General features: G+C 40.9%; 1 protein-coding gene across 1 annotated transcript; it reads left to right on the plus strand.

The window, feature by feature from the left end:
- Window positions 1-2,116: 2,116 nt before the first annotated feature.
- On the plus strand, window positions 2,117-75,153 carry LOC116521160 (collagen alpha-6(VI) chain-like). Its single transcript, XM_032235857.1, has 37 exons — window positions 2,117-2,288; window positions 2,795-2,986; window positions 13,404-13,496; window positions 15,035-15,643; window positions 16,458-17,072; window positions 18,260-18,823; window positions 23,363-23,920; window positions 26,092-26,661; window positions 27,388-27,954; window positions 32,414-32,757; window positions 32,854-32,932; window positions 37,681-37,826; window positions 40,263-40,355; window positions 40,475-40,528; window positions 41,948-42,019; window positions 42,126-42,152; window positions 44,035-44,079; window positions 44,214-44,267; window positions 47,041-47,103; window positions 49,306-49,371; window positions 50,123-50,176; window positions 52,792-52,827; window positions 58,294-58,356; window positions 59,063-59,125; window positions 59,951-60,013; window positions 62,558-62,620; window positions 63,527-63,577; window positions 64,582-64,617; window positions 65,300-65,362; window positions 65,854-65,916; window positions 67,286-67,321; window positions 67,423-67,459; window positions 68,819-68,830; window positions 70,998-71,491; window positions 72,957-73,053; window positions 73,679-74,353; window positions 75,053-75,153. Exons 1-37 carry the CDS (start codon window positions 2,117-2,119, stop codon window positions 75,151-75,153), a joined length of 6,990 nt encoding a protein of 2,329 aa, XP_032091748.1.
- The last annotated feature ends 69,026 nt before the right edge of the window (window positions 75,154-144,179 follow it).

The following is a 144,179-nucleotide window of genomic DNA, read 5'->3' on the forward strand; positions in this document are numbered from 1 at the left end:
CATCCACCGTTGCGATTTCTAGGGGAACTGAGTCCCTATCGTGGGCCAGGGCACCTTCCGAGTGCAATTCAAAAATTTCAGCAGCCAGCTTCCAGTGATAGTGGTCAGCAGTGACCTGCAGAGCCTCCTGGGGCTTGACTGGTTCGAAGCCCTGGGCCTAGAAGTGACCGGTATTAATGCCTTGAAAGAGGAGAATGCCGAAGAATTCTTTAAGGAGTTTGAGGATGTCTTCGGCACCAGTCTGGGTAAGACTCAAACCTCTTTTAATTTGGACCCCAATATAGCCCCCATCAGGCTAAAACCCAGGAGAGTACCTTTCGCTCTCTGCCCTAAGATTGATCTGGAAATTGACAAGCTCATAGGCCAGGGAATCCTAGAGCCGGTTGATCAAGCATGCTGGGAGACCCCTATAGTGACACCTGTCAAATCTGACAGGTCTGTCCACATCTGTGTGGACTACAAGTACACAATCAATAAAGCGCTACAACAAATCATGTACCCTGTATCCATTGTACAGCATTTATTACATTCTTTAGGCCCCGGCAAAGTATTCGCTAAATTAAACATGGCACAGGTATACCAACAATTTCCTGTAGATGGCACTATGGTAGAGGCCCAAATCATTGTGATGCATAGGGGTGCATTCAAATGTAACTGCCTGCAATTTGGAGTTAGTATCGCCCCTGGACTGTTCCAAAACATCAAGGAATGACTTTTGCAGGGGATTCCAGGAGCTGTCCCCTATTTTGATGACATCTTGGTGTCGGCTGCAAATGAAGCACAACTTTTCAAATGTTTAAGAACTGCTTTGACCAGAATTAGAGACAAAGGCCTATATCTCCAAAAAGGAAAATGCCAAATTAACATGCCAAGGGTTGAATTCAGAGGGTACCTTATCGATGGCTCTGGGATTCACCCAGCTCAAAAAAAAGTTAAAGCAATCCAGGATGCCCCTACACCTTGCAATCAAACCGAGCTGTAGGCGTTCCTCAGGCTCCTTAATTTCTACAGCATCTTTCTTAAACAGAAAGCCACTGTTGCTGAGCCATTACATCATCTCCTGGCTAAGAACGCAAAGTGGTCCTGGGGCAGAACCGAAGCAGCCGCATTTGCCATGGTAAAAAGACTACTGTCAGCAGATATGTTCCTGGTACAGCCAGACCCTACCACTGGTGTTGACTTGCGACGCTTCTCCGTTTGGCGTTGGAGCCGTCCTCAGCCACTGCATGCCAAATGGAACTGAGGCACCCATAGCCTACTACTCAAGGACCTTGTCCGCTGCTGAGTGGAACTACAACCAGCTGGACCATGAGGCATTGGCTGCAGTGGTCAGGATAAAAAGGTTCCATGAGTACCTCTACGGCCATGATTTCAAACTAATTACGGACCACAAATTGCTACTGGGCTCGCTGGCTGGGGACCGACCTATTCCTGTGTCATTATTACTGTGAATGAGCAGATGGACTATTTTCCTAGCGGCCTACACCTATTGCCTTGTCCATTGACCTGGCTCAACCTTGGGCATGCCAATGCTTTGAGTCTCTGCCCGCTGCCAGAACTTCTTGCAGACCCAACTCCCGGGATGCCAGTCCCTCTTATTGACTGTTTAGAGATTAGTCCTGTCTCGTCTAGTTGCCCGCTACTATGCAAAAGACTCCACCATCAAACAAGTTTTGAACTGGGTGTGGAGGGGGTGCCCCAAGGGGCCTGTTGGGTCTGATTTCAAAATGTATTATTATAAGAGAGATGAATTGTCTGTTGTTAATGGCTGTTTGCTGTGAGGGGACCGGGTCGTTGTTCCACCCAAACTGCAAGTTGCAGTATTAGAGGCTTTACATGTAGGGCATCCTGGAATTGTCAGGATTAAGTCTTTGGCTAGGAGTTACGTGTGGTGGCCTAACATGGACAGGGAGATCGAAGAATGGGTGGCTACTTGCACACCATGCCAGGAGTCCAGACCAGCTCCCTCAGAGGCGCCCGCTAAGGAGTGGGGGCAACCTCAAGCACCATGGTCTAGGTGCACATAGATTTTGCTGGCCCAGTTTATGGCCAAACATTCTTAGTAGTTGTGGACACCTACTCAAAATGGCTAGAGGTGGTCCTCATGACCTCCACTATGGCAGAAGCGGTCATCAAGGTACTATGGAGACTTTTCTCCATGCATGGCCTGCCCTATGTCCTGGTCTCTGACAACGGGCCCCAAATCACAGCCATGCAATTCGAGACCTACTTAGCAGCAAAGGGAATCAGATATGCCCTGGTCGCACCATTCCATCCAGCCTCCAATGGTCAGGTGGAGAGAATGGTGAGAGCTGCAAAAGAAGCCCTATCCAGGATGGGCCCGGGAGATTGGCAAATACAGGTTGGCCATTATCTTCTAATTCAACATATCACGCCAAGCACCACTACGTGGAGAAGCCCCTCCAAGCTTCTCATGGGTTGCTTGCTAAGGTCCCACTTAGACCGGCCCCAGACTCCACAAGCAAAATTTGGAACTTTAGTTTAGGGGACTCAGTTTACTCGCACAACTACATCGGGGGAACTCTGTGGATTCCTGCCACAGTGATAGCCATCACTGGGCCTCACTCTTATCTCGTAGAGCTCGAGGACCATCGGAATTGGAGAAGGCACGTTGACCAACTCCGTCGTCGCCTCTCCAACTTCACTCTTAGGCAGCCAGAGGTAACTCCTGCACGAGTTAGCCAAAGCCCTACCCAAAAGGAGCACAAAGTCACTCCTTCCACAGCCAACTCAAACCCGAAGACACTGGGATACTTATCTACTTATGTTGCAGGCCCGCAGCAAGCTCTGAGCGGATTGGCTCTAGAAGCTCCAGAAGCTGTGGCCTGTGAAAGATTCCAGGAGCTTCCACCAAGCGAAGCTGCAGAGCAAACAGGTCTGTCCTACCTGTCCGAAGAACACCCCCCAACTCAACTGCGCAGGTCTGGCAGAGCTAGCAAAAAGCCCGCCTACCTGCCTGACTACGGTACCAGGAGGATGATTCCATCTAAGAGGGGAGATACTAGCAACTGTTATAATGGTTTCCATCAAGGTCCTCTGTTCCAGCAGGAACAGAGGTTTAATCTCATTGGTTCAAGGGTCTGACAGCTTCCTATAAAAGGGCTGCTGTCAGACTGAACCTTCACTGGATTGTACATACTTGTTCTGTTACAATAAAGAGCTGTTGTTGCCTTTAGCCTGAGTGTGCCTTTCCATTACCCAATCTAACACTACCTATTCGGTGCAGTATGGGTGAATAGATAGTAACTCCAACAGACACGTGACCGTACCAGTATGGCACCATCTTGATTTTCTGTTCTGCACATGTGCAGAACAATCTTCATGGAAAAATGTAATGTTTCTCTTTTTTACTGTTTGCAGACTGTTTTAAGTGCAAATGGCCCACTCACCCAGTCACTCCTCACCTCCTGGGTGGCTTCCCTGCCGAAGCTGCCACGTGGTGCCTGCCCTGCGCCGCAACTGAGCTGCCTCTTTCTCCTGCCTACAGATAAGTCTCTCTAGCCCACCCCATGGAGCTTGCTGCACCCCCCCACATCCCCACCGGGCTTGCAACCTTCCCTTCCTCTGCCCCTTCCAGGATCTCCATGAGCCCCATTTTGGCTCCCAGCAGGCTTCAGGGATGCCTGCAAAGCCCAAAATAGAGAGTGGTGTGTGTGTCCATGCCCATTTTGGCTTCCAGCAGGTTTTAGGGAGACCTGCTAGGCCCAAAATAGAGTGAGGGCGGGTGGGCTGGGGGCTTTGTACCCATTTTGGATCTCAGCAGGCTTCAGGGAGGCCTGCTAGGTCCAAAAGAGAATGGGGGGGGCTAGCAAGCCTCCCTGCAGCCCCCTGGGAATAAAAGTGGGGGGTGTCTTCAAAAGAGAGAGAGAAAGAAAGAAATCCTTACCATTTGGGGATCCCCAAGTGAATGGAGCAGAGGTATGCAAACTTGGCAACTTTAAGACTTGTGAACTTCAACTCCCAGAATTCAGTTCTGCTGGCTGGAGAATTCTGAAAGTTGAAGTCCACAAGTCTTAAAGTTGCCAAGTTTGTAGACTTCTGGCATGGAGTTGAGAGCTTATTGAAAGTGTGGCTAGCTATCCTTGCTCAGGCTACGCTAATCAATAGTGGAAGAGAGGGGGAGGGAGGGAAGGGAAAAAAAGGGAAGGGAAACTGAATGTGATATGGATGGATAGAGGGAGGGAGGGAGAGGGGGGAGAGAGAGAAAAAGGAGAGGAAGGAAGGACCACAAACCTGGCACTAGAGGTTTGCTTCAGAGAATGCTTTGAAATAGCACAGCAATCCAGGGCTGGAAGAGACCACAGAGGTCATTTAGTTCAACCCCCTGCTGCAGCAGGAGACCTTCTCGATATAAATATTTTTTATTTCCATTTTCATTTTCATAACACACACTCACATCTATACCATACATAGCCCGTATCATGTAGTATTAAATAATAATTACATCAGTTCCTCTTGTCAACAATACCCAGAAAAATAGAAACCCATTATAGCTCTTCTGCTCTCGATACACCTCTTTTACTTTTACTTTTTTTTTTTTTTTTACTTTTATTAAACATTTATAGGCCACCCTTTTCCCTGAGGGGACTCAGGGCGGCTTACAATAATAGGGGAGGGGAGTGCAGGACAAAACACAAAAAGAAAATGTGAGTAAAAATAATTAGCAGTAAAACACAACATTCACTCAACATTCGGGAGGGGCGAGAGTAAAGTCTTATCCTCAGGCCTGACGGGATAGCCAGATCTTGAGGGCTGTGCGGAAGGCCTGGACGGTGGTGAGGGTGCGGATCTCCACGGGGAGATTGTTCCATAGCGTCGGAGCTGCAACTGAGAAGGCTCTCCTCCGCGTAGTTGCCAGTCGGCACTGACTGGCGGATGGAATTCGGAGGAGGCCTACTCTATGCGATCTGATGGGACGAAGGGAGGTAATTGGCAGAAGGCGGTCTCTCAAATAGTCAGATCCACTACCATGGAGCGCTTTATGAATGGTAAGTAGGACCTTGAAGTGCACCCGGAGACCAACAGGTAGCCAGCGCAGCTCACGGAGGATCGGTGTTATGTGGGCGAACCGTGGTGCACCCACAATCACTCGCGCGGCTGCATTCTGGACTAGCTGAAGTCGCCGGATGCTCTTCAAGGGCAGCCCCATGTAGAGCACATTGCAGTATTCCAGCCTAGAGATCACAAGGGCTCGAGTGACTGTTGTGAGGGCCTCCCGGTTCAGGTAGGGCCGCAACTGGCGCACCAGGCGAACCTGGGCAAATGCCCCCCTGGTCACAGCTGACAAGTGATGGTCGAAACTCAGCTGTGGGTCCAGGAGGACTCCCAAGTTGCGGACCCTGTCTGAGGGGTATAAATTTTGACCCCCCAGCCTGAGTGATGGAACATTGGCCAAATTGTTGGGAGGAAAACACAACAGCCACTCGGTCTTGTCCGGGTTGAGTACCAGTTTGTTAGCTCTCATCCAGTCTTTAACAGCCTCAAGACCCCGGTTCATCACGTCCACCGCTTCATTGAGTTGGCACGGGGCGGACAGATACAACTGTGTATCGTCCGCGTATTGATGGTATTTTATCCCGTGCCTCCGAATGATCTCGCCCAGCGGTTTCATGTATATGTTAAATAGTAGGGGGGATAAGACCGAACCCTGTGGCACCCCATAAGTTAGGGGCCTCGGGGACGATCTCTGCCCCCCCACCAACACCGACTGCGACCTGTCCGAGAGGTAGGAGGAGAACCACTGCAGAACAGTGCCGCCCACCCCCACCTCCCGCAGTCGTCGCAGAAGGATACCATGGTCGATGGTATCGAAAGCCGCTGAGAGGTCAAGGAGAACCAGGATGGACGCGTGGCCTCCATCTCTGGCTCTCCAGAGATCATCGGTCAATGCGACCAAAGCGGTTTCTGTGCTGTAACCGGGCCTGAAGCCGGACTGGAAGGGGTCAAGATAGTTAGCTTCCTCCAAGGTACGCTGAAGCTGGAAGGCCACCACCTTCTCAACAACCTTCCCCACGAAGGGGAGGTTGGAGACTGGGCGGTAGTTATTAAGAACGGCTGGATCCAAGGACGGTTTCTTCAGGAGGGGTCTCACCACCGCCGCCCTCCAACTTTCTATCTTCCCTCCATCATCCTTTCCTACTCTACTTCCCCTTCCTTTCTACTGCTTCTCTCTCTACAATCCACTCCTCCTTATCCTTCTCATCTTCCCCCCTTACCCTCTCTCCTATCCTTCTATTCCCACCTTTCTTCTCCCTTCTGTTTCCCACTCCTCCTCTCATTGGTGTATTTCCGCTACATGTCAATATGCTTAACATATCCTAGTTTTTTTTTTAAAAAGTAATAATAATAGTAATGAAAATATAAGAAAAAACAGTATACATGTGGGGTCAAATTACATTAAAATCTAACACGTCTCGTCAAACCTGATATATCCCCCCCACCCTCCCCACAACCTCCCCCCCCCCGACTTCTCAAAACCCATACACGGTATAGATTTTTAACAAAAACAGTCTAAAATATATTGGAAAAAAGAATAAGAAATTGATTACATCTTTACATTGAACTTAGCTCCTCCTTGCTAAACTAACTTTAAACAATTTAAATCATTCCTGATCTTAAGCATAAGCTATCTGGAATTTCTTAGTCCCGTATTTATTTTGTATATAATCAATCCATTTTTTCCAGTCTCGTTTATATCTCTCATTTGAGTGGTCCTTAAGATATGCAGATATTTTAGCCATCTCAGCTAAATTTGTGACTTTCAACGTCCATTCTTGAATTGTAGGCAAGTTTTCCTTCTTCCAGTATTGCGCCACCAACAATCTTGCTGCAGTTATTAAGTGCAAAATCAAATTAATCTCTACCGCTGTACAGTCAGTAATTATACCTAACAAAAATAACTGAGGAGTAAACTTTATCCTTTTTTAAAGAACATTTTGCATAATCCACCATATTTTTATCCAAAATGCCTTAACCTTTTGGCAAGTCCACCATATATGGAAATATGTAGCATCGAGAGAACCACATCTCCAGCATTTGGGTTGTAAATTCGGATACATAGAAGCCAACTTTTTAGAATCTAAATGCCATCTATAGAACATCTTGTAAAAATTTTCTCTCAGGTTTTGGGCTTGTGTAAATTTTACATTTCTTACCCATATTCTTTCCCATGTATCCAACATTATTGGTTCTTCAATATTTTGAGCCCACTTTATCATACAATCTTTAACTAGTTCTGTTTCGGAATCCATATGTACTAATACATTGTATATCCTCTTTATATGCATTAAACTTTGATCTCTTATTTGTTTAAATAAATTATCCTCGACTTGCATGAAACCAATTTTTTTATCTGTTTTCCACCTGGCCTGTAGCTGTCCATACTGGAACCATGTTTGAATTACCTTTTCCTCTTTTAATACATCTAAGGATTTTAGTTGTAATACACCCCTTTCTAGGGTAAGAAGCTGTCTATAAGTAATTATATCCTGTTTTTGTGCTATATTCATATTTTCTATTGCGTGTCTAGGAATTGCCCACATGGGTATCTTGTCATTTAATTTCTATTGATATTTTTTTCCAAGCCCGCAGTAAAGCATTCCTTAAAATATGACTTTTAAAGGTTTTGTCCACTTTTTTGTTGTATAACAGGTAAGCATACCAGCCATATACCAAATCATACCCCTCGATATTAAGTATCCTATCATTAGTTAAGTCAATCCAATCACTAATTACAGATAATGCTACTGCATCATAATATAATTTTAGGTTGGGTAATTTCAAACCTCCCCTCTTACACACATCTTGCATTATTTTTAGCTTTACTCTCGGCTTCTTTCCTGCCCATACAAATTTATTAATATCCTTCTGTCATTCTAGCAGGTTCGCATCTTTTTTAAGTATAGGTAGCATTTGGAAAAGAAATAAAAATTTAGGTAAAATAAAGGAGGAGACCTTATATCATCTTGGTTATTTTAACCAAGCCTCTAACACAGAGGAGACATTCCCAGAAATCCCCAGGCATTGCCAACCTCTCCCCACTAGTAAAAAAAAACACCTAGAGCAAAAATTTCATGCAGTATTAAAAAGAATAGAAAGGGGGGGCTACTGTGTATTGCTTAATTGACTGCTAAATTGGCAAAATTGATGCCATGCCCACCCAATCACATGACCGCCAAACCACTCCCACCCGATCACATGACTGCCAACCCACAAAATAAGCCATGCCCACAGAACCGGTAGTAAATTTTTTTGAAACCCACCACTGTTATGGGGAGATATTTTAGCCTTCTTAATTGTCACAACAATAGTGGACTTCACTTTTTTGGTAAAATTGTGTTGTTAAAAACAATAAAAACACTTTTTGAATTAGTGAAAAAAAGAGCAAACCACAATCAAAAAGAATAATTAATCTTTGTTCTACATTTTACTTAGTTTACAAACATAAGTATATTTTCTAAAGTCCATTTTGATGTTCAGCCACCTAAGTTTGGCTTTTGAAGATTAATACCATATGCAAAGCAAATTAAAGCCTTGGCAAGGCATTTGGCTTTTAGCATACATTCTGTTGTCCTGTGTAAGAAATTATACATTTATGTCAAGGAATCGGGGGGAAATGAGGCCTCATCAGATGGACGATCTAGAGGATCAGATGGAGGATACAAATATAGCACTTGTTCAGACATTACCACATTTTTGAATATCCACATAGCAAAGATTCTGAGCATTCTATTCAAAAAATCTGAGCAACACAGTATAACCAACGGTGCCTTCTGGAGGCAAAGCAAGTCAATGATATCTTCATTTTTTAACTTGCTGGAACTTTTATCTGAAAATCAAATTTGTGACACTATTGCTAACTTACTATGAGTAAGTTTTCCATTAGGGATTGATTGTTTATAAAGTGATAATATGTAGTGAAATCAATGAATGCAGTGTTCTTTTTAAAATGAAACTTTTTTAATGTCTCCAAGTCAGTAGTGACTCCTTGCAACTGCATGGACAATCCTTGCATGGATTTTCTGACAAGATTTTGGAAGTTATTTAGTATTGTCTCCTTCCTAGAATTGAGAGAGAATGATTGGCCCAAGTTACCCAGGTGGCTTTGTGACTAAGGCAGACTAGTACTTGTAGTCTCCCAGATTTTAGTCTGATGCCTTAACTATTACATCATATTGATTGCTACAAAATGCAAGAAAATTAGGGGCTGACTTTTAAAAAGCCCTTAAAAGGTTGTGTAGGCTTAGAGCAGGTGTCAAACTCACATTGTCACATTGATGCCACATGACATATCGTCCCTTTCTCCCCCTTTGCTAAAATGGGCGTGGGCATAGCCAGCACCTGATACATCTGGCCCACACACTGGGAGTTTGACAGCCCTGGCTTACATATATGAATGTGTGTGTGTGTGTGTGTGTGTGTGTGTGCGCACACACACACATACACTCACTCTCACACACACACACACACATTATCAACTGGTCTCAAGGCCCAGAGCATAGAGCATGTAAGAGCATAGAAATTACTGCCTCTCAGATGCAGAGGACTGGTTTCCATTTAGAAGATGTGTGAACTTAGTTGATATGAACTGAAAACAATTGTCTATGACAGGGATTCACATATGGTTTTACACTGAGGCCTTTACTTAACTGATTTGAAAAGTAAAGGACTCCAAGGTCAAAATAAAGTTCCTCATTCAGGCTAATTGCAGTGAATTTTAGAATTCTCTATTTGCTTATTATTTTATCTTCAAGCATGTTATATTGGAATTTTCTGGCAACTTTTGGAGTCTCTAAGGATTGTATGCATGACTCCCAAGTACATCATGCAAGGCATTGGTTGTGAATACTTGCTTACCTTTGTGGAGGAATAAGCCATGTCTAGCCATAATTAAGATGACCAGATTTTCAGATTGGTAAAGAGGGACACATACTCCTGGAGCCTCACATCCTCCATAAATTTACCACTGCGCCAAAGGTGAATTCCTACATTTTGTGTTTGTAGGTTTCTCAGTTTAAGAACACAGCATGGAAATGGAATCTCTTCTGTCTTAAAGCTCTAAGTTGGTTAAAACCAGCTACCTCCTTTCTCTTAATGTTTGAAGATTCTGCTGTCATGTATATGAATTTAGCCAGGCAGAGTTCTCTCCACTGTGCATCCTGCTCTAAAATCAACCGATGGAGCAAACTCACAAATGCATGGGAAATATGAAGAACAGTTTCTGTTTTTCTCCCCAGACTTTTTGTTTTGTTTTGCTAGCTTCCCATAGAGAGCAATAGAGAATTATTTGAATGAGGACAAGAGACACTCAAGAATCAAGAAATGCGGAAAACAGAAAAGGGAGCCTGCTCCCAGCTAGCTAAGAGAGGAGAAGACCAGCCTGGTTTCTAACTTTTGTCCAGCAACCAAAGCCCCATGTGGTGCTCCCAAATAGCCTTTATTCAGAGCACCACCTCTCGATTCGCATCCTCTCCAGTGCAGCAATTTATTAGAAATGATGATGAGAGGAGCTGTAATCCAGCACATCTGGAGGGCACTGAGCAGGGAGCAGATGCCCTGAAAAGGCATTTAGAGGCGGGGGAGGGAGGGGTTAGGTTAAAGAAGGGAAATGGGAAGGAAACCAAGGCTTTAGCCCCAAGTCAGCAGCTGGTCAATCCACGAGGGTACATTCCTGGCGGAGGGAGCTTTGAATTAAGTTCGCTGAGGATGGTGGGCTACTTCCGATGTTTAAAACGCCCAGCCTCAAACTTGACCAGGCGACCACAACCCCCACCCCACCCCTTTCTCTCTCGTTCAAGAGTTCTCACCTGCGCCCTCCAGTCTGGCAACCTATCTTGCCCTACCTGGTGAACAGGACAACGCCGTGCTCCAGGGGGCTGTTGCTCACTTTCTGCCAGCTCTCCCGGATCAGCTTCTGATCCGCGCTGGAAAGTCTGTCGCGCTCCATTTTTCTTCCAGAGCGAAGTGCCAAAGGGGAGCAGCAGCGCTGTTTCAGGAGAAAGCTCCGCTCGCCGCTCAAAGGCTCGGGCTGCCCCCGGAGGAACAGGTGGCCCGGATCCGGATCCCTGAGAAATAATAAACAAATCTACATGGGGGCCTTGAAAGCTGCTTTCTCACCCGGAGCTTCCCTTCACATCTCTGGAACAGCTTGGCTCCTTTTTTTTTTTTTTTAGGAGGAGGAGGAGGAGAGGCTACAACTCTGCCCAGAGAAGGAGTCCGAGTGCTCCGGGGAAACGCCATGTTGCTTCTTGGAGCAACCACAGGGAGAGGATCCCAGATCCCGCGCCTCCTCGCCTGGCTCTTCCTGATCTCTGATCGGGAACGCGGCCCTGCCCTGCCCCCGTCTTGCCCGAATGGGCACAAGGACGCGAGCGCCTCTCCTCGACGGCAGCACCTTCCCAGCCTCCGGTGGCAACAACCTGGCCACGGGCGCTCTTAAAGGCACAGAGCCCTCTTACAGTCCCCGTCAAAAACAATAGCCCCCAAGATACGCCCACTCTGTGTGTTGGGGGGGTGTCTCTCTGCCCCTGGTGTTGCACTCGTCCCGAATTAGGGGAGGTCTTTTGACTACTTTTACTTTATTTTATTTATCCAGCATTTGAGAGGCTGCCACAAAGAGGAGGGGGTCGATTTATTTTCCGAAGTACCAGAGGGTAGGACGCACTGCCGCTGGAGTTTACCTTCTTGGCAATCGGCCTGCCTTCTGCCCTCCCGCGTTCCCCACTTAGGCAACCCTGATCAATCCCCCCCTCCCCGTCTGCTGCAACAATTGATCACTTCTCGAAAGGCTGCCCTATGTTGGCAAGCGCGGTTTCTGTGCTAGATGGACTTTAGCTTTCCCTGCTTTGCATCGCAACCCTAACGTGACACAGCTCGGTGATGAGCAGCCGGGGACAATTATCGGATGGGGGAGTGGCTGGAGTGAGCGAGCGAGTGTGCTCCGTCCCGGTGGGTGCATGAGCGGACCACTTTTCCAGCGCTCCTGTGCCTGGAGAGCTCCGTCTGCATATGAGCCCAGGATCCACCACATGCGCTCCTGTGCTCCGCCCCGCCCCCGCCTTCCCTATCTAGGCCTCCTCCAGCAGAAGTAGCAGAGTCGCGTCGAACGCTGGTCTGCCTTCCTCCGCGCTCTTCCCGCCTGGACGCCCAAAGCCTCCCAGCCCACCCAGGGTGAGTCAGCCGCAGTGCAGCAGGCAGCGATCCCACCACCATCTGCCCGCTCACTCGCCCCGCCCGTCACTCTGAGTTTGGAGAAGAAGCAGCGGCCCCAGGTGGCTCTTTTCACGGAGGCTTTCCCACGGCTTGTCCAGAAGTGGGGCTGGAAAGGCGAGCTCACTCCCCCACCCATCCACCTGCTCACTCACTACGCTACCCCACCCATGCGAGCGGCAGCGGATGGGCAGGGGAGCGAGTTGAAGAAGGTGCCAAAATTAAGCGGAATCTTTTGGGAATGCCCCGGGAGGCGGGAAAAATTATGAGAAGGCATGCCTGTTCTGCCAAATGCGGGACGACTGGTCACCTTAGCCATGTATATGCATCAATGCATGTGCAAGTAGGATATTAGATTCAGTCATGATGCTTTTTTTGACTTCGCTATGGAGGATAATATCCTGATATGTGTGGTATAGCTTATATATGTCAAATGAGTTAATCTCTGTGTGCAGATATTATCAGGCATTGAGATGTCTTTGGTAAGCTCTGGCTCATTTTTATATCATACTAGCTGAATATCCATGCTCCACTACGAAACTGTGTGATCGGGCTTGATAAATCAGCACTTACGTCTTGAGACTTAACGATTGGCCTCTCCTCTCCCCTTCTCTCCCTCAGACTTGCTGCACAGAATCCTTCCCTATCCTATCCCCTTCTCTCCTTCAGGCTTGCCCCACAGAAGCCTCTCCTATCCTACCCCCTTCTCTCCTTCAGGCTTGCCCACAGAATCCTCCCATATACTATCCCCTTCTCTCCCTCAGCCGTGCCCCACAGAAACCTCTCCTTTCTTATCTCCTTCTCTGCCCAAATCTCTTTTCCAAACTCCCAGCCAGCAGGCCAGATGAGTCACACACTGGCCATGCCCAAGTTGCAGTTTGAACAGAGATCTTTTCAAGGGGGGAGGGGGGAGTAGAACTCCTTACAATTAGAGCATGTTAATAATATAACAAATACTAATTATCTGATGGTCATTTTGAAAAATCCTTTCTAAGCGAACACCTAGAAGCCAAGAGGAACATACGGGCCACATTTCAAGTTTGTAGGCTTTACGGTTCCGGAGATTTCGTGATCCAAAGTGAGTGATTTTCGCATATATTTCTCTTGTCACACAATTCAAGATTAATTGCAATTACACATGAAATAAATGGCATTTTTAATTTTTTCCTTTACAGCTAAGGATTGGAACATTGCTCAAAATTTGAAAATGCTGTTGATATTAATTTTCATAATTACTGGGACACAGACTTTCATGGCTCAGAAACCAGGTACAATAGATTTTTTTGTTCCCTAATGATAAGATTTACTAGAAACAACTAAGATTTACTCGTAAGAATAACAAAAGTTCCACGAACATGACATCAAAAGAAAGATGTTTGATCCCTGAGAAAAATGTAAAGACAGAAATTGTAAAGAAATTGTAAAGAACTGATAGTGGAAATTTTGAGTAGTTCAGAGAACCGGTAAATGCCACCTCTGACTAGCCCCGCCCCCAATTATTATCTGCCTCCCGAGTCCCAGCTGATCGGGAAGGAATGGGGATTTTGCAGTAACCTTCCCCTGGAGTGGGGAGGGAATTGAGATTTTACAGTATCCTTCCCCTGCCAAGCCCACCAAGCCATACCACGCCCATCAAGTCACACCCACAGAACCGGCAGTAAAAATTTTTGAATCCCACCACTGGTTAGCATATAACAAAGAATTGATATCAGCAATTCTTTTCAACCAGGTGGCCTCCAGGACTTTGGAATTTATAGTTCTTAGAATTCAAAGAGTATATGCAAATCAGAGCTCAGATTCCTTAATGGAGGGAGTTGAAAAGGCTGGCAAATGACACAAGAGGTAGACGATGTTTTGATTGATTGAGAAGGAGACTGATACTCTTATATTTTTTAAATGAACAATCAATGATCTACTTATTTAAATCTTCCACCTGGAGAACTTTTAAAAACTTTTTTCAGTGCTATTGCAATGTTAAAAAATTAGAATACTTTATTACTTTGTTTTGTGCATTAAAATTGCTTATTGCACTCCAATATGCCTTTAGTTGTTCTAAGAGTCTTCAGGACTGAATAGCAGATGCTTTTTTAAAAACTGAAATAATATTGTTTCCTCCTATGATGATGTATCTGTGCAGAAAAGAGAAGAATAGAAAGAGAGTATTCTACTGTTCCCTTTACATTTCTTTATACACAAATAAACAGCACTGTAGATTTGTAGAACCTCTTCTATAGAAGAGGTTAGAACTGGCAGGAACCCACCCCTCCCTCCCTCCTTTTATTTCCTCCATAACCCGAACTTTTCTCTTGTGCAGTAGGTGGGGTTGAGATAATAGCTGGCCCAAAATTACACAATAGCCTTTACATGTGACCGCCAGGAATCCAGCTGTCTTCAGTCATAGACTAACATAAAGTCCAATATTAAATTCAATGCTCTAATTAAAATTAAATCTGTACTTATCACATTTATACAGCCAATCAACTCACTAAAAACAATTCAAATAAATCATAATTTAATTTTAATCTCCAATCATATTTTAAACAAAGTTTCTGTTTGTCAGTTTAACAGCCTCTAATTGACAATAAATCCTGGAGGACTCAAAGGGCTACACTTTAAGGTCCTTGACAGGCCTTTTCTAGTTATATCTTATGATATGTCCCACAAAGTTTTGAAAAGTAGTTTTAGGTTTTTAGTTTCCTGGCTTCACTTTAATAGTAACTTTGAAAAATACTGAAGTACTTGAACATTTTGTTTTGTAGCCATAATGCTTAAACATTACGTCATTACATCTTTTCTTCTTTTTCAGTTTCCAAGCCTGTTGATCTTATATTTTTGGTTTCCAGTAGTAATACGTCTTTTCCGCATATCAAAACATTTATTAGTACAGCAGTCAAATTTTTACCTTTTGACCCTAATGAATATCGCATTGCGCTTGCTCAATATTCTGATCAAGTATATCGTGAATTCCAGCTGGATACCTACAAAGAGAAGAATCCAATGTTAAATCATATCAAAAAGAAAATGGTGCTTAGAACTGGCTTATTAAAAACTGGCAGTGCTCTCTACAGAGTACAGGAGATTGATTACTGGAAACCAATTCTTGGAGAAGGAAGGTCCAAGATTTTGATAGTGATAACATCTCAACAATCTAAAGATGATATAAAAAATGCTGGTTGGCTGCTGCAGAAAGCTGGAGTAAAGATCATTTCAATTGGGGTGGAAGATGCCTCTATTGATGAACTACGTCTGTTGGCTACAAAGCCATTTTATTTCTTCTTTCCTAAAATAGAAGAACTTAGTTTATTTGCTCAGAATATTTCTAGGATTGTGGCTGAAGCTATTCACATAGGTAATACTGATATAAAGCTTTTAAATATGGCAGCTGTAAACATGTATTCCAAAACAGTAATAGAAGGTAAGACATTCCATGATTTATTTATTAGAAAGAAATTAACAGTAGCCACAAAAGTATAAAATTTGAAATGTAATTGGAAACTTAGCATATCCACTTGCCAAAATGAGTTTTATTTATTTATTTCAATTCCATCTCAACAACGCAACTCTGGATACTATTGTGTAGAAAAGTAGGAGAGACAGGGCTAGATATATTGCTTTGTGCTACTGGAGGTATTATGAGATATCTGTTAAAGAAACATTTAATAAAAACACACATAAATACATGCATCCCCATCTACTATGCAAATATTTCCTACTGATGGGGAATGCACTTGACTCACCAATAGTTCTTCCTTATTCTCTGGCTCTCAGAGATAAATCTTAATTCCTCCAAAAAGTTGGCAGTTTTCATGCAAAACAACACTTAGAAAACAGGCATGATAAGTTTTTATGATGACAGATTTGAGCTCTCCCCTATCCCAAAATTAGGACCTCCACTCTTAATATAATCCTCTTTTCTCACCACCCACAGTAGTTTTCATTTGCAAAAGATTGAATGCTACTGACCTAAAACAGTATCTTCCTAGTAACCTTGTGTATTCCAGATGTGCCTATATTTTCTAGCCTGCCAAAGGCCTTATTGGCTAGTGAGGATGGGAGTTATAGTTCAGCATCTCTGAAAGGCACTATTTGGAAAGATGGGTCAGAGCAAAAGCAAAGCAGAAAGTATATACTTCGGATGATAAATGTAGAAATGTTGATTCACTAATAGAAATGCTTGAAAAAGCTATATAGAATCCAAAATGCAATGTTGTGTTTCCTTCTTATTATAGCATGTCATAGTGATGGAGTTGCTGATTTAGTATTTATAGTGGATGCAGGCACGTCACAAACAAACTTCGAAAAGATGCAGCTCTTTTTAGAAAACCTGGTGTCTTCTTTGGATGTGAATCAGAAATGCATAAGAATAGGCCTAGTGACTTTCAGCACTAAGCCCCAGGTGATATCTTCACTGCAGATGACAACTGATGGAATTCACGTTGTGCAATACATCCAGGGCCTATCACCTAAGCCAGGAAAAGCTAACATAGGTACTGCCATTAATTTTACAAGACAGAAAGTCTTCAGTGTCAGTTCTGGAAGTAGGAAGGCTCAAGGGGTAGAACAAATAGCCCTTCTGATTAGTCATAGACCTTCAGAAGAGGATGTGAGAGATGCAGCTAAATTACTTAGAAGAGCTGGTGTGACTGTATTTGCCATTGGCATTAAGGAGGCCAATATTACCCAACTAACCCAGATTGCTGCTTACCCACCACCACAGTACGTTACTCAGCTAAGTACATTTTCTCAGTTGCTTAACAAATCTCTGGATTTTCAGAAGAAAATTATGATACAAATACAGGAGAAACTCTACATGGATACCAAAAGAACGGAACTTCTGAAAAGAGGTAATTTCTTCTGAATAAATTTTTATTAATAGGCAAAATCAAGAGGAAAGTTAAGTATGTAAACATGTTCTAGAAGAACTGTTTTCTTGTCAAAATTGGTGTGAGAACATTCCAGAAACAGAGCACTCAAATGTAAAATAAAAAAGTAGTTTTTTATTAAGTACTTATAAGAAATGTTACAAAATCTGTAGGGGAATTTATTTATGAAATCAAACCAAAAATAAAAGAACACACAAGATTTATAGAAATTCTTCATTATTCTAAAATATTAGCATGCAATTTCTGACAGTAGAAATTTTGCCCTGGGCTTTACATGGTGTATTAGTGGCTGCATATTTGGAGAAGATATCAGGCTTTTTTAATTTAAAAGATGGAGCCTATATTACCACTTGTTTGCAACAGTCCAGGAGCCACAAATAAAGTTTGTCTTAATAAATGAATAAACCTTCCACCTGTGAACAGCCTTTGTACCAGCATTATGGCAAGACTGACAACAGGATACAAGGTTTCATTGTTTAACAACATAATACCACAATTTATTATAATAGAATATAATCATATCTTATTATCACTTTGATATTACAAAAAAGTGGTGAAGTTATAATAATATCACTGTGTGTTTTCTTTATTCTAATATGAATGCTTTAGCTTTTTAAATATATAGTTTTAATATAAAATTTAGAGTGAAATTGCAATAAATTTTGTTCTAAATTGCTACTATATGTATTGCTTAAAATCTCAGCAAAACTTTTAAATGAATTCCTATTTCACTAAAAAGAACCCGATTCCAACAATCCACAAAAAGAAGAAAATATCTCAGACTTGTTAATATGTGTAATGCAGTCTCAGCTGCTCTGCATCATCACTTATGCCAATCATATTAAACATGAAATTCTGCTTTGATTACTAAAAGTTTGTCTTTCTCTGGTTAATTTGTAGCCATGGGTTAATTATTTTTCTATTAAAAAAAACCCCCATGCACCTATATTTTACATTTATCTATGTATTCTGATAGAATCGATAGATATTTCTTTTCTGATTTATCCAGTTTCAGTGACTTGCTCCAAAATTGTGATGCACAAGTCAATGGTTGCCTCATCAGCATAGTGCTCAGAGAAAGTCAACAAGAATATTCTTTTATTCTATGGCTATATATTAATCATGCACCAACATTCTGTCCCTTATAGGATGTGTGGATATGGAAGAAGCTGATATTTATTTTCTCATTGATGGTTCATCAAACCTCGATTATTTTGACTTTGTGGATCTTAAATTATTTTTGAAAGAAATTATTAGATTGTTTGCCATCGGTCCAAATAAAGTCCGTATTGGAGTTGTACAGTATGCAGAAACCAGTGAGGTGGAATTTGATCTTGAGGAATATGGCAAAACAAATGATATACTGAAAGCCATTGATAACATTCGTCAAATTGGTGGGACTCCCCCCTACACCGGAGCAGCTTTGACAATCATTCAATTCTTGTTTAGGAAATTGCAAAGTCAGCCTTCCAGAACAGTACCCTGCCATCTAATTGTGTTATTAGACCAGATATCAAAAGACAATGTAGAGGAACCAGCCAGGAGATTGAGGAATGAGAAAATAAATCTTTATGCCATTGGTGTAAGGCATACAAATGCATCTCAGATCTACACAATTGCAGATTCAAATAACCGGGCTTATTTTGTGAATGATTTTGCCTCTTTGAAGTACATAAAGAATGATGTTGTTCGGGAGATCTGTGCTACAGAAGGTAAAGGATTATAGTTTTCCTTTATAGTTTATTAAGTTGGCCAATGACCAGCAGATACATTTTGTGGTCATTAGCCAAAATATATCAAGTTAAGAGGCATGTCTCTTCCAGGGGGTGGCAAATGATGGCAAAGTGGTTGGTTAGGAATATGTGCCTTTGTGGGAATTTTATGCTCAGATGTTACATTAATTTGATTTTTTTAAATAATTATTAGACATGTTTTTAACAGCATGCTGCCCAGAATAATTCTCATTTGGACAGCTTATACTTGTTGTTAACTAAATAAATAACTTCCGAAATAGCCAAAATCACACAAAATTTTATACCAGGGGTGTCTAAGGATATGATTTTTAAAAAGGCAAGATACCATATTTTTTGGAGTATAAGACGCAGCAAGGTTTTGAAGAGGCAAATTTTAAAAAAGTAGGTAGGTAGATAGAGGGATAGACAAGGAGAGAAAAAGAGAGAAACACAGTAGGTAGGTAGGGAGAGAGAGTAGTTAGGTAGGTAGATAAAGGAAGAGAGACACAGAGAGAGAAATAGAGGGAGAGAATAGGTAGGTTGGTAGGTAGAGGGATAGAGAGAGAGAGAGAAATAGACAGAGAGAGAAATACAATAGATTTTTCCTCTTTTCTGAGGAAAAAAGGTCCGTCTTATATTCCGAAAAATACAGTAATCACTATGACAGGCCAATCAAATCTTCACTTGTTTCTATTTGCTATAAATGCACACTACACACACAAAATGGATGGAACTTTGATTGCACTGTTGTAATTACCATCTTGACTCTTTTAACTCTATTATAGAGACACCACTATTACATCATAGCCTCCTGAGATCTCATAATATGATAGATTTCAACAATTTAAATCTTTTAAGAAAATGAAATGGATTTTTATATGATTTAGTGTCCAGTGTACACATATAGCATGGTATCCACCATAATCTTTTGTTGACTTAGGCTTTAAAATGTTTCAGAGATGATATAGTGGTCATCATAATTTTTTTAAAAAAAGTGTTGGAAAGCTATTCTAGTCTTCGTTTTTTCCAAAAAAATATTTCCAATATTTTTTATATTTTAATTATTATTATTTCTTTTACTTTATTAATATGTTGCTCCAATAAGATTACAAGATCACAGCATTTAGAATATTTCATTACCACAACATTATACATCTTTTAATTACATATTACAGGTAATTTAGCAGTTACTCATCAGTGACCATTTGAAGTTATGGCAAAGCTGAATGAGGAGGCTTACAAACTGATCCTTGAAGATATGGCTGTTGAACATTCTTGTAGCCATGTGATCATGATTTGGGTTATTAGATCGGGTGAATGAAGGCACACTCAGGCTTCAGAGTAACAAACAGCTCTTTATTAGCACAAGTCAACTATGTACAATCCAGCGAAAGTTCAATTTGACAGCAGCCCTTTTATAGGGAGCTGTCAGACTCTTTGACCAATCAGATTGAATCTCTGTTCCCGCCAGAACAGAGGACCTTGGTGCAGGGACGTGCAGTCACTAGAGGCAAGGGAGGCAGAGCCTCCCCAGTTTCCTGAGAGAAAGGAAAGAGTTTTAAATATTTTTTTTAATGAATTAAAGCCAGGATAGTTGCTACCAGATTTCAAGTCACAGTGGCTTGGTGTCTGCTCTCAGTGTTAACTAGGAGGAGGCGAGAGAACTCAGGGCCTCTTTTGCTTAAGGAATTTTTCGCCTTTCGACTGCGCAAGTGCAAGGGTGATTCTGGAGAGGTTTTTCTTTGACCACTAGCCGGCATTTCTTCAGCAGCCAGCCCAGCACCGAGCGGGGAGGACGAGGAGGACGAGGAGGAGAAGAGCGGTGAGCCCTTGTCGGATGGGGGTGGGTGGCTGGCTGGCTGGGAGGAGAAGAGCGGTGAGTCTTTGTGCTGGCCAGCCAGCCGGCCAAGCAGGGAGCAGGTCAGGTGGGGGTGAGTGGCTGGCTGGCTGGGAGAAGAGCGGTGAGTCCCTCCCCAGCCAGCCAGCCACTCACCCCCACCCGACCTGCTTCCTGCTTGGCCGGCCGGCTGGCCGGCACAAAGACTCACCGCTCTTCTCCTCCCAGCCAGCCAGCCACCCGACCTGCTCCCAAGAATGTCAGCGGGGACGGAGGAGGCGGGGGGCGAGGCGGCAGAGCGTGGCAGCGGCGAGAAGCAACACCCCTGCCGCTGTGTCCGACAGGCATCTCGCATTTATGCCCATCATAAACGAGAGACGCCTGTCGGACACAGCGGCAGGGATGTTGCTTCTTGCCGCTGCTGCGCTCTTGCCTCACCAACGGTATCCCTTACCGCACGTCACTGCCTTGGTGTAAACATTACCAATTATTCTGGTATCTAACACTGGTGCTTTGCAAAGAGCATGCAATTATGATGATTGCAGTGTCATGCATGATTCATTTAACAATTGCAACCAGAACTGCAAGAACTGCTGTCCTAGCTTGGTTTAATCAAATGATTTTTTTTTGCTTTATAACCATTTTGCTTAATGATGGAGTTCTTAATTATTGTTATTAATTGAGGAATAACAACATTAAAAACAATCCAAATTTGACTAAATTGTGATTCAGTTCTCTATCCATTTAAAATTCAAATTATATATATGATATTTTTCAATAGTTATAAGATCAATGACCAGTGATGGGCTTCAATTTTTTTAACAACCGGTTCTCTGCCCTAATAACAGACTGGTGGGCACGGCTGGGTGGTTATGTGATTGGGTGGGTATGAACAACTTGCAATCACTCACCCACCTCTGCCACTCTCAGCCACTCCTCGCCACTGGAGATCACCCTGTTGGGGATAGACAGCTAGTCCTGGTTTCCTAACCACAGCCAGGCAGATATGCAGCTGGTCTAGCTTCATGCCTTTATTCATACATTAGGCTAAGCTAAAAAAAAAAAGCTGTTTTGGCTTAGAGGGCTGCACTGTTTAACTGTTTAATAAATTTATAGGCTGCCCAATCCCGAAAGACTCCGGGCGGCTTACAGAAATACATTTCCAAAAATAAAAATAAAAATAGAGAGAATAAAAACAGATTATACGATCACTTCATACACTCAATCTAGGCGGGGCTGGACCTCATACATGAGGTCAACAGCTCCAGTCCTGCCAGAAGAGCCAGGTTTTGATAGCCTTTTGGAAGGCCATGAGAGTGGGAAGGGTCCGGATCTCCGGGGGTAGATCGTTCCATAGTGTCAGAGCCGCTACAGAGAAGGCCCTCCCCCAGGGGGGGGTCACTAGATGACATTCTCTGGCCGACGGTACCCGGAGAAGGCACTACCCTGCAATCTAGCCTTTTGGGGATCGCATATTAGCAGGTCTGCATCCCAGAGAAGAGATGGCAAGAGGAGTTCCATTTTGCTCCATGCGCTCCAATGAAAGGCAGCTGCAGCCTGCCGTTTTCCCTCCTCACCCTCTCTGGCAGTGGAAGTTGCGGGGAAGCCAAGCAAGCAGGCTGGGCCGCTGGGTGAGCAATGAAGAAAGGCTTACCTTCCTTCAGCTGGGACGCAAGGGGGAAAGCTGGCGAGGAGTGGAAATTGGCAAAGGAAGGCTCACCAGGCAGAGATCATAGCAGCAGCAGCAAGAGCTAGGCTTCCAGCGTGACTCTAGGCACCAGCCAATGCAGGCAAGGCGAGATAAAGAATGACTGGGTAGGGCCAGCCAGTGGCAGCATTTGCCAGTTTGAAGAACTGTGCAGAATCTTAACTACCGGTACACCCGAACCCATGCAAACCGGCAGCAGCCCACCTCTGTCAAGGATACATTTCTTTATATGTGATTGAACTGTGAAAAAGTTGCATTATTCTGTGTGGGGGTAGGGACTGGGGAAGTCTGAAAAATAAAACTTATACAGGTAGTCCTAGCCTTACAACAATTCGTTTAGTGACCATTCGACATTACAAAGGCACTGAAACAAGTAAGTTATGACCATTTTCACACTTATGATTGTTGCAGCATCCCTATGATCATGTGGTTTACATTCAGATGCTTGACAACTGATGTGAATATATGTTAATATATGATGGTTGCAGTGTTCCAGAATTATGTGATCATCTTTTGTGACCTTCTGACAAGCAAAGTCAACGAGGAAGCCTGATTGACTTAACAACTATGTTATTAATTTAACAGTTACAGTGATTCACTTAACAAATGTGGAAAGAAAAGTCATAGAATGGGAGAAAACTCACTTAACAGATTTCTCAGTTACATAAATTATGGACTCAACTGTGGTCATAAGTTGAGGACTATCTGTAATTAAGCCAAAAGTAGAATATATACTAGGGTTGGGGTATTACATAGATAATTAAGTTAAAACTTATAGATAATTTAGCAACTAAAAATGATATTTAAAGCTATAGATGCCATCTTTAAACAACCATGGATATATTCATATGTAATATGTTTTATTTAATGGCTAGTGTAAATATTAAATATTTGTCTAATGTAAATATTATTTACTTGTATAAATATAAAAGAGATAAATATTACAATATTTATTTTATTTCTCTTCTAACAGTCTGCAAAGAAAAGAAAACAGATATTGTGTTTCTGGTGGATAGCTCTAGAAGCAGTGCGACTGAGGACTTTGAAAAAATGAAGAATTTCATGAGGTTGCTGGTGAACAAATCTGATATTGGTCCAGAGACAGTGCACATTGGAGTTGTCCAATTCAGTGATAAATGCCAAGAAGAATTTCAGCTAAATCAATACTTCACAAAACCAGATATCAACAATGCTATTGGGAGAATGTCTCTTATGGGACAGAGCACATTCACTGGAGAAGCACTCCAATTTGTGTCCAATTATTTCAAACCTGCTAAGGGATCACGGCTATATGTCAAGAAAGTTCTTATTCTTATAACTAATGGAGAAGCACAGGATGAGGTGAAAAACCATGCAGAAGCTTTGAGAGAGGAAAATATAATCATCTACTCAGTAGGGCTGTTCCAGGCTAACAAAATGCAGCTGATGGAGATCAGTGGAAAGCCTGAAATGGTGTATTATGTAGAAGATTTTGAGGTTCTAAAGTATTTAAAAAATGAGATCCTCTTTGAAATATGTAGCTCTTCTGATGGTGAGTATAACCGGGCAGTTTGCCAGGAACACATCTCTATATATCTGGGGATATGGCTTCCGTCTGCAGTAATTTGCCTGCAGAAAAGACAAGCTAAAATTAATCAAGCAATCCCCATTATAAAATGGATATGGAATTGAACCAAGATGGTCATCCCTGTGCTGATATATGAGCAGAATCACACTGATCTCCAAAGTACTAGATCAGGGGTGTCAAATTTCACTGAGGGCCACATCAGGGTTGTGTTTGACCTTGGGGGAGCAGGGGGGGCATGGCCAGCTCAACATCACTCGTGTCGGAGGCGGCTGTGGTGGCCTGAGCACTCTGTCAGAGAAAACAGGCTCCGAGCTCCATTTTCAGCTGCCATGGCCTCCTGCAACCCTTTGAGGCACCTCCTGAGCTCCATTTTCCCTAGCAGAGGCACCATGGGCTGGTCCTTCACTGTTTCCAGTGTGGCCCTGCAGGCAGATCTAAGCACCCCGTGGGCCAGATGTGGCCCATGGACCTTGAGTATAGATCAACCCCTTAGATTTGTTCAATCTGACTTATTGTGACTCTCTGCTCAAGAGACTTTGCTAAGAGTAATTTCCTAATACAGTATTTCACTAGAGAGGATCATTGCAGTTTAACCTTCTGATTTATTATGTTCAAATGAACACATTTCTCTAATTCCATTGAAGCTCCTGAAAATAGACACAGCCCTCCAAAATTTGCTTTCTCTTTTATGGCAAGGTTAGGTAGTGGAACATACCAATTCATCTTAAGCAATTTACTCAATGTATTATTATAAGCAATCCTAAATAGAACATATAGATAAGATGTTCATTGTTCAAGGAACAAATGAAATCAAATAGAATAGGAACATGTATCAGATTCCAAAATATGCCAAGTTTCAGATTCAGTATATAGCCATCCTAGGTATTGGCCATCAAAATAAGATGCAGGCAGGAGGCAAAGAAGCTTACATCCCATGATAAAAATGTCGTGATAGTTGAATGCCATCTGATGGAAGAAGGCCTTTCATTTCCTCAGAAGACTAGCTACCATATCACATCTCTTAAATTTGGCTCCTATTAGTTATACAGTTTTGCCTGAAGTCTATTCTTAGCCAGGACTGGTTTAACCAGGGAGGTCTATTGCAATCATTTGACTTCTGAAGGTGTTGGTTGGTTGAGCTAGTTCACTGGGCAGTGTGGTCGCATTTATGATATTTTGGGATCCAAAATTGAAAAGATCATTTTGGAAGCCCAGCACAGCTGCTTCCATATAAATGTAAATGCATATGTAAACATGACTAATCTTTTTAGCTTTTTATTCCTGACTGTTCTATGGGTAGTCTGCAGCTTACAATCACAATGGAGCCAGCTATTTAGCTTGTAAGTTGTTGTGGTTGCAACTTGAGGCACCATGTTTTTATGATGGTTGTAAAGTGAGTCACTGTACCTGTTAAGCAAATCACATGGTTATAAAATAAACCATCTGGTTTATACCCAATTGGAATTTTTAGTTTTTTCTGCTAGAAAATGGCACAAAACATTGTAATTGTATCAAATGACCATGGGATACTGCTACTGATTGTAAATGTGAGCTGGGTGTCTAAGACTTGAAATGCAATTACATAACTAACTACACCTCCTTCTTAGCCTTTCCCCCATGATTTTAATCAAAAGTCCAGATGTTGTATTCTGCACTATTGGAAGTTTCCAAACATTTTTCATGGGTATTCCTGATGCTTGCCTGTAATAGTTACTTAGTTATTTCAAATGTAATGAACAAAGGTGTGTCACTTATACATTTCAACTGTTATAATTCACATTTGTCTTACTTTAGTTTGATGAACTAACACAAGAAGTGTTATCTGAGTTCCAAGAGAGATCATTAGGAAATGTTTGATTCTGAAACAAATTCATAGTGAAGCTAATCTACTTGATTAAGGAAAGGAAAAATGAACTGCTCATTCAAAACAATTAAACCATCATAAAATAAAACTGTTAACATTTTGTTGCAGAACTTTATTACCTTGCTTAGGTGAGTAGTGTAGTGTTTCCTGCTTAAGCAGGGGGTTGGACTAGAAGACCTCCAAGGTCCTTTCCAACTCTGTTATTCTGTTTTCTGTTTTCAAACATTTTGATGTGCTTTCATGTAACCCATTCATCCTATTCTTATTGTAGAATGCCGAAGAATAGAACGTCTAGATATTATTTTTGTCATTGATGGTTCTGGAAGTATAGATCCCAAAGAATATGATATTATGAAAGATTTCATGATAACCTTGGTGAAAAAATCTGATGTTGGCTACGATCGAGTTCAGTTTGGAGCAGTCAAATATTCTGCAGAGCCAGAAACATTTTTCTATCTCAACCAGTTCAATACCAAATCGGCAATCATTGAGGCTATTCAGAATGATAAACCTATAGGAGAAACAACATACACAGCCAAGGCATTGCGTCATTCAGAAAGTCTTTTCTCCAAGAAGCATGGGAGCCGCAAACACATCCCTCAAGTTATCATAGTGATAACTGATGGGGATTCTCATGATGCAGCAGAGCTTGAGGAAGTATCGAAGAACCTCAGGGCTCGTGGGATTGTGATCTATGCTATTGGGATAGAAAGAGCCAAGCCAGATGAACTTTTGACCATGGCAGGATCTGAAGACAGATATTTCTATGTAAATACATTTGAAGGCCTGAAAAATCTCTATCCCAGATTATCTGATAATATTTGTGGTGTTTCAGAGTCAGGTAGGTGGTTATTTTCTTCAAGAAAAAAGTAATGAAATATTTGTGAAAAAAGAATTATCACACTGAAATGCTATTGTGATTTAATGATCAGTAAATAAAACACAAAATCAGTCTAAAACCAGAAACTGGTTTCAAAGTGATGGTTACTCACAATGTTTATTGGAGATTAATTCTAATCACATGTATATTGGAGTAATAATCTTGCAATGAAATTCTGAAAGCACCTACCCAGAAAATAAACTACATAAGACTCAATACAAAATAAGATTGTAGGGCATTACAAACCTAAACATTTTTCTTATAGCCTCATCTCTATGGCATAAATATACTGCAATTTACTATCCACATTTATGCATAACTACCAAGCTATTTTACAGAATTATAGTTCAGCTGAAATATATATATGTTGGATTCCAGGGTTCAGTCAAAATAAATTGATGAGTTAGTATCATCCAACCAGAAGTAGGAAGATTGAGCAAGACATTTCCTAGGGTATTCTGAAATCTCTGACTAGTAGGTTATGATCTCTTTATGAACTGGAAATTTCCTTCCTAATTAAAGTTTTAACATAAAGTAAATACAATAAATAAGAACTAAAAAACAAGCAAAATTTACATTGAAGCATCTGATTATTTTTCAGGATCCATTATTGGTTAATCTTCTCTCAGCTTGTCTTAGACTATTTTCATACCTTATTATGTTTATCTTCTTTCTCCTCTATTGCAGAATGTGGAATTCCAGCAGATCTGGTATTCCTGATCGATGGTTCTAACAGTATAAGTGACAGTGATTTCACTAAGATGAAGATTTTTTTACAAGATGTAATTCATCCGTTTGATACCACCCACAATGTGCAAGTTGGTATTGCTCAGTATAGTGACAGATACCAAGAAGAGTTCAGTCTCAACATTTTCTCACGGAAATCAGAACTTGAAAATCAAATCAGACACATTCAACAGATGGAAGGACTTCAGACATATATTGGTGCTGCCCTTAAGAAAGTGAAGCTCTACTTTACTCCAGAAGGTGGCAGCAGAATAAATGAAAAGATCCAGCAGATTTTGCTGGTGATCACTGATGGAAGGTCACATGATAGAGTTGTTCAAGCAGCAGAAGATCTGAGAAAGAAAGGCGTTGACATATATGCCATAGGAGTAGGGAGAATTGACCATTTGCAGCTTAGTCAGATAGCTGGCTCCTCAGACAGAAAATACACAGTTGATAATTTCAGCGAACTGAAGGTAATTAAAAAAAGACTAGTTGACGATATTTGTGAGCAAGAAGATAAAACATGTAAGTATTCTCACTTCAAGCACTCTAGTAGTTCAAAATTTTCCCTTTTGGAAAAAAATGGTTTATATGTTTTTGTTCCATCTAATCATAAGGTTACAAAGATCTGATTTGTTATATTATAAAGATGAATCTTGGTGAATGTTCAAAAAGTGCCACCAATAATTATTTTAAATAGGGGCAAAAAGAACAAGGATGATTTTCTTCTACTTTTAGTTGAAATTAACCTTGTTGTTAAAGCTCATGTCAATGTAACCTAATATATACCACCAAACAATTTAACAATTTAACAAAATAGATTAAATCTCTGATTTAGTTTAGCAATGGACAAATTTATCAAGACTATTATTAACTTTCTCCCCAAATATAATTAGAGATATTCTGTTTATCAGTTTAGAAAAACCCACACGCAAATTCACATGTTCATGTATATGTAAGACAAGAGAACATTTTATATGCCTCTCTAAATGCATACATTAATTCATGTTTATGTGCAGTTTGTTCAAAAAGCCCCAATTGTTTTCATTTTCATAGTATAAATATTTCCATATGGTGAACTTGAATTGATACATCCCATTACAAATTAATGAAAAATATGAATACAAGTGCATTTTAAATCAGAAATAGGTTCAGAAGGTACATATTAGGCATTTTCACATTAAAGTGAACCAGATAAATGTATAATTGGTTTAGAGCAGGTGTGTCAAACTCGATTTCATTGAAGACCTCATCGGGGTTGTATTTGACTTCAGGGGACTGGGCAGAGGTGGGTTCCTCCCGGTACAGTACGGTACACCAGAAGAGGTAGTGAAAATCTGGCGTACCGGATAGGACCAGTAGTAATAAAGGTGGCCTGAAGCTTTTTTAAAAAAAGTTTCCCCCCCTGCTGGTTCAGGCAAGAGAAAAAGCTTTAAAAATAAAGAGTGGGGGGAGGAGGAGGAAGGGAGGAAGGAAGAAAGGAAAGGGAGAAAGAAAGAGAAAGAAAGAAACTCACTTTTCAGCCAGGAGATTCAGCCAAGGAGAAAAACAAGTGCTGTTGCTTTAAATCAGAACTGAGCATGCCTGGCTGTGGAATTCTGGGAGTTGAAGTCTACAAGTCTTAAAGCTGCAAACTTTGGAGAGTCCTGCTCTCCAAAAAAGCTGTTTGGAAGGAGGTTTTCAAAGTGACATTCAGCAGTTTGTTTCTGGGTCAGCTGAACAACAAACTGGATAAAATGAAGAATTCTTATATGGCTCTATGTTTTTGAAGTTTTGGGGTTTGTGCAATATAGGCTTTGTGTTTGGATGATTCCCTGCTTGTGTGACTGAATGGAGCCAAACTTTCTAAAGGCTCATTATCACTATTTGGCAGGAATGTGGAATGAGTCTCAGGCAGGTTTCTTTGTTAGCAATTTGATTTTTCCCTTTCTGGGAGTAATATTGTATTTGGGAGGGGGTTGCTTGCCACAGAGAGAAGGGTGAAAGAAAGAAAGAAAGAAAGAAAGAAAGAAAGAAAGAAAGAAAGAAAGAAAAACAGCACAGCAATTTAGGGCTAGAAGTATACTCAGAGGTCATCTAATCCAACCCGCTGCTGCAGCAGGAAACTTTACATTGACTGGATTATTTTGGTGCCTCTAACAGAGAGAAAATTTGCCAGAAAGGAGAAGGAGTTTACTAGGACAAGGCTGCCATGCAGAGGAAGGCAAAGATAGTGCTTGACTTATGACTACAATTGAGCCCAAAATTTTGGTTGCTAAGCAAGAGCATTATTAAATGAGCTTTACCACATTTTACCCAATCCATAACATCTCCTGGTGAGTGACATCAAGTTGGCTACGTCCACACAGTCACAAGACCAGCAAGCCACGCCCTCAAAATAGGCCACACCCACAGATTAGGTAGTTATCAGTTTTGAAACCCATCCCTGAGACCTAGGTGGGCATGGCCAGCACGACATCACTCATGTTGGGGTGGCCTGAGTGCTCTGCCAATGAAAACGGGCTCCTGCAACCCTCTGCCAGCAAAAACGGAGCACAGGGGTGTTTCGCTTGGCACTTCGAGCTGTTTTCGCTGGCAGAGGCACCGCAGGCTGATCCTTCGCTGTAGTGGTGGATTTCAAAATGTTTTACTACCTTTTCTGTGGGTGTGGCCTATTTTGTGGACGTGGCTTGGCAGTCATGTGACTGGCTGGGAGTGGCCTGGCAGTCATGTGACCGGGTGGGTGTGGCCAACTTGTAAAATGTGGTGAAACTTACTTAACAACACTCTTGCTTAGCATCCAAAATTTTGGACTCAATTGTGATCATAAGTTCTTTCTTTCTTTCTTTCTTTCTTTCTTTCTTTCTTTCTTTCTTTCTTTCTTTCTTTCTTTCTTGCATCTCTCTTCCACTTTCTTTCTCTTTCCTTCTTTCTCTTTCTCTCTTTCTCTCTTTCTTTCTCTCCCTCTCTCTCCCTCTCTCTCCCTTCCTTCCTTTATCTTCCTTTCACTCTTTCTCTTTCTTTCTCCCCCCCCCCTTCCCTCTCTCACACACACACATCCCTTCCAGTTGGTGAAAATTTCTTTTTGCCAGTTGGGAGGCTGGCAAAGAAGCGTCACTAACAATTTAAAACAAACCCTATCACTCTATGCACAATTAACTGGAGTGAAAGGGGTGGGAGTGATTTTCATGGAGGCAGAAGAGGGACTTGGCACGTGCACCGAAGCCTTCACTCCTGAGATGCCCCTGTCTTCCTACCTATAGCCATAGGCATTGAAATCCTGAAAATGCCACCCTCATGTTTTCATGAGACAAGCCGCTTCACAAATTGCATTGGAGAATCGGGCCAATTGGCAGCGATGACTGGAAAGGTGATATGTTTTGCTTTCAGGGCTCCTGCTCCACTCAGCTCCCAGGAGGGCTTAGGCGGTGGCAGCTCCTGGGGAGTGAAGTCATTGTGGTTATTGTCTCCCCCGAGCTGCCCTCCAAATCTCTGAGGCACCTGTTGCTTGCAGGAGGAGGGGTGCCTTAAAGCAGGGCCACCTTAAACCAAAGCCTCTGAGTAACTGGGAAAGAAAGACGCACTTGGAACCTGCCAAAAACCACCACTCAAAAAGCATGGCTTTCTTTCCCAGTTGCTCAAAAGCTTTGGTTTAAGGTGGCACTGCTTTATGCTACTCCTCCTCCTGCAATAGATTTCTTTTCTTCCAGAATGGCAGGGGAAAAAAACCCATCTCACCTCCGAACTCCAACACTGCAGCTCTGCCAGAAGGGGTGGGGAGAGGGGGGACTCCTGCTTGCCAATGGGGATTCCTGGGTCTTGACTGCCTCATGCAAGTACAGTAGGTGTTACAAACACACACCATTTCCCTCATATCTGCCACTGACAGTTGTCAAAGAGAATGAAGCGCGGGGGCTTCTTTCAATAGCCGAGGAAGGAAGAGGAGCAGACGGAGGCTTCAGTTGTTGGAAGAAGCCCCCATGCTTCCTTCTCTTTGACAGCCACGTGGCTTGCAATCGGGTGGGGAGAAATCAGGGGGAGAGAACAAAGTGCAGGGCCTTTTTCTAACAGCCAAGGAAGGAAGAGGAGCGGATGGAGGCTTCAATTTTGGAAGAAGCCCCCGCGCTTCATTCTCTTTGACAGCCACCTGGCTTGCAGTAGGATGGGGAGAATTCAGGTCGAGAGAATGAAGCGTGGGGGCTTCCAACAGCCAAGGAAGGAAGAGGAGCCGAGGCTTCGGCTGTTGGAAGAAGCCCCTTCGCTTCCTTCTCTTTGACAACTGCCTCACTTGCAGTGGAATGGGGAGAAATCAGGGAGAGATGGAGGAGAAAGCTGAGCTTCTGCTAGGGATAGCCTTCTACTCTGGCCGTGCTCATGGAGGAAGGAGGCAGGGATGCTGGCCAGTGCTTGCTTCCCTTACTGCTTGCCACCACCACCCCTGTGGCCCCACCGGCTGTAGCCCCGCCAGCTGGGCAGGCAAAGGAAGTGGGTGGCCAGGGCAAGCATGGTGCAGACAGGTGGGGTGAGAGAGCAAGCGAGTGGCAACTGGGCGGGGGGGGGGCTAGCGGGGACAGGCCAGAGGATCATACTGGTAAGGGGGCATGGCCAGGTTGCCATCGCCAACGGTACAGAAAAATATGGCAGTTTTCCGCTAACGGTCCGCCTGTACTGGTCCGTACCAGGAGGAACCCACCTCTGCTTTTCTGTTTCCAGGTTGCACTGCAGGCCAGATTTAAGCACTCTGCGAACTGGATTTGGTCTACTGGCCTTGAGATTGATACCTCTGGTTTAGAGTGATGGATATTTAAATTATTCAAACAGAGTCAGATTTTTGAATTAATTTTCTCATGGTTCTCCTTTTGATGTTGTGACATGGCTAGTGATCATAAAAACATATTTCCTCCTTTTGCTGCATTAATTCTTTTTTGTTTTTTTATTTCTTTTTCATCTGATAGTAATTTACTGTAATTGATGCTATCTCCTCCTCCTTTGTAACAAACAATAGCATGCTTCGTGGATATTGTTGTGGGAATAGAGGTCTCTTCACAAAATCAAGGTGATCATGTATTCCTTGGACAGCCCCAGCTGGAATTCTATCTTCCTCAAATTACAAGCGCTCTCACATCTTTAACTAGCCTAAGCTGTAATGCAGGATCACAAACACAAACCAGTGTGGCACTGAAAATTAAAAACACAGATCCATTGGTGGCATCAAAGTTCCAAATTGACAGTGAAAAACTTATAAACAGTCTTGTGGGCACTACCATCACCAATGCATCTCATCTTACTGCAGAGTACTTGGATTCACTTTGGGAAACATTCCAAATCAAATCTGCAAACAGAAGGAAAGTGAGTTTTCTGTTTTTATTCCTCTGTATTCAAAGTCAGTTCTATATAATACAATTTTAGGTAGTCTGCACATTATTATTTTTACTTTCATATTAGGTACTACTAATCTTTACAGATGGCTTGGATGATAGAATAGAAATCCTGAAAGACAAATCAGAAGAACTGAAAAAAAAAGGTATGTCATGAGTTTTACTAAGTTCATGTAACCATTCCATATTCCCATATTTCTGAGTAAAAAAATCCCTTTCCATGCAAAAACCAGAAGAAAAAAAGGGAGCTATAAATCTGAGACAAAGGATTTTTGGACACAACAAATTGGCAAGTTGTTGTGGACATAGTTATTGGCCTTGAAAGGTTAGGAGAAAAAAAATGGAACCTGATTATCAGATGTTGGAGATAAGAATTTCATATTGAAATTTAATTTTACAGAAATACTCATCATCAGCTATGAAAATATAAGGAATTTAATATAAGGAATATAATATAAGGAATATAATATAAGGAAAACTACAAATTGTACAAATAGGGACAAATCAGGCTTATATATTGTATTTTTAATGCAGTTCTAGGCTTGGTCAGTATGTGGCAATATAAGGCTGCTGCTGTAAACCTCTTCAGACCTGAGGTGATATGATAGTTAGTTTTCCTATTGGTCAGAGGAAAATAATCTGATTACATAATGGAAATAAGGTTTCTTACTGTTAGATACTTGTTCTAACTACAGTGGTTTCCATCAAGGTCCTCTGTTCCGGTGGGAACAGAGGTTTATTCCTATTGGCCAAAGGGTCTGACAGCTCCCTATAAAAGGGCTGCTGTCAGACTCAACCTTCGCTGGATTGTTCTCACTTGTTGTACTTAATAAAGAGCTGTTGCCTATCCATTACCCAATCTAACACTGATGACGAAGGTGGGATTGGAAGGCAACTAGGCGAATCAAAAAGAGCGTAGCAATCCAGCAAGTACATCCAGCCCACAGCTCAGCGCGGCTTCGAGCAGCCATTTTTGAGCGACAGACTCAAAACGCCCTCTGGAAACAAAATGGCCATGCATACCCCACCGACTCCGTATGACTCAGTCACCAAACACTGGCACTCTTACATGCTACGGTTTGACTGCTTCCTCGAGGCAAACAACTTCATGGGCCTTTCTGAAGGCCGCAAGAAGAACATGTTCCTCGGATACTGTGGCCAGGAAGAGACTTCTCTGAACCAACACCATTGCAATCAGTCGCCTGGTCCATGCTCCAGCAAACGTTGAGGACTCATTATGCCCCCAAGCTGTCCAAGCATGTTCTCCAGCATGAGTTTAACATGCGGTACTCCGCAAGGCCGCAGCGTACTATGAATTCTGAGACCTGGATGAGCTGATTCTGGACCATATAATTTGCAGCGTGCAGGACATTACCCTGCAGAGGAGGTTACTTACTAAATCTAAGCTCATTCTGCAGATCGACTTGAACGAGGTCAGGGCATCTGAATCAGCCGTCAAATCTACTAAGACTCTGCAGCACCAACGCATTCCACAAGATGCTTGAAAGAGTACGCACGTACATCGCAAGGCTGCAGAGCCTGAGAGCTCAGAAGGCGAGGAAGATGACAGCTGCCGCATGCGCAATAGCTGCGCCCAGCTGGCACACAAATTCAAACCACATCTCCCGCCTTGTGCTAGCTGCAGAGGAGACCATGCCAGATTGGCTTGCCATTTCTGCGACGTAACCTGCCAGCACTGCAAATCAAAGGGGCACATCGCCAAGGTGTGCCGGAGCGAATTCCCTGCCACTACCTGGCAGCCTAGAAGCTCATCAAGCCACCAACAGAGGCTCAACCCAGGGGCCTGGCAGAAACCACCAAGTCCGCACCAGGCAGCCAAAAAAGCTCACAGTCGTCATCGAGGATTCTCCATGCAAGATGGAGATCGACATCGGATCATCACTGACCATCATACCATGGTTTACCCTAAAGCAGGCTATCCCTAGCCTAAAGAAGCAGCATCTATGCACCCCTGACATCCACCTACGCGATTACCAGGAAAACCAAGTCCCCATTGTGGGCCAAGGCACCTTCCAGGTGAAGTTCAAGCAGTTCAGTGGGAAACTCCCAGTGACAGTGGTCAGCGGCTACCTGCAGAGCCTCCTAGGGCTAGATTGGTTCCAAGCCCTGGGCCTAGAAGGGACTGGTATCAATGCCTTGAAAGATGACGGCGCTGAAGTCATCTTTAAGGAGTTCGAGGATGTCTTTGGCACCGGTCTGGGTAAGTATGTGGGGACTCCAATTTCCTTTAGTTTGGACCCCAACATAGCTCCAATTAGGCTAAAACCCAGGAGAGTACCTTTTACCCCAAAATTGACAGGGAAATTGACAAGCTCGTGGGCCAGGGAATCCTAGAACCGGTTGATCACGCACGCTGGGAGATCTCTATAGTGGCCCCTTTCAAATCTGACGGGTCTGTCCACATCTGCATGGACTACAAGTGCACAATAAATAAAGCACTACAACAAAGCGCCTAAGCTATACCTTCACTAGGCCCAGGAAAAATCTTTCAAAATTGGACATGGCGCAGGCATACCAACAATTGTCTGCAGATGGTGCTATGGCAGAGGCCCAAACCAATGTGACGCTCAGGGGTGCATTCAAATGTCACCCTCTGCAATTCGGCATTAGTATCGCCCCTGGACTGTTCCAAAGCATCATGGAATGGCTTTTGCAGGGGATTCCAGGAATCGTCCCCTATTTAAATGACATCTTGGTATCAGCTGCAAATGAGGTGCAACTTTTAAAAAGTGTATGAACAGTTTTGGCTTGAATTAGAGACAAAGGCCTCCATCTCAAAAAAGAGAAATGCTAAATTAATGTGCCAAGGGTTGAATTCCTAGGGTACCTAATCGATGGTTCTGGGATTCACCTGACTACACAAAAAATTAAAGCTATTCAGGATGCCCCCACATCTCACAATCAAACTGAGCTGCAGGCATTCATTGTGCTCCTTAATTTCTACAGCGTCTTTCTCAAACAGAAAGCCACTATTGCTGAGCCCTTACACCATCTCCTGGCTAAGAACGCAAAGTGGTCCTGGGGCAGAGCTGAGGCTGCCGCATTTGCCGCAGTAAAATGACTCCTGTCGGTAGATTCCTTTCTAGTTCAATACAGCCAGACCCTGCTGTTAGTGCTGACCTGCGACACTTCCTCCTTCGGCATCGGTGCTGTCCTCAGCCACTGCATGTCCAACGGAACCGAAGCCCCTATTGCATTTCACTCCAGGACCTTGTCCGCCGCAGAGAAGAACTATAGCCAGCTGGATTGTGAGGCTTTGGCTGCAGTAGTTGGAGTAAAGAGGTTCCACGAGTATCTATATGGCCGGGACTTCAAACTGGTTACAGACCACAAGCCATTGTTGGACTTACTGGTTGGGGACCGACCTACCCCAGTGTTACTATCACTATCATTGCTGGCCCAGTTCATGGCCAGACATTTCTCGTAGTTGTGGATGCCTACTCGAAATGGTTAGAGATAGTCCTGATGACCTCCACCTAAGGCAGAAGTCATCAAGGTGCTATGGAGATTTTTCTCCATGCATGGCCTGCCCAAAAAGAGCTACCCCAAAGCCCGCCTACCTGCGTGGCTACCTAACAAGTAGGATTGTTCAATCCAAGAGGGGAAGAGTGTTAGATATCAGTTCTAACTACAGTGGTTTCCACCAAGATCCTCTGTTCCGGTGGGAACAGAGGTTTAATCCTATTGGTCGAAGGGTCTGACAGCTCCCTATAAAAGAGCTGCTGTCAGACTCAACCTTCGCTGGATTGTTCTCACTTATTGTACTTAATAAAGAGCTGTTGTTACTGTTAAGCCTGTGTGTGCCTATCCATTACCCAGTCTAACACTTACCCATCTCATAGGCTTGGTGGGAGAAAGGCCCAAGCATCTGAACACCAATTTCACTATAAATGGAGATGATAAACAGACCAATAGAAGATTCCTCCTCTCCCTCCCATCCTACCTTTCCCATTTTTTTCCTTACAATTTGCATTTTTATTATTAGAAATGTTTGTTTTTATGGTTTTATTGCTTTTATAGGTTATAAACTGCCCAGAGCTGCCTTGAGGCAAGATGGTGGGAAACAAATTTAATAAATAAATAAACAAACAAACTAATATTATATTTGATATACAATAGATGCCAGCATTCTTTCATAATGGTTTCTTAACTTTTATACAATATATTTATCAAAAGTTTGTGTGTGTCAGTTGGCCAACAGAAGCCTGACAAATGCTAATAGCTCACAGATTTGCAATTGCAAAAGCATTTACTGTAATTACAATTAAGTATGTATTTATTTTATATTATTTTTTCCATTGTTATAATTAGGCATCTTAGCTATTACTTTCAACTCTAATATTTCTTAACTAGTCAATATTAGCAATATTTTACATAAAAGATTCTGCAACTCTTAAGTATTTTGTTTGTATTAAATTGTGACAAAAGCAAGACAAAGCTAATGTTTGTTTGCTTAATGCCCAATCCTTAATCCATTTTCTTAAGGCCCAGTTCAATTTTACTAAACTCTTGGTATAATCCTCTCTGTAACCTTCTATCTATTACAGATTTCCACAACATACCTTTTCTAGGACTGTCCTCAGAAACAGAGTTAGAGATAAATTGCTTAAATGTGGAAAACTGGGGGCTTTGTTTGTGTGGACTATAGATGGTTAATCAAATCTATCATTGGATTCCCCCCCCCCCCCAATCATTTTAGTACACTATTTCTGCAGTACCACATTATAAAAATTAAAATATCTTTACATGGACATTAAAACCTAAATCCTTTATTATAATGAACTGCAGGCATTAAATTTTTGTTACAAAGTTGAATACTTACAAATAGTGAACTAGTTGAATACTTACAAATAACCATGAATATTTTAACCAGGATTGGATGCATTAATAACTGTGGTTTTGGAAGGAGCTTCAAATTTTGATGACCTGCAATTCATTGAATTTGGAAAAGGCTATGGCTACAAGATCCAGCTGAATATTGGCATGAGAGATATTGCCAGTCAATTGTTCAAATATATGGTAAGCAATTCATAAAAGTGAAGGCATAAGTAATCCTTCCAAATCCAATTGACTTTACTTTGGGGGAGGATGTTAGGACTGCAAATTTAGAGGCTCAAACCTAGAATAAATTGGTACAGGTAAAATATCATTTAAATCTATTGAATAAGGGTAAATTATTGTGACTTGAGAGCCAAGAAATTTGGCTACCATCCTTTGAGAGGTGAAATAAAGGTTTGCCATTAGACTAGCTCTCCAGAAAGTTCCAATGCATGCTGGGATTGTTAAGAATGCTATGGATGTCCTCTTTCTTTAAATTCTGTAGGTTCAATTCTATAGATATGGACAAATATAAGTTGCAAAAATCTATAGTAGAGGACGATATTTCCATCTTTCTGCCCTGCCGCTATAAATTCATATTACAGAAAATTGAAAATCTTCTACTTGATTTCATCCTATCCAGGAAGATTGCATTGTTAATTAATAATAACCTGTAAAGCTTTTTGCACTGTTTTCCATCATAAGCTGCATAAAGGCAGCTTAGTACAGTAAAGGCAGATAAGATACACAATTTTTAATATTGACTGTCTTTGCAAACTGAATAAAGCCAGAGTTAGTTTTTAATGTAGTTTGACTGCCATAGACTGAGTTCATGCAAAACCATGGTTTACTTTCAGAAACTTAATTGAGCAAAGAAAATGTAAGTGATAAGCTATCATGTTTCCCTGAAAATAAGACAGGGTCTTATTTTCTTTTGACCCCCGAAATATGGCCCTGGCCTTATTGTTGGGGGGGGGTCTTATTATATTGGGGATGCAGGAGGCAGCAAGCATGGGACTGCATGTCCTGTTGCCCCACTTGCCTCCCCTCCCTGTTCTTCATGCTGTCTGAGTGGCTGGCCGGCACTGCCCTGACGTGTCCCGCCACTGCCCTGCATCAGGTTGGGCTTTCTTTGCAAGACGAATGATCTGTGGAGTAAGAGATTTAGGAAGTCTTGGCAGGCATGGGGCGGTTTCTCCAGTGAAGTGTCTGATTCAACCCAAGGGGTGAGTGTTTCACTGCTTCTCTGCCCCAGCTTGGAAGCTGCAGAGGAAGCCTGCTATGCCCGGTGAGGCAGGGAGAAGAGACGGCAAGAGAAGCCACATCTTGCTCCATGCCTCTCACTTCTCCCACACACCACCTGCCACCCCTCTCTCTAAAGAGACTGTGGGGAAAGGAAGCAGACAGGATTCTGTTAGCATTGGGTTGGGGTGGGAGGTGTTGGGCTGTGAGACGCACATCCTACCCAAAACTTGTAGCTCCATTGCATTCCTAGATGTTTTGTCCAGGGAAGCACCTTGTAAAAAAACCCTTGCGAGTCCAACTTGCCTGATAAAAAAATTGTGGCTAACTGCTGCTACAGTACCCTTTGGAAAGCTGGTGCAAGGCGAATGGGGTGCATCGCTTGGCCTCCTGCTGCTTTTGTGGCAGCAATCAATGGCAAAAGCAGCTGCACTTGCTGAAGGGCACGGCCTGAGCAGGAACCACAAATCAGCTGTTTCGTGAATGGCAGCCAGAGCGGCTCAGCGAATCCGATTAAGGAGAAGCGCTGAGGTGACCGGGGAAGGGACGTGCTTCCTCCTGTGCTGGCCACACCACCCTTTCACTAGGGCTTATTTTTTTGAGGGGGGGTGTATATTTACACCCACCCCAAAAATCAGGCCTGGTCTTATTATCAGGACATGTCGTATTTTTGGGAAAACATGGAATTAAAAAAGCACTTTAATATGGCATAACTGTATTATTATATTGTTTGGCATTGTTCATATATGTGCTTGTCTCTTCTTTTGATATCCACTCAGACATAAGTTCTACTTCAACTTAATAGAAAACATCCATTTGTAAGTTCTCTTTTTGTGTTCTACTGTAGCATTTGGTATATAAGAAAACAAAGAGAGAATGACCCAATGAAAAGCAAAAAAAAAAACCCTACTAAATTAACCTAACTTTCTCCTATGAAACAAAAGTATGTTGAAAAGAGGAACAATAACCTCCTTTTGGTTCAACTTGTGAAGTCTAGAAAAATGTTTCTTCTCCCAGTAGATAGACTACTATGACTGGAAAGTGCATTTTGTAGCTTCTGGCCACTAACCAAAAATCATGTTTGAAATTATTGTAAGACAGCATAAACATGTTGAAATATCTTTCTTTGACAAAAATCTTCCACATAAACAAAACAAAAACTGCTGAATGAATACTTAGAAGAAGTGCCTAGCTCCTTGAATCAATTAAGTGATCATCTTAAGATGATGGAAGATAAAGTGGTGAACTGAGAAAAATTGTGATTTGATAGTGATGCTTATTTGAAATGCTACAAGAACTTGTTACATTATTTTCTTGATGTTATGGCTTGGTAAAAGGATACATTTTGTTTTTACTGGTAATTCTTATTACTGTGACCAATCTCCTTTTTGCAAGAATAACATTGCTGAACGGACTTGTTGCTGCATATACTGCAAATGCATTGGTGAAGAAGGAGAACCAGGTGAACAAGGAAAATATGGAATGGAGGTAAAGGAGAAAAAAATACCAATTTGTTTAGATACTTTATAATTAATTAATTAATATTTGTACAATCATTATGTATTCTTCAAATAATATTTGATTTCAGTTATTCATCATAATTTCAGGGATCTCAAGGTTTTGAAGGAAGCCCAGGGCACTTAGGAGATGAAGGGGAACCTGTAAGTTATTAAATTACATTTCATGTATTTATAAAAAAGAGACATTTTAAAAATCATGATAAAAATCAAAACAACATGCAGTGATCCTGTACCATCTAGCATTACTTTTACATTACATTACTTCTGTTCACTCATTCTCTCAAAGTTTTCCATCTTAATTAAATATGTTTCTGTTTTTCTGACTTATGCTTGACACAGTTTGTTTAGGCATCCTTTTGGATAATTTTTGGTGTTAGTTTTAAGTTTTCTGAAATTCTGTGTATTATTTTTTCCCCCCGTTACCCTTGTTCAGTGATGGCAAAACTTTTCTTACGGCATGCCAAAATTGTTCCCAAATTTTCGGTTGGCCTGTTGGGGCCATTTTTCACCCTCCTCACCTCTGGAGGATTTCCTGAAGGCTGGGAAGGATGAAAACGGCCTCCCCCGGCACTCCCGAGGCCCATTGGAGCCGTTTTTCACCCTCCCCAGGTTTCAGGAAAGCCTCTGGAGGCTGGGGAGGGCAAAAAACAGTCCTAATGGGCCAACCAGAAGTTCATTCCCAAACTTCCAGTGGGCCCGCTGGGCCTGTTTTTCAAACTCCTCAGCCTCCTGAGGCTTTCCTGAAGCTTGGGGAGGGTGAAAAAGGCCACCCGCAGCCCTCTGGAAGGCCGAATATCAGCTGACTGGCACGCACATGCACGCCGGAGCTGATGACTGGCATTCCCGCAAATATGGCTCCGTGTGCCATCTGTGGCATGTGTGCCATAGGTTTGCCATCATGGCCCTTGTGTATGGATACCCAGATTGCCCACAGAATTTGGTCTAGCAAAGACATATTTTAAAAAATTATTATATTGAGACCCAAATATCAGAAAACTTTGTGATTGGCTAAGTAGCTTTATAGAAGTAATGAAAAGTGTGTAAGACTTATCATGAGTTTCAATAAAAAAGATGTCAAAGTTTAAAGAACTATGAATATAATTTCTACAATGAGCCACAATGGCGCAGTGGTTAGAGTGTAGTACTGCAGGCTACTTCTGCTGCCTGCTGGCTGGCTACCTGTAATTTGGCAGTTCAAATCTCACCAAGCTCATTGAGGTGGACTCAACCTTCCAGCCTTCTGAGGTCAATAAAATGAAGACCCTGATGGTTGGGGGCAATATGATGACTCTGTAAACCATTTAGAAAGCTGAAAAGCACTGTAAAGTGGTATATAAGTCTCAGTGCTATTGCTAATTTAAACTCCTTTTTCTTTTTCTGTGTTCTGCATAACGTTGTTCATCCTCAAAGAGAATCATGTGATAGGGCATGTGTACACATGCATATATACATGCATATGTATAATTCAGCAACATATGAAAGCCAAAATATTCTCTGTTCATGACATGGAACTGATACAAATTCTGTATAATAAACTTTCTTGATTTTCACTATTGTTAGGGTCCAAGAGGGTTGCCAGGATCAGATGGTGATAAAGGTTACAGTGGTTGCCAAGGCAATAGGGGACCTAAGGTAGGAATTACAGTATTTATCCAATACCTTTAAAGTTTTCACAAAAAGTTCTTTATGCCACTGCCTGAATTAAGATTATTGTATTGATAGTTCTCTTCTTTTTCAGGGACAAAGAGGAATAATTGGTGAGAAGGTACAGAAACTTGATTTAAAAGCATGGACTAAAAGAAATGGACTGTATGCTAAAATTAGAGATCATATCCAAATGAGCACTAGCTATTTTCCCTCTTTCTGAAAATTGCAATATCCTTGATATTCTTACTGATATTTGTGGAGGTGGGGAAGGATTTTAATATTCACTCAACTAAGAAAATAATAAATAAATTTCTTTTTAAAAGTTATTTTTTGCCTTCCCACCAAGGTTTAATCTGTAGAGCTGGCAAAATTATGTAGGCTCATTTAAAATCTACCAGGGGAATACAAAAACTTCAGAAAATGTTGGGATTTTCAGAAGAAAAGGACAAATAAAAAATACAAAAAAAGAGTTTGGAAGCTGATATAAATACAATTATATCTTTAAAAAAGATAATATTATAATCTGCTGGGACCAAGTTTGAATTTTGGTGATCTGATGAAACCATCTGCATTGTTTTCTTGACAACATTATGGAAACAGATTCCCCATTGTCTTCCTCCAGATTTTGTTTGTTTGGTTTTTTGAAATTTATTTCCCAATCTAGCTCATATTTCAGGGATTTTCTGATGCTCTCCCACACAAACACAAGAAGTTTATATTATGTTTAATTTTCAATCAGGAGTAAATAGATATTACCACCTACATGGTAAACTAATACTGCATTTCTCCCAGAAAGACAATTGGATAGATGAGAGCAATCACTTAGCAATTGGCTCATTAATACATCATTTGAATGAATGATTTCCTCAGGAACTTTTGCTGATGTGTTGTTTTTTCAGTTACAGCTGTTTCCACATTTTAAAATCAGTTGTTCCAAAGAATGATGACAAGTACTTTAGTTTTCCAATGTATTACTGCAATCAATTTGGCAGTAACCAACACAATTCTTTGTTTTAAAAAATGCAACTTTTGATTAAAAATTGTAAATCATATAATATATTCAAGAGTTAATTGCCCATTATTATTAATTATTTTAATTTCCTCAAAAAATCCCTGGACCAAAATGAATATATAAATGACAACTATTTCTAGTGATAAAAATATATGTCATTTTGTGTTCCCTCTGAGGCCAAAGGATTTCTCAGTTATCTGATTTTAGTCTTGAAGCACGGCTTTAAAGACATTTTGTTATTAGGTACCAGCATTAAAGATGGTCCTTACAATTCTTTAGAACAATCGTGGGAGTCTAAAAGTCACACTAATCAATAGCTGTAATTCTAAATTCCAGATTTCCACACTATGTGCCTTCTGGAAGATGATATGATAACACCCAGAATTGTCATGCAGACTATGTGAACAAAGTTCAAAGTGTTCTGGAATGGCCCAACATATAGCAAATCCCTGATATGTAATTAAAATATTTATTTTATTTTTACTTATTAAATTTATTGGCCGCCCTTCTTACCACAGGTTCTGTGGTATATATGTTAGGATTTCACTATAGTGTAATCTTCAAACAAGTTGTGATTTCTGACAACTACCTGAACAAATCCTTGCAGGTTTTTTGGCAACGTTTTCAGAAGTGGTTTGTTTTTGTCTTCTTTCTAGGGCCGAGAAAAAGAAAATGGCCCAAGGTCACCCAGGTAGCTTTGTGCTTAAGGCAGGACTAGAACTCCCATTCTGCTAATTTCCAACTTAGTGTCTTAACAACTGCACGACTGCAAATAGTATAACAATGAATAATTACCACAAATGGAAGTAATAATAGTCTTGCAAAGTTTTCAAATTTTAAAAATCGTTTGCTGTCAGAAACTAAAAAACGAAAACAACTAAAATAAAAAGTAGTTTGGATGTTGTATATTTTTTGTGCTTGGTATCAAATCATAGAACAGTAATATGTGCTTGATCTTGTGATGAACTTTGCCTAATAATTTTTGCAGGGAAGCAATGGAGAAAAAGGATTTGATGGCATTAATGGAGAGCTAGTAAGATCTGTTTCTCTTTATTTTCTATTAATGTTCCATATAAATTAATGATACTTATTTAATTAATTAAATTTGATTAAATATTTAATTTAACTCAATAAATTTAATGACAATAGATTTTTTTGTCTCCAAAGGGCTCCCTTGGGCTTCCAGGATTTAAAGGAGAAAAAGGTGACCCTGGTAACCAGGTACTTGGATTTATTTGGTTTATTTATTTGAAATTCAGAGTGCTGGTATTCCAAACTCCAGCCAATCCATTCTAATTCCTTTCTAGCTGAGGTCAAGACAGCAGTCACGCTTAAGGTGACCAGATTTTCAGATTGGTAAAGAGGGACACCATTGACCTGGAGTGGGGGGCCTTGATTAAAAATTTTATACAGCAAAAATTTTCATACAACGCAAAAATAGTATTGTAATATTTTTTTTATTTCAACATAACTACAATTTACAAATATAAATTGTAACTGTTGCCAAACATCAAAATTTTGATCACGTGACCATGAGGATGCTGCAATGGTCGCTAAGTGTGAAAATGGTCACTAAGTGTGAAAAATGGTCATCAATCACTTTTTTCAATGCCATTGTAACTTTGGTCACTATACCACTTTTCTTGTCACTGTTCTCAAGTGAATAACTGCAGCTGGTATTTTGTATTTTGGATAGAATCTTTTTTTAAATAGTCTAAGATAATTTTAAAAAAGAATCCACACAGAATAAATTGAAGTAAAACATTTCAAACTATTCCACACAGAATAAATTGAAGTAAAACTATTTTTAAAAATTCTATGCACAATATATTTCAAAGTACTGTGCATAGAATTTTTAAAAATGGTTTCACTTCAATTTATTTTGGATAGAATCTTTTTTTAAATAGTCTAAGACAATTTAAAAAAAAGAATCCACACAGAATAAAACTATTTTAAAAAGTCCTATGCACAATAAATAAAATATTATTTTACAATACATTAAAAAAATAAAAGAAAAAAACCCAGCTCACTTACCAGGAGGCAGGCACTCCAAGTCAATCCAGAATGATGTAGATGTTAATACAAAGAACTGAGCAAATTAAAATGGTGAAATTAGTCCCAGGGAAATATTTTTCAAAGAAACCTTGCCACCATTTTTCCCACATGAGCCGACCTCCAACCTCCGTGCCCCTCCCCTCTGGGAAATCCAGGAAGGAATAGTCGCTACTTCTCTAGCCAAAGTATTTCCTGGATCTCTATGGTACTGGGTCATCTTTTCTTATAAAAGGAGGTAAAAAGGGCAGGGGGGTGTTCCGTTTTCTTGCTTTAACGTTTTAATATCTTCAATGAAAGTACTGAGATATAGAGAGAGGTTAGACAGAGTGTCTTTTGTCTTGCCCCAATTAGGATTTCTTAAGCAAATCCATTGGGCTTTCAACATGAAGCCAGAAAATCGGGACTTTTTAAAAACGCCCCGGGACATGGGACAAATTGTTAGAAATCGTGATTGTCCCACCAAAATCGGGACATCTGGTCACCTTATCAATTTCCATATGGCCAGGGGATCCTTACTTTCATTATAATATGAAATAATAGCATTTATTTCTAATATTCATTTTTGGACTTCTAGAACTTATGGCACCTCAAACTTGTTGGTACCTCTCTTTTCTGCCAGTATGGTTTCAGCTATAAGAACAATGACATTCAGAGCTGAATGAGGAGGAATGAGGCAACATTTCTCAAACATACATTTTTCAATTTTTACAATAAGAGTAAAAATTCAATTTATAGTACATAAGTGTATTTTTAGACATTTTTAGACATTTATTACGATTTATAGGCCGCCCTTCTCCCTGAGGGGACTCAGGGTGGCTTACAATCACGGGAAGGGGGTGCAATAATACAAGACAAACAGTGAGTAAACAAGATAGATAATAAAACACCAACTTGCATTCAACAGTCAACCAACACTCGGGCGGGTAATTTAAAAACTTATCCCCAGGCCTGCTGGGAGAGCCAGGTCTTAAGGGCCGTGCGGAAGGTCTGGATGGTGGTGAGGGTACAAATCTCAACGGGGAGATCGTTCCACAGGGTCGGAGCTGCAACAGAAAAGGCTCTCCTCCGTGTAGTCGCCAGTCGACATTGACTGGCAGATGGAATCCGGAGGAGGCCCAATCTGTGCGATCTAATCGGTCGAAGGGAGGTAATCGGCAGAAGGCGGTCTCTCAAGTACCCAGATCCACTACCATGGAGTGCTTTAAAGGTGGTCATCAATACCCTGAAGCGCACCCGGAGATCGACAGGTAGCCAGTGCAGCTCGCGGAGGATGGGTGTAATGTGGGCGAACCGCGGTGCCCCCACTATCACTCGCGCAGCTGCATTCTGGACTAACTGCAGTCGCCGGATGCACTTCAAGGGCAACCCCATGTAGAGCCCATTGCAGTATTCCAGCCTAGAGATCACAAGGGCTCGAGTGACTGTTGTGAGAGCCTCCTGGTTCAGGTAGGGCCGTAACTGGCGGACCAGGCGAACCTGGGCAAATGCCCCCCTGGTCACAGCCGACAACTGATGGTTAAAAGTCAGCTGTGGATTATAAATAGTATTATACAAGTGTATAATTACTGAGATCCAAACTAGCATTAGTGTCATCCTCCCTCCCCATACTACCATAGCATTTTTGTATTCCAAAATAACGTTACTGATATATTGTTTTACCTCTGTCAATACTACACTGATCTCAGCTTCTCTTTGTAGTGCAGGAAGGTATAAACCATTTATAGTTAACAGTGAGCTAGTACACAAACTGAGAATTAGGCACATGGCCATTTGCATTAAAGGAGTGATGGATGTAGATGTTCCTCTCAGAAATGAGGATGCCCAACTGCCTTCAGCTATTCTGGCCTTAACTGCCAGAAGTTGCTTCCATTTTGTATGAATTAAGACTCAGTTACATCTTGTTGTTCAAAACATCTCTCATGTGTTTTGTTTTTTAAAGGGCAGCCCAGGAGTCAAGGGAATTCATGGTGAATGTGGCAAAAATGGTTTCCAAGGAGATCTGGTAAATATTTTTTTAATGGAAATGAATGTCATGTATTGTTCTATGGTTAAAAATATTAGGGAAAAATGAGTCATTTTGTATATAATAATGATTCTTTTTAAAAGCTATTGATAAGAGACAACTGAGGGAAATTTTTGGTCTTATTTATTCTGCCTAGTTATGCACATGTGTATATTATAGATATTTTAGAGACTAGAATTGTGTTAGAATTAACAGAGAATCACTATTACTTTAGGTCCACAATGTTAATCTCCATATACTCTCTTTAAAGAAGAGTGTATGCCAGTAATATTATACATTTATACTGCAATTTTAAATATAATATATACTGTATTTAGAATATATTAAATATAATATATATTTAGAAAGAATAGAATAGAATTGGAAGGGACCTTGGAAGTCTTCTAGTCCAACCCGCTGCTCAAGCAGGAAACCCTATACCATTTCAGACAAATGGATGTCCAATCTCTTCTTTAAAATTTTCAGTGTTGGAGAATTCACAACTTCTGGAGGCAAGTTGTTCCACGGGTTAATTGTTCTGTCAAGAACATTTATTCTTAGTTCTCGGTTGTGCTTCTCTCCTTGATTAGTTTCTATCCATTGCTTCTCAATCTTCCCTCAGGTGTTTTGGAGAATAGCTTGACTCCCTCTTCTTTGTAGGAACCCCTGTGATATTGGAACACTTCTATCATGTCACCCCTAATCTTTCTTTTCATTAAATTTGACATACTCAATTCCAGCAACTGTTCTTTATATGTTTTAACCTCCAGTCCCCTAATCATATTTGTTGCTCTTCTCTGCATTCTTTCTAGTCTCAACATCTATTTTACATCTTGGTGACCAAAACTGGATGCAGTATTCCAAGTGTGGCCTTACTAATGCATTATAAAGTGGTATTAATACTTCACATGATCTTGATTCTATCCCTCTCTTAATGCAGCCTAGAATTGTGTTGGCTTTTTTTGGGCAGCTGTAGACACTGCTGGCTCATATTTAAGTGATTGTCCACTAGGACTCCAAGATCTCTCTCACAGTTACTACTATTGAGTGAGGTACCACCTATACTGTACCTGGGTACAAGAGTGGCTTCAAAAATTTCAGCAATGGGCTCTCTGTCTGGTTGCTGGGTGGGTGTGGCCATGGTGGGTTTGGTGTAGTTTGCCTCCTGCACCATGGCGGGGGGGGGGGAGCACACATGTTTTTGCCTTCCCCAGATTCTGGAGGCTTTTCTCGAGCCTCTAGGAGGGTGAAAACTTCCACAAGGCCTGTTTCCCCCCTCCCTGAGCCTCCACTTCAGCCTTCACTTACCTTGCATCCAAAATGGGACACATGGAGACTCCTGGGAGGGCTGGGCTGGGGTGGGAGCTTCCAGGCTGAGGTGGGAGGGGCTAGCCAGGGATGGAATTTGGAGGTTCTCTGAACTGGCTATAACATTAACTATAGGTTCTCCTGAACCCAGATGAACCCGTCGCAAAAATGGGCTGTTTTTGGGAGGTCTGCACAGTGCAAAAACTTTTTTAAAAAATTTGCCTCTTCAAAATTTTGGTGCATCTTATATTCCGGTGCATCTTATACTCCAAAAAATATGGTAAATAGGTTTGCTTTCTCTCTGTTGCTTTTCACCTTCTTGCCACTTTCTTCCATTAGTGACCAATTGCTTCCTAATTTTTTTTTGTTATTTTTGACTTTTGTCGCAAGTTCATTTTGAGCCTTAGCTTTCCTCATTTCATCTTTGCAGGCTCGGGCTATGTGCTGATATTCTGCCTTAGTTATGTGCCCCTCTTTCCATTTTTTATACTTGTCATTTTTGTCTTTCCATTTATCAGACAGATCTTTGTGCAGCCATGCTGGTTTCTTTTGAGAGCTATTATTTTTCTTCTTCATTGGTATCTAGGGAGATAACTGCTATGAATATTTGCCCCAAATATACATAGTATAGATCCTTCTTCTATCTCTATCACCCCAGGGGTACCAGTATTATTCTTTTGGATGTTGATAGATCTATTTAATTTATATAATCCTTTTGGTTTATAGAGAAGTTTCAAAATGCTGATTCAATTTTGCTGGTATAGCCTTCAAAGGACTGACAAAAGTGTATCAATCTAATCTTGTACTAATTATGTTTATGTGCTGTTCAGTTAATACTACTAAAACATGCCTAAAGACAAAATAACATAAATATTTTTATCACAATATATCTAGGGTACTCCTGGAATAAATAATAACACAGCAGGACAAAAAGGTTTCAAAGGAAGAAATGGAAGAAAGGTAATCAGTTATTTTTATAATATGTTTCTTGATCACTAGAATGTTAGTTGAACGTTGCTTTAATAAAAATGTTGTATGTTTTTATGATATTAAGGGAAGACTAGTATAGATTTGGTAACCACTTGTTCTGTTCAAAACAAATACAGTTTCTATGTGGGAGCCACAGTTTGCTCCTTGGTGTCTTGGTCCTAAATTGTATAAGTAGAGAAGCACCCAGTTTACATAAAATAATACAACTATCTATCCATATAGTAGCATCTGTGTGGAAGGGCAAAAAGTGACAATGATGACTGGGTAATTGAAGCTCTACCACTTTTTTATGCACAAGTGTGACATACATACAAATATGGCATGGGACTTTGAACGTGTAGTAGCAGCCCTTATCTTCACTCCCACCAGGTCGGTCGGTCGGTCGGTCGGTCGGTCGGTCGGTCGGTCGGTCTGTCTGTCTGTCTGTCTGTCTGTCTGTCTGTCTGTCTGTCTGTCTGTCTATCTATCTATCTATCTATCTATCTATCTATCTATCTATCTATCTATCTATCTATCATCATCTACCTGTTGCATTTTTAAAGCATTTTTATACTGGAGATTATTTATAAATCTCCCATCATGCTGAAAATGGGATATGTAGACCACAAATGGAGGCTGCATGATTGCAGAAGCTTAATAGGTTGTTTATAGATTAAGGTATGGAATTTAGGAAAGAAGTCATTTTTTACATTCAAAATAAAACATAGTGTTTTGTTTATAGGGTGAAAGGGGACCCTTTGGACCTACAGGAGATCCAGGATCCAAAGGAACCAAAGTAAGAACCAAAGAAAGAAAAATTTATATTGATTTTTCTTATGAGTGATCCTCATGATAGTATATCGAAGGCCATTTCCAAATTTGTTCATAGTATTAGACAGAAAGAAGCTGCTAACTCAAATGTTTCTTTTCTTAGGGCTCTTACCTGCATTGCAGCATTTAAAGTGGCAAAATAAAAGTCCAGAGCAGTCCTGTTGTTGTACCTCAAAAATGAGGCTAGAAAAATTGTTGCATCTACATGAGACTGAGGGCTTTTATAGACAGAGGAACAAGTGAGATGATTCAAGATGTTCAAGATGTTATTGCTTCTATCACCCCCCATCAAATCCTTCACCATAACTATCCCTCCTTTTATCTCCATATTTGCTGGAGATTGTGACTGTTATAGCTGTTGAAGTTAACAATGGTGATAAGCTAACCTGAAAATAAGGTCAGAGATCACCATAGTGCGAGCCAGTAGGAATATTGAACCTCTGGGACAAAGGTTGTCAAGCCTTTTGAGATAAGTACTGCATGGTTGTATGAGAGGGATGCAATACCAAGACTCACATGTGATACTAACTACTGATATAGTGTGACCAGTTTGGGTTTGTTTAGTACCATATTTTTCAGAGTATAAGATGCACTGAGATTTTGAAGAGTCAATTTTTTTAAAAAAGTTTTTCATGAAAATGGGCCCGTTTTCTTTTCAAAAAAGGGCATAAATAGCCTTTAGGAGGCTTGTAGAGTGCTGGGGGGGGGACATTTTTCGCTCATTTCTGCCTTCCCCAGCTCCCAGGAGCACTCTGGAAGCCTCCTAAAGGCTATGCATGGCCATTTTGATGAAGGGGGCAGGGTTTCAGGAGGCAAGAAATGCTGTATTCAGTGTATAAGACGCACCCAGATTTTCAGCCTCTTTTCTGAGGGAAAAAGGTGCGTCTTATACTCCGAAAAATACAGTATGCTTTATATGTTTTGGAAGTGTTGTGTACTCAGTAAGTATGGTGCAACAAACCATGGCTAAATATAGTGCATCAACCCAGAGAAACACATTTGACTGCAAATTGTTCCTTAACTCAGCTCATATTTCTAGCATTCATAGTTAATCAGGACTGAAGAATCTGAAGCTCTTCAGATGTAACCATACTGTCAGTAATGCTGCAATATGGCCAATGATGAATGTTGAAGTAAATTGTTGCATATATATTGCATTGATACTTTGTTCCTGCCTTAAAATATCTGAATTCTTATAAATTATTTAAATAAATATTTATGCCATATGATCACCTTTATCATTTGGACCAGCTTACCCCTGTCTCAGATGTTTGGATAGATCATTGATGGTGACATAGGATAAACCAGAGAATCACAATCAGATGAGCTAATTCTACTTTATTATAAAGCTAGATTGAAAGGATCTTTTTTTAAAGTCTGAGAGCATAATCTTCATCCCTGCCACCAGCCTTTAAAACCCAAGATACTAGAGTATGTGCTTTTCTTCTGAACCTATCCAGTGCAGACTCTATATGAAGGGTCTTCAAACTGTGGCCCACGGACCGTATATGGCCTGCCGAAGCCATTAATCCAGCCCAGGCAGGACCATGAGACTGCCCTGTCCACATCACCCCACCCACCCGCCAGCCCCCACCCTTCGGCCAAGTGTAGGACTTAACTTCGCGAACCTGTGGGCTGGAACTGGAAGGTAAGGCCAAACATTTTGGCTGTAGAGACATTCTGGAGATAGATGACGTGAAAAATGGGATGCACAGACAGCTGGGGAGGCCAAAAACTGGCCTGTTTTAGCCCATTTTTGGCCTACAGAGAGGTTCTGGAGGTGAAAACCAGGCCTGTTTTAGCCTGTTTTTGGCCAAAAAATGGCCCATTTTAGCCTGTTTCTAGCCTGCGGAGGCCTTGTGGAGGTGGGGAAGGTGAAAAATGGGGCTTGCAGGCACCCTGGGAAAGCCAAAAATGGGTCCATTTTTCACCTCCCCTGTCTCCATAAGATGGAAAGAGAGAATAGGACAAAGAGAGAGAGAAAGAAGGATAAAGAGGGAGAAGGAGAGAGGGAGGGAGGGAGGGAGAGAGAGAGAGAGAGAGAGACTTGTTGATTGTAAGCTCCTTAGGGCTGAGAAGAATTGCTGCAAAACTGAGTTTATTGAAGTGTACCACTAGACTCCTAAACAACTGAAAAATCAATCAAGTAAAAAGAAAAGTCAATTAAAAGGGCAACATCCAAACAAAAGCAAATAAAACAACCCCAGAAACAAAACAAATTGAAGTTTAATTTGTGTGTATTGAACTGTTAAATTGGCCATGCCACCCAGTCACATGACCACCTAGCCACGCCCACCAATCCAGTTTGGCCCCCCAACAGTCTCAGGAATCGTAAATTGGCCCCCTGTTTAAAACGTTTAAGGACCCCTGCTCTATACTATCTCTTACCTGACTGCTCCCGTCTCTTTGCCTAATCTCTCCTAATCTCTTTCCCACCTTTGCATCATTCAATGTAGTGCCTTGAAAGAGATTGAGAGGGAAATCTCCTGAATGCCACCCTGTATATAAATAACTGTACCAAAGTATAAGTTGTGTAAACATTGAACAGTTTCTAACTTCCTTTAATTTTTTTTATCTCAGGGATACCAAGGTAAAAGAGGTCACCAAGGCTTCCAGGTAAGCATACCTTATTAAATGTTTAAGTGAAAATTGATTCACTCTTTTTTCTTTCATGACAATATGCTAGCTGCTCTTACAAAATAAAAATACTGATATTGATACTGATAATGCAAATATTACTGTTTAACAGTAATAAAAAACAAAGAAAAAACAGATTCTTGGGCTTCCCATTGTGGCTCCGCTTGGGGAGCCCAAAGGAACATGCAGTTGTGAAGTTGATTAGTGCCACAAGAAGTCACCCTTTGCCTTTGTCAACTAATTTTACCTGGGCTAAAATTGCTTTCTTGAAAATTTTCTTGCCTCCTTGAAATTATTAAATATTTTTTAATATTTTAATTCTAACATTACAATTTTTATATACTGTTTCTTAGTATGATACCATATTGTACATTGCCAAGAATCTCTCTTTGAGATGGGGAGTTCAGAAATGTGAAATACAGATAGATAGATGATAGATAGATAGATAGATAGATAGATAGATAGATAGATAGATAGATAGATAGATGATTGATAGATAGATAGATAGACAGACAGACAGACAGACAGACAGACAGACAGACAGACAGACAAGCAAATTGACAGACAGATAGACATGGCAAAACAAAATATTACATGGCTACAGGGGTGGGTTCCTGCCAATTCTACCCTCTTCTATAGAAGAGGTTCCACAAATCTACTGTGCCATTTAGAACCGGTTCCAATTCCCTCTCCACACCCGTCCACCCATCATCAAGATGAAGAGTGAGAGGAGGAATTCTGGGAGTTGAAGTCCACAAGTCTTAAAGCTGTCAAGTTTGAACACCCCTGGGTTTTTTTCCTAAAGGGTTAGTGGTGCAAGAGTCTTGTAACTTGACAGCTTTAAGACTTGCATGCTTCAAATGCCAGAGTTTCTGAGCCAACATTTTGGTTGCTAAGCAAGAGTGTTGTTAAGTGAGTTTCACCACATTTTATAAGTTGGCCATTCCCACCCAGTCACATGGTTGGCAAGCAACTCCCACCCGGTGACGTGGCCAGCAAGCCACTCCCACAAAGCAGCCACACCTATAGAAGAGGTTCTAAAAAATTTTGAAACCCACTACTGCATGGGTAGTATATTAAAAAGTAGCAGGCAAAGCAAACAATACCTGGCAATGGACCACTTGGTTAGCTAAAGATCACGTAGTCTGATTGCAAGCAATGGCATGATAAAATAACAACATTGTGCATTGAAATATCTGCAAGAAATACCATTGATCTGCAAGCAAAAACTGGTGGTACCACAAAATAAAATAAAATAATTTTATTTTATCCTGTGGCAAAAGAAAGGAAAGGTAGGAACAATAGTAACTGGTTTCTTGGATTAAAACACAAAACAACTGGAGGATCACTTGAATCCCATTAGCATTGACAAAGTTATCATGAGTCTATTGCAGAAGACAGCTTTATTTTGAACAGCTTACATTCTGCAATTGTAATCTTTAACACCATTAAATACCCCCTATCTCAAGTCCTTGGAAAAGACTTAATAGGTGCGCAGAAATAATAAATGCAGTCTAAACTTCTGACTGAGTGTGTGAGCCAAGGTGGCGCAGTGGTTAAATGCAGCACTGCAGGCTACTGCTAGATCAGCAGGTCAGCGGTTCAAACCTCACCGGCTCAGGGTTGACTCAGCCTTCCATCCTTCCGAGGTGGGTAAAATGAGGACCCAGATTGTTGGGGGCAATATGCTGACTCTCTGTAAACCGCTTAGAGAGGCCTGAAAGGCCTATGAAGCAGTATATAAGTCTACTGCTATTGCTATTGACCAATCCTAATAATAAATCAGGAGGGTTAACGTAATTTCCTCCTCCAGTCATGTTGGCTCAGGAACTCTGGCATTGAAGTGTGCAAGTCTTAAAGCTGCCAAGTTACAAGACCCTAGCACCTGTAACCCTTTAGAAAAAAAACCCCAGGGATGTTCAAACTTGACAGCTTTAAGACTTGTGGAAAATGAACAAAAAAATGAACAAAATCCCCCCCTCTCTCTCCTCCATTCCCTCTTTTTCTTTCTCCTTCCCCCCTCTCTCGCACTCTATCTATCTATCTATCTATCTATCTATCTATCTATCTATCTATCTATCTATCTATCTATCTATCAGGGGTAGATTCCTGCCAGTTCTAACCTTTTCTATAGAAGAGGTTCCACAAATCTACAGTGCCATTTAGAACTGGTTCCAGCTCCCTCCCCCCCCCGACCGCACATCATCAAGATGAAGAGCGAGAGGAGGAATTCTGGAGTTGAAGTCCACAAGTCTTAAAGCTGTTAAGTTTGAACATCTCTGGGTTTTTTTTTCTAAAGGGTTACGGGTGCTAGGGTCTTGTAACTTGGCAGCTTTAAGACTTGCACACTTCAATGCCAGAGTTCCTGAGCCAACATGACTGGAGGAGGAATTCTGGGAATTGAAGTCCACAGGTCTTAAAGCTGTCAAGTTTGAACACCCCTGGGTTTTTTTTCCTAAAGGGTTAGGGGTGCAAGGGTCTTGTAACTTGACAGCTTTAAGACTTGCATGCTTCAAATGCCAGAGTTTCTGAGCCAACATTTTGGTTGCTAAGCAAGAGCATTGTTAAATGAATTTCAGCACATTTTACAAATTAGCCACGCCCACCCAGTCACATGATTGCCAAGCCATGCCCACTCGGTCACATGGCCGGCAAGCCACTCCCACCCAATCACATGGCTGGCAAGCCACTCCCACAAAGCAGGCCACACCTACAGAAGAGGTTCTAAAAATTTTGAAACCCACCACTGCTATCTATCATCTATCTATCTATCTATCTATCTATCTATCTATCTATCTATCTATCTATCTATCTATCTATCTATCATCTCTTTTTCTTAAATATATTTTAATATAAAATTATAGTAATTTCAAGGACATATTGTTCATCTTGAATATATCAATGTAGCACTTTTCTCAGTCTAACTAACCTTGGTGGCCTCTTTCTGTAAACTTCCTTAAGTGTTTATAAAAAGAGAAAAGTTAGGTATTAAATTCAATAAAAATAGAATAATAAAATAAAATTACATTTTTCATTAAAGAATGACATTTCTGAAACCATGTGGAGAAAAGAAGTGCAACCAATATCATTACACCACATAATTCTCCTATGTGCTGCTTGATGGGATCCTACAATTCCCTACAGTAGATCCCCCAGTAGCGGTCTTGACTTCCCCAGCATTGATTCCATCCGAAATCTCAGAGGGTCTCAAGGCCGAGGGCTGCAAGGCTGAGCTGGTCATCCGTAAAATACACCAGGCAGCTTCCTGGTGTTGCGAGCTGCTACAGTAGCCTCCTTTTTCAACAGGACCTCATTGGTTTGGCTTAGACAGCTACAGGCCAGGCTTGCTCCTGATGATATGTGTCTCCACCAGATGTCAACAAACTGGTGGCAGACATATGCAAGCCTATTCAGGTGGGGGGCTCACACCCTGAACCAAGTAGCACAAGGACACTGGAGTGCCCAGGAGTTATGAAACGGCATCAACTGGCTGGAGCTGCAGGCCATCTATCTAGCCCTCCATGAATTTCGGGACTTGGTGATGACCAACCACATATTGGTCCTCACCGACAACGTGGCCTCCAAGGCACATGTCAACCGCCAAGGGGGCACTCGGTCCAAGTCCTTGATGCTAGAAGGGGAGAGACTCCACCATTGGGCGGAAGCCCACTTGTTATCAATCTGGGCAGAACACATATCGGGCACAGCCAACATACAGGCTGATTGGTTGAGCAGGGCCACGGTGGACCAAGTGGAGTGGTGGCTCCATCCAGCCTTGTTCCAGGAGCTATCTCACCGATTCGACCAGCCCAAAATGGACCTCTTTGCTCAACCTCACAAAGCGCATCTGCCACGGTTTTTCACCAGATTCCAAGGTGGAGGCACCGATGCACTTCGCAGCCCTTGGCCAGGAGGCCTCCTGTATGCCTTTCCACCTCTTCCACTGGTGCCATTTCTCATTCAGAAGATTCTGGCGGAGCAGGCAGAAGTTCTCCTGGTCACTCCGATGTGGCCCAGACGCCCCTGGTATGCTGACCTTATCCATCTGTCGGTCTCATGCCCTTGGAGAATTCCAGACAATCGGATATGCCTATCTCAGGGGGCCCTCATCCACCCGAATCCTCAACTGTTACAGTTAGCCATGTGGCACATGAGCGGACTATCTTGATCCGACAGCACTTCTCCGATAAAGTCATTGACACAATCCAGGCAGCACGCCACCTGTCCATGGCATGCATCTACGAGGCCACTTGGCAGGCATTCTGCAGGTGGGGCCATGCAGCCGGCGTTGACCCTATTAAAGTTTCTATACCACAGGTACTAGGCTTCTTACAGATTGGCATGGACAAGGGACTGACTCCCAATACCCTCTACAGTACCATATCATTCAGGAGGTCAGAGGCACTATTTGTGTCCTTTCAGCCAACATCTATGGGACTGAAAGTCTCCTCCAATACCATCGGGCACTGGTTGAAGGTGTGTATTGTCCTCGCCTATGACAGCCAATCCAGACCGGTCCCCAGACACATCACTCCCCACTCCACCAGAAGTGCGGCCACCACAATGGCCTTGCCAACACATATTAAAATATATATTTGCATATCCTGTAACTTTGTTTCTTGATTTTGTGGTGCAATACAGAGAGATGGGGGACGAATCTAGGATTGTATGGTTTTAAATTCTACTCACTTACCTACTTACCCTCATATGTATCAATTAATCTATCTACCTCCAAAAATTGCAAAAGTACATAAGATATTTCTTTGTGCAATTCCAAGCACTAAGATGTGGATGGCTGTTAAAGCTAATGCTCTACATACAGTCATTTAAAATGCGAATATTTGTGAGCTCAATTCCCAGTAGAGACTTTGAACCCCATAGATTACATTTACAAGTAGTCCTCGATTTAAACAGTTTATTTAGTAACCGTTCAAAGTTACAATGGCACTGAAAAAAGTAGCTTATGACTGTTTTTCACACTAACCACTGTTGCAGCATCCCCATGGTAATGTGATCCAAATCCAGGAACTTGACAACTGACTCATATTTATGATGGTTGTAGTGTCCCGGGGTCACATGATTCCCTTTTGCAACCATCCAACCAGAAAAGTCAATGGGGAATCCAGATCTACTTAACAACCACGCTACTAAGTTAAGAAATGCAATGATTCACTTAACAACTGTGTCAAGAAAAGTCGGAAATTGGGGCAAACTCACTTAACAAATGTTTCATTTAGCAACATAAATTTTGGGCTCAATTGTGGTCATAACACAAGGACTACCTGTATTTGATGAGTCCAGTGAGGACAAAGCTGGCAAAGTATGGCCTCCTGTTAGTCCAGGTAGCAAAAGATTTGAATATTCTATATTATTTTGTTTAGCTTGACTATGGGTTACTTTCTTTTAATGGATCCTTTTTTTAAGCAGTCATTTCTGTTATTACAGGGAGAAAATGGAGCCCAGGGTCCAAGGGGTTTTCCTGGAGATCAAGGATTTAAGGGCCCACAGGTGAATTCAAAATTGAATTGCAACTATCCAAAAAAAGGACTTGATCTACCTTCATGACTTGTTAGTTTTTTCAAAGTAAAGAAATTGGAAGATGCTGGATTTCTTCTAAATCTCTAACATCGAATCCTCTTCAAATGCACAGAACATGTCTTCTAAGGAAAAAATGCAACTTCTTGACTGGACAATGATTGATGTAGCTGAGTTGAAGTTGAGGTTAAATCTTCTTGAGTAAATTCATGTAATTTTCTTAGTAATAATTTGTCATTTGGTTCTTTGATGATGTTTTTTCCATGTTCTCAATTCAGTCTATAGCCCTCAGATTTTCTGGTGGTGTTATATCCAATTACTAATCAGATCTAATCTGCTTACCTTTTCCTGAGATAAGACAGAGTTTTTGAAGGTACTATTTGAAAAGAGCAGTTGACTAATACAATCATAAGATGGAGTGTATTTCAGATAAAGAAATGTAAACAGGAAGAAACAAAATATCCCCAATTAATTGAGTCAACATTTCTTTATAATGATTTCATTGACTTATTTTCAGTCATTGTTTTTAATCAACAATTGTCAAAATTAGTAATGGATTTCCAAGAAACTGTTGCTTAGTATCTGAATTGTTTTAATGAATAAGTAGAAATAAGACTTTAAGTCTGCATCCTTTGGGTGTTCTGTTTGAAGTTAATACTGGTTTTTTTTATGTTTCTAGGGTGAAAAAGGACTTCAGGGAGTGAAAGGAATGAAAGGAAATTCAGGAAGGAAAGGATTCCCAGTATGTCTCAATAATAAATAAATAAATAAATAAATAAATAAATAAATAAATAAATAAATAAATAAATAAATAAATAAATAAATAAATAAATGTGTGTGTGTGTGTGTGTGTGTGTGTTGTATTTATGCTGATAAAAGGGGAGTGGGTTGTCCCCTCACAAGGTTTTTGTTTTTGTTTTTATCTGCTTCAGGTAATGCTATGCCAAAATCTACTGAATAATTTTTCAGAAATTATCTCTGCAGAATTTGTTGGTCTTTTACTCTGTTTTGGGGAGCTTGTTAATCTTTTGAGCTTGTGAATCTTTTTAGCTTATTTATTTATTGGGAATAGTGGAGTACTAGTAGTGCTAGTCATGGTGTTAGGTATTTCTCTTATATATCTCCCATCATTCTGAAGACTTGATACCTGTCCATCCATCCCAATCTGAAAAAGTCTTCTGAAAGTAGTTTTCTGATTAGGTTTTCTCTTAGGACTGACCTCATCAGGTAAAGTTGGGAAGGCTGCAGGTCTTTGGAGAAGTTCTTGCATCCATGGAGGAATATTCCCCTCTCTTCATACATAATCTAATTTCTGGCCATTCAGAAATTAGAAAAGATCACTTCTCTCCATCCAGGATAATTTCAATGAAATTATTATTCTCTTGGAATGAAATTTTCAAAGCTAAGCCTCTTTCTTCAAGTGGAATTGGAAGTGGAAGGACAAAACAAGAACAGCATATGCCTCATTTGACATTCTTATAATGGCATCAAATTATGGGAGAATTTTATGTGAAGCATTATCTTATTTAATCAACTCCATATGAGTTTATCTCTTTATTTATTTTAGGGTGTTCCAGGAAGAATAGGTACAGTAGGTGTTCCTGGGAAATTGGGACCCAGAGGGAATAAGGTATCAAATTTTACTTGTCTTTAGAAGCAACAGTGTATCTCTATATTCCTTTTCAGGATATGTTCATATTTACTTTGATATTGTCCTCTGCCTAAAAAGAAGGCTGTCAACAGAAGATTGTTCCCAAATATAACATCATTGCCTTCCAAGGGCTTGGAAACATGTAGAAATTGTTCTCAAACTGTGCAGTTTAATGTGATGAAAGGGAAATGTAATAAAATATGGTACATGGAAAAATAATATTATATACAATTTTCTTTGCCAACGGTAGTATTGATGTTGATTGCCATTGCCTTTTTCTAAGAATCAAGTTTAACTTCCCAGCTCTGGAATTCTTAGGTTGTTGTCTATCCAAGTATGTTCATGGCTGACCTTGTTTAGCATCTAAGATTTGCCAAGATTGATTAGGTAGTGAGACTATTAAATTTAAGTTAGATTTAATTTTAACTTTATAAATTTATTTTTATTAATCATAGTGAAGACAGTATAGAGATCTTCAAGTTTCTGGGTTCTATAATTTCCAAGGATTTGAAATGGACACCTAACATTAGAACTATCATTAAAAAGGCACAACAAAGAATATTGTTCCTGTGTTAACTAAGCTTGGACTGCCCAAGGAGCTGCTGATACAATTATACAGAGGAATTATTGAGTCTGTCATTTGTACTTTTATAACTGTCTGGTTTGGCACAGCAACCAAACAGGACAGGTACAGATTTCAATGGATAGTTAGGACTGCAGAAAAAACAATTGCAGCCAGTCTATCTTCCATTGAGGACCTGTATACCGCATGGGTTAGAAAGAGACTGAGAAATTATCTATAAACCCCTCTCATCCTGGACATCTCCTCTCCTCAGGGTGCCACTTTAGCACATTGCATACTACAACAACTAGTCACAAAGAATTTTTCCCTTGTGCCATCACTCTGTTGAATACCTAATTACCACAATACTACTCTGTCTTATGTATAAAGATATTTACCCATGTAATATAGTTCTATTACTATTATCCTTCTCATTTTTCTATTATATTCTCCTATGGGTGTTGTAAGGTCTTGCCTCTCCAATCTTCCCAAGAAAGTAGGATTCTTGAAACAGCAATGGTTCCAAAAGGAGCTTTTATTGAAAGGTTTGTGATAACAAGAGATCTAGGCAAGAACTGAAGCTTCTCACTTAAAGCCAGCTATTTAAAGCAATGCTAACCAAACCCTTCCCACACTATGTCATTGCAGGGAAACAGAAACTTCATATAGAGATTAACACAATAATGCAGGAAACAGACACTTGAAACAGAAACTTCATATACAGATCACTCCATTTCTCCCCCCTTCCTCCTACCAAAATGCCAGTGTCCCTGTAGAAATATCTGGGACCTGATAGGTATCTTATTATTATATTACTTTATTGTTTGTATGTACACTGTAAGCTTATATCTGGAAACAAATTTCTTGTGTGTCAAATAAAGTATTCTACTCTACTCTACCCTACCCTACCCTACTCTACTCTACTCTACTTTACGCCATGCCACTCCACTCCTAATTGAAGTCTGCTTCCTTAAATGTCATCTAAAAGCAAAACTTATTCACCCCAAAAATGTGGATGGTAGAAACCACTGTAATATTGCCAATATTCTCTCCATTCTACATCATCATTCATCAATGTTAAAACAATTCACCCAAAATCCATTGCTAATTTATATAATATCCAATATACTCCTAAGAAATCTGAATCCACAAAATAGAAAATTGAATTGTTAAAAAGATTCATGGCATAAATATCTCCTCACATTGGAGTAAATGCTTTCTTCCTTGACCAATTGTGGAGGGAAAAATCCATTCTTTTTACAAGCAATTGCACTACAGCCAGGATCCCCAAACCCTGGGCGGTGGCCCACTACCAGGCTGCAGCCTGTTTGAAACTGGGCAGTACGAGTAATGGGCAAGCGTGTGCGTGGACCTCCACTTGTGTGAGCAGCAGGCAAGTGCAAGTATGCAAACTTCCACTCATGCGAATAAAGGGCATTTGAGGAGGGCACATGTGCTCCATTCATGTGAATGGAGCTTCACGCATGACTACTATCTACTCATGCGAATGGAGTTTTGTGCGTGAGCACAAGCATTGGCTACTTGCATGAGTGGAGCTTCGTGCTTGAGCGCAAGGATCTGTCAGTCACACATGAACCTCCATTAGTGCGAGCAGAGGGTGCACACACCTTCCACTTGCACTAATGGAGCTATGTGCCCGCATGTCTGCTGCGCCTCTCTCTCTCTCTCTCTCTCTCTCTCTCTCTCTCACACACACACACACACACACACACACACACACACACACACCACATTGGGCTGAGCTGCCAAGGTGGAAAGGTTGGGTACCATTGATCTACAGCGTTGCTCTACAGATCTTATGTAATTTATGTGATCTTCTGGATAGCTTTGGTGTTTAGTGTACAGCTATAATTAAATATACTGCTACAGTACTTTCACAATATATTATGGCATTGAAATTAGATTCAACTTAAGTATACCAGTTTTTTGTCCTTTCATAGGGAGAATTTGGTGATGCTGGAATGAAGGGTGAGAGAGGATTACCTGGACTAAGGGGGCTAAGGGTTTGTATTAATATATTTAATTCCAATGTTCATCCCAACTACTATTTTATATTCTTTTTCATGTGCTGTTTTCATAATTCTCAGTTAAAAGAAAGACTGGGTTGCAGTAGCATTAGATTCGGACATAAAATATCTTTTGAAAGTCTCCATCAGATTCATGGACAGAGAAATTAAATGGCTTCTCCAAATTTTTCCAGGATAAATTTTTCAATATTTTCTCAGGGATAGAATACCCCCTCTAATGATGATATAAACAACACTCATAAAAATTAATGCGCAATATCACGTGTGTGTGTGTATGTGTGCACGCACGTTTGTGTGCGTGCGTGTGCGTGTGTGTCTGTGTGTGAAAAGTCAGGATGGCATATAACAACATATCTATTACACCTGCAGTTTTAGACCACATTCTTCATTTATTTTTTTATTGTGCTCCCAGGAATAATATGGTTTTCCTTATATTATCATTACATGCAATATAATTCTCCCAGAGTTACTTTGCAGAATGAGATGAATGACATATAAATTTAATAATTAAATAAAAATAAATAAATGTAATCAAGGAGTGAAAAGTTCAAGAACCTGCAGCTGTTGGATGATGACTATGAAAGGTGGGATATTCACACTACCCATTGCCTATTGTTAACAAAGTAAGTCCAATAATACCACTCATCATCCATCTGAATTTCACTACTTTTCCCTTCTTTAAAAGAATCTACAAAGCTAGTAGGAAAAACATGCAAGATAATTTATTTTCCCATTCATGTTGGGGAATTTTCCCTAATCTTGTGACATCCAAATGCAATGAGAAAACTTGATAAAGTTAAGCAGTCAAATCCACCCTTTATTAATGTGTAGTTGTGGTGAGCACAAAAATCCTAAATAATATAAGTTAAAATTTTATTTTAGGGGGATAGTGGTGCAATTGGATATGGTAAGCTGGGAAATAAAGGAATAAAGGTAAGTACAGTAAGGACTCTTAAATGAAAATCAGACTTTCAATTATCATTGGATTGAATAGAAATAAAGCATGTTTTATTTTAGAGATAAGAACAAAATATAATATATTTTGTGCACCAATTGTGACACTTTATCATCTTTTCACTTTGGAGAACTGGGCAAGAAATTGTGTAGTAGTTTTGGTATGTTTGCTTACTTAATTGTGAAGTATTCCAGCATAGTGAAAAATCAATGGTTCAAATCAAATGTAGGGTTTAGGTCAAAGCAAATAATGCAATTTGGGCACAAATCCAGATATGATGAAATGTTTAGATTTGTTTTGGGGAGAGAAAATATTGCAGTTTTCAAACAATTTTTATTTTAGGAGTCAAAATCCATATTGGGAAGGTTTTTTTTTGTTTCAGATCAATGGAAATCTGTATCAGGATTTGTGGCAATTTTTAAACCAAGAAAATATGTAGCTACTTAATCATTTCAATTGTTTAAGTTAAAAATAATAATATAATGTTAAAATAAATTGAAGGATAATTTTTAATCATAAGAAATTTCCATAGACTTTCAGAATTAGATTGTAGAAAACTTTAAAAGAAGAGACAGAAATAAATGGTTATTTATTTAATTATTTTAAGGGGAAATCCCATAATCAATTGTAATATGAAAACCATAACATATTCCCCAGATCTGTCTCAGAATTAGCAGAAGTTTGTGGAAGGGAAAGTTGGCTCTTTTTTTCTCCTCATGCCCCCCCCACTTCTTAAAGTGTAAAAAAAAAAGTAATGTTTCATGTTGAATAAAATATTGAATAGAAGATAAACAATAGGATTGTCTGGGCACAATAAGGAAAAAGTTTATACATTCAAGTGAAGGGATATTTAAATGAATTGAATTCGGAGACCAGAAATATCTGATAAGCATTTTTCCATTGAGATGCTTGGGTTTTTTTTTAATGTTTGTTGCATCCTTTATTCAAGAATAAATTTTCTTCTTCCATTTGTGTGTTATAGGGGCAAAACGGATTTCCTGGAGATGTAGGGCAAGAGGTAATGGATGTTCCAAAAAGGATATAAAAAAGGCTGTGTAACTGCATAGAATACAAATAAAATTGGACAACAGTGAACAGTCTCTTTGTGGTGGAAAATAAGTTATTTAGTCCCACAGGTTAAACCTTAATAAAGTAATTCAGTGGTTCAGCTTGGGTGTCATCTTATTCCGATCTATGACCAGTTTATATATATGGCTATCTATTTACACATTGATTCTAGATGGTTCATAATAATCCATTAAAACTAAAAACAAAGGTACTTTTTATACCTGGCACCAGACCAAACAGCCCCTGACTGGAATTGGTTGATTAATCATTGCATTACAGAGGACATTTTTCACCATATTTGAGCAAAGCAGAATGAGGTGTTCTTTTTGGGGTGGGTGGGGGAGAAGAGATATCCTGGTAGTGCAGTTGTAGTATGACAGCAATTTGATTCTGGTAGTGGCATAGGTTTTGTGCTAGTTTGGATTTAACATTTTAATACGTTTTGTATTTTTAAAAATTCTTACAACTTATGTCTATTTAGAAATATATTTAACTGAGCTTAATAAGTTTCCAGATAAATTAAAATATGGTTGCTCTGTTAAGGTATCTTTTATGAATTTTATAACAATCAGAAGTGTCTAATAATAATTTCACTTTAAAATTTATATTTTTAAAAAAATTATTTAATTTAGGGTGATGTTGGCAATCCTGGACTTTCAGGAGAAATTGGATTAGGAGGGATGCAAGGGCAAAAGGCAAGTAATTAATATATATTCTAAATTATATAAAAGTAATTCATAGTCAAGAACATAGTATGATTAATAATAAATCCAATTGTATCTATAAATGCTACTTTCAAAGGAAGGTCTGTTGCAGTATGACATAAACTGTTAAACAAGCAGGCTAAAAAATTATAATTAAAGGATTTAGGGCTTCTATGCACTTTGTGGAACTTTTATGAAAACTACTTTTTAAGATGATTGCAAAAATGGCTTAGAAAATGAAGAGAATTTGATAAATACTAGATACAAATCTAAATTCCCTTGGATTCATAGAATTAATTGTATATCTCTTTAAATGATAGCCATAAAGAATCAGAATTATTTGTTGATGTTATATAGGAACTTTAACTTATCACTTCAGATCACTTACTGGGTTTCATTAGCATCACTCACTTGAAATTTCCAGGATGGGTGACTGAAAGTTTTTTTTTTAATGATAGATTTTCCAATGTCATTGTTTTCAGGGTCCTGCAGGTGCCACCGGCCAAAAAGGAGCATTAGGAAACCATGGTCCTCCAGGTCGGCAGGTATGCAAATTTATACAATTTTCTGTAGTTAACTTTATTTTCAGGGAAATATGTATTTCAGAAAGATCCAATAGTAATTTGTAAAGAAAGTGAACTCTTTAAGTTTCTTTTTTTATGTTACTGTGGCAAGTGCATGTATTCTATTCTGATTGTCTCTGCTCATATAGATTGACTTTTTCTTAGGCCTAGGATGGAAAATGCATTGGTGGTATGTATCACTGGAGCTATTTGATCTGGGTAGCTGAGCTCCGCCAGTCACATTGTACAGTTTTCTGCTGAAAACCAATGAAGCAATTTTCCTGTGAGGCATAGACAAGAATAGTCCTTAATACTTTAGAATTGGTTTTTAAATTTTATTACATTAAAACAAATCCTAATCTTCATAAAAATAGCAAAAACAAAACCTCCCAGGCTAATCCATAATTTTCTATTATCATTGCTATTATTTTTATTTCTATTAATCTGCCCTTTCAAAGATCACTTACTGCTGTCTTAAAATTAATATTTCTTCTGTATATCTTAGGTTGGTTTAAATCACAAAGATTTATTTGATGATTATCCTTATCTTGTAGTCTTATACAACATAATGGGAGAATGATGGGCTTAATTCAATATTTGTATCCTTGCTTGTATCATTCTTTTTATTATGCTTTGAATCTGTGAGGTGATTTCTATTATCAGAAGAAAAGTAATAATTCAGCATGTTGGCTTTGGGTGATAGGACCAGAAGCTCTATATAAGAGCATCATATTAAAGAGCCTGAGTTAGATTAAGGAGATAAATATATTGATTTATTTAACATTATTTAAATTTTAATGGAGCACTGACTATTTAACTCAATTGGCAAATCACCCTTCTCTCAAAATCAGAAAATTAAATATGAATAGTAATCATGAATTAAAAATTACATTAAAAGCATATTAAGATCTCACTCATAAGAACTGTTATAAATGACTCCTACATTGATTGCAATTCTATATTCATGGTTGTTTTAATTCCTATTTAGTACATTTGGCTGGTGCTTCTGAACATATGCACAATGTTTTTGGATCTTGCCGTTATTAACCTCAGATGTTTATAGAAGCAAATGTGAATGCTAGAAAGCTGGAGGCATGTTTGTTATGTGCTAGTTTAATATAATTGCTTGGCTTTGAAGTACCTGTATGCTGTGTTTATATTTCCTAAATGGGACATTTCATAATTCCAAGATATAGAAACAGTAACAAATAGCCAGGCTGAATAAGAATTTTGTTGCAGTTATCTCTGATTATTGTATCACCATCATCTAAATTTTCCATTGTTCTTATACATGCAAAGACATTTTTTAATACTTTATTCAAATATATTATGCTTCTTTCTCTCTCTTCAGGGTAACAAAGGATTCAAAGGCATGGCTTCCTTTTCAGTAAGCATTTACTATAGCTAACTTATATATTAAAACCTATTCACGGAAACATTTATTCAGATCATCCATAGTCTTTAATTTCTCATTTTTTCATTTTACAGCCATGTGCGCTCATTGCTTATATTCGGAAGCATAGTTGTAAGTATCAATTTGTAACATAATAATTGTCTTGGGCAAGCATTCAATTAGCTGGAGTGTTTTCCATTCTAATAAATACAGTTGTGTTCCATATGAGTGAGCAGCTTTAAATTGAAAGAAGCTAGAGTGTCTCAATGCGGCAGACATTCTCATTCATTAAGGCGCTATTAAGATAGTGTGACTTCGGAAGTTTATGGTGTTGTGGATTATTCAATTATGATGGGATAATAGGAGCAAAAATAAAAATCAAAGCACAAAAATGAACCCACCCATGCCTTTTTTCTGCTACTGTGGTTTCTATACAATTCTTTTTGCCTGTGTGGTTAAATGTTCCTACACAAACAGAATATACCTGCCAATTTCTTGGAAAAGCTAAATCTTTGATAGTGCATTATGACAATTCTGCCAAATTTACAGATGTAATTGCTTCCATTTACACATATCAGATTTGTTTCAAAGTCAGTATCAGAGCTTCTGATGCCTTTTCCTGGTTGAATTTTGCTCGACAACATGGGTAATTTGGTCCTCTTTGTCCTATATTAGGAATGTACTAATTATGGACTCAAAACCAAATTAGCCTAAGTAAAGCTTTGAGTAAGAACTTTCTATTCGCTCTTAAAGTTGATACCAAATTATAATTGGAAAAGAAGAGGGAAATTAATAAATGTGTGAGAAAAAATCCCATGAAATTTATTTAGTGTTATCAGATTTAAAATTAGATTAATCAGACTAAGACACTTTACAATAATACATGTATTCATTCTGAACCTCTATCAACTATATTTTTTTCTAGTGAATCAGACCTGATTTCAGTAGATAAATATTGTAGATATTCTAAAATATTCAGATTTTTCCTTAAAATCATATCATCTTTTTATTCATCCATTTCCTTCATTTTTGACTTATTTTTCATACTATTTTTTTAAAGTTGTCTGGTGTTGTTTGTTTAATAAATCTCAAAGCAACTGTCAATGGAAAAATTGCTGCACAACCTAAAAATAAGCATATTAGGAACAGTACAATGAAAAATTAAGCCAAATACATTGAATAACATAGCAATAATTTGAATAGTGCTCATGACTAGTAACATGCATAATAGAAATATATAGAATAAAAATATAATAGAATCATTGTTAATAAGACAGCATTAGGAAGGGGAAAATTACGGTCATTATCAAATTAATTCAAATCAAACAAATTTCTGCTTTATACGAATGACCTGTGCATTTAAAAACAGTCCTCAGACATTGATATCCAAGTGTGACTGTAAAGTAAGAGATCAAAATTATATTGAATAATTTATATAGTAGAAATATCTACTAAACAATAATACCATATTATTTTCTCTCTTTTCTTTAGCTTGCTACCAAGGTAAGCTTCATTCTCCATTTAAATGTATTCAAGTATTGACCTACCATGTGGCATTGCTTGTGAACAGTTTGCAAGAGAAGTACCATCTAGCATTGCTTTTGGTCACTTAGGTGGCAGGCTGTAAAGACAATAGGATAGGGAGCCTCAAGATAATTAGTTATATTTTGAAACCCACCCACCCCTTTAAAAAAGTCTGGATTTCCAGTTTGGCATCACGGTGAGATGGTCAAGGATAGCAGGGCTCTTTGAATCCCAGCTGCATCTTCTTCATTTGGGAGGCAGCAAGGAGCTAAAGTCACCCTGGAGGGGTGATGAAGAAATCACCTTTATTGTTGATCATGGGGGAGTGGCCACTCTCTCACTTGATCCAAGGCACCCTCCAAACCAACAAAGAAGAGAGATAGCCATTATGGCCAGACCAAAGCTGGGGCAACCGAAGAAAGAAGCACTAATGAGCTGTTGGTGAATGGAGTATTAGAACTGTGTGAGACAACTTTCAACTTCTATTTAAGAAACCTATCCCCAAATAAAAGAATTAATGACCCAAATCACAGATCCAAAAGAGAAATGGAACTGTAATGGAAGACAGTAAGTTTTAGAAAGAACAGACTGGAATTTCTAATATTGTGAAAAGTGAGTTAAACTTGCAGATATTTTTTGACCACTGGAAGGAATTTTATAAAGAAAAACAATCTTTTTGATTATTTGACAATCAGCTGGTATAACTTTCACTTCAATATTGAAAGCTAGAGCTGGAATGACACCTATTGGTGGGAAAACATACTACATAGTTGGAAAAGGCCAGAATTGATCAAAAGAAGGGAAACAAAATGAAGAAAAGCAAATAACACCTGGAACAATGGATTATTTTAAATAGAATTTAGTATGTGAAAAGAGAAAGAGCAGAGAGGATATCTACTGGTGGACAATGGTAGCTTTAAGATTTGCTTTTTGATAGTTTGGGAGTAAATGGTGAGCCTTTTGAAGACTTTAAAGTAGTGCAGATGGTAAACAACATGCTCTTTTTTGGAATTGCTTTGAACTGCTCTTGAGTCTGAATGATTGGGAATTTGATTGGCTGCTCTAGATTATAAATATTGTTTCACTCCTGTGAAGCAAAAGAAGAAAAGTTAAACAAGATCTACAAATTTGGACAATTGAGAGGAAGTAAATTGACTGACTCTGAGGAAGATAAATATGTTGACTCTGAAAAACAGTTCCAAGGTTGAACAAACTCTTCTCTTGTTGGCTTTTTTGTATTCTGGACAATTGGGACATTGGGATTTGATTACTGAGCAACTTTCAGACCATTAAATAAAGTAAGATATTACAACAGGGAAAAACAAATACATTTCAAAAAGAAATAAAATTGATGTTTCAATATAGTCAAGAAACTATGACAAAAGAATCATAGGGAGATGAAGAACAGATGCATGGGATAGAAATGAGATTAGGAAATTATCAGCAAATGACAGGAAAATGAACAAAAAATCCAGAAAATAGAGGAGAAATTAGAAGGAGCAGAAGAAAGAATAGAAGAGGAAAATCAACAACTGACACAAACATATCTGGGGGAGATAGTAATAGCTCTTGAAACAGAGAAGGGAATTTACATATAGAAGAGGGTAAAGAAGGAGATCTCCTCTCCCAGAAGTGATGAAAGAGTTATTGGTGGCTACTTTAGAGACTGGAAAGCAAGAGGTAGACGTAGAGGCAGCTGAAATACTTAGATTAAGTATGAGTGATGTAAAGAGATATAAGGTTTCAAGGGAGGAGCATGTGAGATTTGTCAAAAAATCAACAAGGAAATATTAAAAAGGGCAAGAGATGATGTTTAGATACAAATACCTGTTGATATGTGACTTCTCCTATTAGTGGCCAGGGAATAGAAGTAGAAATTAGAAAGTGGGAAAATATTATTAGGTGTACTGCTATATAATATAATATATTATTATTACTATGTATATATAAGTATTAGAAGTTGAAAGATGATTATTATGCACATGTAAAAAGTATTATTAATATTATTATCGTGTATAAAGAAAATTGACCCAGACAATACATTGTTCCCTAAGCACCTATCTATGTTAAAGATAAAGAAAAAGGTATAAATAAAATTAAAAGAAAAAAAGTCTGGTTCAATGACCAATCTGTGCTATTGTTGTAGGAACAGCAGAATGTCCAGCATATGCTACGGAACTAGTATTCGCTTTGGATATATCCCAGGATACCACATTCCAGATGTTTGAACAGATGAAAAAGATTGTCACAGAGACTGTGAACCAAGCAAACATCAGAGAAAGCAATTGTCCTGTGGGAGCCAGAGTGGCTGTTGTGTCCTATAGCTCCAACACCAATTATCTGATCCGCTTTATAGATTTCCAGAATAAAAAGAAGTTGTTGCAGGAGCTCAATAGACTTTCTTTGCAGAGAACAACTAACAGACGCGACATTGGTGGATCCATGAGGTTTGTTGCCAGACATCTCTTCAAGCGAACTCTCCAAGGTGCTAATGTGAGGAAAATTGCTGTCTTCTTCAGCAATGGAGAGTCTGACCATCCAAGTTCTGTCAACACAGCACTCCTTGAATACAGTGCATTAGAGATTGTCCCAGTCATCTTAGCTTTTAACAATGTACCTGAGATCAATCATGCTTTTCTGGTGAGATTAAAATTATAATCTTTCACTTCCTTTGCATCTAATAATTAAGTGTGTTCTGCCTTACTGACAACTATAACTTTGCACATATTTATAACATAAGTTAAATAAATAAGGAAATAAGTTATGAGAAGATAAAATTATTTTATTCTATGAATTTTAGTTATGAATCATAAAGAGAGCACAAATATTATGTATGATCAAAAAGGTTGAAAGCATTATATCTGTGCACTAAATAAAACAAGTTACAGAATATATAATATTAGAAGTACAGCAATAGTAATAGCACTTAGACTTATATACCACTTCATAGCTTTACAACTCCCTCTAAATAGTTTACAGAGTCAGCAAATTGTCCCTAACAATCTGGGTCCTCATTTTACCAACCTCAGTAGGATGGAAGGCTGAGTCAATCTTTATTGTGAATCATTGTTTCTTTATCTCATGTTACAGCTATCCAATAGCTGCTATCCAATCACTGCAGCACTAGACCATTTCTTGCTTGCCAAACAGTTTCTTTATTCTCCAAATGTTTAAATTTTTCTTGTCCATATTTTTTGTCTATGCTTACTATTCATTTTGATCCTTTCCAGTGCATAGCTTCCAAGCATCCTTCCAAGTTGTCTATCCTCTTGTTAAAAACAAAAGGCAACTAACCTATTGGATATCTGTCTCTGGAATTGAAGCATAAGTATCTAGAAAGATTGTGTGCCATCTGAGTGTGATTTTTCAGATTGCACCATGCTAATGTCTCCGCCTATATGCCTCTACAAAATCATCTTTATAACCTGCATACAGGATGGCAGGAACAGAAACCAGTCTGATTTAGTACCAGTTAGTATAACACCAAATAACCAGTTTGGTCTCTAGCACTAGGTTAAGGCAGTAGGCTAGAAACCAGAACTAGTCCTTATGCATGGAAAACAGATGTGTTTAGGTCAATAACACTCTTTCAGTCCAACTCATTAGACAGAGTTGTGTGTAAAATTGGAGGAGGAAAGTGTAATAGATTTGTTTTCCTTCATTTATTTATTAAAATAATAAAGGTGGTCTATACATACAAAGATAGATTAACATAGCAGTTTGTTTTGCTTACATGACACATTGCATCACACTGTAGTGGGAGCAGGTCCACATTTGTCTGGTGGAATAAAGACAGCCCAGTTCCACAAAAATTCAATTCCTCTTTTTTAACCTTGTGGTCCTCTGAAAGATTTTGGTTGCTTTGTTGATGCAATTATCCTATCAAGACAATTTTCAGATTGAAATATACATTTATCTAAAACTTTTTTTATTAGCTGAAAATATATGCATGTATTCTCATGCTGATGAAAAATAGAACTAACCCTTTAAATCTTAGGTTTTCTTAAGAGAAGAGACTATCATGTGGAGCTCTGATGCAAAATGATTTAATTTTAATAAATAAATAATGAATTATCTATCAAACTTAACTTTTTAAACATTTTAGATGGATGATTCTGGACAATTTCAAGTCATCACCATTCCCACTGGAGGAGATTATTCACCATTTTTGAAAAGATTCCAACTGTGCACACTTTGCTATGGTATGAAGAATGGTAATATTACACATCTATTTGAAATAGATGATGGTTATTATTTTTATTGAACTAGAAGCCTGAAAGAGTTTAGCATCACTGAGTTTCTGAGGAGCTGTTATTTGAATATATGTCTAGCTTATTTTATTTTTAAAAAATTAATTAAATGCACTTAAATGAGGGCTATTTTTGTACCAAATTGTATACGCTGTTCTTTTTATATATGTATCCTGCCCTTTCAAGGTAGTATATATGGGAGACTCACCAGCTGAGCTCCATAGCAGTGGTTCAGCCAGGTTTACATAGTTCCAGTCCAATTCCTTAATAAATAATCTCTATATAGATTAATTCTCTATATAGTTCTTCTGCCAGGAGAACTGGAGAAAATTCCTTTGTCAATTTTCATTTGAATATAAAATAGAAAAAAAAGGCTCACATGAACTGTTCAATTAGTTCTTTTGGCAAAATACCATGGTATAAAACTAAAACAAGCACAATTCTGGAAATATGTGTAAATCATCTGGTTGAAAACAATTCTCTTGAAACTACTGTTCCTAAGTATGCAATAAAACCAGTCCCTGAAGCATTATCTTGTTCTTTGTAAAGAGAAAGCTAACTTTATTTCTTTTTCCAGATAAATGCAAACCAGATGTTGTCTATGAGTGTAACAGACGAATCAGACCACCAAGGGAATATGTGGACGCTGCTTTCATTTTGGACAGCTCAAGCAAAATAAATCCTGATGAGTTTGAGAAACTGAAGGAATTTCTAAGCAGAGCTTTGAACCATTTTGATATTTCCTCTCAACCTGCAACTTCTTCTGTTGGTGACAGAATAGCTTTGGTGAGCCATGCTATACCAGCATTGAAACCAGAAACTCAGGTGATACCTGTAAAGAAAGAATTTGATTTAGTGACTTTCAATACAAAGCAGCTCATGAAAAAATATATCCAGGAATACGTTCAACAATTGGATGGTCAAACTGCTGTTGGCCATGCTCTACAGTGGACAATTAATCACATTTTCTCACATACTCCAAACCCAAGGAAACACAAGGTTATCATTATTATATCTGTGGGCGGAACAAGTCAATGGGATAAAGCAGTGTTAAAGAAAGTGTCTCTGAGAGCCAAGTGCCAAGGCTATGCCTTGTTAGTAGTTTCTGTTGGACGGAACTATAATAGCACAGAACTTCAAGAGCTAGCAAGTTACCCTCTGGAGCAGCATCTAATTCAGCTTGGTAGAATTCACAAGCCTGAACTAAACTATGCCATTATGTTCCTGAAACCTTTTCTATATTTTCTTCAGAGTAAGTGTTTGTAATGAGCATGGTTTTTGTTTCTTATCTATGCAAAGCCTTCCCCATCATGAATGTTTTTCTGCCCTTCATTATTGTTTTAATGTGTAATAGCACTCAATTTAATAGCATTAATATTTTTCAAATCATCTTCTTCATGTCTTCATTTTATACAGAGAGGAATGTGTAAACTTGGATTTTTTTTAAAAAAAGTACTTAAGCCAAACTTTCCAAAATTGGCATTTTGAATCATTGCATACAGCAAAGACAATCTGGAGGGAGACATATGACCAACTGGTCACGAATTGTCCTCTCCTGGAATAATTTTTCAAAGGTTGGAATGGGAATTCTTTCAAATTCTCCCACATATGGATGAAATATCACCTCAGATTGATATTATTAATATCAAATATTCATTTTTAATATTTTTAATATTAGAGGGAATGGATACACCATAATTAATAAATTGAGTTAATTCTTATCTTTCCGCTTGCTCATTTATTGACTCAAGCAGAATTTTCAAGAAAGGCCAAAATTCTTTCCAAGCTAACAAAATTGGAATTTTAAACAATTAGTGCACCTTAAATATAAAAAAGGTGACCCAGTTCATGTATAAATGTTTTCTGTGCTTATAAATTTAATGCTGAAAAGAAGAATACTATTTATAATATTCTAAATGTTTACCTTTATGTTTTTTCTGGGTCAAAATAGATGGATTCAACAGCTATCCACCATCTGAACTTAGCACAAAATGTCACAAGATCAGCACTAAAAAATCAAGACATGTTTTGAAGCGTCACAGTCATAAGTAAGTCAAGCTACTGATTCATTATAAATTAGTTGCCCTTAATATTCATTTTAGATCTGAACTATTTTCTGCTCAATTCACTTATATTCATAATAATAATTTAACTCTTAAGAGTATTCTGATTATCACTTTGAAATCAATCAAGGGAACAAAAGAGAACATATACAAATCACAAACCCAGTTATTTGAAAACAAATAAAATGTGCATTTATTTAAAAGAGCTAAGCATTATACAATTACGACCCCATATATTCTACTGTATCTACAGAAGAACACGTCAATCATTAATCTGTTATTGTCACGGCTAGCTTGGACTTTGTTCTTGAGTATGTGGAAAGTTTGTAGGATTATTTTTATTAGTCTTCTGAATGCACTCAAAAGTGCATTATTATTTTTCAGATGATTGACAGAAGATGATATGAACCTGCACATTCACAGAAGCAATAAAATACAACTTTTTCTTCTGTAAATTGGTAGAGGGAAATATTAATATTTATAACATGTTTATAATAGTGCAAACTTGTCTTTTCCGATGGTGTATAGAAAAAAAACAAGATGTAATATATGAAATCTATGAAATGATTATGATTCTTGTCCCTTTTTAAAAGAAAACTTTCTTTTTCAATATTAACATAACCATGTCTTGTGGACATTACTCTTACCTTCATTGTTCAGAGACATAGTTGAATAAATCAATGTCCATTCATACACTATTTTAGCCTTTCTTTTGAACATGTGAATGGTTGAGGAATGTGTGCATCACAACTAGTATTATATATTACAGCTGACAAAATGCATTAAAATAATTTACTGTAACAATTAAAGAAATGAATTTTTAGACTTTATTCAGAAGTAGATTTGGGGATTCACTCATCAGAAGCAACGATCAAGCAAGGATTGCCAGACTTTTCAGTCACACTTAAATGTAGGACAAGTTAGTTATCACTTCTTAATTGCCATTGGAAGTAATTCTCATCAATGGATTTCAAATCATTTTATAAATAAAATAATTTCTGGAGAAGCAGCATTGATAACCCAGGAATATCTTGAAGGAATATCTTTAAGAAAAGCTTTGGATGCTCAGTGACCTTTCTATTACAGCAAGATATTCAATGGCTTTTCCAGTGTAATAGTAAGTTTAAATAATATTTGCATTCTATACTTGAAATGTTATAATGAGCAATACTCATACTAATATATTAAGTTTCCTGATACAATAATGACATGTTTACTAGGCATCCCACATTATGCATTCTGGCAATGCATTCAACAAAATGTAACATTTTTTTTCTTCTCTTCTTTTCCCCTTTCACATTTTGTCTATCTTTTTCAACCTGTTTTCAGCAACACAACTGATTTATTTTATTCTGCTTTCTCTGCTGTGTTTCTGAATGTCCAATTTGGAAATAAATGTATTCTCCTGTTTTTTGATAATAAAGAGCTCTCATTGGGTATTAGTTTCTATATTAACTCTCCCTGTTATTTTTTAATTTCTTGTTCTGGTTATTTCTTTAAAGAGTCATTAGTGTATGTTTTACTAGTTGAGAAGTTTCTTTTAATTTCAGATTGATGTTAACATGAAATATAGCTACATGTTTTTACAATGCAGAAGAAAGGCATAATGACAACATTGCAAATGTTTATATACAACGGTTAACACAATTAGATCAAAATTTAAATATGAGTCTAAAATTTAAAAATGTAACAGAATCAGTGCAAAACTGAAGATATAATAAGATAATAAATACAAATTAACAAGCAAGATTGGGACAGGTGCATCAATTCACCTGTTTATATTTAATATATTTACTCTGCTTGATTTTGCGTGTACTGAGTAGCAGACTGGTATGGAGGATCTTTTTGTTGGAATTATGCCGAAGAAGAAATATATAATAAATCCTAGTCAGGAAACTACTTAGGAGGGAAAATGACCATATCAGGCTGCATAGCCAACAATGTCTGTTCACAGCTTGTTAGGTATATTCTTTAACAGTTGTTGACAATGAGGGGTTTTTGGTATTCTTTGAGCACTGATGATGTTACCTAGTTTAGGTAATGAAATGTCTGCAAAAAAAAAAAAAATCTCAGAAAGCATCAAAGACCTCTCATTTTAATCCTGAGCTACAAATATTCTCCTTTTCTTCTTGTTCACTTCATAAATCTTTAATCTTTTTTAATATTCAAGATCATTGGAAAAAGGCTGAGATCTAAGCTGATGACACTTATGAAAGAAAAAAGGAAGGAAGGAAGAAAAAAAAGGAAAAAAACTTTTTTCTAGTAAGGAAAAGTAGAGGAAATTCATGTCATTTGCTCCTTTAAATCTTTTCAGTTTAAAGAGGGAGCCCATTTTGTTATGCTACAAGTATTACAAAATCAATAGAATGGTTCTACAAATAAATCTTGATGAAATTAACTGTGACGAGTAGAATTCTAAACAGTCTATAATTTGTTTCCAGTAATTCTGCTGCCAAACTTGTCATATCAAACTTTGAAGAAATAATTTGGATACCAAGCTAACTTAAGCATAAGATAATTGGTCAAATACTGTACATAATATTATATTTTTGCTAATTAAGAACTAATTATTGTTATTATTTACTTTTTATATATCTGCATTAAGGCTCCTCAGAATTTCTCATATTTATTCTCTGCCCCTACAAAAATCATCATATCACATCTCTAAAGTTAAGTACTGTACTCAGCTGTCTGCAGAAAACATGACAAAAATAAGAATAACAGACAATAAGACCATATGGTTCTTCCCACAGTATATTCAAGTCCGGACTCTGAATAGCAAAGTTTAGATAAAGAAGAAAAGGAACAGGAAATCTAACTTTATGGAATATTCCCATTTAAAGAGCAGAAATAATTCTTGATTAACAACAGTTTTCACAAAAACAGAAACACAGAGAAAACAGTGGTGTTCTCAGCTACAGATAGCCCATATATATTGATTTATGTATATGTATTGATGTATATGGTATATTGATGATATAAATGGAGATAACAAAAATAGAAAAAGCAATTTGGGTAAAAATTATCTGATATACTGAGTTTGTATTTCTCCCTTTTTCTTTTTTGAGAAACTTCCTGACTATTGTACTTTTAGCATTTACTTATTTAAAATATCTGAAAAGTAATCATAATGAAGTTTGATTGTTCCAAGTACTTCAGGAAAAAGAAGGTAAAAATATTCAATTTGTTCTCCTGAATACAATTCAGTCTCAAAAGACAACAACTTCCAATGATATTTTTGTAAGATTAAGAATTGATGCCTGAGTAGGCTTTTCATTCTTCATTTCCCATTCCTTTGTTATGTGCTGTAGGTTGAATGCCAGGAAATTCTTACTGTTACTACTTTTAAACTACTTGTAAACTAACTATTTTTAAAACATGGCAATAATTAACTAAGTGATCACAAAATGGAGATTGGTTAGCATATGTTATTTTAAAATTCCTCTTTTTATTTTTTAAATATATTTTTATTTTTAAAACAAACAAAAACAAAACAACACATACAAAAAACTTTCCTCAATTTTGTCAAGCATGTCGTTTGGTTACAAGCTTTTGTGCATCAGTTTTTACAATTAGAAATAAGATCATTGGTTATCCAGCAAACATAACTAAATACATCACTATCATTGAGCATTATGTGTTCAGGTTACCGTTAATATTAATCATCCATAGAGTATATAATACTTATAGTGTGACATATTCAACTCCAAAAATAGTTTTCCATTGTTAATCCAAGTAGTTATTGAACATTTCAATTCATGTATGTATCAATTATTTATTACATCATTAGTCCATTTAACATATAAAAATCTTTCCAGTATAACATGATCACTACTTACAATTATACATAACGTTCAAATCATCCCGCTCTTATACATTAAATACATTATTGTCCTTTATATATCATATGATCAAGCACTCTATTTCATAGCAAAAAACTTTCATAGCAATGACTATAACTTTCTGGTAATACATAAATAAACAATTTCATTTCCAAGTTTTTTTGTCTAACCATTGGTAAAACAAATCCCATACCTTATAAAATTGCTCGTCGTCTTGTTCTCTAATTTTAAATATAAGTTTACTCATGTCAGCACATTCCATTATTTTACCTCCTGTGTTGGTATTTTCTCATTTTTCCATTTTTTTTGCAAATACAATTCTAGCAGCTGTTAAGATATTTACAATCAAATATTTCAAGTTTTTATTGTGTTTCTGGTATGTTTCCCAATAAAAAGAGTTCTGGTTTTAATCTATGTGTTTATGTATCATTTTCTCCAACCACATGTGGATTTTAGTCCAATATCTTTTAGCTTCAGTACAAGTCCACCACATGTGGTAGTATGAGCCCAGTGTCCGATGACATTTCCAGCATTTTTCCGATTTGTTCTAAGCCATTCTTGCTATTCTCGTTGGCGATAAGTGCCACCTGTAAAACATCTTATACAAATTTTCTCTATATGCAGTTGACATTGTAATTTTATAGTTTTCAGACCACAGTTTTTGCCATTTCTCTAGTTCAATCCCATGCCCAAAGTTTTCCCCGCAGGCTAACATAGTTTCTTTAACTTGTTCTTCCTGTAGCTTCACCTCAAATAGGTTGTCATAAAGTTTTTAAATTACCTTTTCATCAGTACCTGTTAAAACTTTATCTAATTCAGTCATTTTATCATAAAAACCCTCCATTTTTTGATTTCGTTGTATCTAGAATGTATTTGCACATATGAGTACCAATTAATTTCAATTCCTTCCTGTTTCAAGTCTTAAATGGATTTAAGTTCACCCTCTGTATTTAATAGTTCAGCATATCTAACTGTTTGTTCCTTTTTGTATACTATTGAATATGAAAAGGCTTCAATGGTTGATATCCAGACTGGAATTTTTAAATAATGTAATTTCTTAACCTTCTCCCAGTTTAATAACAAAGCCTCTCTTATATAATGTCTTCTAAAGTAACCATGTGCTTTGAAAATTCTTCTTTTTTAGATGATTGATTTTTATGTCCATCTTTTTCTAAGAGAAAGAAATGAATCTTCATGTAAAACATTTAGCTGGCAGATATAATGGAAATTATTTATAACATAAGCACAACAAGGTTGCTTGTAGACATTGGATAATATGGGAAGCCAAATCCCATAAAAACACATTCCTGTTTTAACGTATTGGCAAAATCACTGAATATGAGGCTAATTTCCAATTTTAGTTGTACTTTTATTATAAAACAATAGAGAACATATACTATTTCAATACGTGATTGTCTAAACTCTTAAAAACATCCAGTGATAGAGTGCACATGATTTCTGGACGCAAGATGTCCTATTGGTTAACTGTCCTCACTGTTAGGAAGTTTCTTCTTCACTTTTGGGGTGCTTCTCTCTTTGATTAGTTTCCAACCATTTTTCTTGTCCTGCCCTCCAGTGCTTTTGAGAATAATTTGATGCCCTCTTCTTTGTAGCAGCCCCTCAAGTATTGAAATATTGTTATCATGTCACCCCTAATTCTTCTTTTTTTTAGCCTAGCCAAATCCAAATCCTGAAGTTGTTCTTCATGTGTTTTAGTCTCCAGGCCTTTGATCATCTTAGTTGCTCTTCTCTGAACTTTTTCCAAAGTTTCAACATCTTTTTTGTAGCATATGACCAAAATTGCTTGCAGTATTCCAGGAGTTACCAGGGTTTTATAAAGCGGTACTAATATTTCACATGATCTTGAGTCTATGCCTCTGTTTATATAACCCAGGATTGTATTAACTTTTTTGGCTGCTGCTGATTCATATTCAAGTGATCATCCACTAAGTCTCCAAGGTCCCTCTTACAGATACTGTTTTTGAGGTAGCTCTTGCCTAATCAGTACTTGTAACTTTTTTCCTGCCTAAAGGTAAAACTTTGCTTTTCTCCACATTAAAATTCATTTTATTGGATAGGGCCCATTGTTCAAATTTGTCAAGATCTTTTTGGCTCCTGAGCTTGTCTTCTGGGTTGTTGGCTATTGCTGCCAGTTTAGTGTCATCTGCAAATTTGATGAGTCCCCCTTCTATTTCCTCATCTAAGTCATTTATGAAGATATTGAAGAGTACTGAGCCTAAGAAGGAGCCTTATGTTATCCCACTACTCTCCATGTTGAAGTAGTACCATTAAAGACTACTGTTGGCTATTGCTGCCAGTTTAGTGTCATCTGTAAATTTGATGAGTCCTCCTTCTATTCTCTCATCTAAGTCATTATGAAGATATTGAAGAGTACTGAGCCTAAGAAGGAGCCTTATGTTATCCCACTACTTAAATTATAAAATTATATCATGTTGAAGTAGTACCATTAAGGACTACTCGTTGAGTATGGTTTGTCAGCCAGCTACAAATCCATCTGGTGGTAATGTTGTCTATTCCACATTTTTTTCTAGCTTACCTATCTAAGAAGTAGGTTGTGGTCTACTTCATCAAATGCTTTACTGAAATCTAAGTATACTATGTCCACAGCATTTCACTGGTCTACTAATTTAGTGACTTTATCAAAGAATGAGATAAGATTGGTTTGACATGATCTGTTTTTAATAAACCAATGCTGGCTGCTAGTTATGACTTTATTTGCTTCTAGTTGTTTACAGATCTGTTTTTTGATTATCTTTTCCAGAATCTTATAGTGTTTTCCCAAAAATAAGACATGCGCTGCTAGTAAGCCCATTTGGGCTTTTCAGGCATGCACCATAATAAGCCCTCCCCTGAAAATAAGCCCGCCTCCAATTATTTAAGTGCATGTGCAACCGGTCCCCACCATTACCACTGTACTACCTACCGGTACAGCTTGTGGAGCAAAAAGAGGGCTCGCCGCAAAAACAGCAGCAGGCGAAGCAAAGTGCTTCTGCCTCCTACCCTTCCCTCCCACGCAAAAAGAGCCTGCCGCCAAAACAGCGCCAGGTGAAGCAAAGTGCTTCCACCCTCCGCCCTTCCCTCCTGCTCAAAAAGAGCCAGCTGAAAAAACAGCGGCAGGCCAGCAATGCAATCACCCCCTCCCACCTGTTCCTTCTCATGCAAAAAACACCGCCCACCCCAATGGTAAAGGTAGCCTGCCTGGTTCCCTTTTCCGCCATCCCTTTAGCAGTTCTGATCCCCTCCTCCATCCAGTAACAAATGCTGAGACAAGCTTAAATGGAATGTCCTTTAATAACAAGACCAGAATCTTGGTGCCTGAAAGCCAAGCAAACAAATGGATAAGGACTTTGGCAGCAACTCAGACAAACCTTGGCAGCAACTCAGACAAACCTTGGCAGCAATCCAACAACAGTTCACTTTAGTCAAAGCATTGAATTCTGCAAGAAGGGCGTGTCACAAGCAGTCTTTTTTATAGTCTGGAGAGGAGCCTAATGACCATCAGCTGAGCGCCTCCTGTAATTGCATAATTGCTCCTTATGCCGAGTAGCTCTTTGATGGTGTGCATCCAGGAAAAACTCACTGCTGGTTTCTGGATCACTCTCCCTTGTCTCCTCCCCACTGGTCCAAGGCTCAGGTGCCACCTGGTAGCCAACCAGTCTCTCTGCGCCCTGCTCGGAGTCGGAATCCTGTCCAGGATCCTCCACATCCTCCAGGGCCGAATCATAGGGCCCCTCACTGTCAGAGTCTGGTGGCAGCTCCAACGGCTCCTGGTGGGCCACAACAGCGAGGGGTGGCAGGTGGGGGGGAAGCGAGGCACGCCTCTTACCTTTCCAGGTCCGTTGCATTCCTCGCCCTTTCACCCATTGAATCCCCTGCAACGGACCTGGAAAGGTAAGAAGTGCACCTCGCGGCCCAATACCGCCCACCTTGCCCCAATGGTAAAGGCAGCCTGCCTGGTTCCCTTCCCCGCCGTCCCTTTAGCGAGGGGTGGCAGGTGGGGGGGAGAAGTGAGACGCGCATCCTAGCGCTCTAGAGACTGACAGCTCTGCTGCATTCCTTGTTCTTTTGCCTATTGAATATCCTTGTAAAAAAACCTCGCAAGTTGAACTCATGAGGTTTTTTTTAATAAGGGGATTCAATGGGCGAAAGGGCGAGGAACGCAATGGACCGAGACTTAGCGCATGTGCGAGACTAAGATGTCTGCTAGGCTTTTTCATCCTGAATTATTCAGGTGAAAAATGCTGAAAAAATCATTGAGAACCAACTTTACACCAGCCAAAAAAGGGTCACTCGGGATGATCAAGATCCAGAGGACCCGAGGAGACCAGACAGCTGTAGGGGTCGTCGCTTTGGGCGGCCCCGGACCACGCAATCTTCAGCGGCTTCTGCGTTACTTCTGCCGCTTGGCGATGAAGAGGGCGGCCCCACTCTGATAACAGTGGCATTTTTCAGCGACTCTGGGGACTGCTTTGCCTTCCTGCCCTGTTTGTTTGCAGTGGTGAGCCTTTGGGAGTTTCTTTTGGCTGTTTCCCCCCCAGAGAGGAGACTTCTGGACTGGGCTGTCATCGGGGTTAGGCAAATCGAATGGCGGGTTTACCATCGCCGCTGCAGCCTTTCCCCTCCCCCTCACGACAGCTGCGTTGCGCTTCGCCCTGAGGAAGGGGTGGAGGAAGGGGTGGCTGGATTTCAACATCAAAGTGGCCAGGCTGGATGGTTAGTCTTTGCTGCTGCCACTACAGTTCCCCTTAGGCCGACTTTCCTTCCCCCCTCCATTCTGGCATGGATGCCTCTGTAATTGCTGTTCCTGTCGTGGGCGGTGGACAGATGATGGCGGCGTTTCCTTCCATCATTCGGCGCCTGCAACATCTTCTGATTATACCCGCCCAGCTTGTTGAACTCTTGGGGTCTTTATTGAATTACCATCGTTCCAGAGGAGGTGGAGACGATCTGGGCGCCCGCAGAGACTGGCTCTTTTGGGTGGCTGATTGCAACGCCATAGCCCTTCCAGACGTCCTTCCCCTCCCTCCTCCCTTTGCGACTAAGCCTTTGTATCAACATTATCATCGTCTTCTTCAGAGCCCTGCTTGGGTGGACTTTTTCCCTTGGTGGACTTGGAGAGTTTTTCCTACTGCCTGTTATTGACAGTGTGGAGCCTCAGTTTATCTCCCCCATTGGTCATTTGGCCCTTTTCCAGCTGGGCCTTTAAACATCTGTGCGTAGGAGGACTCTCGGTTCCACCTTACTTTCTTAGACACTTGGGACTTTCTCAGCTTTACTAGAGGGGGAAATGTTATCCTCCCCCTCTGTATACCATCTGTGGATTGTGGCTGGGTTCTCAACCATCTTAGTCAACTTAATTGCCATAGGAAGGGAGAGGAGCGGAGTACCTCTCCCTCCCCCTTTCCATCTTTGTTTGTTTCACCTAAGATCTGCGCACTTTTAGTTTCTCCGCATTTTATGAATGAGGTGTGTATGGTGTGACTGTAGATGGGTGTGCCCACTTTTTAATTCCTATTATTATTGTAACTTTTGTGTTTTAAACTGTTAGTGGGGAGTGATTGGTGATGTGACTGTGTTGTTTGAGTAGGTTGGGACCGCAACCGAGTACCCCGTGCACTGATTGCTCTGCAGAAGTGTCAGGGGGGCCTGGGCTTAATCCCAGCTGCAGGATGATCGATTCGAAGGGCCTGTCGGGAAATGTGGGGGCTATGGGGGTGGGTGGAGGGATTATGGACACGGGAGTGGGCCAGAGCATTACGGTCTTAACAGGGAGGGGCAGATATGGCGGGGACTTTAGGGCTGGCCATTACCGGGGAAGGAGGGCTCGCTATGTTACAGAGATCCCTCCTTCCGGCCCTATGAGTCCCACTCCAAGGCCAGATGGCACGAGTAATCAGGACCCTGGTCTCAGGCTGCTGTCGCTAAATGCCAGGTCTGTAGTTCACAAGGCTTCCCTCGTCCGGGACCTAATTTTAGATGAGAGGGCAGACCTGGCATGTATTACTGAAACCTGGCTGGGCCCGGAGGGAGGAGTCCCCCTCACGGAGATGTGCCCAGAGGGTTTTCAGGTGCTTCATCAGCCGCGACCCTAGGGAAGGGGTCGGGGTGTGGCTATTGTTATCCAAGAGTCTCTAGTACCTCGTAGGATCCCTGCTCCAGAGCTTGTCGGGTGTGAGTCCTTGCTGGTGAAGTTGGACCTCAAGGGTCAAGTGGGCTTGCTGTTAACGTACCTGCCTCCCAACAGCGTTGCAGCAGCCCTCCCCTCGCTCCTCGAGTCAGTAGCTGAGCTGGCAATTGAATTCCCCAGGCTTATGGTTCTGGGGGATTTCAATTTGCCTTCGCTCGGTGAACACTCTGATGGGGCGCAGGAGTTCATGGCTTCTTGCCCCTGTCATGGTCGGACCACTACCTACTGAGGCTTGACTTTCGGAGACCAAACCCCCACTGTAGGGAGGAGGAACCTATTAGGTGGTTCCACCCCAGGCGCCTTATGGACCCTTTGGGCTTTCAGACGGAGCTGGGAGTTATTCCTGATACCCTCGCCCACAGTCCGGCGGAGACTCTGGTTGCTGCCTGGAATTCAGCAGCGACAGAGGCTCTTAACCGGATTGCGCCTTTATGGCCGATCCGAGGCAGTGGATCCAGGAGGGCCCCTTGGTTTACCGAGGAACTCCAGGAGATGAAGCGCCGAAAGAGACGCCTAGAGCAACGATGGAGATCCAGTAAGTCTGAGTCAGACCGAGCGCTTTTAACATCCAGCATCAGAGCTTACCTTCAGGCAATTAGGACGACAAAAAGAACACACATTGCCTCTCTGATTGCTTCCGCTGAGTCGCGCCCAGCCGCCTTGTTCAGGATAACCCGTTCCCTCCTAAATAGGAGGGATACGAGTGATCCTTTGCAAGGCAGAGCTGAGGATTACGTCCAATTCCTCGCGGATAAAGTTGCTCGGCTTCGGACAGACGTGGACTCCAATTGCGCAGAGCCAGCTGAGGCACCAGGGGAGAATCTGGAAGGACATCACTGGATTGATTTTCAAGCTGTTACCCCTGAGGACGTGGACAAGGCCATGGGAGCTGTAAGTGCCTCCACATGTCTACTGGACCCGTGCCCCTCCTGGCTGGTCGCTAACAGCAGGGAGGTGACACGGGGCTGGATCCAGGTGGTTATTACCGCCTCCCTTCAGGAGGGGTCCTTTCCCCCCGCTCTAAAGGCGGTGGTGGTGAGACCCCTTCTGAAGAAGCCATCTTTGGATCCAGCTGTTTTAAACAACTATCATCCAGTCTCCAACCTCCCCTTCGTGGGGAAGGTTGTTGAGAAAGTGGTGGCCTTTCAGCTCCGGCGGTCCTTGGAGGAAACTGATTATCTAGATCCCTTCCAGTCGGGATTTAGGCCTGGCTACAGCACAGAAACCGCTTTGGTCGCATTGGAAATTGGAAATTAGAATTGGAAATTGGAAAGTTTATTTATAGGCCGCCCTTTTCCCTGGGGGGACTCAGGGCGGCTTACAATTCATGGGGAGGGGAATACAAACAGTAAGACATAAAACAATACATAATTAAAAATAGAACACAACATTCATCATTCGGGAGGGGACGGATTACAATCTAACCCCAGGCCTGACGGGATAGCCAGATCTTAAGGGCTGTGCGGAAGGTCTGGAGGGTGGTGAGGGTACGGATCTCCACGGGGAGATCGTTCCAAAGGGTCGGAGCTACTACCGAGAAGGCTCTCCTCCGCGTAGTCGCCAGTCGACACTGACTGGCAGATGGAATTCGGAGGAGGCCTAATCTGTGTGATCTAATTGGTCGCGAGGAGGTGATTGGCAGGAGGCGGTCTCTCAAGTACCCAGATCCACTACCATGAAGGGCTTTATGGGTGGTAAGTAGCACCTTGAAGCGCACCCGGAGATCAACAGGTAGCCAGCGCAGCTCGCGGAGGATAGGTGTTATGTGGGTGAACCAATGTGCACCCACAATCGCTTGCGCGGCCGCATTTTGGACTAGCTGAAGTCGCCGGATGCTCTTCAAGGGCAGCCCCATGTAGAGCACGTTGCAGTATTCCAGCCTTGAGGTCACAAGGGCACGAGTGACTGTTGTGAGAGCCTCCCGGTTCAGGTAGGGTCGCAACTGGTGCACCAGGCGAACCTGGGCAAATGCCCCCCTGGTCACAGCCGACAGGTGGTGATCAAAGGTCAGCTGTGGGTCCAGGAGGACTCCCAAGTTGCAAACCCTGTCTGAGGGGTATAGTGTTTGACCCCCCCAGCCTGAGTGATGGAACACTTGCCAAATTATTGGGAGGGAAACACAACAGCCACTCGGTCTTATCCGGGTTGAGTACCAGTTTGTTAGCCCTCATCCAGTCCCTAACGGCTTCAAGGCCCCGGCTCATCACGTCCACCGCTTCATTGAGTTGGCACGGGGCGGACAGATACAGCTGGGTATCGTCCGCGTATTGATGGTATCTTATCCCGTGCCTCCGAATGATCTCGCCCAGCAGTTTCATGTAGATGTTGAATAGTAGGGGGGATAAGACCGAACCCTGTGGCACCCCATATGTTAGGGGCCTAGGGGTCAATCTCTGCCCTCCAACTAACACTGACTGCGACCTGTCCGAGAGGTAGGAAGAGAACCACTGTAAAACAGTGCCTCCCACCCCCACCTCCCGCAGTCGTCACAGAAGGATACCATGGTCGATGGTATCGAAAGCCGCCGAGAGGTCAAGGAGAACCAGGATGGAGGCATGGCCTCCATCCCTGGCTCTCCAGAGGTCATCGGTCAATGTGACCAAAGTGGTTTCTGTGCTGTAACCAGGCCTGAAGCCGGACTGGAATGGGTCAAGGTAACTAGTTTCCTCCAAGGTCCGCTGAAGCTGGGAGGCCACCACCTTCTCAACAACCTTCCCCACAAAGGGGAGGTTGGAGACTGGACGATAATTGTTGAGAATGGCTGGATCCAAGGATGGTTTCTTCAGGAGGGGTCTCACCACCGCCGCTTTAAGTGCGGAGGGGAAGAGTCCCTCCCGAAGAGAGGCGGTAACAACCGCCTGGATCCAGCCCCGTGTCACCTCTCTGCTGTTAGCAACCAGCCAGGAGGGGCACGGGTCCAGTACACAAGTGGAGGCACTCACAGCACTCATGGCCTTGTCCACATCCCCAGGGGCAACATCCTGAAACTCAACCCAGCGATGGTCTGCCAGATTATCCTCTTGTGCCTCGGCTGGATCTGCAAAGTCGGAGTCCAAATCCGATCGAAACCGAGCAACTTTGTCCGCTAAGAACTGGACATAGTCCTCAGCCCTACCCTGCAAGGGGTCCCCTGTATCCCTCCTATTTAGGAGGGAGCGGGTTATCCTAAACAGGGCGGCTGGACGCGACTCAGCGGACGCAATCAAGGTGGCGATGTACGATCTTTTTGTTGTCCTAAGTGCCCTGATATACTCCTTGGTGCAAGATGTTAAGAGTGCTCGGTTCGATTCGGATTTATCGGACCTCCATAGGTGCTCTAGGCGTCTCCTCCAGCACTTCCTCTCCTGGAGCTCCTCGGTAAACCAAGGAGGCCTCCGGGATCCACTGCCTCGGAGCGGCCGTAGTGGCGCAATCCGGTCAAGAGACTCCGATGCTGCCGAGTTCCAGGCAGCAACCAGAGTCTCCACCGGACTGTGGGCGAGGGTATCAGGAATAACCCCAAGCTCCATCTGGAACCTCAAGGGGTCCATAAGTCGCCTGGGGCGGAACCATTTGGTCGGTTCCTCCTCCCTACAGTGGGGGTTTGGCCTCCGAAAGTCGAGCCTCAGTAGGCAGTGGTCTGACCACGACAGGGGTATGATCTCATTACCCCTCAGACCAAGATCATAAATCCACTGCTCCGAGAGGAGTACGAGGTCGAGCGTGTGACCCGCTGAGTGGGTTGGGCCCCGAATTACTTGGGTCAAGCCCATGGCTGTCATGGAAGCCATGAACTCCTGCGCCCCATCAGAGTGTTCACCGAGCGAAGGCAAATTGAAATCCCCCAGGACCATAAGCCTGGGGAACTCAATTGCTAGCTCGGCTACCAACTCGAGGAGCGAGGGGAGGGCTGCTGCAACGCTGTTGGGAGGCAGGTACGTTAACAGCAAAACCACTTGACCCTTGAGGTCCAACTTCACCAGTAGGGACTCACACATGACAAGCTCCGGAGCAGGGATCCTACGAGGTGCTAGAGACTCCCGGATAACAATAGCCACACCCCCACCCCTTCACTGGGCTCTCGGCTGATGAAGCACCTGAAATCCTTCTGGGCACATCTCTACGAGGGGAACTCCTCCCTCCGGGCCCAGCCAGGTTTCAGTAATACATGCCAGGTCTGCCCTCTCGTCTAAAATTAAGTCCCGGACGAGGGGAGCCTTGTGAACTACAGACCTGGCATTTAGCGACAACAGCCTGAGACCAGGGTTCTGATTACTCGCGCCATCTGGCCTCGGAGTGGAACTCATAGGGCCGGAAGGAGGGATCTCTGTGACGTAGCGAGCCCTCCTTCCCCGGTAATGGCCAGCCCTAAAGTCCCCGCCATATCTGCCCCTCCCCCTTATGACCATAATGCTCCGGCCCACTCCCGTGTCCATGGTCCCCCCAACCACCCCAGTGACCCCCACATTCCCCGGCAGGTCCTCCGAATCAAACATACTCATTCACTCATACAAGCAGTCCCCACGAAATAATTAAAAACGCAGAAAATACAGCGGTAATAACAATAAAAAGTGGGACCATTCATTCAACTACATGCATATCACATACATATCCCATACAAGACTGAAAGAAGAGGGAGAAAAAGAGAAAAGTAAGAAAAATTAAAATTGTGCAGTTGTTAAATTACGAGTTCAGGGAGAGCCAAATGGTTCTCAGCAGATGGCTCTGCAACAGACAATGATAGCGTGAGCACCAGGCTGAGTCACGGGGGGAGGAGGGCGGAGGAGGGAGTCTGGAGAAGTTGTAGTTGTGGCAGTTGTAGTCAGTCACACAAAAAAGCCAGTCTCTACAGACGCCCAAATCGTCTCCCCCTACTCCTCTAGGATAATGTTGGTTCAGTAGATGTTGATGCAATAAAGAGCCCGGAGGTTCAGCAAACTGGGGAAATATGTTCGAAGGATGCTGCGAGCGTCCGGTAAAGAGACAAGATGCCGCCATCATCTGTCCACCACCCACAGCAGAAACTGCAGTCACAAAGGGTGTTCCAAGCAGGCAGGGCAGAGAGGTTCCAAGCAGGCAGGGCAGAAAGGTGGAACAGGCGCTGTAATCATCAAAAACGCCACCCCTGCTCTCAAGATGGAATTATTTTCTTCGTCCCCAAATGGCCAAGATGGTGCGAAAACCACCGGAGCCAAAGCCGCTAAGGGGAGAGCCAGGGGCCAAGCAAAAGGCACGGGGGGAGAGCCCACAACAGAAAGGGTGGGCAGAGGAGAAAACGCGCCAGGAAAGCAGCCAGGCCAGGCAAGAAACAAACAAGCCAGGCAAGGAGCAGAGGAGGAAAAAGGCAGCGTCGGCAAGGAAGCGGGGCCAAACAGGGAGGGGGGATTGTCCGGAAGGGCTGCGACGCCAGGCAAAGCCAGCCACAAAGCCAGCAAAGCCAGCTGCCCAGTTTATCCAGTCCCAATAATAGTCCAGCTCGCTCACCCCCTCTCTGGAACGATGGCAATCAAACGAAGCCCCTAAAGGCTCAGCAAGTCGAACAGGAACGCTGAAAACGCTGAAAGACGCCGCCGCTGCTACCAGCGAAGCGCCGCCTCCCCCACTGCCGAACAGCACAGGCAGCACAGAAGTCTCCGAGCTTTGGATGGTCCGGGGTCGCCTAGGAGTGGCGACCCCCTCAGAAGTCTGGATTCCTCGGGTCCCCTGAATTCCGGACATCCCCAGGGACCCCTTTCCAAGAGGTGCAGAGTTGTTTTCTAAAGATTTTTCAGCGTTTTTCGTCTAGTTCGTTCAGAGCGAAAACGCCTGGCAGCCATCTCTGATCTCGCACATGCGCACATGGATCGATGATCTCTGGAGAGCCAGGGATGGAGATTATGCCTCTGTCCTAGTGCTCCTTGACCTCTCAGCGGCCTTCAATACCATCGACCATGGTATCCTTCTGTGACGACTGCAGGAGGTGGGGATGGGAGGCACTGTCCTATGGTGGTTCTCCTCTTACCTCTCGGACAGATCGCAGTCGGTGTTGGTTGGAGGGCAGAGATCGACCCCTAGGCCCCTGAATTATGGGGTGCCGCAGGGTTTGGTCCTGTCCCCCCTCCTGTTTAATATCTACATGAAGCCGCTGGGTGAGATCATTCGACAGCACGGGATAAAATACCATCAGTATGCGGACGATACGCAGCTGTATCTGTCCGCCCCGTGCCAACTCAGTGAAGCGGTTGATGTGATGTGCCAGTGCCTCGAGGCTGTTAGCGACTGGATGGGGGTTAACAAGCTTGTACTCAATCCGGATAAGACCAAGTGGCTGGTGTGTTTCCCTCCTACTAATTGGCCAAGTTTTCCATCTCTCAGGCTGGGGGGGTCAAACAGTACGCCCCTCAGACAGGGTTCGCAATTTGGGAGTCCTCCTGGACCCACAGCTGACTTTTGAACACCACTTGTCGGCTGTGACCAGGGGGGCATTTGCCCAGGTTCGCCTGGTGCACCAGTTGCGTCCCTACCTGAACCGGGAGGCCCTCACAACAGTCACTTGTGCCCTTGTGACCTCTAGACTGGACTACTGCAACGTGCTCTACATGGGGCAGCCCTTGAAGAGGATTTGGAGACTTCAGCTTGTCCAGAATGCAGCCGCGCGAGCGATCGTGGGTGCACCTCAGTTCACCCACGTAACACCTATCCTCCGCGAGCTGCACTAGCTGCCTATTGGTCTCCGGATACGCTTCAAGGCGCTAGTCGTCACTTATAAAGCCCTTCATGGTATTGGACCTGGGTACTTGAGAGACCGCCTGCTGCCAATCACCTCCACTAGACCGATTAGATCCCACAGATTAGGCCTCCTCCGAATTCCATCCGCCGGCCAGTGCCGACTGGCGACTACCCGGAGGAGAGCCTTCTCTGTGGCTGCTCCGACCCTCTGGAACGAACTCCCCGTGGAGATTCGAACCCTCACCACCCTCCAGGCCTTCTGCAAAGCCCTTAAAACCTGGCTGTTCTGACAGGCCTGGGGCTAAAGAGCTGTTGCCCCCGTCTTGAATGGTATGACTGTTGTGTGTTTTTAAATTATGTATTGTTATGTTTCGTCTTTTATTTTCTGTCTGTACCCCCCCTCCCTGATTTGAATTGTGAGCCGCCCTGAGTCCCCTTCGGGGGAAAAGGGCAGCATATAAATATAATAAAATCAATCAAATCAATCAAAATCAAATCAAACCTGGAAAAGTAAGAGGCACATCTCACTTCCCCCCCACCTGCCACCCCTCGCTAAAGGGACGGACTTCTGGTGGTGCCGTGCTGTTCAGGGAAGCCCCTGGTAAAAATAAAACCCTTCTCGAGAGTTCAATCAAACTTCTTGAAATTGCAAGAAGGTTTATTTTTGCCAGGGGCTTCCCTGAACAGCACGGCACCATCGGAAGTCCGCGTTCCTCGTCATTGTGTTCAGGAAAGCCCCTGATAAAAAAAACCCTTCTTGCGATTTCAAGAAGTTTGAACTCATGAGAAGGGGTTTCTTTTACCAGCTGCTTCCCTGAGCACAATGGCGAGGAACGCAATGGAACTGGAAAGGTAAAAGGTGTGCCTCGCTTCTCACCTGCCCCAGAAAATAATAAGCCCTCCCCTATAATAAGCCCAATGCCATGTTTGGGGGGGGGCAAAAGAAAATAAGACCCTGTATTATTTTCGGGAAAACACGGTACCAGATATTAATGTTGGCCTGATTGGTCTGCAGTTCTCTTGGTCTGTTTTTTTTCTTTCTTGAAGAACTACATGAGCCCTTTTCAATCTTCAGGTACTTCCCTAGTGCTCCAGGATTTTTGCAAGATATGGTACAATGGTTCTGAGATATCATCTGCCAGCTCCTTTAGAACTCTGGGGTATAATTCATCAGGTCCCAGTGATTTTTATTCATCAAGATGAGACAGGTGTTCTCTTACAATTCCCCCCCCCCATTTTAACTTTTATTTCTAGTCTGTCTTTTACAGTTATGTTTTTGGTAAGTTTCTTTCTGTGTGAAGGTGCAAAAAAACGAGTTCAGCAGCTCTGCTTTCTCTCTGCTGCCTGTTGCTTCTTTGCTGTGTTCTCTCTTTAGATGATCACTGTTTCCTTGATTTTTTCCTTGTTATTTATATGTTGGAAGAAACTTTTTTAAAATTGTCTTTGACTTTTTATTCTGAGCCTTTGTTTCCTACCTTCGTATTTACAAATTCTGGCTATCTACTGATATTCTGTCTTAATTATGTGTCCCTCTTTCCATTTTTTGTACTTGTCCTTTTTGTCTTTTAATTTGTCAGATATCTTTGTGCAGCCATGCTAGTTTCTTCTTGGATTTCTTGTTTTTCTTTTTCAGTGGTATTGTGCTGGACTGGGCTTTTATGATCTTATTTTTCCTAAGATTCTTTAGTTGTTTTCCCCTTAAGGATTTTCATCCAAGGAATCTTTCCCAAGTTATCTCTGAGTTTGTTAAAATCAGCTCTTTTAAAATCTAGGACTCTGGCATCACTGTATTCTATTGCTTGTGTTTGCATTATGTTGAATTCTAGTATGACATGGTCACACTCACCCAGGGTACCTGCAGTTTCAGCTCCCTCTATCATTTCTTCTCTGGTTGTAAGAATTAAGTCCAGTATGGCTGTCCCTCAGGTTCCCTCCAAAGTTGTCAGCTAAGTTGGTTAGGAACCTATTCAATTTCTTTTTTAAAAATTTTTTTTTTCATTTTCCTAACAACCACATGTATACTGTTACATAACCAACATTATTTTGTATTATTATATATTAACATCAATTCTTCTTACTATCAACCCCCAAAAACGATTATTGGCTCCTCTGCTCTCCATACACCATATTTGTACCCTGTCCATCACTTTCGTCTCCCTTTTTCCTCCTCCACCCAAACCAGTAGTGAAAATCATGGGTTGACCTGCCCCCCTCCCCAAACCCAACTCTATGCCATCCTATTTAGGCACATTTTTTAGGATGGGTGCATGCGTGAAAGGCAAACACGCAAGCAAAGCACATGCACGGAAGGCCGGGCGCATTCAAGCGCACATGCAGGAGGCGAACCAGTAGTAACAAAATGTGAAACCCATCACTGCCAGTCATGCATAATCCCATAGCCTTTATGTTCTTCATGTCCTAAAAAAAATAGCATGCATCCAATTGATCTGATTGTTCTCAGTTCTGAATTCTCATTACTTTCTAGAGAACTTTCCTTCTCAAGATGAAATATTTCATCTGATAAATCTGGGGTTTTTAACGTCTCTCAACAGATGATTTCAATACAATATACTAAGTTCTTACATTAAAATATATTGGACCCAAAAACAACACAAAGGGCTTTCAAACATTTTCTTTTTTAAAAGTTTTTTATTTTTTTCATTTTCATAACAAATAACCACATGTATACTGTTACATAATCAACATTATTTTATATTATAAAATATTAACATCAATTCATTTTACCATCAACCCCCAAAAATAATTATTGGCTTCTCTGCTCTCCATTCACCATATTTGTATCCTGTTCATCACTTTCTTCTCCCTCTCTCTTCCTCCCTACCTTCTTTCTTCCCTGTCATCCTTCTCTTCTCTACTTCCCATTCCCCTCTCCCCTTCCCCTCTCTCCCCTTTCCTCTTCTTTTTTCTCTCTTCTTCCCCCTATCTGTCTCCTAACCCTCTCTTCTTCCTTTACCTCTCTCCTCTCTTGGGCACTCTTCATCTCATTAACTTGGTGTATTTCAACTTCTGAGCAAGTTCCATTTTATATTGATGGTATTTATAATTTCAGGTCAATAAACATCTTTAATTTTAACATCTTTTTTAAAGAAAAGAAGGGGGGAAAGTATGCATATATAGCAATTATATTTTTAACACCCCCCCCCAATATATTTTTGTCCAGAACGTGGACCTGATTATAATTCCCAGTTATTCTCATCATAATATTGTATAGTTATAAATCATTACTCACTCCAAATTTTTAATTCTCTCGTTATAATCTCTATTAGTATATTTCATGTTCCCCTTCCATTTTTCCATATCTTAACTTAGCTTACCTATAATTGTCTTTAAATAACAATCCTTACTGCTTGATGTTCATTACAATTCCATTGATCTGCTACATAAAATAACAAGCAATACACACCTCACTTTGTTCATCTTCTTAAGAATTCTATATGATCCATATTTCATATATTTAATCTATATTTAATTGTCTTCCCATTACCATATTCAATCAATTAATAACTCAGTTTAATTATCATTTCATATATTTTAACCTTTATTTATTTATTTATTTATTTATTTATTTATTTATTTATTTATTTATTTTTCTATTATATGTTCAATCAGTTAGCAACTCAGTTTAATTATCATGTAAAGGAGTAAATCACATGTCTCAACTTTATATTCTCCACATAACAATTTCTAAATTTATGATTTTTCCTAACAAATCTTTTGTCCCAATTCTCTATTCCTGTCACCTCCCTTTTCTTTGTTGGGACATGTCTACCCTTTTCAATTTTTCCCAAGCCACTGTCAAGCCCAATGAAATCTTTTGTCTTCTTTTTATTTCCCTTTATTAGGATATATCGCCCCTCTTCAGTTTTTTTCAATGCCACTGTCAAACTCAGTGAAATCTTTTTTCTGTTTTTTATTTCCCTTTATTGGGACACCTCCCTCTTTTTCAATTTTCCCTATACCACTGTCAAGCCCAGTGAAATCTTTTGTTTGCTTATTATTTTCCACCATTTCTACTATTTTATTACCCTCCCCCTCTTCTTCCTTCATTTCCTGCTTTCCTTCAAAATTCTGTTTAAACTTAATTTTAATGATTTATGCATATATATATATTTATAATTTCACGCAATTCTTCAAATTCCCACCTTTCCATAATGTCCAGTTCCAAAGTTCCAGTTAATTATACTTTAAATTCCAAATTTTTCAAGATTCTTCTTATTTCACAATTCTGGTCCAACTTATATTCTAGTTCAGTTAAAACAGAGAGGCTCTGATCCAGCTAGATATATATTTCAGTTCAGCTACAATGGAGAGGATGAGAAGGGGGGACATCTTAATCACTTCATTTTCTTTGTTCTTTCCTCTGGCAAATGCTTCGCTGATAGTTTCCAGAAATACAGATTGGTATTTTTAAATCTAGTTTTAAATCTAGGCTAGTGCTTTTTCTTGATTTTTTTTCCTTGTTACATTCCACCTTGATTAGAATTGCTTAAAATATGTTTTAATTAAAACAAACTTGGACAGACTTGATCAAAGCAAGTCTCCTTAGTATGCTTTTAATTTTCATTTTTCCCCACCCCTCCTGTTTTTTCAAAATTCTGATTTATGTCCATTGGTTAATTAAATCTTCTTTTGAAGTTTTACATTCCATTTATTGCTCAGACAAGATTAGATTATAAAGGAGAAAATAGTTGTTTAAGATAGGTTAATTAGAACAAAAACTCGAACAAAGCAAATCTCCTTTGTATGTTTTTAACTTTTGTCTTCTATTCCTTTATAGAGTCCTCCATTGTCAATTAATCTCTTTAATGGACACAATCTTTTCAAATCCAAATTCAAAGTTTGTGTTTCAATGAGTTAGTCAATTCTCTAAATTCCTCATTTCTGTCACCAAGTTGTTTAAAACAAACAGTTCTTTTTGGGATTGATTATTTTTAACCGCCATCCCCCCCCCTTCTTTCTTTTCTTTCTGCCAAAATCCTAATCTATCCATCAGTGTTATTTATACTCACAAGGTTCCTTTTCCAAATTCTGATTTATGTCAGTTGGTTAATTAAATCTTCTTATCAGGTTTTACATTCCTTTCATACATTGCTCCTGCTTAGATGCTTTGGCCAGCAGCCCTCAGCATGATGGTAGCCATTTTGCCATGTTGCCTCCTCCGACGCTGATTCAAAGAACTAATCTCTGTCCTATGAGGAACCTGTTACACTCCTCTAGGTCTAATGAGACACATCTCCTTCTTCACTTTTCCTACAGAAAAGTTCTGATCCAAAACGGATCTCGGCATTGGTTTGTCAAACAGAATTTATGTGAGGCTCTTCAGAGGCCACATTTTTTCTGTCTGTCTTGCTGAGATACTCCCCAGCACTCCCTCAACCTCTCAAGCTCTTGAATGCACAAAATCCTATTCAATTTCTTATTTGGTGAAGAATTAGTCTTCCAAATGATGTCAGGGTAATTGAACCCCATTACTATTGCAGTGTGTTTCCTACATAGTTGGTTGGAAAAAAGTACATCTATTTTTTCTGCTTGGTTGTGTGGACTGTAGTATACACCTATGACAATGTCATTCTTTTTTTCTTTTATATTGACCCATATGCTTTCTAGGAGGTTTTCATCTTTGGTTCCATGCATTTTTGCAGCAATATAGTGGTCCTTTGCATACAATGCAACTCCACCTCTTTTATGGAGTCTGGTTTTTTTTAAACAGTTTGTATCCTTCTATCAGTATGTTCCAGTCATGGATTTCGTCCCACCAAGTTTCCGTAATTCCAACCATATTATATCTGCCTTTATGTATCAACAGTGCACCCTGTTTATTCCCCAAACTTTGTGCATTTGTATATAGGCACTGGAGGTCTTTTTGTCTGACTCTGACTTCCTATGTCTCCTATTTGGTATTTGAGTTTGTTTTCCTTGCCATCCCTCCTTACCTCATTATTGTTTTCTGGGGGGGGGGGGTTGTTTGGAATTAGCTACAGGAGGTTGGTCACCCTTCCCCCTTAATTTTAATTTAAAGCCCTCCTGGTAAGTTGAACCAGTTGTTTTCTGAAAACATTCTTCCCAGTCTTTGTGAGGCCCATCCCTTGCCAAAAGCCTATCATAGAGATAGTGCAGACCATGGTCCAGGAATCCAAAGTTTTTTTGGCAACACCAACCCTTTAGCCAGTGGTTCACTTCTAGAATATTTTGTTCTCTTACTGGATGTTGATCTTTCATTGGCAGTACAGATGAAAAAAAATTACTTGTGTATCTAACTCCCTAACTTTCTTGTAATCATTCAATATTGTTTTCAAGTCCTTTTTTTGTGTCATTCATCCCTTCATGTAGTAGTAAAAAGGTAGTAATCTGTGGGCCTAATTATTTTGATAGGTTCTTAGCCAATTCTTGATTTTTGCTCCAGGGAGACAATATACTTCCCTAGATTGTATGACCAGTCTGCAGATGGCTCTGGAGCCATGAGGCTTCTGTTTGCTTTTATATTGCACCAGGGACACTGCTTCCACCAGCAAACAGGACTGTCTGGATGGTTCCCAATAAGCTTGTCTCTCCTCTCTTCCCTTCCTCTCTGCTTTGTTCTCTCACTGGGTCAATGGTCCACAGCAAGTTTGCCTGTCCTCTGTCCTCCCCTCCCCTGCTCTGTTACCGGTTTGTATCTTTGCTCTTTGCCAGTCATTGCACTGCCCTCGGTTGACTAGTCTTTCTGCCCCACAACTATTTTTCCTCCCTGCTCTGCAGCTGGCTCCACTCGCTCACTGGCTCTCCTCTTTATTCTACAGTGATTGGTTTTGCTGCCTGCTGTCAGTTTCCTCTGCTCACCTCACTTCCGGTCTCTTGGCTAGGTCTCTCTGGTGGAGCTGGGCTTCTCTCTTTTAATTTCTCCAATCTTCCTTTCCTTTTCCTTTCTCCAGTCTTTTGTCTTTTTCTATGACTTTTCTTTCTCTCTCCACCTGTCCTCCTACTGTTTAATTTTATTTTAGTAGCAGCATTTCTGCCCACGATGTAACTCTTCTTCCTCTGTTGCCTCCATCTTGGAACTCAGAACCCATGGTAGATTAGAGAGTGTTCTAGAGATTCTAAAAATAGAGTTAGAGCAAAGCTCGCATTTACAGTTACAAAAAAAACCAGCCTATATTCACTAATTCTCAAAGATTTGTTATGACTCCCAGATTTTATCTCAAGTTTAAATGCTTCTATTTTAGAGATCCAAGAAAAAAGCTGTTGGGAATCAACTGTTTTTTATAGCTGCAAAGAAAAAACATAAAATATATCATTTACTATGGAAATACTGGAGAAGACACATTATCTAGTTTCAGTACAAAATTGTTTAAAATTTATGCTAGTTAATTTAGTGAATGCTATTTTTTTTAAAAAAAATCAGAAACATTAATATATAAACTTGGTTGAAGGCTAAAACTTAAACAAATGAGCTGAGCTTATCTTGCACTCTTTAAGATTTCTGTAAAATAACTTTTTGTAGAAAGGTTATTTGCAACATTCCTCAGAATAAATGATTAAATTTTGCTTTAAATGACTCCTCACACCCTCAATTAGCAATATGATTGATCAGCATTCAGTTAATGACCTAAGATTCTCACCTTTAAATGGAAAGGTGAAAATCTACTAATATAAGATATATAATATAATATACTGGAATACTAGAATTAGTAGAAACCTGTTATTCTGTAAACCTGTATAAAACACATAAGTAAACATTTGTTTCCTGTAACAAACTTTCTGCTATATTAGGGTCTGTAAAATATCTGGCATTTGTCAAAACATATGTCCCTTGCCATTTGAACTCTTATCAATCTCCTTCCTGCAATCTCTGAACATAGAATAGTAAATAGTATCTCGGAATGGAGCTGGAAAAACCCACACCTTTGATCTGTGATAATTCCTTTCCTTGCAACACAAAGAAGATGATCAGGAAGAGATAACACTAATGATACTAATTAAGAGGCTCTATCCTATTTCAGTGGATACACAAATCAAAGATGCCAGAATTGGAGAAGTAACTGATGATTTTATAATGTTTCTAAGGAGTTACATCTTCTCTGAAGTTTGTAGTTCTTTCCTGCATATCTTTGGATATGTTTGGAATAACTTACTATCATGTCTTTAAACTTTGATCAAAGATTAAATGCTGATTGTTATTCAAGCCTCCATTTAAGTATTCTCTTTGGACTCACTGTGGCTTAAGTGTTTCACAGAACCTAACAAAATCATGATTCTTTGTTGAAAAAATGGATACAGGGCTGAAATTTAGAAAGAATAAAACCACATGTTGATTTTTATCAAAGCAATTTTTGATTTATAATTTTTAAAAAGAATTTTTATTGTTTTTATTAAAGAAAAACACACACAAAATATCATATTTCATTACATCTTGTAGAAAGCGTATCCATTAGTTACAGGTACATTTCATGTGTTTCTTCCACAATCACATATATTTCATTCAGTTTAAATTGTATATTTTAGAATTTATATATTTTACTATCCCTATACCACCATTTTCATTTAATTGGGGTTTTAAGCACCTCTGGCATTTTTTTTCCAGTCTTAATGAATCTGCTATAACTTTACATCTTTCTAACATATTCTAAAAGAAAGTCAGTTAAAAGGATATCTAACATTCCCTTTCCCTTCCCCCCCAAATTCACAGATTAATGCTTCTGTCCATTTTACTTTTACTAGTACAACACACCTGCTTGTATCATTAAATATTATCCATTAACATTTCTTTGTTATTATTGTAGTTAGCTAAAAATTATTTACTATTTTTCTCACCTCTCCTCTCCACAGGCCCAAAAGAGATTTATCTCTATAACCATCTCTAAACAGAAATTTATTAATAAGTGTTAACAAAATAACCATTTAAGATCTAAAACAATCTGAAAGATATTGACATTTCTAGTTCTAATAATCACCAAAAGTATGCATTAACATTTCCTTCTTCTTATAGTTAAAAAAGAAAAAGAAAAAACCAATTGTTTACTGTTTATAACACATCTCCTCTCTTCTAGTCCAAATTATATATACCCTCATAACAAGATCTAAACAAACATTTATAAGGTTTATAAGTCTTTTTGCCAGATCTCAATTTACAATTTGTGGCCCGGTTATTTATCCTAATTAAGGTTATCATTTCATTATTAATATCATAGTAAATTATATGTTAATGAATAAACATTCAATGATGATCTAAAACAGTCTACAAAAAACTATAATCCCTACTTATTAATCATCAAAAGTTAGCTAATTTTTATCATCGACTAGCATTATCAACCAGTGTTTTTCCAGTAGCAAATGGTCCTTTCTCTCTCACCAGCAGTTATGTCAATTCTCTTTTTAGCACCTTTTCAGAGTTTAGAACTTCTCTCCGCACTTTTGAAAGATCTCTCATGTAGTTTCATTGCCCTTGAGTTGTTATTAACGTAGGCTTAACTTTGGTTGTCAAACTTATTTCTGGATGGATTTGTCTTCTTACTTCCATCCTTTTCGCTCTTTTTTTTCCCTCCTGCACCTTGGAATTTGGGAAAAAGCTCCTAATTGTCAAAGTCACTTTTCCAGCTTCCCTTCTTTTTGCTTTCATTCACATTTACTCCATTAATGGGTTCATCTAGCGTCTTGTCTTTGCTTTCTGTATTTTCATTCTTCTTTAGTCTCTGGGGCTCCAACTCCCTCCTCTTTTACTGTGGTACCCCATAGTCTGTCCCATTGTCAAATCTCTCAAGTCCTTCTGAAATGTTTTGGAGTCCAGCCAGGATATTTTGAATTATTAAGTTTTCTTCATCTGAATATTGATCCATTTTTCAAAATGCAAAGGAATATAAAGAAAAAGAAAAAAAAGAAATCTGCCACTCTAGCCTGTCAAAAATATTTTGGGGGATATATCTAAATTTATTTTAAATCTTAAGCACAAGTTCTTTTGTGATTTTCAAAGTAAAAGGGTTCTTGTCTCTTTCTTCCCTTTTCCTTCTCTTGCCAAAATATTTTCCAAGAGCACCTGCAAATCACTGTTTGTGCCCTTGAGTCTTTATCAGATTTTATAAACAAGTTCCAAATCCTTCCATTGCAGAGTCAGTGAAGCCAAATAGGAAAGAACAGAGGATACATTGTTACAACAACAAAAAATTTCAGGCTTAGGCTTCCAAATGGCAGATTCAATTATTTTATGCTTTTTCCTTAAGTATCTTTAGTATGATTTTATAACAAATAGATGGAGAAATTTGTTAAAGTAAGAAATTTTTTTAGTTTAAGCCAAAAGAAAAAGTTAAGGTAGTAGAAAAAAATAGAAGAAAAGAGATCAGTCCATAGACTTCAAGTGGAGAAACAGGAAACGTTGCAATCACTTCAATCCACAAAACATCGTTACAAGCAAGAGCAGAAAACTTTCTAAGGCAGTCCAATAAGGATTAAATTCGCCACTTTATTCTTACTTAGAGGACTAATTGTTTTTTTGTTTTTTTAAAAAGGTTTCTTAGGGTAATCTTCTAAAAGTAAAAAAAAAAACCTCACCGGATGGAACGCTTTCACTTCTTCTTTTCCTTTGGGAGCCGTCTCCGACTATGTCAGCCTGGGGGCTGCCTGTTTGCTGCTGGTTGGAAGCGCTACCCTTGGGTCAATCAGGAACTTTGTGGTGTCCCTGCGACCAGCAAGGTTTTGTCTTTCCAGTCACTGTCTCTTCAGGATGGTTTATGTCCTACCGGACCATCCAAGGGGAAAAGTGTCATAAGTGGACTCGGACTGTCGAGTCCGCATGATGTACCGTCGCGATGTTGGCTCTTGTATTCAATTTTTGATTTATAATTTTATGTTAGATCATGGAAACAGATGAGGCAGACTCAGGTTTCAGTAACAACAGCTCTTTATCAGTGACTCATAATCTAGCAAAGACCCTGTCCAGCAACAGCCCTTTTATAGGGTTCAGGCAGGGCTTTCGACCAATCAGGTTTGAATGAGTTCCTGCTGGTAACAGTGGACCTGAGTGAAAACTAATTACAAGGCTATTTATATGTACATTACTCCAAGTACTTAACACCCCTCCCCTCTTAGTTGGGTTCATCTAACTTGTGACTTAGTCATGCAGATAGGTGGGTTTTCTGGGGGCTCGACCAAACCTGTGCACTTTAGTTATCGCTGGATCTTCAGTCAGGTCAGATGGACCTGTTTTCTCAGCTTCTGTGCATGGTGGAACCTCCTGGAACCTTTCACAGGCCGCGGCTGAAGTTCCTAAAGCTGGCTCACTCAGATCTCACTGAGGCTCTGCACCCTCAACAGATAAGTCCCCCGGTCCCTTCGGATTTGAGGTTTGGTTTGGTTTGGTTTATTGGATTTATATGCCGCCCTTCTCCCAAGGACTCAGGGTGGCATACAACATTAAAAAAAAACACATATAACAAAAGTTTTTTAAAAATTAGATAGAGTATCCCAAAAACAAACCCAATTGAGATTAACAATAACATTTAAAAAAAATTCGATTAAAATTAACAATAATATATCATTTAATTTATTTTGTTCAGGCCAGGCTGGCTTGTTGGAAATACCCAACTTTTTAGGGTGTGTCAGAAGGACCAGAGGTCGGGGATTATACGAAGCTCCAGGGGCAGCTCATTTCTCTTCGTTGTAAGCCGCCCGGAGTCCCCTGGGATTGGGCAGCCTATAAATTTAATAAATGAATGAATGAATTCCAGAGGGAAGGTGCTCCCACAGACAAGGCTATCCCCTTGGGGGTCGTTATCCAACACTGTTTGGCTGACAGCACCCTGAGGAGGCCAACTCTGTGAGATCGCACTGGACGGTGGGAGGCTACCAGTGGCAGTAGGTGGTCTCACAGATATCGTGGGCCTAAGCCATGGAGCACTTTAAATGTCATAATTAGTACCTTGAATTGTACCCAGAAGACAACTGGCAACCAGTGCAGGCCGCCTAAAAGGGGCGCAACATGGGAGCACCTAGGTGCCCCCATGATAACCCACGCAGCCGCATTCTGGACCAGTTGAAGCCTCCGGGTGCTCTTCAAGAGCAGCCTCATGTACAGAGCATTACAGTAGTCCAGGCGAGAAAGGATGAGGGCATGAGTAACTGTGCACAGAGCATCCCGATCCAGAAAGGGGCGCAACTAACATACTAGCCAAACCTGGTAAAAGACCCCCCTGGTCATGGTCGTCAGGTGTTCTTCTAAACTAAGCGGCATATCCAGGAGGACTCGCAGATTGCGGGGCCTCTCTGAGGCGGCTAAAATTTCTCCCCCTATCATCAAAGATGGAACAAGATGACCCACCCCTATGCATCACAATGGTTTGGGCTTCCACTGTCGCGCCATCTACAGGCAACTGCTGGTATGCCTAGCCATGTCTAATTTTGCAAAAACTTTCCGGGGCCAAGTGAATGCAGTAAATGCTGTACAATGGGTACAGAGTAAGCGCTTCGTTGTAATGCTTTGTTAATTGTACATTTATAGTCCGCACAGATGCGGACTCACCCATCCAGTTGGACCGGGGTCACTATATTGGTCTCCCAGTGTGCATGAGCTACTGGCTCTATGATTCCTTGGCCAATTAACTTGTCCAATTCCAAGACAATTTTTGGTCGGAGAGCAAAAGGCACTCTCCTCGATTTCAGTCTAATTGGAGCTATGTTTGGGTCCAGATTAAATGATATGAGGGTCCCCCCGTACTTACTAAGACTGGTGCCAAAGACGTCCTCGAACTTGAACTCCTTAAAGAGTTCTTCAGTGCTGTTGGCGTTGATTCTGGTTATTTCAAGGCTCAGGGGTTTGAACCAGTCCAATCCTAGGAGGTTTTGCAACGCGCTGTTTACTACTGTCAATGAAAGCTGTCCATCGAATGACTTGTATTGCACCCAGAAGTGCCTTGTCCAAGAACCGGGACTCACTTCCCTTGGTAGTTGCTTAGGCAGATGTCTGGAACTTGCAGCTTATGCCTCTTCAGGTTGGGGACGATCTTCTTGAGCATAGCCCAGAACATAATGGTCAGTGATGACCCTGTGTTGATCTCCATGGAGCATGGGGATCCCTCAAGGAGGTCTGTAACTCTCAGCTTCACAGTTCTTGTGACGCAGGTTTGGCTGATGGTAGTGTAGTACGTGGCTCTGTTGGCTCACTCCAGCTGCTTGGATCACGGTTGCCATGTTCCACATCTCTGTGGCTTTGGGTACGCCAGTTTGATTCCGTGGCTGTCTGGTGGCTGCTGGGAACTCGCTTTTGCAGACTCTGGTGATGTGCCCCTTCTGCTCGCAATGCTGGCAGATGTCGTCCCTTGAAACAGCAAGCTGATCTTTGGTGATTGCCTCCACAGCCGACGCAGAGTGGAAACTGTGATTCAAATTTCCACACCCATTCCTTGTGATCAGTGTGCATGCGGTGGACATCGTCATCGCTGTCTGAAGCTTCTGGCTCTATGGCCTTGTGATGCACGCTGGTGGTTTTGCGCACGTTCTTCAGGCTGTTCTGCTTCTGCAATGTTTCAGTTGACTTGGTCGAGGACTTGGTAGCTCTGGCTTCATCTAGGGTGATCTGGAGCGTGAGGTTCGTTTTAGCAAGCAGCCTCCTTTGCAGGTTAATGTTTCGAACACCACAAATAATGCTGTTAAGGAGGAGCTCATCCTGGTCTCTGAATTCACAATATGCTGCGGCTTTTCGGAGCACAGCAAGATATTGATTAATAGTCTCGCCTTCCCTTTGATTCCGGAGGTTGAAGTCATGCCTCCTTATGTATTTGGATGGTCTGGGAGCATAGTGTGTCCTCAGCATCTGTTGGAGTACCGACCAAGCAACCAAATGGAGTGGTGTTGGTTCAGATAAGTCCTTTGCCGTCTCTAACACCTCAGGTCTGCAGTAGCTTAACATCGTCTTCTTCCAGCCTTTGGACAGGCCCAGGAGGTCATTGGCTTCAAGGAATCAGTCAAACCTCATCATGTATGACTCCTAGTGTTTGGTGGCTGGGTCGAATGGAGCTGGTGGGGCGTGCGTAGTCGTCTTGTTTCTTCTCAAGCTGATTCAAATCTGCCACTTTAAGATGGCTGCTCGCTACCGTGCTTTACTCCAGGCTGGATTACTTGCTGGATTGTTTCTGCTCTTGGGGCCTAGTTGCCTTCCAATCCCTCCTTTGTCACCAGTGTTAGATCATGGGAACAGATGAGGCAGACTCAGGCTTCAGTAACAACAGCTCTTTACTAGCAAAGACCCTGTCCGGCAACAGCCCTTTTATAGGGCTCAGGCAAGGCCTCCAACCAATCAGGTTTGAATGAGTTCCCGCTTGTAATAACGGACCTGAGTGAAAACTACTTACAAAGCTATTTACATGTAGATTACTCCAAGTACTTAACATTTTATTTCTTTAGTTTGAAGTCATTATTGCTCCATTTATGAAGAAATTTGTGAATGTTGGTAAAGAGTGAACTGGATAAAACTGCCACTCATTTTAAGCAGCTAAATTCAAGAGACATAGCTTGTCCCAGCAGGATAAGGATCACATTGTATGTTTCTGCATTTTAGATGTTAAAAATACAGTGCCTTTGCCACTGCAAACATACATTAATATATACTTTGTTTTTGAGAGTCACACAAGACTCTGGGTATGAATTGATGGTTGTCTCATTTTATCTTTCCAACAGAAGAGAATATGTTTATCTCAGTGTTGAATTGTTTATGCAAAGAGTTAGAGAAGAGGAACACTTAAGCCAAATTGGGATCATGTGTAGAACCATATGATTAACCATTTGTCCCTGCTACACTTCTAATGAAAATCAGTTCCCCATCCACTTAATCCACATCACAAAGGTTTTCTGGCATTGCAACTATTCAGTGTAGAGAATGTTTTATTCAATTAGAACTGCACTTGTAGCAAATGATCATACAGTAGAATTCCTTACTAATGTCTTCATTCCAACTACATTTCAGCTACTCATCATTACCTGCTCTTAAATAAGCCAACAGTTACATAATACCAAATTGTGTGAGGATAGTTCTCCTAATTGGCCTATTATCTCTTTTGTGTTTGAAGAGCACATTTTTATCAATTATGCTTATGTTTACTGGTTATTGGTTTCAGATAACTGATTGCACATTTGAATCTATTAATGAGTTTGTTGCTTATTTCTCATGCACATTCAGTCTGATTGTATGATTATTCTGTTCTATCTGTGTAGAATAACCATATCAAAATGCACTGAAGAAAATACACTAAAAGAAATTCTTTTAAAGAAACCAAAATTTCATTAATTCCACTCTTCTTATGTCTGTCTGAGATGGATTAAATCAAAAGAACAATTAAAATGGGACTATGATGTTGCTAAATTATTTGTTAATTGTTAAGGTCAGTGTATTTCATGCTTATTATGGGAATTGAATTCCAAATATCTTAAAGTTGTTGAGATTGAGAAATATTATCATGTTGAGTACATGTCAGATCTATCAGCTTTGGCTTGAGGCCTTCCTGGTGTTCTGTCATCAATTGTAGAAGGGAAAGGAGAACAAATAGCCAATAAAATTGTATACTTTTATAATGGGAAAGTGGGAGGGGGGAATTGACATTTGAGGATGAACAGAGCATCTTGGAATCTGGTTCATGCAGGCCACTGGCATCTTCAAGGCTGTTTGCCCCGAATTTGGAATTTTATCAGCACTTCAGATTTAGTATAGAATAAAATAACAGAGTTGGAAGGGACATTGGAAGTATTGTAGTCCAAACCTGCTCAGGCTGGAAATCCTATACCATTTCAGACAAATGTTTGCCATAACATCTCAGTGGTGCTGGATTGGTTGCATATGGATGGACCACAGGGGGAGGGTTAGGGGAAACCAGAAGTTCAATAAATAAATATAGTAGTAATAGCAAAAAGAATATTGAGAATATTAAATAATTCCCAGCCAAAGAAGCAGGCAGTGTTCAGAAGTGGATACAGCACAATGGCTCACATCCAGGTTGTTCTGCAATTCATTGAAAGATACAACAAGTACACCATTCCTCTGTGAATGGCTTTCATTGACTACAAAAAGGCATTTCAATCAGTATTCCAGCAAGCAATACTGTATATACTCGAGTATAAGCCTAGTTTTTCAGCCCACTTTTTGGGCTGAAAAAAGCCACCTCGGCTTATACTCGAGTCAGTGAAAAATTTGCCCGAAATGGAGGAGAAAAAGGGGCGGGGCCATGCCGCTGGGTGACACTCGTGAATGGCCCAGTGCCCCTGTGTTTCCCCTCCCTCTGTGTCAGTTTGCCGCGCAGCGCGCACCGCACCATCCCCCCTCCTCACGTTCTAATGTAATGCAGGGCTGTCTTACGATTCCCCTTCCTCCCCCTCCTGCCGCTCTGCAACGATGTCCCACCTCCTCCTTGTTATGGCAAGCAGCCACATAGCGATGTCCCACCTCCTCTGGTACAGTGATCCAATGATAGGAATCACTGTGCCGTGTGTCATAGGAGGCGGGACATCGCTCCCGCGGCTGCACGGGACATCATCATCACAGCGGGACATCAGCATCATGAGGTGAGTGAAGTATTTCATTGAATACACCGCTAGTTTACTGTTTTTCTTTGAAATAAATATTCAAAAACATTATTGGTATCTATTTTTATTTTTGAAATTTACCGGTAGCTGCTGCATTTCCCACCCTAGGCTTATACTCGAGTCAATAACTTTTCCAGTTTTTTGTGGTAAAATTAGGTGCCTCGGCTTATATTCGGGTCGGCCTATACTCGAGTATATACGGTAATTAAGGCATTGCTCAATCAAGGCTTACCTAAATTTATTACAATCAATATATGAAAAAATGGCTATTAATTGCCTGAATGATATTAAAATGGAAAACAGCATAGAATGAGATGTACAACAAGGTGACACAACCTATCCTTTTCTCAACTTGTCTTAAAGAAATATTTTGCAAACTAGAAAGGGAAAAAGATGGAGTGAAAATCAATGGTGCCTATTTAAATCACTTAAGATTTGCAGATGATTTGCAGTTCTCTTCTCACAAGTCCCAAAAGAACTACAAAGACCCATAAAAGAGCTGTACAAAGCAGGAGAAGGATTTGGTTTAAAAATAAATCTGAAAAGAGCCAGGTTAAGTTTAATAAATTTACCAAAAAAAGAAAAAATATATCTGGAGAAAAAATAGACATAGTAAATCACTACATATACCTTGGCCAATGGATCTCAATGGAAGGTAATACAATAAAGGAAATTGAATGGTGTGCTAAATGTGGTTGGCAACCATTTGGCAAACTAAGCATAATTTTCAAGAACAACCTCCCTCCTATGCCTTTTGATCAGTGTGTGCTGCCTGCTCCAACATATGTCAATGAAACAGGGACATTGACCTCACAATCAATACAAAAGCTATGTGTAACACAAAGAGCCATGGAAAAACACAAGACAAGATAGAAAGACCTGCACATGGATTAGACAACAAACAAAAGTATATAATATCATCAAAAGAATAAAATAATTGAAATGGAAATAGTCTGGTCACATAGCAAGAAGAACTGATAGCAGGTAGATCAAGGCAGTCATTGAATGAATATCACTTGATAAAAAGCATTCACAAAAGAGACATAAAACAAAATGGATTTATGATATCAGCAAGTATTGCAGGCCCAATTGGCAAAAGAAAGCTCAGGATTCTATTGATTGGAAACATGTCAAAGAGGCCTTCATCCTGCAGTGGATAGAAAATAGCGAAAATGAATGGATTATATAAGAATTTGAAGTTTTTGTGATGTACAAGTATGACTGAAGAAAAGAAGGGAAAGTTGCCCAGACAAAAGAATTGACTCTATACTTCACATTGGATAGGCCTGTATGATTAAAATCATGAGAAATTATTGGCAGAGTTTCCATGCGTCCATTCATCCATCCATCCATCCCTGAGTAAGAGAATTAACATTTTTTTTAATATAAAGGGGTCACTATTTCTTCAAAATCCTTTATTAGTCAAAATGAAAATAGAGAATCCTGCTTCTATCAATACACATCACATAATTATGACACTTTTGTGACATTTCTTCACTTCACTACAACTTTTCGTGAGCAAGAAATGGTACATGTATGCTCTTAACCACCAAAATGTTGTTTGCATCTACTAGTTAGTTGCAGCAAATGCCTAAAAACCTTCTGTAACATTATGATCATCTGAAAAGTCTTGAATTTTGAAAGATATAGTTTCCATTCTCTGATCCAAAGACATTCTTCTTCATGCAGGAACTATTTGTCACTGATAAGAAGGCTATTTAATATGTGACATTCCAAATGAACTCTTGGATGAAAAAAAAATCTATGAAGAATTCCTTAAGAACCTCCTTATAAGTTTTCTCAGCATTTTAGACAGTGGAAAGATTTAACTTGTGAGAGAACTTCCTTATTGTGATGCTCCTGAAGACCTTGTGTCAAAGTCAGAAGAACATTTGGGATAATTCTGAATTCGGAATCCAATTCTTTCCCTTTGCTGATGAATTTGAGTTATTACAGCTGTGTCTTCTGTCATGGTTGACAGTAAAATTATAAGAGACATAAATAAAAAACCAGCTGCCTATAAACTAAAACAAACAGAACTGAGAACTTTGAATCAGATTGTTATTGGCCAGCTGTTCAATCTCAACCCCAAACATTAAATGTAGATCTTGTTTTTACAGTGAGAAACATTTCAGCACAAAGCAGCTTACATTTGCATGAAAAGCTTTACATAATGTTAAAAAATTGACAACAATGTCAATTGTTGACATTGTTTTTGTGAGATGAAAATCATCATACAGAAGAGACATAGATCAAAATTAGATAATTTTCAGATTTTGGCTGAACAGTATATAATTCCTACACCACACCTCTACTGTAATAAACATTGGTTTAGTATAGGATCATTCTTGGCTGATTCTGATTATCAGTCTGGTGAGCTGGTGACATGGATCTGGGTCTCTTCCATCAGATAAGAGACCAGTTTTTGAAAATGAAATGAGCACTCTTTCTCAACTGGCTACCTTGCCATTCCCAAAATGGCCAATGCCCTATTGTAATTCTGTGAGTCTGAGTTCCAATGGACCCAAAGGAATATGCTGATGAGTGGGGAAGAGTGTCTTTGGGGAATATAAAAGCATCAGTCTTTTTTTCAGATTGATAGTCAACATTGGGCTGGTCCCTTTATTAAGAACACATACTTTCCATATAGGAGGTCAGATTCAATCCAATTAGAAAGATTGGTTAGCCCAAATTATCTTTGTGCTTTTGGGACTGGTAGCCGAAAAGAACTTTGCTTATAGCCAAGAGAATTACTAATCATCAGGTTGCATTCACGTATCACACAAATTCATTCATGACTGAGATAGGTCACTATAGACAATGAATGAATGAATAAATACTGTTAACTATATATTAAAAACAAACTCTAGTCACCTAGCTAGCCAGACCCTGATTCCTTAATTTCTGGTTGATTTTTTTTTCCACATGGGTCTGGGCTCCCATTGGTTCTCAGAGCCCATTTTCAATTAACAACAAATGCTGGCCCCACAAAAGCTAATAGCAAAATACAGTCCTCAGAACTTTTTTGAAAGGCTTTGTCCATTGGAATTTGAAATGCCAAGAGGAGTCATCTTAAACAACGTATCTGTGATGCTGATTTTTCAACAAGTTGAAGCCTAGTATCCAAACTTACAGGTTATGGATTCTTCTCAAATGGGCATGTGCCATCCTCTTATTTTTTTACAATTCTAATTCTGAAATATCATCAAGCTTTCACCTTGACCAGATTGGATGTACTACCCTCTGACTTTTGATGGGGAGAGAAAGGGAAGAAGAGATGACTTTGTAGAATATCTAAACTATGTGCTTCTCTGTTGCTCTCTGTTAATCCTGATGATGTTACTAAGTTTAATGAAATGTCTGCAAGAAAACAATCGAGATCACAGAGCACCAAAGACTCTTTATCTTTCATTGTTTTATCTAATTAGAAATCTGCCCTATCTTTCCAGGTTAGTATCATTCTATTTATTCTATTAGAATAGTATCTAATAGTATCTATTAGTATCTATTCTATCCATGGTTGAAATTTAGAAGAACCTTTGGTGATTGCCACTGTTATCTGTACTATAGTCACTATAATAATGTATTTTATAATACATTATATTATAATATATTTATAATGTATGTATTTTAATTAATTTCATTGCATTTTAAAAACATTTTATTAATAAATACAAATCTATTCTGTCCCCCCTTCACGGCTTGATAACAAACGGCAGGCAGACAAACTTAAAAGGGAACTTTCTTTATCAGTTCTCGGCTCAGACTGGCTTCGAGCCCAAAAATAACATAAATACAGTCTCTGACCAGATAATGGAATGAAAACAAATCTTTCTTATGGCAAAACAAGTTGAACAAAACGAATGCAAAACACTTCTTCCAAAGTCTCTAAGAATCAGGGTTACAGAAATCAAAGCACTTCTCCCAGTGTAACTTCTTGAATCAGGGGTACAGAAAACAAAGCACTTTTCCAAGTGTATCTTACATAAACCACGATTGAGGATCCATCAATGTTGCCCGAACCAAGGAACGAACGCAGCATCCGTCCTTTTATCTCCAAAACCCCACTAACGAGCCCCAGCTGCATCGTTAATCTTGCATTCCGAAAAGACTCACAGAAGACTGCTGCTGAGTCATAACACAAATCTATTTATTTCATTGTGCTTTCTAGCTCAAAATCATAGTAAAGACTTGATTTGATTTGATAGGTACTACATATTTCCTTAGAGTCCTACAAAAAAATCAGGTGGAACAACAGCTGATGACGTCTTTCTATCGGTCCACCATAGAAAGTGTCCTCACATATTGTATTACAGTATGGTATGCTGGTTTAACAGCTGCGGACAGGAAGGCCCTACAGAGAGTGATCAATTCGGCACAAGAAACCATTGGTTGCCCTCTGACACCACTGGATGACATCGTCAGATCTCGCTGCTTTAGCAGAGTAAGGGAGATACTCAGAGATGATTCGCACCCTGGTCAGTGTCTCTTTGCACTTCTACAATCAGGCAGAAGGCATCAAAGTATAGCTAGCTGAACAAACAGGTTTAAACAGGTTTTCTATCCTTGGGCTGTGAGACTTTTAAATACAACCACAATCACTCCATGCACCCGCTATTTTTTTTTCTTTTTCTTTCTTTTTTCATTTCTGTTATAATTTTGCACCAGTGAGGTTAAAACCAATTTTGTTGTATTTAAGTGCAATGCCAATAAAGATTATACTTATATCACAAAATAAAGAGTATTTTCTAGGTTTATATAGCAGCAGGACTGAAATATGATTCAAAGACCAAATTTAAAGATTGCATGATCAAATGGATGCAGAATCTCTACAAGGCAATTGATAAAAAACAAAAATGGGAGTGTCAATGGAAGACAAGCATAACATTTACTCTAAACAATAGAATAAGAGAAAATTGATTTAAAATGTTCCTCCACCGGTACATCAATGATGATTGTTAATATGAAAATATATATTCAGAACATTGTCACAAATATATAAATTAAATTTGCCATAGGTGATGGCAACTGTTCTGGAAGATGATTTAATAAAACAGGTCCTAAATGAAGACTTTCCTTTTCTACCAGTTTTTTTTTTGCAAGTATTACTAACATTATATATGATCTCCAGTGTTATAATTTGCCAACAGACAAAGTATTTGTACGTTCTGTTTAACATAATTGGCTGGATATTGTGATGAGGCTGTGTGCTGATTGGTCCTGAAAAGAAAGCTTGCAATGAGTACTTAATGGTGTGCTTTAAACAATATATCACAATTGGGTTTTTGATAGCCAAAGGGTTGATTGATCCAGAAGATGGGTTTTTATGATGTTGTGTGAGTTGATATTAATTTTCTGCATCACTGGGATCCAAAAAAGTAATCTACAATAAAGTGCATTATTTGTGACAGTGGGTAGAGTTTCACATGAGAAATACTGATGAACTGATTAAGGACAGATCACACAAAGTGATCACAACAATAAATGAGGTGAGTCACATTATTGTTGTTTGTTTGTTTGTTTGTTTTGCTATTGGAAAGATAGATCTTTTTGCTATCATGCAAGATAGATTCCTTACATGTATAAGAAAAGATATAAAAATGTCACATATTGAATTTTTCTTAATGTCATGCAATGAAAATGAATGTGAGAAAACACTTCACTGTCTTGTGGCAGCTGATAAAATGTAGGATTATTGAGAAATTAAGTTCATGGTTATGGTTTTGGGGGAGACAGATGGTTTTATTCACATGGATTTTCTTGAACCTGGCATCTACTCAGAGCACTACTTAGTAACATTCAAAATTTCAAAAACAGAGTGTGGAAGCACAAGAACAAATGTTACTGTGATATAATATATTCCACAAGCCACCCAAGAGGCAATTGTAAAGTTCATCTTAGTCCATCGGCATGAAGTCTAGATTTGGCACCATGCAACTTCTACCTTTCTCAAAAGTTGAAGAAATTAAAGAAATATATCTCTTTCACTGTCAGGACTAAGTTGAAACAACAGATTATGGATTGTTTTATGGCTTTGAGAAGTTTGTCCATTGTTGGTTGAAATGTGTAGTGGATAATGACACTTAAATGAAGAAAGTGCTTGTTTAAAGCAGTGTTTTTCAACCACTGTGCCGCGGCACACTAGTGTGCCGTGACATAGTGTAAGGTGTGCCGTGGGAAAAACACCCGCCGGGTGTTTTTGCCTTGGGACATCTCTGTGTCCACTGTTCCCTCTAAGGTGCGTGGCTGCGCGGCCGCGCACGTGGCAAGAAAACACCGCGCAGCCGTTTCAAACTGCGCGCAGTGATTTCTGCCACAGGCTCCCGAAGCTGAGGAGAATAGCTGCTGCTGCCTCCTCCTCCTCCAACAGCACTGCCGGATTTGCCGCCAATGCTGCAGCTGAGGTGAAGCCTCCAAAGCTCCCGCAGGCTCCCATGGCAGCGGCGGCGGTGCCTCCCCCTCCGCTCGGAGCACCTCAGCTGGGCTCTGGGTTACCCCTGCTGCCGCCTCCACCTCCGCGGTTTTTCAGAAGCCATGAGGCCTTTTTCCCTGTTCCCCCCCCCTCCGCCGCCTTCCTACTAGCTCCCGCGGCCAAATTGCTCCTCAAAAGCATGGCGGAGGAGGAAGGGGGAGGGATAACACGGGGGCCAGCTCAGGTGCTCTGCGTGGAGGCTAAGTCAAGGACTGGCTGTATTGCAGAGGAGCTGGGCGCCACCCAAGGATTTCACGGTGCTACGAGGAGGAGAGCGAGCCTCTGAGTAGCTGCGGGGAGCCTCCCTGGCCAGGAGAGACCTTCGGCTGGACAGAGGGGCAAGGGCTGCCTGGAGAAACAGCGAGGGCCCTTTTGAGCTAGTGAGCAGGAACGTTTGTGGAGCACACCGGTTGTGTGTGGAGGCTCCACACAGAGCACCTGAGCTGGCCCCCGTGTTATCCCTCCCCCTTCCTCCTCCGCCATGCTTTTGAGGAGCCATTTGGCCGCGGGAGCTAGTAGGAAGGCGGCGGAGGGGGGGAGCAGGGAAAAAGGCCTCATGGCTTCTGAAAAACCGCGGAGGTGGAGGCGGCGGCAGGGGTAACCCAGAGCCCAGCTGAGGTGCTCCAAGCAGAGGGGGAGGCACCGCCGCCGCTTGCCATGGGCGGGGGCGCCCGCAGGAGCTTTGGAGGCTTCACCTCGGCTGCAGCGCTGGGCAGCAAATATGTTGGTGCTGTTGGAGGAGGAGGAGGAGGAGGAGGAGGTGGCAGCAGCTATTCTAGTGGCGGCGGGGGCTCGTTGGCATCTTCAGCGGCAGCCCTGCCCCCTGTGAAAAAAACCGAAGATAGGAGGAATTCTGGGAGTTGAAGTCCACAAGGCTTAAAGCTGTCAGGTTTGAAGACCCCTGGGGTTTTTTTCCTAAAGGGTGTGCAAAGGTCTTGTAACTTGACAGCTTTAGGACTTGCATGCTTCAATGCCAGAGTTCCTGAGCCAACATGACTGGAGGAGGAATTCTGGGAGTTGAAGTCCACAAGGCTTAAAGCTGTCAGGTTTGAAGACCCTTTGTCAGCATCCATCCATTATATAATTAGGAAAGAAAGACCAAGAGATTCCATGTGTTGGAAATCAAAAGTACTTTTACTAATTACAAATGGTTAGCGAGCAGTTGCGAAGCGAAGTCTGTTTAATTAGGCGCGAAAGCAATTGATATATAGAATAGTCCATTCCCCACCCCTTGGGATCATAGCCTCAGGCCAATCATAAGTCCTTCAAGTGTCAGGTGTGAGATAACTTCAAAAGGCATCACGAAGATGGAATGTCGGGGCCGTTGGTCCAGGCAGGAAGCACCCACGCATGCGTAGTCCAACCATCCAGTAAATACTAGAACATTCCTCCAGCACATCGAATAACCCCTCCCAAATACCAAACCCTCCCTCCCCGTTTCATGATAGCTGAAGCAGTAGCAAAGCAGAAGCTGACATCCGGCCGTCCCCTGGAAAAAGGCTGTCAGGCCTATAAAAAAAAAAAACGAACAGACAAACAACAAAACAGAAAAAGAAGAAGGGAGGGGGTGAGAGAAAGTTAAGGCTTGTCAGGGTATGCAGCATAAAACTTCCGAAGCAGTCTGGGAGCACGAACATGGGATTTATCAACCCATTCCGTGTGGGAGGGAGGAAAATGCTTCCAAGCCACCAGGTATTGGATGCGATTACGGCGCTTGCGGGAATCAAGAATTTCACGAACTTCAAAGTGACGTTCCCCATCGACGAGCAAAGGAGCAGGCGGAGGGTCATCAGGGGGACGCAAGTGGGAAACACGAACAGGTTTTATGAGGTTAATGTGGAACACCGGGTGGACCCGGTTGAGGTGTTTGGGCAATTGTAAACGAACAGAGACAGGATTGATGACCTTTACTATGGGGAACGGCCCCACATATTTGGGTCCCAACTTCTTTGACCTCTGCGTTGTGTGCAGGAACTTTGTGGACAAATAAACCAAATCACCAGTCCGGTATTCATAGGGCTGAGAGCGTTTCTTATCCGCCTGTTTCTTATGGGCCCGATGCGCAGCGTCCAAAGTGGAGAGGGTCAATGGCCAAACACGACTGAGACGCTCACTCCAGTCCGCGACTGACGGAACTTGCGGCTGGTCCTGAGGCAATTCAGGAATAGGAACAAAATCTTGACCGTAAACGACCCGGAAAGGGGTGAAACCCGTGCTGGAATGGACAGAGTTGTTGTAGGCCACCTCAGCGTGTGATAACAAGTCCACCCAATCATCCTGTTGATAATTGATGAAACAACGTAAATATTGTTCAAGAACAGAATTAGTCCGTTCACAGCCGCCATTAGTCTGAGGATGGTAGGCGGAGCTAAGGCCCTGGGCGGAGCCAATACATTTGAGAAATTCTTTCCAGAAAACTGATGTGAATTGGACACCTTGATCAGAGATGATGCGATCGGGCACTCCATGCAAGCGGTAAATGTGGGAAATGAAGAGTTTAGCCAACGCCTTAGCGGAAGGAATTTTGTGGCAAGGCACGAAAAGAACTTGCTTGGAAAACAAGTCTGTGACAACCCAGATAACAGTGTGCCCCTGGCTTTCGGGGAGCTCAACAATAAAGTCCATAGAAATCTCCTTCCAAGGGGCAACCGGGCGAGCGACAGACTGGAGCAGCCCTTGTGGTTTCCCCGGTGGCCGTTTAGCGGTCGCACAAACCGGGCAACTGGCCACATAAAGTTCAATGTCCTTCTTTAAAGAGGGCCACCAGAATTGCCTCTTCACTAGATGCAAAGTTTTCACGAATCCAAAATGACCCGCCAATCTGGAGTCATGTGCGCGACGAAGGACCACCAGGCGTAGGGAGGCGGGGATGTACAATTTGGCGCCGATCCACGGCAGATCATCCCTCATAGTGCACTCATCCCGATGGTTCAGGAACCAGTCGTCTTGAGGAAGCGCCAGCTTGAGGTCAGAAAGAAGATCTTGAGGCACATCCTTTTTTCCCGCGGGCCTGTTGGCGCGTGACCACTGGAGCCGCTAGGAGCGGTTGGACGATGCTCAGTTTAGAGCAATTATATTGAGGCAGTCTGGACAAGGCATCTGCCATGAAATTCTTTCCACCCGGGATATATTTAAGTGTGAAATTGAAACGGTTGAAATATTGGGTCCACCGCATTTGTTTGGGGGAGAGACGGTGTGGCGTTCTCAAAGCTTCCAAATTCTTGTGGTCAGTCCACACCTCAAACGGGTGCTTAGCGCCCTCCAGGAAATGGCGCCACGTGGTCAGGGCCCAATGGACCGCGAAAGCCTCTTTTTCCCAAACTGCCCAACGTCTGTCTGTGTCTGTGAGCTTCCGGGAGGTGTACGCGCAAGGTTGTAGGTTACCTTGGTCGTTGGCTTGCAACAAGATGGCCCCAACGGCGACGTCGCTGGCGTTAGCCTGGACGACGAAAGGCCTGTCCAGGTCAGGATGCTTTAGTACCGGCTCAGCGGCAAACAGACGTTTAAGCTTTTCGAAAGCTGCCTGGCATTCCATGGTCCAGTCCAGAGGCTTGTTAGGCTTAGGTTTAGGCTCCCCCTTGGATTTGAGCAGATTAGTTATAGGAAGCGCAATTTTAGCAAAAGAAGGAATGAACTGACGGTAGAAATTAGCAAAGCCCAAAAATTTTTGTAACTGTTTACGAGTTTTGGGCGCATCCCATTCAGTGACCGCCCTCACCTTCTCAGGGTCCATCTCAATGCTGGCAGGAGAGATGCGATATCCAAGGTAGTCAATTTTAGTTTGGTGAAATTCACACTTAGACAATTTGGCATAAAGATCAGTGGCTCGGAGTTTTTTCAAAACAGTGCGCACAAGAGCGACGTGTTGGTCATAAGTGCGAGTATAGATAAGGATATCGTCCAAATATACGATAACTCCTTTGTAGAGATAGTCATGCAAGATCTCATTGATTAATTGCATGAAGACTGCAGGGGCCCCCTGCAGGCCAAAAGGCATGACCCGGAACTGGAAGCAACCAAGAGGGCAGTTGAAAGCAGTCTTCCATTCGTCTCCCTCCTTTATGCGGACCCTATAATAAGCTTCCCTGAGGTCCAATTTAGTAAAAATGCGGCCCTTCCCCAACAGGGCCAACATGTCCTTCATCAACGGAAGTGGGTAGACATTCTGAGCTGATATCGCGTTCAAGTTTTTAAAATTAACACATAATTTAAGAGAGCCATCTTTCTTTTCACGGAAAAGCACAGGGGCAGCCACTTTGGGGCGAGCAGGTTCAATGAATCCACGTTCAAAATTTTTATCAATGAAAGTCCGCATTTCCTCCATCTCCCTGGGTGACATGGAATATATTTGGGGTTTTGGTAGCTTAACCCCGGGTAAGATGTCAATGGAGCAGTCAGTAGGCCTGTGGGGTGGCAGTTTGTCGGAAGTCTTTTCACTGAAAACCTCCTTAAGGTCCCAATACTCTTTAGGAATTTTTTCCTCTCCATCAATCCTCTCCTGCCCTCTAGCGGCCACTTCAGGAGTGTCAGTCATAGTTTGCCCAGGAGTGCCCTCCCCCTCCGGAGGCTCCTTTGTGCGAATGCGCAAGCGGCCTGTTCGCCAATTTATGTGAGGGTTCCACTTCCGGAGCCAAGGGAGGCCTAAAATTAGTGGCCTGTCCATGCCAGGCGCAACTAGAAATTAGTTCAGTGTGGGAACCCATCTTCATCTCCAAGGGCTCCGTAAAAAAAATGGGCCACCCCCCCCGCAATGGATCCATCAATCTGGCAAAACACAATGGGGGTTTTCAAGGTACGCAATTTGAGACCCAATTTTTCCACCATAGCCGGGTTGATCATGGACCAGGAGCAACCCGAATCGAGCAAGGCGTGCTGGTTGCCCCTCAGGGGGAACTTTTAACTCTATGGGGATTAGCAGGGGGCCTTTGTTTGAACTCACCCAGTGAGGCGATGTTTCATCATCGGAGTCCTCAGAAGAGGAGGAGTGGGCGGCTGCGTCTGCGTCTCCCTCCAAGGCCTGGCCGAAAAGGGGGGGCCTGGAGTCCACAGCGAAGGCAGCTTCTTTCTTCCTCTTGTCGGAGGCTCTGCCAGACTTCTCCTCTCGCTTGGGTGGGGGTTGGGCGGTGGTGGGCAATTTAGCATGGCAGTCGGGGGCGCGATGCCCCAATTTCCCGCAATGGAAGCATGTTACGGGTCTGGAGTTCACTGAGGGGTCCCCTCGCCCCTCGCCCCTCCCTCTGAACTGGGCTTTGCGGCCTGGAGGGGGGGGTGCTTTTTGCAGCTTTCTCCTTTTTTTTTCTTTCCTCCTTGGCACAACGAAGCCTGTTTAAGTCGAGTTCAACGTCAGCTGCATATTCAAACCAAGTGGTCAAACGTCTGGGCAGATTGCGATTGACACACTGCTGATAAATGTCTTCATCTAAGCCCAAAGCAAATTTGTCCAAAAGGGCGTCCTCGCCCCACCCTCTCATGTATTGGGAAAGGCGCTGGAAGTCCTGGATATATTGGGCTAGAGGCCTATCGTCCTGCTCGAGGGTTATAAATTTCAATTTGCTTCGCTTCTCAGTCAAGGGGTCATCAAAGCGTCGTCTGAAAGCCTCCATAAACCGATTGAAATTCCTCAGGAGGGGGGAAGCAGACATATGCAATGCAGTGGACCAGGCAGCCGCTTCGCCGTCCAAGGATAGGAGAATCATCCTCACCCTCATAGTGTCTGTCTCAAAATCACGGCCATAAATCTCCATGTAATTGAAGACTTGCATAATAAAAGAGGCCAGGCTGGCAGAATCTCCATTGTATCTCACAGGCAGGGGAAGGATTTTGGCCATTCTGTGCCTTCGGGGAGGTGGGGCCCCAGGTCTGGCAAAACCCCCAGCCGCAGGGGGTGAAGCAGGCCGAGGGGGGGTGAAGCAGCGCGTGGGTACTCTCGCTCCCAGCCCCTCCAGTCTTCCTCATCTTCCCCACCTTTTTCCCCAAAGTACCTTTATCCCCCGTAATCAGGCAAATCTCTCCTCTGGGGTTTTCTTACGGCTCCCGTCTCCAGCGGTCGTTGTCGGGGTTGCCTTCGGGTAACCCCTGCATCCCAGCTTGCCCCTTCCTCTCTTTGTCCTACCGAAGTGGACCATCGTGGGGGGTGGGGGGTCAGGCTGGCTTGATATCTGCAGTTGAAACAAATCTTCATGAAGCGAGAGGTCGGGAGGTCCGGCCTCGTGAAGCGAAAGTTTGGGGGGGCCGGCCTCGCTGGGATCCACATCACAAGCGGCCTCCTCATCTTCTCTGACCGGCGAAGACATTTACTCCCTTCACGGTAGACGTAGGTCTCCTGGAAAGGGTTTTTGAGAGACTTCGCTTCTTGTCAGCATCCCTCCATTATATAATTAGGAAAGAAAGACCAAGAGATTCCATGTGTTGGAAATCAAAAGTACTTTTACTAATTACAAATGGTTAGCGAGCAGTTGCGAAGCGAAGTCTGTTTAATTAGGCGCGAAAGCAATTGATATATAGAATAGTCCATTCCCCACCCCTTGGGATCATAGCCTCAGGCCAATCATAAGTCCTTCAAGTGTCAGGTGTGAGATAACTTCAAAAGGCATCACGAAGATGGAATGTTGGGGCCGTTGGTCCAGGCGGGAAGCACCCACGCATGCATAGTCCAACCATCCAGTAAATACTAGAACATTCCTCCAGCACATCGAATAACCCCTCCCAAATACCAAACCCTCCTCCCCGTTTCATGACAGCTGAAGCAGTAGCAAAGCAGAAGCTGACACCCTTGGGATTTTTTTTCTAAAGGGTTAGGGGTGAAAAGGTCTTGTAACTTGACAGCTTTAAGACTTGCATGCTTCAATGCCAGAGTTTCTGAGCCAACATTTTGGTTGCTAAGCAGGACCGTTGTTAAGTGATACTGATATTATATAACACTTTTAATTAAGCGGGTACCTTGAATAAACATAACTTTGAATTCAGGTGCTCAGGCATGAAAATGTGCCGCTCAAACACTATACTTTTCTGCTCACACTGAAAAAAAATTAGAGGGAACATTGTCTGTGTCCCGAAAGTTGCTTTCGGGACACAGGGATGCCTCTATTAAGTCCCTGAGGCCCCGTGTTTGCCTTAAAAACGCGGGGACCGCCGGGAGGTAGTGCACGCAGGGACGTCATGAGAATTACTTTATATATAGTCAATATAGGCACAGAGTTAAATTTTTTTAACATTTTCTAATGGTGGTGTGCCTCGTGATTTTTTTCATGAAAAAAGTGTGCCTTTGCACAAAAAAGGTTGAAAAACACTGGTTTAAAGGATTATTCTTCTGTTTCATTTATTAAAATATTTATATTTAAAGTAAAAAAGACAGTCTATCATTATGGTTAAAGCATTAGATTAGGAACTATGAATTCTAGTCTTGCACTTGGCATGAAGTGACTTTGGACAAGTCATTCTCTCTCTCTTAGCCATAGGAAGAAAGTGGCAATAGCAAACTACTTCTGAAGAATGTTGCCAAGAAAACTGCATGGTGTTTAGGCTGTCACCACCCTGACTCAAATTAAACTAAAATTATGGTCTAGAAGCATTAATGCTTACTCAGCCTTTATACCTACAAAATTCACTGTTTGATTTCATAGATCATAACTCCCGTCAATATAATTTGTGCTTTATAATGGCTTCCCTCCCTTAGAAAAATAGCCGCTTAACAAGGGCACTATCCATCAATATCCAAAATGACCATGTATATAAAACAACCTATTTCGGGAACAGAAATCTATACACAGTTTGCTGCTACATCTGAGTTTGGATTGCCATCAAATAATGGTTCCAAAATGTTATGATTGTTTATTTTTGGTCCAAGCTTTCATTTGCTGATCTAAGCTTTCATTTAACAATAGTGCACTATAACAGTTTTGAAAGTGCTAAAAATTTGAATTGACATGAAACTATGTTTAGATTTCTTTTAATCCAGGGGTCTCAAGCCCCTGGAACTAAGACACACAAGTGAGTGAAGTCCCACTCGTGCACATGAAGGAGCCAAGCAGTATGCAAACCCTTGCTCCCCTTCTCTTTCATCCCCTTGTTCATTTGAAAGCAACATCAATATTGAGTAAAGCTTGCATCAACCTGAGCAGAAAATGCTATTGTGAGGATGAAGTGGAGGAGGAGGAATTATTGCCTCAAAACTCTTTTTTTTTAAAGGCAGGCAAGATGGGAGATAACAATTAGGCTTCTTTTGTTGAAAATATAATGTTGTTGGAAATGTTGCCAGAATGTCATACTTCATCCTGACTCAGTTCTATTAAAACTGGGAAATCAAAATGGGCCAGGAAGAAAGAAAAGACCTATCAAAAATTGCTTCTTCAAAGGTCCATTGATGCTTTGCTGGACAATGCTTTATTCCTTAAAAGTACATATTTTATGGTCATTATCCTGGGAACATTATTTCACCCAAGGCAAAGGTTCTAGGCCCTAGAACCTACAAGTCCTAAATGGAAAGCCAACTTTCTAAAATGATATATGTTCTCAAATAATGTAAGTTACCATGTAAAATTAATCACAAACTGATGTCGCACTGAAAATGATGATGTCATGTTAAACTTCTAAAAGTCCTATTGTAACAAATCTTTTGCATTCAAGAGTCAGTAATATTAAAGTTGAGGAAGAGAGAAGAAAGGAAAGAAGAAAGAACATATCCAATGATACTCTTAACAGAGGCAAGGATTTGTTTGGGACATACTGTTTGGCAAGCATGTCTTATAACTTTGGGGAAAAAAATTGGAAATAGGGATTTTTTGCTACATGCTTAATTGCTTATTTCTCCAGAACATCAACTACATTCCATGGCTGAATACCAAACTCGATATGAGGGAGTAGACATTGGTATGTGCAGTTTTTCCAGCTTGGGCCCCAACCCCCTCCTCCCCCTTTCCCCCTCCCCACCTCTTTCTACCGAATGCATTCCATTTCTGACACTGGTTTGAAATTACATATTGAATGGGTCAGTAACACTTTTTATGGAACATGAATTGAGCAATACATATAAAGACATAATCACTTCTTTCCAGATGATGTGCATAATATGCAAACTACTCGTTATAGCCAAACTCACATCTACTCAGATTCATCAGACAGGCCTTTATAACTAAGGGATTAAACTCGAGCACTTCTTTAAAATTCTAACTTGACCATATCGATACCTTGCAGAAGTCGATTACAAGGAGAATTAGTAGTACAGGTTTCAATTAGAATCTATAATTAATCTTCTACAACTCAACCTTGATGATGACACATATCCTTTGAGTGGTAGCCCTTAGTAATACACAGGATGTTTTTTTAATTTTTTTTATTGTTCTAATTAAACAAAAACACAAAAAAGGGATCATCTTTTGTTACATCTTGTAGAAAGCGTATCAATTGGTTACAAATATATTCCGTGTGTTTCTTCACAATCCTTACATATACTTCATTCAAATAGAATTGTACATTTAAAGTCAAGAAGTAAAAATTAGGTATTTTACTAACCCTGTACCACAATTCTCATTTAATTATCATTATTTAACATGTTTTTATCTAGAATCATTTATATTTAAAGACACAACCACCTATTGGCATTCATTTGCAATTTCAATAAATCTCCAATAACATTACACCTTTATGACATATTTTGAAACAGATTCAGTTAAGTAATGTATCTAAGCATTCCCCCATAACACACCTGTATGTATCATTAAATATTATCCATTAACATTTCTTTGTTATTGTTGTAGTTGACTAAAAATTATTTACTGTTTATCTCACCTCTCCTCTCCACAGGCCCATACAAGATTATACCTTTATAGCCATCTTTAAACAATGATTTATTAATAAGATTTATAGGTCTTTTCCCTCAATCCCAAATTAGTTAATTACGTGCTAAGAAAATTAAACATCTAAGACAATCTAAGAGATGTTAATATTTCTACTAACCAGTCAGCAAAAATATACATTAGCATTTCCTTATTTGTATCACATCTCTTCTCTTCTGACTCAAATTAGTTATATCTTCATAACAAGATCTAAACAAAAATTTATAAGATTTGTACATTTTTTCACCAGATCTCAAATTACAATTTGTGGTCCGGTTATTTATCCTAACTAAGGTTATCATTTCACTATTGGTATCATAGTAAATTATATGTTAAAGAATAAACATTTAATGATAATCTAGAACAGTCTATAAAGTACTAAAATTTCTACTTATTAATCAACAATAATTAACTAGCTTTTTTCATCAACTAACATTATTAACCAGTGTCTTTCCAGTAACAAAATGATCTTTTCTCTCTCACCAGCTGTTGTATCAATTCTCTTTTCAGGATCTTTCCACGGTTTAAGACTTCTCTCCGCACTTTGTAGCTTAAAAGATCTCTCATGCAGTTTCGTTACCCTTGAGTTGTTGTTAATGTAAGCTTAACTTTGGTTGTCAGGTTTATTTCTGGATACATTTGTCTTAGTAACTCCATCTTTTTCACTCTTTCTTTTTCTCCTGCATCTTGGAGTTTGGGGTGAAGCACCAAATTATCAAAGTCACTTTTCCAGCTTCCCTACTTTCCACCTTCACTCATGTTTACTCCATTAATAAGTTCATCTAACTTCTTATCTTTGTTTTCTATGTTTTCATTCGCTTCTTTAATTTCTGGGGCTCCAAATCCATCATCTTTTTTTGTGATATCCCATAGTCTGTCCCATTTCTTGTCAAATCTCTCAAATCCTTCTAAGATGTTTTGAAGTCCAGCCAAAATGTTTTGAATTATCAAGTTTTCTTCATCTGAGTATTGATCCATTTTTTAGAGTAAAGAGAAATATAAAGAAAAAGAAAAAAGGAATTTGGTAATTTCTGCCACTCTAGCCTGTCACAAATTTTTAAAGAATATGTCTGTTTTTATTTTAAATCTTAAGTAGATGTTCTTTTATGGTTTTCAAAAATGAAGGGTTCTTATCTTTTTCTTTCCTTTTCCAACTCTTGCCAAAGTATTTTCCACAAGTGCCAGCAGAACACTATTTGTGATCTTGAGTCTTTATCAGGTTTTAAAAACAAGTTCCAAACCCTTCTGTTGCAAAGTCAGTGTAGTCAAATAGGAATGAACAATGGATGCATTGTTACAACAACAAAAAAATTCAGACTTAGGCTTCCAAGTGACAGATTCAACTATTTTTTAAAACTTTTTCCTTAAATATCTTTAATATAATATTATAACAAATAGAAGAAGTTTATTAAAGTAAAAAAAGTTTTAATTTAAGCCAAAAAAGTTAAAGTAGTAATAAGAAATAAAGGAAAAAAGATCAGTCTCTTCACCTCAAGCTGAGGAACAGGAAACGTTGCAATCACTTCAATCCACAAAACATTGTTATAGGCAAGAGCAAAAAATTCTCTAAGCAGTCCAATAGGGATTAAATTCACTGCTTTGTTCTTACTTAAGGGACTAATTTACCTTAAGAAAAAAGTTTCTTAGGGCAATCTTCTAAAAGAAAAAAAAACCTCACCAAATGGAACACTTTCACTTTCTTTCCGGAGCTGTCTCCAACTATGTCAGCCTGGGGGCTGCCTGTTTGCTACCAGTTGGAAGTGCTTCCCTTGGGTTGTTTAGATCATCAATGGCAGGCCGACCTCATAGATGTCTCCAAAATTTCTAAAGAGAACCATGGAAAAAAATACATCTTAGCAGTTATCGATGTATTATCTAAATATGCCTGGGCATTCCCTTAATCTGATAAATCAGGGAGTGAAGTTTCATTAGCTTTCCAGAATATCTGTGAAACAGGATGCACACACTGAAAAATAGAGACAGATGCTGGTAAAGAGTTCTTGAATACCCCACTGAAGAAACTTTTAGCACGTTATGGCATTCATCATTTTGTCACTCATAGTGAAACTAAAGCAGCAGTTATATAGAGATTTAATAAAACCCTAGAAAACAAATTCTTGAGATATTTCAAAGCTAGAAATACCCATCGGTATGTGGACATTTTGGCAGATATTCTTCAGGGGTACAATAGCACTTACCATTGTAGCATCTAATGCTGTAAATTTGTCTAACGAAAGAGATGTGTGGATGAGGCTTTATGGGACAAGTTTAAAAGTAAAAGAAAGGAAAAATGTCTTAAGGTGGATCATGTCAGGGTATCTAGACTGAAGGGGAAATTTGAAAAGGGCTATCAGCAAACCTATACGGATGAGATATTCATCGTCAAAGAACTAGGGACAAGAGGGAAAGAATGGTGTATAGATTAAATGATTACACAGGTGACCCTGTAAAGGGGGCTTTTTACTTTGAGGAGCTCCAAAAGGTTCCTGCTAATCAACAGTACATATACAGAATAGAGAAAATTGTCAAAAAGAGGATGGGGAAGAGACAGAGAGTTTCTAGTCAAATGGACTGAATGGCCAGAGAAGTTCAACAGTTGGGTTAAGGCTACTGAAGTACAACATCTTTGAAATGTCAGATTTTTACATCACCCTCCCCAGCAATGCATCTGCAGCAATTTTTCTCCAAAACAAAAATTCTAATTTTACTATTCAATTAGCGAGATCGTTGGATCTTCCAGGATCATGAGAAGTAGGTCTAGCAGAGATACAGTATCCGCATAGTTAGTACACATTAATTTCTCCTGAATATTTTGAAATTGCTAACGAGAGAAAAAAATGGCATTTTTCTTTGAGAAGCAGGTACTATAATAGCATCTGACAACTGTTAGAAAATATGAACAAACTTATATCAAATATCAAGGATGGACCTAAAATAATCCTACATTATGATTCAGTGGGTCGAAAAATTAATCTTAAAGGAGATGAACCTCATACCATTCTAGTTAGTGGAAAACTTGGACATCTGTTAGGCATGTTCTCTGGATTCAACACCTTATATGTTTACACAGACATTATAGAGCTCCAGATAGTGGGCGACTTCTATGTGCCACTACTATGCTGTGTGCCTGTGCAGGGGCAAGGCAACGATTTCATAACTATGACCTATGACCATCCACATTATGTGCTGGTTAACAAACAACACATTGATACCATTACTATAGAAATCAAAACCGACCAGGACAAAAATGTGCATTTTTATCATGGGAAGGTGATTGTCAAGCTTCATTTTAGGCCTCGGAAAAGTGAAAGATGGTTGTAATCAAGAGCACGGGAGACCTCAAGACTATGTGGCTTACTACAGGGCACAAGCTGGAGGAGGACTTCCAGGCTTCCATGGAGCCCCCATTATTACGGGACCGGTTTAGGAGGGTTCTTCCATGGACTTTTTTTGAAAAGCAACGCCTTTTTTGAGGCAAGGATTAGAAATCATAAAGCGGCATGCGAAATCTGCGGCCAAAAACATTGCCAGAGATGTTGCGGGGCATCTTGTATCCCGTGTTGTTGAGAGCAGGCAGGATGGATCAGAGCTGGCCAAAGCCAGGAAGAATTACGCATTGGGCCCGCATATCCCGTTTAAAAAGAGAAGACTTGTGAAAAAGCCCCGTCATACCAAGAGGAGACGTGCGCAGAAGAGGAAACCCTGTGACAAGGAAGACATATTCTAATACATTATGTCATTTATTCATTCTGCTTCAGAGGAATGTGTTAAATCTGAACTGGATCTTTTTCAACTGGCACCTACACAGACCAGTATTGAAAACATTACTTATGTCAAGATCCCTCCTTTATCAACGCCCCCTGGAATTTTTCATTACGGGGCATGGTGAGCATTACACGGATTTAAACAACACCCTGCTGTATGTGATTTGCAAGATTGTAAAGGCTGACGGGCTGGATATTGATGATGGGGCAAGGGTCACCCTGACCAACTACCCCATAGCATCACTGTTTAACCAGCTGGATGTTACCTTGGGAGATTGGCTCATTACACAGAACCATCATTGCTATTGTTATCAGGCCGTAATTGAACTGATTCTCCACTTTGGTGGTGATGTGCTGGGTCCCCAATTTACTTCTGGTTTTTTTTACAAAGATGACTCGGACCTCATGGAGAGTACCCTACTGACCGCAGTTGGGAATTCTGGTTTCAAAGCAAGAGCAAGACACATGATTGGTAGTCGTAAATGGGACCTCCGTGGGCCTCTGCATAGTGATCTGTTTTTTCAAGACAGACTGCTAATTAATGGCATTGCTATGAAAGTCGAACTCACAAGAAGCAGAAATGAATTTTGCATAATGAAGGATGGCAATGAGAATTACAAAGTGCAACTCCTGGTGGCTTCTCTCTTTGTAAAGTGTGTAAAAGTAGCCCCAGGAGTGCAGCTTGACTATGCAGAAGCTTTACTCACCTCCAATGCCAAATACCCCATTGATTGAGTGGGAATGAAGGTTTACAGTATTCCCGCAGGTAGTCCTATGTGTAATCAGGAAAATCTATTTCTGGGGCAGTTGTAATTAGTGATTGGGTTTGTGGACAATGCATCTTTTAGTGGAGATTATGAAAGAAACCAGTTCAATTTTCAACACTGCAATGTCATTTTTTGCGCTCTGCATTGTGATAGCGAACAGATCCCCACAAAGCCTCTTCAGCCTGATTGTAAGCATGGTATTTTTGTGAGAGAGTACATGCAGATGGTGCAAGCAACAGGCAAAGGCATGAAAGACAGGCCGATGTTAATCAGCTGGGAAGAGTTTAACCGAGGGTATACTTTGTACTGTTTTGGCTTGAATCCTGATCAGGGGTTCTCTGAGCACTATTCTATCAGGAATGGTAACCTCAGAGCCAAAATTAGATTTGCACAGCTCCTCCCCAACACCATCAACATGATTCTCTATGCAATCTTTGAAAACCTTATTGAAATAAGTCACATGAGGAATGTGCTTTTTGATTATATGTGAGTATGGACACACAGCAGCTCCTCCACTTGTTCTCTGGAAATACTGCCTTTCTAGGGATCTACCCTTGTGACCTGTTACCCCAGAGACAAATTTCCAAATGACCTTTTGGATTAATTGTAAATACTCATCCTCACACTCTTCCTGGCAAATACTGGCTGGCCTCTACTTCCCATCTCCTGGATATGGCATTTTTTAAAATTCTTATGGAAGACCTCTGGATAGCCCTGCCTTTCCTGGCTCCATAGTGATGTTTTTAGAGCAGCAAGAAGTACACATTTCACCAATGCCAACTGCAACATCCCAGTGCTCTGACCTGTGGAAAACACTGTGCGTTTTTTCTACTGAACCGTACTAAAGAAGTGACCTATGAAAATATTTTAAAGATGTACTCCAATGCCAATATTAAAAATGATCAAATGGTAAAACTGTTTGTAAAAACTATAAAGGTGGGGAGGGGGTTGGAACATGTAACCATCATCAGTGCATGCTGGCATGCCTGCCTTACTGTAAAATAAAAAAAGACTTAAATGTTTTTACTTGTATCACTATGTTTTTTATTCATTTTACAAATTGAGCCAGTCACCAAACCTGAGCCTACTTTTAGGATTTAATGTCCAAGGGCTAGAGGGGGTGCCTGTAAACAGAGGCTTCTGAGCTCCAAACGATGCTGTCATAACAGAGACAAAACTAGCAGCAGATTCATCCTTAACAACCAGAGTATCTTTCAACTTTTCTATTTGCTCTTTAATGGCTGTAGACCCCAACACAGAAGTTGGAACATTCACCTCAGCCATAGCATTCATAAAACCATCCTATCCTTTAGGTTTCCACTTCTCAGAAGGGGCTCGGTGTTGCGAGTTGCCTTTCACCACGTCTAAAATATTAGTACCAGGAATAGGGACACCTTTGTATAAAAAGGCACCACGATCATCCTAGGTTGAGACGTCCTGGTGCTGTTTCATTTTGTTCAGCAAAAACGTTGGACAAAGCATAAGCATATGTTTTGGGGCTGGCCGCAACAAACTCTGTTATCATAGTGTTTGGTGGAATTTTGCTTGTCAGTTGTCCTAAATAATCACCCAAAGGGGGTATCTGCACCCCCTCTCTACTTACAAAGGTGACTGAATGTCATGGTACAGACACCTATCATCCAGTCCCTCCAGTAGTCTGTATGATAACAGCCATGCATAAATTGTTGTAAAGCTGGCAATGAATACATTAGTGCATGTGGATTTGGTGGGGTGGTTCTTGGCTGTTTTCCATGTCACGATGGCTGTCTCTGTATCCACAAACTCACATGAGGACACATCATAATAGGGTACAAAAAGATATTTGAATAAATCTTCAGGGTTTGTCACCATGGATGTGGTCAGGTGATTGGTACTCTGACCAAACTTGCCCCACAGCGAATTTAAAAAGAGTTTGGCAATCTGTCTTTTAGCAGGATTTACTTCAATGTGGTCACGTTGTAAGCGAATACCTTCCATCTTTTCATAATCCTGAATATATTGTTCTTTATCCTGATCTGTTTTGCACCAGTCAGGGTAACCACTGGCCTCCTGTTTCTGCCTGAGATGCATGTTCATATATCCTGAAAATAGCTCATTTGATGTTCTTTCAAAATGCCAGATCTTGTAGATTTCAATAATTCTATAACCTTTTTCTAAGGCTACATTCAATTCAACAGTACACCATGTCCCAGTCAGAGATCTTTCCTCATCACTGTGTTTACAGGGGGAGGTTTGCAGTTTTTCTGTGCAGGTTGCACACACAAACTAAACATTAATTTGCCCCCTGATTTGTGAGGTAGGACTGGGAAATAGAGATTCCTTGGCAGGTACACTTTGACTTGGATAATCTAAAATATTGCTTAATGTCCCCAAATTTTTGATAAATAATTTGAGGATGCCCAATTGGGTACTCCTTGGTCTTATTCACAAAAGGATATAAACTGGTGAAATCGTAGTGTAAGATTTGTTCACCAGGTTTTGGTTTGTAGCGCAGGCATGTAGCATTTTTTCTACCTCCAAAAAAAGCATCTCGAGAATTCAAAGGAGTTGGGAGCTTTGAAGCAGAAACTGCTTCAAAGAGGCATCATCCTTCACCATGGCCCACAATTCATGTTCCCAGATGCAGCGCACAGCATAACCCTGTACCGTGAGATACTCTTCTTTAATCCTAGTACCGCTATGCAGGCTACCATATGTTGAATGAAGTAATTTGTTGAAGTCTTTTTCAGAGTAGCAGACAGGAGAATCATGAAAAAAAACTGTGAAATTCAAAAGCCGTGGGTTCCATTTATGACAGCAAAACTATCCAAAAATATTTGCCTACTTGCTTTTTGCTGCCCTTCAGAGCATGCTGAATATTGAGATTCTCAATGTGCTCTATATGCAACAACCATTGAATCGCTGGAGCTGAAAACCTTTTCTGTGTCTTGTGATAACTATCCAAAGGATCTAAAGCAATGGTATTACTTTTCAAATACATGAACAGGTACTGTGCCATGCAGACAGATGCCAATGTGATATATTGGAAGGGGTCAATGCATCAAATCTCCTCAACAATATCTCCCCCCAACCTCACTGTGGCACTCACACTCAGTCATTTTCATCACTTGATCCCTAAATCAAATACAGGCCTCTCTTAATAGATCTACATCCTGTCTGCAATAGTAAGCCAGAGCTTTCTTTAGTTTAAACACAGTATCTCTATTAGCAGCGTGCCATTTCAGGAATTCTTCTCTCTCCCTGGGCATCATGGTTTCCAGGCTGTAATACTTGGTTTCAGGGAGTGGTCCCACGTAGTCTTGATTGGCCATTGTATTGAACAATGGGGGGAAATATCCTTTGCAGCCTTGAAACCCCATAGCTTTGGGTAATTTGCTTAATTTAAATGGTAAAAATGAGAGGCTATCAATAAATCGAATCTTATAATCTGGAAGGGTAATACACAGAGGTTTCCCCCCCTGATTTATAAGTTGAACCCTAACCTTTTCAAGGACCAGCTGTCTCAGTACTAGGTACCCATCATAACCTTTGGCATTGTGAGCAATAAAAGTACATCATTTAAACTTATGATTTATAAAAAAATTTACAAACTTCTCTGGGCATGACAACCCCACCTTACAGCATCTTTATCATCCCCATCCTTCAACATATCCCTGGCGCATGTATAATTAGGTATATGGGTGCCTGTCTCTTGGCAGCATTCAAAATCATAAATGATGTATCTTTTGCCAATTTGCGGCCAGTCCAACAATTTTAGAAAGCATAAATGCCTTTCCAAGCTTTCAACCTTCTCAGAGCACTGCTCACACTTGTCTTCCTTGCACTTTTTGTGGGGGGTAAAGGCATAAACCCAACACATTTCACAATATTCTTTATTCTTACAGTCAACCTTTCACTCCATAGCAAGTTGTGTGTGTCTTTCTACACATTCCTTAGACCGACAAGACACTTTGCACCTACAGCAATGTGTCTTCTCTACTTCAACCTGCTGACATTCTTGTTTTAGGCAGGCTCTGCAAATATATTGACAGCCATGACTAAATTTGTGGTGGCAAGGCATGTGGCAGAATTTACAGAAATAGCATTCACCCAGGAAGCCCTTGATATTTTTGATGCCATAGTAATGCTTGTTGTGTCACAATATAAACACTATTTTTTCTTGCTGTGGGTGACCTATAACAAAAAATCAGCACCCATCCTGCATATAAAACAAGATCTTTATAGTGACCCGTAAATATTCTTCAAAGATGTGTATCTGAGAAAAGTCAATCCTGTTTTCTGTGGAAATATCGAGTCAGCTGTGAAGTTCCCTGGCCCTGGTAATAATTTCTTGATTTCTAACATCCACACCAATCAGACACAGCAAACAGCTAGCAAAACAAAGAAATTCACCTTCCATATTGAAATCTACAAGGTGTTGTCTTCCCCCCCCCCCCCCCAGTATTCTGGTGAGCAGCATAGTGTTTAACTTCCTAAGCTCTCCCCCCCCTTGTTCTTCACGATGGTAACCACTAATTGTAAATTATCCTCCTCCCCACAATATCTCTGCCTTACTTTGAAGCAGATTTTCAACACTAGTCAGAAAATCATCAGCATTTAAATCATTCACACGCCTCCTAAGACAAAAGAGAGGATGGTTTAACCCCTCTGCATCCAACCGGAGTTGAACAAAATCATTTGGGCCTATGTTCATAGCAACATTATTCAAAAGAATCTGTAATACATTATGAATAGCCTCTATAGCAACTACAAAAGACTGGATTTGGTCAAGATTAACAAATCTATGTCAATGATAGTATTCCACAGCTCTGAAATTTCGGATAAGCTTCTCCCATTCCTGCACCATATCCAGATAAACATTGTTCATTTTCTGAGAGTTTGCAGAGCTATGGGCTTGTAACTGGGGCATAGAATGACATATAGAATCATAGAATCACAACTAACACTATCTGCTGGAGATGCAGGAAGTCCATTGCCATGAATTTACACCTACAAAGCCCTTCATGGTATTGGATCTGGGTACTTGAGAGACCGCCTACTGCCAATTACCTCCACTAGACCAATAAGTTCCCATAGATTAGGCCTCCTCCGAATTCCATCAGCCAGCCAATGTCGACTGGCAACCACCCGGAGGAGATTTAGGTATTTAGGTATTTTAGGTATTTATTGGGATTTATATGCCGCCCTTTTCCCTGAGGGGACTCAGGGCGGCTTACAACCACAGGGGAGGGGAAGTGCAAGGTCAAAACAAAACAATATGTGAACAACAGAAAAATAATAAAACCCAGCTTTCATTCAGCAATCAAACAAACACTCGGGCGGGTAATTAGGAGCCTATCCCCAGGCCTGCTGGGAGAGCCAGATCTTGAGGGCTGCGCGGAAGGTCTGGATAGTGGTGAGGGTGCGGATCTCCATGGGGAGCTCGTTCCATAGGGTCGGGGCAGCAACAGAAAAGGCTCTCCTCCGTGTGGTCGCCAGTCGGCATTGACTGGCAGATGGAATTCGGAGGAGGCCCAGTCTGTGCGATCTAATTGGTCGATTTAGGGAGGTAATCGGCAGAAGGCGGTCTCTCAAGTACCCAGATCCACTACCATGGAGTGCTTTAAAGATGGTCATCAGTATCCTGAAGCGCACCCGGAGACCAACAGGTAGCCAGTGCAGCTCGCGGAGGACAGGTGTAACGTGGGCGAACCGCGGTGCGCCCACTATCACTCGCGCGGCTGCATTTTGGACTAGCTGTAGTCGCCGGATGCACTTCAGGGGCAGCCCCATGTAGAGCCCATTGCAGTATTCCAGTCTAGAGATCACAAGGGCTCGAGCGACTGTTGTGAGAGCCCCCCGATCTAAATAGGGCCGAGAGCCTTCTCGGTGGCGGCTCCGACCCTCTGGAACGAACTCCCCGTGGAGATTCGTACCCTCACCACCCTCCAGACCTTCCGCATCGCCCTTAAAGCCTGGCTGTTCCGACAGGCCTGGGGCTAAAGACTTCAACCCCACTCGAATGGTATGACTGTTGTGCTTTTTAACGGTGTATGATCTTCATGTTTGTAACTTGTCTGTTCCCCCCTTCCCTTGAATTGTGAGCCGCCCTGAGTCCCCCCAGGGAAAAAGGCGGCATACAAATAAAGTAAAATCCAAATCCAAATTTTTGCTTTTTTGCACGCCAGCTCTGGTTAAACAAACAAACAAACAAAAAGTTATCACCAACATTCCTAATAAATACCAACACACACACACACACACACACACACACACCATTAGTTTCCAAAAAATAATATTAATAGTTTTGTAGTTAGATAAAATGCTAGATATTATACCTCCTAACATCATTCACGTTGTGTGGCTTGTGGAAGGCTGAGGGGTCATGTCATGCTGGGGCCCATGGTGCTCTGCGGGAATAGTGAGATTCACAATCTGATCATCCTCCCATTCTGACAGAAAAGAAAACCCCAATGGTCAGAATTGTTGCAGAAATGTTTATAAGAATCTAAAGGTATGAAAGTATGAAACACAACTACCTTCATATGCCCTCAAACATTCTGAGTCTGTCAATTCATTCTAGTGAAAAAACAAACAAACAAACAAGCGAGCAAGCAAGAATGTTATAAATACATTTTACATCTAAGAGGGGTCAGTGTTTCAAAAAATTAGCCATAAAACTACTTACAATTGTAGCTCCCCTCAAACATTCTGAGCTTGTCAATTCATTCTAGTGAAAGAAAATAATCAATCATTCAAACAAGCAAGCAAGCAAGCAGACAAGAATGTTATATAAACCATTTTGCATCTAAGTGTTTCAAAATTAGGCATAAAATTACTTACACTAGTAACTTCCATTCTGAATAAGTTTCTTCTTAACAGATCAAATGGATCCGGAGGTATGGATATGCCAGAAACCAGCAAACATGACTGAACAAGTATGGGCCCTACTTTTATACATGCCGGTGACATCACAAATTAATCACATCAGAAAAGGGGAGTTCTTCACACCTTTTGCAAAACTGTCCACCCTGCCTACCCAGGAAGATGCATTTGAATAGTAAATAATGTCACAAATTAATCACATCAGAGTTGGTGAGTTCTTCACACCTTTTACAAACACTGGTCAAGCCCCCCACCAGCATCAGGAAATCTCGAATGAATAATATCACATGAGCATTGATTAAACTGTATCTCTGTGTTTAACATCTGCCAAGATTAAACAGGAGGGTCAGCAAAAGGAAAATAACATAATACATCTTTCATGTAATTTGTAAAACACATTTTATTATAAATTTCATAGCTTTAACAATTTCTTGTAATTAATTTCTGTTACATTCTGGCATATGAACCTCTTTAGAGACACTGGCAATTCAGCTTCAATCTTTGACATTAATGACAATGGCTTATTGCTCTTCTCGATATACTGTATGAATGTCTTGAGTTCACCAAGGGAATCCCGGGCGAAATATAATTTATTCACTTTGTCAGAAATACTGATGATGATCCAGAGAACATGTGGCATAAAAAGTCTAATACACAAGTTGTTAATAAGCTCTGTTTCACTGTTATTGTCCACATTATCTTCTGATTTTAAGCAGCCCATTAAAAAAATGATGTATTATTTTAATAACACATGCTTTCAGAATCTGTAGCATGCTGACATTTTGAGGCTCCACCATTTCTAAAGCAGAAAATAAGGTAGAATTAGATTGGCTGTTTCAACTAATCAAAATACTATTTTCTTAATTTGTATATTTACATACCATTAGATATTTTACAGAACCTGCAATAACAAGGCTTTATAAGTTCATTCTCTTCAATGAAGCCATGTAGTTCAGGTCTTTTTTTAATTCTACGCCACACTTGGGAGGTTGGGGGGTCAAATTTACATCAAACAAATCTCCATCTGAGGTTGCCATCTTCAAGAGACTGCTAAAATTAAGACCTACCTGCACAAACTACCTAACTCTTGTAATGACAAGTCGTTGAGCCTTGCACATGCCCAGAATCACAGGGGTATGACATGCCCAGGCATGTCCCAGGCATGCCTCTTGTGCATGCCCAGAATCACAGGGGGTGGGGGGTGGGTAAGACATACCTGGGCATGTCCGTGACATGCTTCTTGTGCATGCCTAGAATTGCAGGATGGGGTGTGTGGGTATGACATGCCAGGGCATTTCCCAGGCATACCTGAACATGCATGCAGCCTGGTGGCTTGCCTCTTGTGAACATTTTAATTCTTGTTAATATTCCTTGTCTTTTCCTGTAGGTGGGCTTCAAACGGTTACATGAGTATTTGAGGGTGCAATTGACAAAATATGTGTATTTAGATTTTACAAAGGTAAAAACCAGCTGCGGAGTTTAAAAGGACTGTGTTTTTTCCCCCAGCCTTCAAGGAAATGTTTTCTAAATCCACCGACAAAAATACCTTTTAGAAAAAAAGGTGGGTTAAATGCAGGCCCTGTGTCCACAAAAAATTAAAAAATTGTGGGAAGTTATCATCTAGCCCTCTCCCAGAAAAATGAAATATCCTAGGAAATATTGAAAAGGCAGAATATTTCTATGGAAATGAAAGGAAAAAACATGTTTTAAAAGACAGAATAGTTGCCTGTAGTTTCCTGCCCATCCCCACTGTTAATGGGCCATTAAGAAGGCCAAGCTAGTCCACTTTACATAATAAAGACTTCTCCACTGCAGCTGCAGGGGGGATGGGATTAAAAGCATGATAATATTGGCCCTTTACTCAACTGACCACATGGCATCTGAGAACTCAACCAAACCAGGATTCAAAACACAGCCCAGAAAGATGCCCCTGTATGCCCCCATGGGAGTCTGACAACCAATCAGAATACAGTTCTTACATAGGAACAGGAAACAGAGAGGTGGGACTGAACAGGTTATAAAAAGCCTAGCAAGCCCCTCCCTCAGCCCTTCTCTTTTTCTCCATCAACATTGAAGCATGTGATCACCTTTTCTGTTCAGGGTTCAAGCCATGTGGTCCTGTCCAACAATAAACCATCTTTCCAAGCAGCCTCTATGTCTAAGGTGACCAGATTTTCAGATTGGTAAAGAGGGACACCATTGACCGAGGGGGGGGGGGGCCTTGATTAAATTTTTTTTATGGAGCAACAAAAATGTTCATACAAAGCAAAAATAGTATTGTAATATATTTTTTATTTCAACATAACTACAATTTACAATATAATACATTTATTTACATTTATATTTATTAAATATATTTACAAAAATTATGTACAGTATTATTTTATTCTTTGGCATATTTCTCACTTGAGTGAATTTTTTTTAGTAGATTGCTGTCGTTGTTTAAAAGGTCATGAAATTTTTCACAAGAATTTGTTAAATTATATTTCACACATAAAATGGCTTTCAAAGTCTCAACACTTAATTGTGATTTTTCTGATGTCCACACTTTATTTACCGTAGAAAAAACATGTTCAGTCGCAGCAGACTATTTAAAAAAAGATTCTATCCAAAATACAAAATACCAGCTGCAGTTATTCACTTAAGAACTGTGGCAAGAAAGGTGGTATAATGGGATTAGTGACCAAAGTTACAATGGCATTGAAAAAAGTGACTGATGACCATTTTTCACACTTAGCGACAATTTTCACACTTAGCGACCGTTGCAGCATCCTCATGGTCATGTGATCAAAATTTTGATGTTTGACAACAGATTCGTATTTATGATGGTTTCAGTGTCCTGGGGTCATGTAAACGCCTTTTGTGACCTTTTGACAAAGTCCAATGGAGAAACCAGATTCACTTATGTTACTAACTTATCAGCTGCAGTTATTCACTTAAGAACTGTGGCAAGAAAGGTGGTATAATGGGCTTAGTGACCAAAGTTACAATGGCATTGAAAAAAGTGACTGATGACCATTTTTCACACTTAGCGACTATTTTCACACTTAGCGACCGTTGCAGCATTCTCATGGTCATGCGATCAAAATTTTGATGTTTGGCAGTGAATGAAAAATGGTCATCAGTCACTTTTTTCAATGCCATTGTAACTTTGGTCACTAAACCCAATATACCACCTTTCCTGCCACAGTTCTTAAGTGAATAACTGCCGCTGATAAGTTAGTAACATAAGTGAATCTGGTTTCCCCATTGGACTTTGTCAAAAGGCAATTAAAATGACCCCAGGACACTGAAATCATCATAAATATGAATCTGTTGCCAAACATCAAAATTTTGATCGTGTGACCATGAGGATGCTGCAACGGTCGCTAAGTGTGAAAATGGTCACTAAGTGTGAAAAATGGTCATCAGTCACCTTTTTCAATGCCATTATAACTTTGGTCACTAAGCCCATTATACCACCTTTCTTGCCACAGTTCCTAAGTGTATAACTGCAGCTGGTATTTTGTATTTTGGATAATCTTTTTTTAAATAGTCTTAAGACAATTTAAAAAAAGAATCCACACAGAATAAATTGAAATAAAACATTTCAAACTATTCCACACAGAATAAATTGAAGTAAAACTATTTTTAAAAATTCTACGCACAATACATTTCAAAGTATTAAGTATAGAATTTTTAAAAATGGTTTCAATTCAATTTATTTTGGATAGAATCTTTTTTTAAATAGTCTAAGACAATTTAAAAAAAGAATCCACACAGAATAAAACTATTTTTAAAAATCCTATGCACAATAATACATTTAAATACATTAAAAAAAATTTAAAAAAAAACCCGGCTCACTCGCAAGCAGGCAGAATTAGCAGAACTCCAATGCGATGGATCCTCGCAGCATGGATGGAAGCAACTGGGAGCAGGCAGGGCTAGCGTTCCCCCCTCCCCTCTCCACACCTGCTTAGTGACTCTAACCTTGTTGTCCCGTGTTTTACCTGTTCCTGCTGCCTCTCTGCCTGCCTGCTCCCTGTTGCTTCCATCCATGCTGCAAGGATCCATCGCATCGGAGTTCTGCTGATTCTGCCTGCTAGTGAGTGAACCAGGTTTTTTTCAGCAGAACTCTGATGCGATGGATCTTTTTGCCCCACTCCCAAAGTCCATCGGGGACAAACCGCAGGCTCCTCTACTCTTAGGCCAGCTAGCCTTTCAGGTAAAGATGGTTCTGCAGTTTCCCTTTCAGTCTCCTCTTCATCGCTCACTCGCAATGACATTTTCTTCGTTCCTTCTTGTGAGTACACCCCCCACGGTAGGTTGAAAACTCCTGGTGGGGTGTGAGTCAGTCTTCGCTTATTGTCAGCACTCCTTCATTGGATAATCAGGAAAGAAAACCACAAGACTCCACTGATAGAAATCAAGTGTACTTTTACTAATTATAAATGAACAGAAGCATAGCAAAGCGAAGACTGATTATTTAGGCGCGAAAGCAAATGATATATAGAATAACCCATTCCCCACCCCTTGGCATCCCAGTCACAGTCCAATCATAATTCTCCCAAATGTCAGGTGTGAGATAACTTCGAAAGGCGTCACCAAGATGGAATGTCGGTGCCGTTGGCCTTGGCGGGAAACCTCCTCCGCATGCGCAGTAAGACAGTCAGCAGAAACTCCAGAATCTTCCTCCAGCACAATTAGTAATCCCCTCCCAAATACCATGCCCCCCTCCCCATTTCAATGGCAGCTGAAGCAGCAGCAAAGCAGAGGCTGACATCCTCAGTGGAAGGACTTGCAGCCAACCACTAAGAAGCAGGAGGGCTGAAGCCAGTCCTTTTATCGCAGACAGCCCTTTCTAGGTTAGGACGGGGGTTCCTCCATCTCCCGTCCACAGCGTCAGGCTCCTCCCAGACAGGGTCCATCTTTTAATAACAGGTCAGGCAGAAACAGCCAGAGGTCCCAGCCCAGAAAGTCATTCAGGGACAATACCAACCAATCCTTCAAGAGACAGAAGTGACTGCCTGAAAGATCTCCCCATAGGGGGGTCAGCTGTCGACCTTTGCAGATCATTGGGATGATATCACCAATGATGCGTGGGTCAGGGCCACAATCAGATTCGGCCTTCTCTTGGATTTGTGCTCCAGCCCTCCAAACCACTTTGTCCCTTGCCCCATTTCCAGGGATCCTCAAAAGAGGCTCCTAGTAGAGCAGGCCATCCATCACCTGCTCCTCATACGGGCCATTCAACCTGTGCCTCCAGGCCAGGTGGGACGGGGGTTGTCATCTCTTTATCGTGCCGAAGTCTTCAGGGGGCTGGAGAGCAATCTTCAATCTCAAATTCTTGAATTGGTTCCTCAGGTACAGGAAATTCAAAATGCACTCTCTCTTGTCAATTCTAGGGAGTGTGTGCAGACACAATCTCCTAACCTCAGTGGACTTCATGGAGGCTTACCTCCATGTACCCATTCACAAGCAACACAGATGATTTGTCTGATTCGTTTATGCGGGCCGTCACTTCCAGTATCCCTTCGGGCTGTCATCAACCCCAAGGGTCTTCACCAAGATCCTGTCAGTCGTAGCAGCTCACCTCCATGCCAGACCCATTCGGATCTTTTGTTACCTGGACGACATCCTCATGTTGTCCAGGTCATGCACCCAGGCCCTGCAGGATCTACAAGACACTTTGCAGGTGCTTCAGGAGGTGGGATTCTCCATCAATCAGGAGAAAAGCCACCTAACCCCCACCTCTCGTTTAGTCCACTTGGGGGCTCTCATCGACTACGCCCAGTGGAAAGTCTTCCTGTCTCAGGAGAGACAGCTCAGCCTCAGGGAATTAGCCTTAGAGGTATGAAGGAAGCGGCAGCCCCCCCCTTCTCCAGTTGTTTCAACTGCTGGGGAACATGGTCTCTTGTTTCTCCATCGTTCCTTGGGCGCGGCTTCACAGCCGTTGCCTCCAATGGTTTCTTCTGCCATTCCAAAAGACCAACAGCAGCTGGTCCCCAGCAACAGTCAGGTTGACTCCAGAGATCCTTCTCTCTCTGGATTGGTGGATCTATCCAGCCATCTCTCAGGAGTCCCTTTTCAGGGAACCTCCTCGCCTCGTAGTCACGACGGACGCGAGCCTGATGGGTTGGGGTGCTCATCTGGAGGATCAGATACTGTAGCTTGGGGTCTCTGGTCCGACTCTGACCTCTCCCACAGTATGAATTGGTTAGAATTGAGGACCATCCATCTAGCTCTCCTTCAATTCCAATCTTCAGTTCGCAACACATATGTGCTCATTTGGACAGACAACACAACAGCCAAGGCACATGTCAACCGCCGGGGGGGTCAAGAGCTGTTTCTCTCATGGAGTCTGACTTTCACCTAGGGATCTGGGTGGAAGCCAACCTTCTCTCTCTCCACGCCGAACACATCTCGGGCTCCAATACCTCCAGGGCGGACTGGTTGAGCCGTACAACAATCGACCCTGCGGAGTGGACCCTCAACCATTGCATCTTCCGACAGCTGTTGACCAGGTACGAGGACTCGATCCTAGATCTCTTCACAATGGTATCCAACAAACAGCTGCCCAGGTATCTGTCTCACTACATGACACCAGGCATGGAAGGGACAGACGTCTTGAGGTGCAGGTGGCCCCGCAGTCTCCTGTACACCTTCCCTCCCTTCCCCCTGATACAGAGGCTCATTCGGAAAATGATAGAGGAGGAGGCCGAGCTCATTCTGCTCACACCCCCCCATTGGCCATGCCGGCCGTGGTTCGCGGACCTCATCAACCTCTCAGTGGGACCAGAGTGGTGTCTTCCCCTGATACTGTCCCTTCTTCATCAGGGTTCCATCCAACACCCCAACCTATCTTGGCTCCGCATGGAGGCTGAGCGGGAGGTCTTGAGGGCGGCTAACCTTTCTGAGACTGTAATCCAAACCATTCAGGTTTCCCAACACCCAGCCACTAATTGAAACTATGAATCAATGTGGCAGACTTTCAGCACATGGTGCATCTCTAAAGTTGTCTCTCCCCTGCAGGCTTTAGTTTCCCTGGTTTTGGAGTTCCTGCAACAGGGACTAAACAAAGGGCTTACACCTAACACCTTGTCGAGGCAGGTTTCGGCTCTGTCCTCAGTTCTCTCCCTTCACCGAAATGAGCCTCTCTCCTTGAACCCTCATATACGATGCTTTATTATGGGTGCGTCTAACCTCTGCCCTCCTGTCATCCACTGCTTCCCCTCATGGGATCTCACCAGGGTCCTTGACTCCCTCACTGGACCACCCTTCAAGCCTCTCAGGTCGGCCTCCCTGCATCACCTCACATTGAAGACAACCTTCCTGGTGGCTATCACATTGGCATGACGCGTCTCAGAATTGGCAGCTCTTTCCATCCATTCCGACCTGTGTACTTTTCACCCAGACCATGTGGTCCTTTGGATTGATCCCGCTTTTGTCCAAAAGGTCAATTCGGTCTTTCATCAGTCCCCAGACCTCACCCTACCGAAACTTTGCCCTAATCCCTCTCATAGGCTCGAGCGCAAATGGCACAAGTTAGATGTCAGAAAGGCTCTTAAGATCTATATTGCCAAGACGGCCGTCTTCAGACGCACTGAGGCACTCTTTGTCTCTTTCCATCTCACAAATAAGGGGCTAAAGACTTTGCCATCTATGGTGGGGTGCTGGATCCGATCAGCTATAACCAGGGCTTATGTGGCAAACCATCTCTCCTCTCCATCTAACATCACAGTGCATTCTACATGAGGCGCAGCTACATCTGCAGCATGGACAAGGCAGGCCTCAGTGGAAGAGCTCTGCAAGGTGGCCACCTGGGTGACCCCTAATTCTTTTATCCACCATTATAAGATGGACAGATACGCATCGGCAGATGCGGCATTCAGACAGCGAGTCCTCCAGCAAGTTCTCCCTTCTTCAAGCTCCTACCCAGTCTCAATCCCACCCGGGGACAAGCCCAACTCTGGTACGTCCCATGCATGACCGCTGTCTCCACCAATGTTGGAGAATGGGGCATTGGTTCTTACCTGATATGC

This window comes from Thamnophis elegans, chromosome Z (genome assembly GCF_009769535.1).
Source record: "Thamnophis elegans isolate rThaEle1 chromosome Z, rThaEle1.pri, whole genome shotgun sequence".
In the NCBI taxonomy this organism is placed as follows: Eukaryota; Metazoa; Chordata; class Lepidosauria; order Squamata; family Colubridae; genus Thamnophis; species Thamnophis elegans.

Coding starts and splice junctions, on each gene's coding strand:
- LOC116521160 (XM_032235857.1), top strand. CDS start 2,117: ATGGCAGAAGCGGTCATCAAGGTACTATGGAGACTTTTCTCCATGCAT. Junction 18,824..23,362: donor GGAGATCTGTGCTACAGAAG/GTAAAGGATTAT, acceptor CTCTTCTAACAG/TCTGCAAAGAAAAGAAAACA. Junction 47,104..49,305: donor ATGGTTTCCAAGGAGATCTG/GTAAATATTTTT, acceptor CAATATATCTAG/GGTACTCCTGGAATAAATAA.